Source organism: Mauremys reevesii, linkage group 2 (genome assembly GCF_016161935.1).
Source record: "Mauremys reevesii isolate NIE-2019 linkage group 2, ASM1616193v1, whole genome shotgun sequence".
In the NCBI taxonomy this organism is placed as follows: Eukaryota; Metazoa; Chordata; order Testudines; family Geoemydidae; genus Mauremys; species Mauremys reevesii.
This window is the reverse complement of record NC_052624.1, coordinates 106,134,886-106,261,211: the sequence shown is the minus strand read 5'-3', so window position 1 is coordinate 106,261,211 and position 126,326 is coordinate 106,134,886. Positions and strand designations below refer to the sequence as shown.

The following is a 126,326-nucleotide window of genomic DNA, read 5'->3' as shown; positions in this document are numbered from 1 at the left end:
TGTCTTTCAGGTCTTGGATTTGTCCCCTCCCTCCCCCCAAAAGACCTCTTGAGAACAACTGTGAGTAACAGGGGATTCTGCAACATTTTAGCAGTTAAATGTTTAGGTTAAGTCCAAATCATATTAACCTTGCATGACAACTGTGGTACTCCTACAAATCTTATTTGTTGTGTGTGCTTAAGGAGGTCCTGGCCTCAGTGACTTTTATTGTTTGATGGCTATTGCAGCATCAGACTTGGGCCTCATTTTGTTTGTCAATGTACCCAATTATTGTAATGGTGATGGTTTTATTGTATTCCCAATTATTATGATTGTTTGCATTTGTGTTTACATTATATTTCATGGTTAGTCAATTGTAATGGTTTTAGTTATATTCACCTGGTTATGACTGTTTGGTTTGTTTGCAACAGATCACCTGTGCCCTACAATGACAACAACTACTGTAATGCTCATAGATCAAGGAGCGGAGTGTAGTGGGAGCACCAGTGATCTGTATGCTATGTATAACCTGTATGCTCAAAAGGCCTGTTACACTCCCCCCCCGCCTTTGTCTCCTCTTCCTCTTTGAATACCTGTGAAGTGGCTTTCCCCCTTCCCCTCCTTCCTGGAATGCTTGTGGGATGAATGGGCTGATTGAATAGCTGAAAAATCAGAAGAGCTCCCAGGTAGACAAGGTGTCTGGGATTCTAATTAGGCAGCACTCACACACTCAATGCATGGACACTGCCTGAGGTGGAATGTGACCAACCAGATACGGCCAAGTCATCTCTAGTCACAGTCCATGAGGAGCAGGTCCTTAAAAGGGGAAGGAGCCATGTGCTCAGCAGTGCACTCACAAGCTTGTACCTCCCATGAAGGCCCTTCACCCAGACTGCCTGGCCAGTGGTTCACCATGTTGCATTCCATCGTTGCTCGGGAAAACTTTCCTTCATCACACTGTCCATCGCTGAGGTGGGGGACACTTACTTTAAAGAATCCTGACATCTCCAGTGCCATGCCTGTCCTGGGAGCATGAGTATGCAAGTGTGAATGTGATCCCCCCATTTATTTTGAGCTTAGCTATCAGTATAATAAATGTGCTGCTTTCTGCCAAACTCTGGTGGGTCATTAGTCCTCCTTAAGCTTACTAGCTAGCCCAATTTCGGGTAACAGTATCCATACATTTGCCTCTCATTATGCCATCTCTCAACTATCTAGAAATGATGCCGAATTTGGATGTGATGTCCTTCCATCTTTATTCAGATAGACTCCAATCCCACTTCTATATTGAACCACTTATGAGTCACCTCAAGTGGAATGGACATGTGCAATCACTTGAATTAAAAAAAGACCAGTTACTAGGCTGTCCTTGTTCTGTAACTGTCATTCTTTAAGATGTGTTGCACATGTCCATTTTGCAACTCACTTTCCTTCCCCTTTTGATTGGAGGATATCTGGTAATAAGGAACTCAGGGGGTTCGGGGTGTCTCTGTCCTTTTTACTTGCATGCACTGGTGCAAGGCAGCAGAAGGCGCATGTGCTGCCCCGACAGGTACTGCTAAGGGAAATACCTCCTACAACTGTGTGCTGGGCCTACACAGACCTAAGGTGGAATGGACATGTACAACACATATTGAAGAACGACATTTACAGAACAGGTGACTGTTTTATTTATTCTGTTATTACCTGTTAGTAAATATTACTCCCTTATTCCTCTTTTTTCTTGTATATTAAATTTATTTGAATATTAACTTTTCCCCCAGAATCTTTTACAATATTAGCAAAGAGTGTGTCTGAATTCTAAGGATCAGAGTATTGGTTCTTGACCTGTGAGTGACCTGTTTTCAGGAACTTCATGTGATCAAGTATTTGGCTGTACTTCATTATGGCAGGTGCTTCCAAGTCTGTGGGAAAATAAATGTGTAGGGAAAAGACCCCTTAAATTGATAAAAAGTTGTTTACAGAAGTATGGTTTAAACAAGACTGGGTGATTGATAAGAGGTACTTGTTACTGCAAACGTTTTCTATAATTTTTAACTCAGAAAGGACTGCCAGTGGTCATAGCTCTCAGTAATAATGATCAGATTAGAATTCCCTTTATCTTATTAATCATATAACCTAAAGATACCATAAAAGAAATCCCATAAGTAATTAGGTAAAACGAAAATGTCAAAACAGAACATATAGTAAAATTAATCGCGGGAAAGGATTTCCCCTCCAGAAAGGAGGGTAGGAGGTTGGTCTCATACTCTATATAAGACAGAGAGCTTGAAAAATTAGGTTGGGCAGTGCAAACTACTGCCATCCCAGCAGTTACAGGGGAAAGAGAGATAGAGGCCAGCTCTTTACCTTACATTACCACCCTTGGTGTATCTGTTCTTTCTGTATTCCATATAGCACTGTAGTAATCTCTCTGATATTTAATCAAGAGATTAACAAATTCCATTTGTATTGTTGCATGGTTGAAGTCAATAAAAAATTGAGATACTTAAGCTGAGCACAATATGTAGGTTTTGAAGGATTAGATTTTATCAGTAAATGTCAGTAAACATCGATTTCACCATACACCAAATACCCAGTGACAAAATAATTCCATTGATAATAAGTTAAATGTACAGATAGGCAAAATAAGAAAAATGCTGCTTCAAAACTGACTTTGATTTCAGGATATTTGCTTTTTTATATTTTGACATGTAGTATTGACAACTTGTACTTAACCATTATAAAATTTAACTTTTTGAATCTCTCTACTATCACTAAAATATTTTTGACTCCTCAACCAAGCTTAATTATATGGTAATGTTTTCACTTCTAGCCTTATGATGGTTTTAGGCAAAGCTGTAGTGACATCTTTGAGAAAATCCAGCTGGCATGAAAGTCTATTTTAAAAATAAAGCTCACCAAACTCTCAAGCCAAAATAAGCCAGTTAAAACCAATGGAATTCCTCTTTTCTCTGATACACAACCTTAGCTGTCTCTCCCACAGAAAACCCCTTAGATCTTAGATATGAGTTCTGGGACTCAGTCCATTCTCCAGTCTTTCTCACTTTTCTGCTTGCGACACTGTTTCTGTAATGACACAGATTAAATATATTAGCGTGAACCAGAGCTCTAAAAGGGGCACAGAACAGCAGGTTTCCATTAGACTGGAATTGTTGAGCTGTATTCTGAGACTGAAGAATAAGATGAAATTATAGCAGGGTTCTGAAGTATTGTTTGCTGGTACTTCAAAGAACTTGGACCAGATCCTCCAATCCAGCAGAGATTCAGGGGAAATCAAACTGAATCCTTGCCTGCTAATCAGATGGATCATAGCTACATGGCATCACCTGAAATTCTGGTAGGGACACAATGTTTCCCCAAAGCAGCCAGCATCATAAAGAAATCTAAGGAGGCTGCAGTCCCACACCAGAGCATGCTGACTGCATTCAGAAAGTTCTCTCAGCAGCAAATCTGAAGAAACAGTTCATCTGGAATGTCAATGCATAGACTATAATGGGATGTAATAAATTCTTTGGTAAAATTACCCTTGGACTTATCACATGACAATGGTAAAAATCACAGAGTTATTTTTTTTCTACACCTGGAAGAAACATTATTAGAATAAGGAACCAGCATTATCTTAATGTATTCTGACTCCCTGGATCATGGAACATTTTCTGCCTATAAACTTCCCCAACCTCCTATAAAACTGTTCCACATTCATGATAAACACTCCTTAGACTTCTTACTCTTAGCAAGCCTCAGAAAGTCTGTCCATCCCTCTCCTTTTCCTTTTCCCAAATACTTTGCAAAAGTACTTTAGCTGCTTGTAAAAAAAAAATATGGTGAGCTCTGGCTGCATCAGTCACTGGTTGAAGGGCCAAAATCCATTTGTTGTGTTTGTAAAACCCTGACCACAGGCCCTGTCAGAAACTTTCCACATAGGCCCAAAGTCCAAAGCTTGGTTTGAGCTGGGGGCCTACCGTGAATGATCTTGGCTAAAAAAGCTGAACAAACAAGAGACAATCTTGCTTTTTACTAAGATAAGCATGGTCAGTAAAACTCCAGATGGGGAGAGGTAATTGGTGTCCTTATCAGAAGCTACAGACATACCAAAGTATTGAAAGGGTCCTCCATTTTCACTCCGTGGAGGAAGAAGATAGCTAATACCCTCCCCACATACCAACCTCGAGTTCATTGAGAGGCCCAAGCATGTCAGTATGAGATATGACATTCTCTCTTCCACAGATGCTTCCCCCTCCCTCTTAGATGCCAATGTTAGCTTTTAGGAACACAATGGGGCACCCTGAAAACACTTTCTATGGCCATGTACTTTTCAACGTCTTTTTGCTTTAACCCCTAGGAATGTACCTGTTGGACAACCGGAAAAGCTACCTCATTCCTATGGACCCCAAATCAGAATTCAACATATATAATACATGTATTATACACTTTATACATTGTTTGAGGGAAAACACCTGTATACTAACAGTATGTTGTATGTTAATATGTTAACCTGAAACCATGGGCGAAGCCATTATGTAATCTTTTAGACTATTGGCTTATTGTGCTTATCTGGTCTTGCTGCTAGATCTATCCAAGGGCTCGGGACTTCCCACCCTGTCGCTTCCTCCACCCAAGGATAATGTATATAATCTATTGTTATCAATTTCTTGGCAGTGTCTTTGAGCCTAATAAGCAAAGTGACAATCCGCCAGTGCTGTGTGTAATAAACCCATGTGCTTGACTCTACACAGTGTCCATTTTATTCCTTCACTGGTGCAAAACAGGAGTTATATAATTCGTTAAAAAATATATTAGGGGCTATATGGAGCAGCCTCTTACTCACACTGATGAGCATTTACTTTCTTGAGAAGTCCCACTGACTTCAATAAGCCCTCACGTCACATGCAATTAAGTACTCAGCAATTCATTGATATTAAGGCCAGAAGAAATCATTATGATCATCCAGTTTAAACTCTCTGCATCAGACAGGCCTCTGTGAGGAAGAGTAGCAGAATCTGTCCCCTGGTACCTTTGCTTCTGTTCCTGTGTTACCCTTCTCTTTGGTCTTTTCTTCTACTGATGAGATCCCCCTCCAGCCACATCTTTATTGCAGTGTAGATTATTTCCAACATTGGAAAATGTTTATCTGCATTAAAAAGAAAAGGCAGAACAACTACACCTCTATTGTGCTTTTGAATGACAGAAGCATCTAGAGCCACCACTGTACAATGTATGCTTTCCACACTTCCTCTGCAACCTCTTCATATGCTCTCTTGGGTGACACTCTGTCCTTCATTCTTGAATTTTGCTAGAAAGGTTTAATTAACTGCTGCTGAAATTTCACTTCCAGGATTATTTGTCACCTGGTGTGAAATGCACTTATAGAAATGGGATTTCATTGTGTGATGGATAAGACCAGGGTATCCCTAACCTCTGTAAAAAGTTGGGCAATAGCCAATCCATTTATTCATTATTTGATTTAGTTTCACTTATCTCTTCACAGAAGGGCAGAGGTGATAAGTGATGGGAAACTTCTGACAAATGTTAAAAACTTTGTAAGTGATATTGGATATACTGAATTTCTACAAGGGGCTCAGGCTTCTGCTGTATATATTAAGCAAAAGAAAGGCTTGTATTGATTTTTTTTTGATGGCATAAGCAATTTTGAAACCATCACTGGTATTAATGGGGAAAGGTTAAATTCCCTGAAGAAAGATCGCTTCTGCTATTAGAAGTTTTTGCTGAGAGGAGATTTTACTACTGGAAATTCACTTAGGAAATATAACTGAACCAAAACATAACTTAGTTTCCAAATATAAATGATTTGTTTACAAAATTGTGAAGAAAGACTTTTAACAGACTAAGTGGCAATGATGCAGAAGGGAAAAAATTGCCTGCTCTGGTTAAAATATGAAGACGTTAAATGATATCTTCTCATTAAAGCTCTGTTCCTCCCATATCTGGTTTCTGAATTAAACATTGTGGCAGAGCACTGAATGCTTCATTGAGTAAACATGGGATTTTCAAAGGCACTCAGTCTTGGCATAACTCTGCTTCCATTGAAGGCAATTTAAATTTTTCAACTGAGCTCAATGGGAGCACAATTAGGCCAATGCTGTGAACTTTTGAAAATTGCAAAGGTGCTGTATACCAGTATAGCTATTCCCAAACAGGAAAAGGAATAAGCTATACTAATATAAAGTACTTTTCTGTTTAGGCTTCAAAGGATAAGATTATTATCAATACGTGTTGGTAAAAATTGATTTCAGCTTGCACACACAGAGATGAAAAATATGTCAATTTATAATCATAGAAATTTACATATAGGCAAAGTAAGAAAAATGCTTTATAATTTAGATTTTCATTTAAGAGAGAGGTCCACTTTGTATTTTTTACATGTGATAGACGATTAGTGTGTTAATTGTAATAAAGCTTTAACTTTTTTGAATCTGTGTCTGTCATTAATTATTGTCTGACCCCCATAATTCCCTCCAAAATGTAAATAAAGTAAGAAAAAATGTGTAAAAATAAACATGAATATAATCCATTGAAATTCTAAGAAAATCAAATTCTGTCAAGCCTACTATATCCATGGTAGGGGTTGTAGTGATAGAAGTGTTTGGTTTAAAAATAAAATCACACCCCTAAGTGAAATACTTATACTGGTACAAAAACTACATGTAGCACATGCCTTAAAGAGACATTACAAAGGATAAATCATGTTTTGTCATAAGCCTTAAATTTATTTGAATGAAAAGGCCATTTATGGTTGACTTCAGTCATACTGGCCAATGAACTTCATGAACTTGCAGTTGCTCTGGTATTTGTAAATGTTATCTGGGTTCCAGATCACATCCATCCATGCTATTATAATCCTTGGATCCAGAATGGTTGTAAAAAAGTCAAAGTACTTCCACCAGATTCTAATCATCCATTGCCAGGTACTTTCCTCTTTCTGGGTTCTCTTTTGCTCTTCCAAGGCCAATTTTACCTTTTCCAGCATCTTGCGGTGTGCCTTTAATTCATGCTTACGCTCATACATTTGCCGATGGTTAACAATCTTCTCAGCCCTCGGTTGTGCATTCTTTAGCATGGCATTGGTATCTTCATCGTAATCCAGTTGACATGCAAAGGTAAAATCTTGGGCTGCCTCCTCCCAGTGCCCCCAAAGCATGTGTGCTTGCCCTGTCCACTTGTAAGACTCTGCTGAATTGGGGTTAAGCTCACAGGCTCTGTCACAGTCTCTAATGGCAGCATTCCGCTTCTGCAGTTTCACAAAAGCACTGGCTCGGTTAACATACAAGAGGATGAAGTGAGGATTCAGCCTAATAGCATCCTTGAACAAGTCAATGGCTTTCTGAAGTTCACCTTCATCCAGGGCGGCAAGGGCATGTTCCCTCTTTTCACTGGCCTGATTTATCATCTCATTTGTTATTTCCAAATATTCATCTCCCATTTCTTGGGGATCATCCAGATCCTGTTCAATAACACCATCATCCTCAATTTCCAAGTCACTTTCCTCACTCTCAGCTGCTTCGGGTTGTTTCCCTTGCTCCTTGAATGTCTTCTCTTCAGAGGCATGTTTCACTGAACATAATATGGTATCTCCCATGCTCTCTATAGAGTCCCGCAGGAAACTCAATTGCTTGGCTCTCAAAAGAGTTGGATCCTGGCTGTAGAGATCCACCAAGGCCTGAAGTTCAGTAATTTTTTTTTTGGATCCATGGTGGCTTGGCCAGAAGGGAACTGGGCAACACAGACTGTGCTGGGGCAGAGGGAAAAGATAAAAGCTGTAACAGTTGCTTAACTACTAACTCAATGTGAGACAACACTATGGAGGAACAAGCTAGACTTGTATGTTCCCTTCTGACTGTGGTCTTTATACTACAGTTTGCAAATACATCTATGGTGTTTTTTTGAAGGTGTCATTCTCTATTACAGCTCTGGTTATGCCATACATTCTGATGATGTCATAAATTATGATATCATCTGAACCCAGAAAAAGATTTTTATCTATTTAATCACCAGGCATGCATTCACTGAACTACATATATTATAGGAAAGCGCCAGGGGAAAGCGGCTGACCATCCGCCTATATTTTTACTGGAATGTTATCACCTTTTATTAATATATGTATAAATAATAAGATTAGTTTGATCCCTTTATTTATTTTTAGAATATGAGATCTTGCATTGCTATATAGAGGGTAATGTAACAATTTTAACTGCATGGGCTTCATAGATGAAATCATATTGTGATTATAGAATATTTTACCTCTCATTATTTTATGACTACTGTAGTAACTATAACACCAGATATGAGGCACTATAGCCACGCTGTATCAGCATTTCCATTAAAGGCCCCTACAGTACATTTACTATTAATTACCTCTGTGTCAAAAAACAGCAGATTGATTCTTGACCAAGGAAGGAAGCTTTTTCCTTAGTTTTGAGTAATATCTGTCCTGTACATTTTTTTTTTAATGGAGAGATCACTGTGTCTTCAGAATGTTTATTTTCCTCACCCCTAAATAGGCAAGATACATACAGTTTACACTTGATAATTCAATGTAAACTGTAACAGAAGACAGAGAATAATTTTGGATAATAAAATACATTTTCATTAGGAAATTTTATCCTCTTTCGAATAACACAATTTCTGACTACTGACGTTTAGATAATCAAGATTACACTGTGAAATAGCCACTTATTCCTGATTCAGAACAGAAATTTTCTGATGTTTTCATAAGATTCACTAGAGCTGCACACTCGCTTTTCTATAAATATATCACTGATAAAAATCATTACAAATTTGAAATATTACATAGTTAAATATGGGATAAAGAGTCTTGTGGCACCTTATAGACTAACAGACGTTTTGGAGCATGAGCTTTCGTGGGTGAATACCCACTTCATCGGATGCATGAATATGCTGTACGATAACCGCTCTTTTGAATGATTACACTGTATTAGCAATGGGATTATTGTGCCATTCACATAAGTAATAATCAGTTTTAGAGTCAGTGCTTTCTAGTTCATCTTCATAAAAGAGAAGCATCTCGGCCTACGTAGACAGGCTTGTGCTATGAAACAATCAAATGGATAATCTTCCCTCTCTATAACATCCTTGTGACTACCATAGCAATTGCATATATGGAAAAAGCAATTTTAGAAAGGCACTTACTTTTTTTTTTTTCAAATTTGATATAGTAACTGAAAACAGAGAAGAAGCCAGAATCATGTAACCAGATTTTTCTCTATGAACCAGTAGTACAGTACAGACCCGTTTACGCACGGATGTTAGGAGTCAAGCTGTCATGACCGCATGTTAACGGACTGCGGGTTAAGAGGGCCATGCTGAAATATCTTAAAATATCTATATATACACATGTATAATTATCTAGGATTACATACATATTCACAACATCCCAAATACTGCAGGCCTATCTGTTAATGGCGCTTTGCAATAATATAAATTTAAATGTGTAATCCAATAAAAACATTATTATTACTACACAGGGGTGAAAATAACTCAGGACACTTATCGGTACAGGGCAGGGCTCTGGCCCCAAGAGGAGCAGGGCCTTGGGCAGAAGGGGCGGGGCTAGGAATCCCTATCCCCCAGCCAGCCCTTCCAGGCCACCTGGTCTGCGCCACCCAGGGTTTCTGTGGTGATTTAAAGGGCCCAGGACTCCAGATGCCGCTGCCACAGCAAAGGACTGTCCTTAAAGCACTGCCGTGGCAGCGCTTTAAAGTTGCCCCTTCCCAGCTTCTCCCTTGGCGGTAAAGACATACAACATGTTTCCGCTGAATTGGGGTTAAGCTTACAGGTTCTGTCACAGGCTCTAATGGCAGCATTTGGCTTCTGAAGTTTCACAAAGACACTGGCTCGGTTAACGTACAAGAGTTGAAGTGAGGATTCATCCTGACAGCATCTGTGAACAAGTCAAAGACTTTCTGAAATTCACCTTCATTCACCTCTTTTCATTGGCCTGGTCTATCATCTCATTTGTTTTTTCCAAATATTCATCTCCCATTTCTTGGGAATCATTCAGATCTGGTTCAATAACACCATCATCCTCAATTTCCAAATCACTCTCCTCACTCTGAGCTGTCTCTGGCGATTCCTCCTCCTTCGTGGCTGTCTTCTCTACAGAGGTATTGCACTGAAGAAGTGATATGGGATCTCCTATGATCTTCACATTGTCACGCAGTAAACTTAGCTGCTTAGCCCTCAGGAGGTCTGGATCCTGTCTGTATAAATGCACCAGGGCCTGCAGTTTTTTCAGTCTCCTAAGATTCATGAAACCGTAACCTGCACAGTATAGAGGAATTGGCAGGTTGCTGTTCTGCTTGTAAGCAGAGAGAGATGAATTAAACAGTAAGCTCTTCAGAAGAGAAAATCACTATGGAGCTGCAAATGAGCAGAACAACCTGTAGCTTTCCCGTGCTCTAGTATAATGCTGCCGGTCGTTAAAAAGCTGTAGCTCCAACTCTGTGGATTGATGTCAAGATCTGATGATGATATAATCAGTTCTGATATAACAGCATAAAAGCCTAACTGTATTTTATCTCATTATTTTTATCAGTTTTTAAAATGTTTTAAATATAAGTATATAAATGCCCAGGACTAAATACCATAAGTGCACAGATGACACATGTGCCTGCTATACAGTATGTTTCATGTTTTAACACTGGGATTTTATTAGCTCTACAATTAAAATGGATTTCCTAATTAAATAGCTTTATTATTGTCTAATACCCAATGTGTGGGGTTTTTTTCTGGTGTAGAGAGAATCTTATGTAAGAGGTTCTCTGTTGCAGTTTTTCATGATGAGGAATGAAGAGCGTAAGTGAGTTAGGTGCCCAACTCCCATTGACTTTCAATGAGAGTTAGGAACCTAATGTGCTTAATTGGATTGAGTAATCCTACAGTCCTCACACAGTCAAAATTCTCATTGACTCAAGTGCATTTTGTTTAAGGTGTGACTATAATTAGGTATTATACTTTAACCCAAACTTATTTATATTGTGGGCCACTGAGCTCTTCTCTGCAGTGACAGACCGAATATTGAGCAACTTTGAATTTTTTTCTATACACTTCACTTGGTCTATCTGGTTAATAACAAGAGGAAATTTTCATAGACCCAAAGAAACAACAGCCTGCACTGGGACCACAGTAGTTAGGTTTGTGAGAGATTTACCTCTCTCTCTCTCTCTCTCTCTCTCTCTCTCCTCTCACACACACATACACACACACCCCTACCTTTCTCCAGCAAAAGAATATGTTCCAATCAAAATGAACATTATACATGTAGAAATCAGCCTTTGATAGTTTGTGTGATTAGTCAGCATTGAATATCAACTAATAACATGGCATCTAACTAATAAAAATACTTAGTGATTGTGCCTTGTCTTTTTTGTTTTGTTTTTAAATGGAAAATGCTAATGAGGTAAACAGATAAAAGAGGATAAGGAATGACCTTGAAATTTAGGCTAATACATCCTACAAGCTACTTTCCTGTTTTAGGTCCCACTTGAGCAAAATACTTAACTACAGGCCTAAATATAAACATGGGCAACTCAATTTGCAATGACACAATCTTCTTTTCCCCACACTCTCAAATCCTTTTTATTAAACTTTTATATTTAATTATTGTGGAATTTATTTGTGAATAAATAAAACCTTGTCATTATATTTCCTAAGATTTTAAGCATGGGGAGAGGGGGTGGAAATACCTGGATAAATTCCAGTTTTCACTGATGACCAGATAATTTAAACTTGACCCTATCACAACTTGCGAAACTAGCCCCTTCAAAATGTATACTCTACACAAGAGAGTTAATTTAGGAAAACTCTTCATTCTGAAAATCAAGAAACAAATAACACTATAATTTAGGAAGATAAAAACTTCATATTTTCTCTTGCAGAATAGGGTGAAACTTATATTTTACTATAATGTTGATTCATGAGACCTAGTGCATATACTGGTAGGGTCCATGAAATATGTCATGAAATATAACCAGGAATTATTAGGTAGTGTCTAATTTATAGTTTATTTGGCTTTTCTCTGAAGATTTGCAAAATGCCATGGATGAAACTCACCTCTCTCAGCAATGTTTTTTTTCAAAAAACATTAAGGGATCATCCAGAATGATTTTTTCCCTAACAAAATTTCTCAATTTCTAAAGCTTGAGTTTTAACAGAAAAATGTTAGCACAACTAATAGGAGCACAGTACTTAGAGATGAAAAAGACCTATTATATCATTTAATCTGAGTAAAATTTTCAATACCTACATGACTTAAAAGCTTAAACCTCATTTTCAGAAGTGACTTAGGGCCAGATTTACAAATGCGTTTAGGTAGCTACATGAGTTGCTAGCCAAAATTCAGGGTCTTGTAGGCTGTTCTGATCAGGAGGAGAAATTGATGGAGTCTGCTACCTTTGATGCAATCTTCTTTCTCTGTTTAAAAAGCATGTATGAGGTTTTGTTTCTTTGAATACAAGAGGGACCAAACAACAGGAGGTAGTCGCTTTCTGTTCTCTCTCTCTCTCTCACTCACACACTCTCTCACACACACACACACGCTTAGCCAAAACAATATCCTGCAAACCCCCTCCACCCAGATCATTCAAATTCCTGAGCAGACTCATATACCCCTTTCTTTTGGTCTTAATTGTCTCTCATAGATAACTTAAATGAAAGGGCAATGGTTAAACCTTTAACATGCATATAGGTGCCTAAGGGATTTACAAAAGAACCTAAGTAGGTAAACCTCTAACTCCAATACACTTTGAATTACATTTCAGCTTCTAAGTGCCTAAGTCACTTCTGAAAGGGGACTTCAGCTACCAAATCACTACAGCACTTTTCATAATTTTACCTTCTGTCCTTTTTCCAAGCATGGTAGGCCAGATCCTCTAATGGTATACATTTAGGGTGACCAGGTGTCCTGTTTTCAACCAGAACACCCGGTCGAATAGGGACCCTGGCGGCTCCAGTCAGCACTGCTGACCAGGCAGTTTAAAGTCCAGTTTGCAGTGCTAAGGCAGGCTAGTCCCTGCCTGTCCTGGCTCTGCACTGTGCCCCAGAAGCAGTCAGCAGGTCTGGTTCCTAGGCAGTGGGGACATGGGGCTCTGTGCACTGCCCCCTTCCTAAGCACCAACTCTGCACTCCCATTGTCCAGGAACCATGGACAATGGGAGCTGTGGGGGTTGTGTCTGTGGGCGAGAGCAGCACACAGAACTGCCTGCCTCCCCTCCTCCTAGGAGCCAGACCTGCTGCTGGCTGTTTTCTGGGCACAGCATGGCACCAGGACAGGCAGGAAGCCTGCCCGAGCCCCCTTGCAGAGCTGCTGACCGGGAGCCATTGGAGGTAAGCCTGTACCCCAAACCTGAGCCTCAACCTCCTGCCCCAGCCCTGAGCCCCCCAAAGCCTGGATCCCCCTCCTGCACCCCAAACCCCTCATCCCCAGCCCCACCACAGAGCCTGCACCACCAGATACAGCCCTCACCCACCTCTGCACCCAACCCCCTGCCCCAGCCCAGAGCACCCTCCCACAACCTGAACTCCTCTGCCCCACCCCCCAGGCTGGAGCCGCTTCCTGAACCCCCTACCCTTCATCCCTGGTTCCGCCCTACAGGCCACACCCCCAGCCGTAGCCCTCACCCCCTCCCACACCCCAACCCCCAGCCCAGAGCCGCCTTCCACACCCTGAACCCCTCATTTCTGACCCCACCCTGGAGCCTGCACTCCCAGTTAGAGCCCTCACCCCAGACCAGTGAAAGTGGGGGAGAGTGAGCCACCAAGAGACAGGGAATGCAGTGAGCAGGGGTTGGAGGGGCATGGCCTCAGGGAAAGGGCGGGGCTAGAGTGTTCAGTTCTGTGTGATTAGAAAGTTGGCAACCCTATTTAAATCACCATCAGTCCACTGAAAAATCAAGCTCCTTTAAGGTATATCAAGTTGGGCATTCCAAAACTGAGGCATACAAAATCACTAATCATTAATGAAAACTTAGGGCTGTATCTGTGACTCCCCCAGTGACAGGAAACAAAAGATTAATGAGGACAACGTTATGTGAAAAATCTATATTGCATGTATAATATGAATCTTGGAGATAATCCCAAATTAAATATAATTTCAGAAACACCTTTGAAATTACAGACTTGATAATGCCTTCCTTGCACACCCAAAGTTGTAAATCTAATCAGTAGAGGTTTTAGGCACACAACAAATGCATATTTATCAACCAGTTGATGGAGGAAGAAATTAGTATTACCAAGTGGTATCCTCATTAGAGGAAGACTAGAAAAACAGTGGTAATCATGCATGACAAATCTATTGTAAGTGAAAAATGCAAATATAGAGTCTCCAGAGGTTTAAGCGATCAATGCAGTAAGAGTAGAATGAAAAGTAATGGGAAAAAATCAGGATATATATCAGAAAGTACATTTACAACAGAGAATCATCATAGCTGTATAATGGCTATCTAGGCAAGATTACTTAAGCAAAAATGTTACATTATTAAAGGAACAATTAGCTGGCATCAGTAGGCAATGGAGCATTTACAAATGGAAGTTTACAAAAGCTAGTTAGATTGAATGGTCTTTATTAAGCCTTAAAACCTTCTAACACATGCTGGCAGGGCAAACCTGTTTTGAAAAAAAAAGACCATTATCTTTCCCAATTGTTAGATGTGGTCTCAAAGCAAACTCTTTTCCATGGCTCGAAAATGTTTTAATCCCTCTTTCTCCTTAGGTTTCATTGTCAAGCACATCTACACTTTTGAAGATTTTAGTGGTTTATCTGGCCCAACCAGAAGCAAGAAACACTGAGAAGTTTGCCACCTTCCACCATGTGTTTCTTAAAAGTTGGAAATTAATATTTGCAATTTCCAGTTGAACAATTTCTGTATTCACAAATATTTTTTTCTACAAATGTAAATTGTCATTATTCTTCCTACTTTGTAACAAGTGTGAAATCTGCTCATTGGGGTTTTGCAACACTTAACTATGTAAGTAATTTTTCTCTCTTACTCTCATAAGGAACTTTATGGTACTTATGGAATTTAGTTTTACGTACAAATGTTACAAGTCTAAATACTAAGATGGGTGAACTTGAGTGCCTGATATTAAAAAAAGGATATTGATATAATAGGTACCACAAAAACTTAGTGAAATGATGATAATCAATCAGACACAGTAATGGCAGGGTATAAAATATATAGGAATGACATCAGGCCTCTTTGACACTCAAACTGTTACTTTGAAAATGCCCATTTGGTATTCCCATGCTCTATATTTCTTTGTATTTGAGGTTTAATCGTTAACTAAAACAACAAGAAAAAGAAAAAGCAAATGGTGGAAGTGATCTGGTTCTGAATGTTACCTTCGAGCCCAATCTGACAGATGCTGAGAACCTCCTGGCAGTTGTGGCGCTCTCAGCTACCAATGTACTAAATAGGAGTTGAAGGCTTTTAGACCCAGATCCTCAAAGTATTTAGGTTCCTAACTGTCATTGATTTCAGTGGGAGATTCATTTCACTGAAATATCTTTTGAGGATCTGTGCCTTTATGTCTCACGAGAGATGCCATTACAGATTCCAGGGCATCATGACTTTTGTGCTTGAAGTATTTTCTACTGCCTAATATGTCAATGAGATTCTTTTCAATACATTATTTTAGCTTCTCTTTGTAACAAAAGAGCATATGGAAATAGATAAGACTTCTTTTGGAGAAGCTGTGGATGGGGAGGGATATTTTGTTTTAAATATTAAGGTCACTCTTTTTGACAGCTGCAGTGTACTCACAAAATGGAGCATGAAAGAGACCAGGGTGTTTGACTTTTTGGTGTAGAAGTGATTGCACTATTCTTTTATAATACAACAAAGAGTCCCGTGGCGCCTTATAGACTAGTCTATAAGGTGCCACGGGACTCTTTGTTGCTTTTTACAGATCCAGACTAACACAGCTACCCCTCTGATATTTTATCATGCATGCATGCATATAGTTTGTAGCATTCAAATGGATAGCACAAGATTCTATTCAAAGAAACGCTACCCCTAAATTAATTAATTAAAATAATTAAACTAATAGGCATCTTATATTCTTACTAGTAATCTATGAACTTAATACGTACATAAGAAACAAGCAGTTTATTATGCACCTATAATTTACTAACCATACTGTTCTTTGAGAGAACATGGGGGGTGGTAGGAATCCAATAATAATCCAGGAAGAAAACATTTACACCCACAGCAATTAAACTATAATTTTATAATCATCGTAAATCAAAGCTTATGAAAATGTAATGAGGTCCAATTTATTGTTTATAGTGGTGTTTAATTTCCCTGAAAATAATGTTTTTCTTGCAATTCAAAACACAACTCTTAGTCTGGTATGAGAAGAAATGTTTTATATATTTTCAAATGAAATTATTAAGATTACAGTAACAAAACGGCTGGAGGCTTTGGGAAAAAAATTAAAAAGTAGAATGAAAACAAGAAACTTTTCAAATGTTTTGTAGATAAAAGATAAGCTGCAGATGGTTCCCCCAAATCCTTGAGATCTAAAAGTCAGATTCTTCCTTCAACCTGTTGTGGAAGTCCTACTGATTTACATAAAAAAATTGTATTTACAGGATGGGCAGAAAGGATGTAGTAATGGGACCTACATGGCCAAAGATAGTTACTTCAGTAGCCTTTTATTCTGGAAATATGAGTTGAAATCATGACTCTGATCACAAGTGGCAATATGTTTGGTGCATTTAACCTAACTGGAGTTGAGTGAACAAGCTGACATAACATCAGAACCTTTCACCCCAAATTCAAAGTGCTCCATTTATTTATTTCAGAAGATGAATATACAGTTTCTATTTTGGTTTCTTTTATTTGTGTTTGCATTTGCACTATATTCCTCCTGTTGATATCAGAAGCTGAAGTGCTGAAACACCATTAGCTAGGTTATTTTCATATGACTTCTATTTCAGCAATAAGTAAACAGTACCCGAAGTCATGATAAACTATGACTCTGTAAAAGTCTCAGCTTGGATTACTTATTTAAGTGTCTGAATTTTTGGATGCCTCTCCAAATAGAACCAAACCTTTAGAGATTCACCCGTGTTCATCGTAAATTTAGTTTGCACATATTTCTGTCCAAGAGAAGCCCAGAATTGTAGCCCAGAATAGCTATGGAGAAGTGGAAACTTGCCTAGCACCTGCCTATATTTAGTTCCCAGAGATCAAGTTTTTTGGTTTTCATTCAGTATTTCAAAAAAGTAAATATTTCCTAAAAAAACAGTCTGATAAAATCTAAAGTCATAGTGCTGAAACTTTCCCCTTCCTGCAGTTAATTCTCTATGGGTTGTGCCCTGTGAGGGCACAGAGTTCAACACATGGATTCAGTTGTAGAATTCTGTCCTAAAAGAACACAGGATTTGTCCCTTAAGGATTTTGTTCCTAGTTATATCCTTTATAATATTACATGACACTGGATATTGAAAGGAATAAGTTCATCATCTTTGATGTACTCCCACTGCTGATTTAGAAGAATCTTTCCATCTTCCACAGAAATTTCTGATTTATCTCTGGCCCATATCCTAGTGCCTAAAAAGTCAATGGGCATTTTGCCATTGATTTCAATGCAATCAGAATTTGGCTCCCACTGAGCATTCATATGTAAAATACTTTTCCAGCAGCAATATCATTGTCATGAAAAACTTTAGGCAAAATTACATGTCACTTAATATACATGTGGTTAATATTTTGCTGTTTTCTCTGGTATGAGTTGTGTGAGTGTGGAGGGGGGGTGGGTTGGTGTTTTTGCACAGCTCTGCTTGACAACTCAGCTTTATAATCCAACTTTAAAAAAAATAAAATTAAGCAGCTGCATTGAGGCTGATGGCTGCGTTAAGCTGGGAAAATTAACAATTATTTAGGCAAATTTGTCTTTTAATGTAAAAACAGACACCCTCTGTATTTCTCTCTGTCTCTCTCTCAAGATAGTTTTGCTAAACATTTGGTTATTATTCATAAGGGCATTAAAATTAGTGGCTACAATTCTTTCCATTACACGATAGAATTCATGCTTGTGAGGATCATAGGCTATGAATAAAAGTTCTGATTCATGCTGTCAAAAAAAAGGGAAACACAAGGAAAATTACCTGTTCTGGAAGCAAGAAAAGATTAAATGAAGTTTTGCAAGTCTTCCCTCCCTTTCTCTCAGCCATAGGCAGCAGTGTCATTATCATTGTAAATATCTCCTGTTTGGCCTTCTCTTGCAAATCATGTTTTCCCTCTGAAATACTATACTATTCGTAAATTGAACAACTGGCTGAATATGCTTTATTCTCACAATTTTATTAACACAGTCATGCCATTTTCATGAAGCAAAGTTCAGATTTTGCTAGGAACATAAAACTTTCAAATCTGAAAGCTTTCTTTTGCTTTCAGTTTGCTGTTTTTGTATCTGATAGAAACAGGACAGAAGACTGAGTAAATCAAAATGGGTATGCAGCTTAAAGATTCACATACTGAGAAATTGTCAGCTGGAACAGATAATTGTTTACATGACTGAATGACTATAGCATATCATATGGATTCCTTTCCCTTGTATTATCTTGCTCATTTCATGAAGCTCCTTTGTTCTCTACTGGAATTACCTTTTTAATCACAGAGCATGGTTTAGAAGAACAAAATAATTATGGAGCTCTGTTTGGGTTCACATGTTTTTTTTTTTATAAAGTAAGTGTGTGTGTGTGTTGGGGGGGGGGGCCTACAGGCTGTAGAAGTGAAACACATTAACCATAATAACAAACACCTGTGGATTGGCATTTTAAAGTGTTCAGCATGAGCTTCAATAAGAGACAAGTTAGGCTACTGCTCAGTGGATTTGAAAAATCCATCCCCCGTGCATTGAGGCAAGAAGGTTGTTTCAGGGGACAGCTGAGAAAGTAGAAAATCTAGAAAGCTGATGTTCTAGAAAATAGAAGTAACAATATTATTGAACATATATCTATGAATGTATTATGCTATTAAACACAAGAATTTGTTATTAATAGTGCTCCATTTCTACTCCATTTCTAATCATTTTAATACCTGATTGATTTTTTTCCTTGTTTTTAGATCCAAGGGGGTTGGATCTGGATCCACCAGGAGTTGGTGGGAGAAAGGAGGGGGGATGGTTAATTTCTCCTTGTTTTAAGATCCAAGGGGTTTGGATCTCTGTTCACCAGGAAATTGGTGAAGTTTCTCAAGACTACCCAAAGAAGGGAGTGCTTGTGAATGGTGGCAGTGATACCAAATCTAAGCTGGTAATTGAGCTTAGAGCTTCTCATGCAGGTCCCCCACATCTGTACCCTAAAGTTCAGAGTGGGGAAGGAACCTTGACAACTTGCACAAAATAAAAGGTGGATGTACTTAGTTTTTCATTGATTTAGCTGTAGCTCACACATCCTACCACAAATTAAGTGCTGTACTTCCCCTTTGTGACACTAACATTTTGATAAATTCCTTATAGTTTGTATTGAGATCACTGTTGATTGAATGAACAAGAGTCCAGAAGAGCTTAATAATTAAAAAAAATCTTCAGAATTCAATTAAAATACAGTAGGATACCACAAGGAGATTACCATTGACTTTAATAATTGACTCAGAGGTAAGTGCTGCAGAAGGACTATAAGCTAGGGATAATGATTTTCTCGCTGCTGGAATTGCATTTGTAGTTTCTTCAATGAAATGCACAAGAAATTCCTCTGAGGTTCTGCTGACTTTCAGAACATATTTATTAGTGAATAGTGACAGGTGCTTGATTTACATTGTATTCTCTGAAATATAAATCAGTAACTTTTTTGTTTCACTTCAGCTGTATATTGTGTTCTATTAAGTTTGTGTGCATAGCGAAATATCACTGCCTTATCTGGGTATAATTCTTAAAGTGTAACCTCTACCTGTGAGTAGAAGGCTGTTGTTTAACTATGCTAATTTAGGATAGGTGTTTATTGCCCAAGTCACCCACCCAGAAGGCAAAATAATTCAAAATTTAAATATTATTTAAAAGTCTATCAAGTGAATGAGGATAAATTGAAAATTACACCAGACATATATGTAGTAAGCTAAATGAGTATTACCACCATTTTACAGAGGGGGAACTAAGACATTAAATGACTTGCTTAAGGTCTAGTTTGTAAGTAATCAAATACAAGTTGTATTTTAAATTTAACTTGTTTTTATTTGTACTTAATCTAAATTATGATAATTGGGGTCTCAGAGACTTGGTAGGATAAATCTCATGACTGGAATATTGGTAGAGAGGGGTATAGCTTGTTCAGGAAGGATAGGCAGGATAAAAAGAGAGGAGGTGTTGTATTACACATCAAGACTATATACGCTTGTTCTGTGTTCCAGAAGGAGGTGAGAGGTGGATCAGTTGAAAGTCTCTGGGTAAAGATAAAAGAGCTAAAAAAAATAGGGGTGATGTCATGGTAGAGGTCTACTATAGACTACCAAATAAGGAAGAGGAGGTGGATGTGGCATCTCTCGAACAAATAAAACAAATATCCAAAACACAAGACCTGGTAGTAATGGGGCACTACACAGACATCCACTGTAAAACTAAAACAGCAAAACGCAATCTGGAATGCACTGGGGACAAATTTGTGTTTCAGAAAATGGAGGAAGTAACCAGGGGGACAGCCATTGTAGACTTGTTTCTGATCAGGCAGGAACTGAGAGTGAACCTGAAGGAGAAAGCAGTTTGTGGAAAGTGATTGTGAAATGATATATTTCTTGTTTCTAAGGAAAGGAAAGAGTGAGATAAGCAGAATAAGGGCAATTTATTTAAATAAAAACCAACTTTCACACATTTAGAGAGCTACTAGGTAAAGTCCCATGGGAAGAAAATCTAAGGAAAAATAGAGTTCAGGAGAGCTGGCAGTTCTCAAGGAGACAATATTGAAGGCACAACAGCAAACTATCCTGATGTAAAGCAAAGGTAGGAAAAATAGTAAAAGGCCAATATTTCTCCATCAGGAACTCTTTACTTACCTAAAAATAAAAAAGGAATTCTATGAAGAGTGGAAACGTGTAAGAGTATAAATGAATAGCACAAGTATGTAGAGACAAAATGATTTACACCTAGCAAGAGATTTATTAAATAGATTAGAGCTAGAGAAAGATGAAGAAAAGCGTAGGTCCTCAACTTCATGGGAAAGGAGAGCTAATAACTGATGATATCAAGACTGAGGTGTTTAATGTCTATTTTGCCTGAGTCTTCACTGTGTCCAAATATTCTACACAATTAATACTAATTATGAAGGGGAAGGAGAACACGTAAAATGGGGAAAGAACAGGTTAAAGAATATTTAGATGAGTTAGATGTATTCAGGTCACCAAGACTGGACAAAATTCAACCTAGGGTACTTCAGGAACCAAGCTGAAGCAAGCTCAGAACAGTTGGCTTGGTCTACGCTACAGAGTTAGATTGATGTAAGTCAGGGTATCTGCTTCAAGCCGGCTGCCACTCAGGCTTCCTGCTTGGGCTGCCACCCAGGGTCCCTGTGGCGAGCCCTGCTGCCCCCTGGCTCCCCACTCCTCACAGGGAGTATGGCAGCCCACTGGACTCCAAGTGATGATCTCCCCATCAGAAGTGAGAAGCCCCAGTGTCTTTACCCCTTTTCCTGACTGGAAGCAGGGAGGCGAGAAGCCCTGGGGGGGGGGGCAACTGGGCTCCTGGTGGGGACCTGTGCAGAGGTGAGAGCCCTGGCTCTCAACCACCCATACTGCCCCTCTTCAGTGAGTGGAAGTGCTCCTGGTGCGGATGTGCACCATTGACAGAAAGAGGGTAGTGTGGACATCACTGTGGTGGCGGTAAATCAAGCTAGCATAGGTCCATTTAAGATTACAGTGTAGACATGCCCTTAGTGATTATCTTCTAGAACTCAAGGAGGAAAGGTGAGGTCCCAAAGGTCTGGAGAAGAGAAAACATAGAAAAGTATAGACCCAGAAAATTATAGATCAGTCAGCCTTACTTTGAGTCCAGGAAAGATACTGGAACAAAATTATTAATCAATTTGTAAGCATCTACCGGATATCAGGCTTATAAGGAATAGCCAACATGGATCTGTCGAGAACAAATTATATTCTCATGAGCAAACTAGTGATAGACTTTGGTCACTAGCCTGGCTGGAAGCATGTGGTGAGAATTTTTTGCTTGACTCTAGTATTGTTTGTGAAGTTAAACATTAGTAAACATTTTATATTTATTTTTCTTGTAACCATTTCTGACTTTTATACCTTATCACTTGCAGTTATTTAAAATCTCTGTTGGTAGTTAATCAACTTGTTTTTACTGTTTTATCTAATCCTGTATGTTTAAACTGAAGTATCTGAGTAACTCTATTTAAGGTAATAAGCTGGCAAAAATATAGATACAGCCGAGGAAAGAGCTGGGCAATACAAGACATACATTTATCGGGGAAAATTCATGACTGCAGGTGTGTTGGGGTCACCCCGCAGCATAACCAAGGGTGGTGAGAGTCAGGGTGTAACTGGCAGGCTGCAATTACATAGAGACACTCAGGGGTGGGAGGGTGTGCCTTGCATGCTAGAAGACTCTTTGTGAGCAGCCCAGGTGGGAACCTCTTCAGCTAGGCATTGTATGTCATCCAAGGTTCCAGGATGAGGGGACACTGCCCCCACTGGTCTGGATTGTAATGTGGTATATCACAGTGGGTAAATAACTGCTTGAAAGATCATACTCAAGGAGTAATCAATAGTTTGCTATGAAATGGGAAGGTCCATATCTAGGGCGGTCAATCCTGGGTCCGGTACTAGTCAATATTTTCATTAATGAGTTAGATAATGGAACAAAAAGCATGCTGACACCAAGCAGGAAGGGGTTTCAAGTACTTTGGAGGACAGGATTAGAATTCCAAATGACATCCACACATTAGAGAATTAGACTGAAATCAGCAAGATGAAATTCAATAAAGACAAGTGCAACGTATTTCACTTTGAAAAGAAAAATCAAATTCACAACTACAAAATGGGGAATAACTGAGTAGATGGTAGTACTGCTGAAATGGATCTGGGGGTTATAGTGGGATCACAAATTGAATGAGTCAATGTGATGCAACTGCAAAAAAAGCTAATGATTCTGGGATATATTAACAGGTGTATCATATGTAAGACACAGAAGGTAATTGTCCCACTCTACACAGCACTGGTGAGGCCTCAAGTGGATTATTATGATCAGTTGTAGGGACCACACTTCAAGCAAGGAGTGAACAAAGTGGTGAGTACAGGAGAGAGCAACAAAAATAACAAAGTTTAGAAAACCTGACCTGTGAAGAAAGATTTAAAAAACCTGGGCATGTTCAGTCTTGAGCAAAGAATGAGAGGGAACATCAAAACCATAGTGCCGACTCCGTGGGTGCTCCGGGGGAAAATTAGTGGGTGCTCTGCACCCACTGGCAGCCAAGCTCCCCCTCCTCGCCTCCTTCTGCCCCAACCCCAGCACGCCATGTCCCCACTCTTTCCTTTCCCTCCCAGCGCTTCCTGTCCCCCTGCCACCTAATAGCTGTTTGGCAGCACTTAGGACTTTCCGGGAGGGAGAGGGAGGAGCGGCGATGCGGCGCACTCAGGGGAGGATGCAGAGAAGAGGCGGGGACTTGGGGGAAGGGAGTGGAATGGAGGCAGGGTGAGGGGTGTGCAGGGGTGGGGCCAGGGACAGGGGTGGGTCAAGCACCCACCAGGCAGAGAGGAAGTAGGTGCCTATGATCAGAGCAGTCCAACAGTCTTCAAATGTGTTAAGGGCTGTTATAAGCAAGAAGGTGTTCAATTGTTTTTCATGGATAATGAAGGTCAGAGAAGTAGTAATGTGCTTAATCTGCAGAAAGGGAGATTTAGGTTAGCAATTAGGAAGAACTTTTTAAATATAAGGAGAGTTAAAATCTGGAATAGGCTTCAAAGGGTGGCTGAAGCATCCCATCACTGGACATTTTAAATAAAAGGTTAGACAAACACATGTCAGGGATGGTCTAGGTTTACTTGGTCAGCACGGGTGGCTGGACTTGATGACTTCTAGAGATCTTTTTCTGTCCTACTTTCCTATGATACTATTATTCTATAAATTATTACTATATTATACTGTAATCTAACAGAAAAAAATATAGCCAGAAATCTCATGAAGTCCTTATTAATGAGATTTCCAGCTCAATTCACAGATCCCCAAAATTTGGTCAAGTATTTGATGAAGATTAGGCCTTTGGGATTCTTCTTCTCATTGGGAAAATGCCAAACATTTGGAAATTTGGTTCCTATAAACACCCAAAAATACTGAACCTATCCAAATTGAATTGATTAATAAATTCATCTAGATATCTCAAGAGATCAGTCATTCTTGCAAGATGTTCAGTACTTCATTGTTTGGGATTGAATTAAAAAAGCTTTATAAATTAAATTATATGAATTTAAAAAGTATTATTCCTTATGCACCTGTGTCAGATCCTGCACTTCCTCCACTCCAATCAGTCAATGGTACTGAGTAAGATATTGAAGTCAGAGGGAATTGAAGACACTCAGGGTGAAATCCTGGCCCCATTGAAGTCAATTGGAGTTTTGAGATTGACTTACAGCATCAGGATTTTCCTATCAGCATTTTGCAGAAAATGGATAGAATAAATAAAACTAACCAGTCATTTTCTAACCTCAGATACTGGTTATAGTGACTGATATCTTCAGTGTTCCAGATTCTTCACAACATTCAAATAGTTTTTCTGTATTGTTTTTTAAACCAATGAACTACAGAATTACAATTTTTAAAGACCTCATAAATATGAGGTAATATCATAATATGTACTATATAACAAAAATTCTAACTAATATTATTGAACCAAAGTTGTAATATAATCATGACAGCTGTCTTTGTCAATTATCAAAAACATTAACTATGAAACTCATCCTTAAAATACTTTACATAATTAAAAATGAAAACCACAGGCAGATTGCCTTTTTTCCTCAAAAATTGAAATTTGATTCAGTATTGTAGATGACACCAGAAGAGAAGTGATATAAAGTACTGAACCATCTGTGCTGCTAAATCTATACACAATGGAGTGTGTTAAGGATGGAATTTCATTTCAGGCGTAACTTTTAATTGCCTTGCTTTCATGGGATTATTTATGTTAATCTTCCTTGCCTCTCCAAAAACATGTGCACTCCCATTAATGTAAAGAAGAAAAACATGCATATTAAGAGGGTGAATATAGCAATGTTAATTTTAAGTATGCAAATATACTATCAAAACTGATAAACAAAGGTCCCACCAATGGCCTCTGCAATGCTTGTCTTGCATATTTAAAGTTTTAAAATATTGTAAGTTTAGGGCCAAACAAATGAAAGATTTGTTTGGGCAAATGAGAATTTGCACGAGCAACAATCTCTCAGATGATTACACAACAATGATTTAGAATAGAATTTTCATCAGAAGCTAAATGACAAAGCATGAGTCCCATTGACTTTCGATAGCATGTGTGCTCCTAAGTCATTTAGTTAACCAAATACACAGCGCAAATTATGTAGACACGGATAACCGTAAGCAATCATGACAGCATTTGTCTCTATTTCTCTGAGTGGTCTGGATAAGTTGAGATCATAATGTGTTTTGTTTCCCCTCCCCCCTCATTTCCTTCAATAGTTAGATCACTGAGTACAGCTGGAATTCACTTATAATTCAATAGGTAAGAAATCAGAATTGTATGTGTAATTTGCCCTGGGTTTCATAAAAGCTGAAATCTGCTGTCTGAAAGCAAAGACATACAACTGTCCACAATGTTTTATTTTTTGATAAAAATGGATTAGCAATTTCAAGGAATTTGTTATTAGTGAAAAGTACTACATTGACAGCATTAGCAACTGAAATGCTATCCATATGGAAGTATAAGTTTTCCAATACTGTTCTACACGTCCCCAATTTAGGAAAGCACTTGAGCATATGCTTAAAGTTAAGCATCTTAAAGTTAACTGTGTGCTTAAGTACTCTCCTGAATTGGGGCATTCATGTCAATAAATAGATTTTTTTCCCCTTTCTTCCTCCCCACCCCTCACTTTCATTTCAATGGGAGCAGAATTAAGTCATTGTTCAGTTCTTTTGAAAATCTACTCTAAATTTTCTATAATTTCTCAGGCCCATTGATCTCTTTAATGTATGTTCCTCCTTCTACCGTTCTACTTCCTAATTATTTATTCAGTCCTTAAGAGAGCCTGGAATTGGAGTAGCTTCCTTACGTCATATTCATTTGTAAAGAATACTGGAGAATACCAGGGAAACACAAGCATTATTATAATTCAAGGTCAGACAGGACCATTGTGATCATCTAGTTTGACCTCCTGTATAGCATAGGCCATAGAACATGAATTTACATAACACACTTGCCAAATAGTTCCTGCAGAGTTTGTCAATGAATACAGGGTGAAGAAACCAGAGGGAAAATTTAATTCAAAGTGTGTTTAAAGAACACTGTTCCTCTAGACAATAAAAATCTAGACTGCAATAATACACCTGTGGAAGCTGACTTGGGCTTGTGGGGCTATAAAATTGCAGTGCTGACATTCAGGCTTGGGCTGGAGACATGTCTCTGGGACTCCATGAGGAGAGCGAGGAATTTTATAGACCCACAACTGTATAGCTCCATAGCCTAAGGCCCATGAGCCTGAGTCAGCTGACAGGGGCTAGCTGCAGCTATTCCATTGCAGTGTAGCCGTACTCTTGTTGTACATGGTGCTGAATGTTATGTTAACTGATACATTAGCACTTTTACTTAATGATTGGTAGTGTATTTGAAATTCATTAACAAGAGACAGCTTGATTTTTTTGTCATAAAACTGCAACAGCTGTATTTTAATAAGAGATTTAAAAAGTAGATAAAACTTAAGCCACTGGGAGTGTTTGAGGGGGAAAGTAATAATAAAAATATTTTTCATGTTCTGTCAGGTAATGTGGTGGTTATTTATTCATATATTTCAAGGCGAGAAGGGACCATTGTGATCATCTTGTTTGACCTCCTGTATAACATGGGCCATAAAACTTCCCCCAAAATAATTCCTAGAGCAGATCTTTTAGAAACAAAATCCAGTCTTTATTTTAAAACTGTCAGTGATAGAGCATAATTTTTTTTAACAGTGAGAGTAATTAACCACTGGAACAATTTACCAAGGATTGCGGTGGATTCTCTATCTCCAGTCTGAATTTGTCTACCTTCAACTTCCAGCCATTGGATTATATTATACCTTTCTCTGCTACACTGAAGAGCCCATTATTGAATATTTGTTCCTGTGTAGATACTTACAGATTAATCAAGTCATTCCTTAACCTTCTTTTCGTTAAGCTAAATAGATTGTGCTCTTTGACGTTATCACTATAAGATATGCTTTCTAATCCTTTGCTCATTCTCATGGTTCTGTTCTGAATCTTCTCCAATTTATCAACATCCTTCTTGAATTGTGGACACCAGAACTGAAAAAAGTTGTGACACTACTCCCCACATTCGTCATAGTGGTATCATTATGGTATGATTATGATGTAGTTATAATGCATATTGTACAATATATGTCTTGTGAGGTATCTCTGGAAAAGTTATGATTTGATGAATATAATGATCCTATTTGTATGCATGTATCATTTTTGTATCTGAAGTTTTTAATATTGACTATGTATCTGCATTTCAAATGTGCTAACTCTGGAAAACACCCACAGCTAGCCTTTCAGGTACAACAATGAAGAAGCTAGATAGTGCTGATGGCCCATCAACAAAGACAATGGACCATGGAAGAGCTTAGCCTTCCTGTAAATGTTTCAGCCATCCTGAAAGTAATGGCTGCTATGACTCAAGAGGGCATGTGACCAGACCACATGCTGCTGAACTCCATTTTGATACCTGTGTTTTTCCACAAGCTGAACTGGGAACTGAGTTTGGAACAAAGGGTTCCCACCCTATGGAAAAGGTATATCAGGTGGGGTGTGACATCATCTCTTGGCCTCACTTCCCACATGAGATCTCCTAGAAACATATGAGGAACAAAGACTGAATTGGGGGGAAGTGCTGGTCCCAGGATAAAGGGATTTCTAGCCTGTGTATGGAAACCTGGTGGATTGATTGTATCACCAGCCAGGGTGAGAAACTTCTAACTCATATCCAATCCATCTAGTATGTTAGGTTTAATTTGTTTTGTTTATTTGCTAGGTAATCTGCTTTGATTTGTCTTCTGTCCCTTATAATCACTTAAAATCTACCTTTTGTAGTTAATAAACTTGTTTTATGTTTTAATCTAAGTCAGTGTGCCTTTAAGTCAAGTGTCTGGGGGAAATCTCAGCTTTGTGTACAAAAGCTGTTGAATATCTTTCCCACATTGATGGGAAAGTGAACATATTAATAAGCATATTTTGTACAGATCCCTGTGCAGTGGAAAACAGTATAATTCTGGGTTTATACTCCAGCAAGGGTTCAAGCTGGAGGAGCTGGGAAATTAGCTATTGTCTCCTGCCTATCTTTGAGTGGCTTAGGTAAAGCACTCAGGTAGCTCAGTTTGGGTTTGTGGCACCACCCGCTGTCATGTTGGGTGATAACAGGGCCTGGTAAGGCTGGCTGAACCTCCAAAAAAGCAGTTTGTGCAGGGCCAGCCCAGCTGGAGGGTTAGGGGGCACAGCGATTCCCATGGCTTCCAGACTGCACCCTGGGGGTGACAAGGTTGCACCAGTGCCAATTATAAAGATAGAATGACCTCTTTACTCAAGTTTCTCCTGTTTATGCATCCCAGGATTGCATTAGCTTTTTGGGCCACAGTGGCACACTGAGAGCTCATGTTCAGCTTATTATCCACCACAACTCCTAAATCTTTTTCAGTCACTGCTTCCCAGGGTAGAGTCCCCCCTGCTTTCTGTAAATATGACCTGCCTTCTTTATTTCTTGATGTATACATTTACATTTATCTGTACTAAAACATAGTTTGTTTGCTCCCAGTTAACCAAGAGATCCAGATTGCTCTGAATCAGAGACTTGTCCTCTTCATTATTTACCACCAGCCCCCATTTTTGTGTCATCTGCAAACCTTATCAGTGATGATTTTATGTTTACTTCTAGGTCATTAATAAATGTGTAAAATTGCATAGGGTCAAGAACTGATCCTTGTGGGACCCCACTGGAAACACTCCTGCTGGGTGATGATTCCACACTTACATTTACATTTTGAGACCTTTGAGTTAGCCAATGTTTAATGCATTTAATGTTTGTCATTAATTTTACAACGTTTTTTTTAAATCAAAATGTTATTTAGAAGGTTTTCAGAAGAAATTTAGAAGTTTCTTTCAAACTCTCCTGTTGTTGGTACAGTCATATAATCTGATTCTCAGATCATTGTGTTTATTATTATTATTATTATTATTATTATTATTATTATTATTATTATTTATTGGTGAGACTAAATCAACGTAAGTATTTGAGTATCTTTTGTGTTTTGGCCTCATGCTTTTTATCCCTCTCTAGTATCCATTTTTCTAACTTATATCAACTGTTCCCAGGCTACCCATGGGTCCATCACTCAGATACATCCTGGGCCAGGGCTTCCAAAGAGGACAGCGTAGGCATCTGAGCTCTCCTTACAGTGGGAAACTATCTTGTCAATCAGTGATTTTATGCAAGTGCTAACTTAAAAATGGTATTAATACTGACCTAAAAAGACCAGATAATTCTGCTTAAATTATCTTTTTACTGGTTTCCTGGGAAAGGTTCTTCTATGTAATGGAGCAATAGCCTTTGAGGGGATCTATCTTCAGAGTTAATTAGTGACATTTTTGTGCCTTGAGGTAGCTGCTGTCAGGTACAGATTTGGCAAAACTGAATCTTCTGGAGTTTCTTTTTGATTTCTCAGAGTAAACTTGTGAGGACTCTTTTCTACCTCAAAGGAGCTTTGGTTGCTGTTTATTTCTATATTTTTGCAAGATGTGCATTTTACCTGCATTTATAAATTTTCAGCATGCTCTGGATCATTGTGCTTTCTAAGTCCCCTTGGGAACACTTAACAAATTTTGGAAAAATAGCATAATATAATATTTATGTTGTCAATCATATCCCCCTACAAAATAATGCATATTCAGCAATGAAAGCTACAGCTTTTCATTACTTTAGTCCTCTATGCCATTCTCAGCTCCCATTACATTTGTCAGCTTTTTTTTACTAGTTTGCTATGTTTGTATCTTGGTTCTTCAAACATTAATTTCCTATTGTCTATCAAATTGTTTAGTTCATATAATGACCTTTGTACATTGAACTCCAGAGCACTTTAGAGTATAAAATAAAACATACAGCAATAAACCTGATGGAAAGTTCTTAAACAGTATTTGGAATACAGAGTTAGTGGGAGGAATAACACGTGACTAAAACTAGCATAGGTAGGAGAATATGATTGGCAAAAAATATTATATTGTGCCATTTATCCAACATGTTCAGTGTTCTCAAGGGATCTTAAAAAGTAAAATTATCAAGAACATATTAGAAATTCATAAAGTCACTAAAGTACATCTTGCACAATAATACATGTAAGAGCAACCAAGGCTCAAGGATTAGAAACCAACAGTTCCATTCTTACAAATAAAAATTTCCAATTTGAAACATGAAATGTTGCACAGTCCATGATCTGACTGAGAGTAAGGAAGAACAAAAATTGGCTAATCTCCCTTAAAATTAATCTCCTTGTATTTAAGAGGTGCTTGGATAAATGGCAAGGGAAGTGTAGGAGCAAGCACATTGTATGCATAGATTTTTGTTAGGCTGGTAGCCATTGTCATTGTTAAGAGGGAAATTCAACCTTGTGCAAAGGATTATGTACAATTTATGTCCCACTTAAGCCATGTTTTGAGGATGTCAGACGAGAGACAAAGTCAACATGTACTTTTCATTCATCTACTCAAAAAGCCAAAGGTTTCAGGAAGATGGAGACACTGATGCTTTTGGTGATGATGGTGAATGGAACTGGTCAATTTTTTTTCTACTGGAAAAGTTTTAATTTAATAAAATATAAAAGTCAAAATGAAATTTGACATGATTGAAACAAAATGACTGGATGGTTCCAAATTGATATTTTGTTGGAATTTTCATTTTGCAGGAAGTTTTGGCTTTTTGTTCCAGATTGAAAAGATTTTCTTTTCTCCCCAAAATATCAGAATTTCCACCTGAACAGAAATTCCAGTTTCTAGGCAGCTGTGGTGAGAAATTCCCCAGGCTTCTTGTTCTAGAGGCAATTAAAATCCATTTTGACAAGGCCTCATATGCATTATGAAAACCAGTAATTTCCTCTCTTCCAACTTCATGGTTCACAGATTCTCTTGACATATTCGGTATTGAAATGGAGCCACCATGAGAAACATGAGCTTTTTGTGAGCTCAGTTGCCAATATGCAGATGATAAACAACTCCATCTGTCTTTCATAAAGTCATATGACTTTGCTGTTATTCTGGTGTTTGGTCAAACGCCTCATATTGATGAGGAAAAGCTGGTTCATAACCCTAGACAGACAGATTGTACTGCTAGACAAAGTGAAATATTTTAGAGGGCTTGCCACCATAGTGCTGACTTCACCACTTGAAGACATAAATACAGAGATAAGCCTAATTTTAGGCTTCTATTTAGAACAAAAAATAGGTCTGACTTTTACTTTCTGGCTTTGATAGACTTTCTGTGTGTCACTGTATAAGTCACTCTTGATAAAGTGACATCACATATGCTGGGAGACCAATCACTGGGGGAAGTGCTGCCCATGATAGAAATGATTGGCAGCCCCTCCTGTTACCTTTGATTAGCTCAAACCTACTATTTAAGCCTGGAGAGAGTACCAGGAAGTTGTCTGTACAACAAGGCTGACCCTTGCCTTGTTCCTGGTTCCTGCCTCTTGCTCTGGCTTGTGGCTATTAGTTCCATTCCAACCTTGGCTCTGGCTCCTGACTATTGACCTTGGCATGACCCTTTACTCTGAACCCTGGCTATTGACTTTGGCATGGTTCTTGGCTCTGGACCCTGGCTACCAACTCTTGCTCAACTCCTCAGGTCTAACCACCTACAACTCTTAACACTGGGCATGACCACTCACACCCCAGTTTATGACAGGAGATGTCTTTCAATAAGTGATAAGATCCTAGAGTAGACCCCATTGTCCTTGAGCATTTCTACTGGCTGATGAGCTCTTTTGAAAATCTGGCCCTAGAAGCCTAAATTCAGGCCCACCTTTTCTGAATCTTTCGGTCAATGTCTTTTGATTACAACCCTGTGCTTCAGTCACAAATATAGTGGTTATCAGCAAAAGTGTAGGAAAAGGCTATTAACAATTATTCCATATGTTTTCTCTGCCTGCTGAAGTTTTTTTTAATAACTCTGCTATTTTATTTTTGCATTTATACAAAGAATAATCTCATTGCTACTGAAGATATCTTTCAGTGAGGGACCTATTCTGAAAAATAGTTAAGTGTATTGATACAAGTGTTGGCTATAAACAGGATTTCCATCCCAGGGGGATTTCCAAGATTTAAAAAAATTGGTTTAATCTTTAACTGGGTTGAAAAAATCAGTCTCTGATTTTTTTTAACAAAAATGAAATATTCATAAAACATTCTGTTTCAACATTACCAAAATATTTTGACAATAGAACAATCAATATTTCAACTTTTAAATTGTTATATTATAGAAAAGTCAAAACCATAGTCAAACAAAACACTTATACCTTATCAAAGCAAAAGTGAGAATTTCCTATTAAAAGTTTCAACAAAATAATACATTCCATGACGCATTTTGATTTTGTCAAATCAGTATTTTCCAGTTGAAAACTGTTGTCTTTTTCGCCCAACCAGCTCTAATTGCTACGATTTCTGAAAAAAATCTCTCAAAATGCTTTACAAAGGGTAGTGGAGGATTAACAGTCTTTTCATTTGCTAAAATTAAAACCATAAATAAAGAGAATAAGGAGAACTTGTGGAATTATAGACCAGTCATCTTAACTTTAGTACCCGGAAAGATAATGGAGTAAAACAACAAGCAATCAATTTTCAAGTATCTAAAAGACAATAAGGTGATAAGTAACAGTCCGCATGGATTTGTCAAGAACAAATCATGTCAAACCAAACTAATAGCTTTCTTTGACAGGGTAACAAGCCTTGGGGCTAGTGGGGGAGTGGGAGATATGGTATAGCTTGACATTAGTAAGGCTTTTAATATGGTTTCCCATGACCTTATTATAAACTAGGGAAATATAGCCTAGATGGAACTACTATAAGGTGGTTATACAACTGGTTGGAAAATCATTCCCAAAGATTAGTAATCAGTGTTTTACAGTCAAGCTGGAAGAGCATATTGAGTGGGGTCTCACAGGATGGGGTCCTGGGTCTGTTCAATATCTTCATCAGTGATTTAGATAATGGCACAGAGAGTACATTTATAGTTTGTAGATAATACCAAGCTAGCAGGGGTTTCAAGTGCTTTGGAGGAAAGTATTAAAATTCAAAATCATCTAGACAAACAAGAGAAATGGTTTAAAGTAAATAGGATGAAATTGAGTAAGGGGAAATAAAAAGTACTCCACTTAGGAAGGAACAATCAATTGCACATATACAAAATGGGAAATGATTGCCTAGGAATGAGTACTGGATAAAATAATAAATAAATGATTCAACAGTGTAACATTGTTGCAAAAAAAATCATTCTGGGATGTATCACCAGGAGTGTTGTAAGCAAGACATGAAGTAGTTCTTTGATTGTACTCTGCACTGGTAAGATTTCAACTGGAGTGTAGTGTCAACTGCTGGCACCACACTTCAGGAAAGATGTCGACAAATTGAAGAAAGTCCAGAGAAGAACAACAAAAATGATTAAAGGTCTAGAAAACCTGAACTATGAGGAAAGATTGAAAAAAAATGGTTTTGTATAGTCTGCAGAAGAGAAGAGTGAGCGCAGACATAACAGTTTTCAAATACATAAAAGATTGTTACAAGGATGTGGGTGAAAAAATATTCTCATTAACTTCTGTGGAAGGAAAACAATGTCCTCACTCTCAGTCTGAAGCAACAAGCCAGAGGTAGCTTTATTTCAAGCAATTGCAATATGCACGGGAGAGTACACATGGGCAGGTCTCCTCCCTAGGCAGGTCTCCGTTAGATAAACAATTAGGGCAAGCATTTATACCTTTTGTGACATACAATAATGAGCAACAACTGCATTTTGTTATACATATTCCTTCTGAATCTTACTTTTCTCAGCAGTTCCTGCTACAGTCTGTATTTCATTCTTATCTAACACCAGGTCGAAAAACAGTATCTCTTACAGTTTTTTTTCCCCACTCACTTTCCACTTGCCCAGGCCCTGCCTTGAAATCTTGTTATTAGAGCTAGTGTTAACCTGACTCTTGCTCTATTCTTAGAAACTAAGATATCTGCATTCAAATTCCCTTTATCCTTTTCTCTACTTCCACACTCCCCCCTTTTGTGCTTCAAGCACAACTATCAGTCTTAAACCTCCATGTTCATCAAACCTTGTATTTCTGATTCTAGATCAAATGGTTCAGCCTCATGGGTTTTGGTTGGATGCAACTACAATGCATGGTTAGTATGAACATAGAAGGTGGTGGTGTTATTATTATTACATCATTTACAACAACAATAAGTAACCCTAAATTAAACAACAACAATAAAAGCATTAACATTCCTATGATAATAATTTGATGGGGTTGTTATATAACCTTAGTCACAAAACAGAATACATCATACTTAGTACATAAAATAGACACTCTGTAGGCTGTATGAAGGGCACACATTTCAATTTGATATATATTTTGGAGCATATGAATCTGCCCTTGTAATTCAGAGATTTTCTGGACCTCTGGTAGGAGTGAAAGCAAATTTTGGAACCAGTCAGGTACTAAGGCAGTCCAGTTAAAGGGTATCTTGAACCTAAAGGCTGATTGTAAAATTCTATCTGCAGGCCAATAAATAATAATAGTGCCTGCAGCAGTGGTGAGATTAAAATATATGTCTTGTAAAGTGGTGGCCTTAACATACACACAGATGTCTTTAGCTTGGAAAAGCAGGTGTCCTGTCAAGGTAGTTCCTTGTCCTATACCTTCCCAACAAACATTGTCATAAACAGTGACAACTTCTCCTAGCTGAAGCTGCGGGGGCTTTCAAGGCCAAAATGTTCATTGGCTTCCTATCCCTATCCAAACATCGGGCGTTATTCCAGGAGCACTGACTGTAAATCAGCTAGGCATACCAGGTGGTTTAATTTCCCAAATGTCATGGTGAATTATCCAATCCCATATGCATCCTCCCCACGGACCCGGCAGGATTCGGTATGTGGGAGTCCACACCCCTCCAGTTGGTCTGTCTGCTTGGAAGGAGCATTGTGAATGTCTGCACTTGCACCCAGAAAATCTCCAAGCATGTCTCCAGGGAATCTCTGTTGTTGGAAATTTTTAAGAACAGGTTAGACCAGGGGTGGGCAAACCACGGCCCACGGACCAGATCCGGCCCCTCAGGGCTTTGGATCCGGCCCGTGGGATTGTCCCCCGTGGTGCTGCAGGCCCCACACCGGTCTCAGAAGCGGCCGGCACCACTTCTCTGCAGCCCCCCAGGGGCGGGGGGGCAGAGGGCTCCATGTGTTGCCCTTGCTGCCAGGCACTGCCTCCCACAGCTCCCATTGGTTGGGAACGGGGAACCATGGCCAATGGGAGCTTTGGAGGAGGTACCTGGAGGCACGGCAAGGGCAGCGCATGCGGAGCCCTCCACCCCTCTTCCCCCAGGGGCCACAGCGCTTTCCGGAACGGTGCAGCGTGGGGCCAGGGCAGGCGTGCAGGGAGCCTGCCCTGGCCCCGGTTCGCACGGCTGCCACCCCAGAGCTGCTTTAGGTAAGTGGCACGGCCCGGAGCCCAAACCCCTCCTGCACCCCGCCCCCCAACTCCCTGTCCTAAGCCCTCTTCCTGCACCTCCCACCCCTCCTGCACCCCTACCCCCTGCCCTGAGCCCCCTCTCGCACTCGGCACCCCTCCTGCACACCAACCCCCTTCCGAGCTCCCTCATATGCCCTGCACCCCTCCTCTGCCCCAATCCCTTGCCCTGAGCCCCTTCCTGCACACCACACCCCCTCCCACATCCCATACTCCCTCTTGCACCCCAACCCCAGCCCCGGCCCTGCATACAATTTCCCCACCCAGATGTGGCCCTCAGCTCAAAATGTTTGCCCACCCCTGGGTTAGACAAACATCTGTCAGGAATGGTCTAGTTGTTACTTAGTTCTGCCTTGACTGCAGGGGTTTGGACTAGATGACCTACTGAGGTTTCTTCCCGTCCTACACTTCTATGGTTCTGTGAACAGCTAGGGTGAAATCCTGATTCCACTGAAGTCAATGGGCGTTTTGCCATTGAGTTAAATGGAGCCAGGATTAAACCCTTGATCTGCATTTCCTTTTAACTTCTTTTATTAAAAGTAAAATTTGGGGAATAGATTCTCAGATGGCATAAATGAGCAAAGCTCACAACAGCTGATGATCTAGCCCTTTATAGCAAGTTTTATGAGACAACACTACTTGTCATTCTCATTTGCTGAAGTATCAAACGCCCATAGACCCAGACATCTGTTTTGCCAGTACATTAATGACTAAACCTCTATTTAAAATAATATGTGATTATTTACTTAAATAATATAAAATATACAAGTAAATTCTGGTGACATTTTATAGTCTTGCTTCCTCATCCATATTCAGTAGACAGGGTTGTAAAATCATGCTGACAGGTTGAGAAATATAAAACCCATGAAAATTTGGGGAGATGGAGTGCTCACCAAAAAATTGGAATGAAGCAAATGCCTAAGTTATCATTGTAAAGCCTGTACTAATGGTGCAAAGTCTATAACATGCTCATCCCACAGAACACTTATCTGTATAGACCCAGTTCTACAAACACTGGACTGGCTTCTGTGCCATGCAAGTTCATAAAAGCCAATTTTTCTGGGCTCCTTTGTTCTTGCTTTGTTCTCTTAATCAGGCCCTTAGGTATTTGTTTCGTACTTGCACTGTAAGATATACTGTGTTTTATCAGAGAATCATCTTTCCTATATAAAGGAGGTATGTTAATGTCCAACATTGAGTTGACAGCGTATCAAAAGTGGCAAAGATTGGTTGCCATGACTTAAAAGAAGATAAGCATTGACGGAGGAAATCTATTCAAAGATATTTTTAAGCCCAAAGAAGTAAAAATGGTTCTTTCACTTGTTTGCAATTCCAGATAGTATATTCCACATTTTATCTTGAGGCCAATGGGATCTGAGGGTGCTCAGCACCTTGCAGGACTTGTCTCTTAATTCGTAAACTGAACAATAGGACCTGTGTTTCAGGTTTCAGGAGCTATTTTGATAAAGATGCCTTTAGTCAGTAAATAGGATTTGTTTTGTTTTTAGTAGGTGAGTATTAACTTTTTTACATGTAATTCTTTTGACAAGATGGGACAAATTAAGATGCAGAGATTTAATTTTATTTTCTACTGATATCAGTTAAACCTCGACATTTCAAATGAATGGATGTTTACACTTATAACTAAGAATAATGCCAATCTATGTTGTTTTTTCTAAACACATTCCTTCTGAAAAGTCTCTCAAAACCATAACCTCAAGGAAAAGCATCATTTTCCAACTCCTTTGTGTGTTTAAATGAGACTTTCATATTCATGTGTTCTTGGAATATTGTATGTCTAACCCCTCTTATCTGTATTTGATGGCAACTTCCATAATAGTCTTGGAAAGTATTTGTAAACAGGTTTTGAAAAATTGTAAAATCTGATTAGTCAACACATGCTAACTACTTACATTTCTTATTGAAACAGCCTGGTTCAGATATTGTTTCCCTAATCCCTGAATTAATATTCCTGTGCCTTCCAACAGAGCAAACTGATTCACAAAGTAAATGTTAGGGATTTGGTTGAATATTTTTATATAATGCTTCTCTCCCTACATTTAACTTATACGTGATCTCTACTATTTTGCTTGTAAGTCTACTACGGAAGACCAAGGTGGCCCTGGCTAACCACTGGCCCTAAGTTTATGGCTCCAAAGCCCTGTACAGATATGCATTATATCCAGCTCTCACTGAGACAAGCGCTCAAGCTTGAGCCTGGTCTCAAGGGCTATGTCTACACTAACCTGTACATTTACTACCATTGTCCAGAAAACACAGTGTTAAAATGCAATTAGCCTGTCTATCCTTATGCTCTCACCCATGCTATTAGTGAGAAAGTGAATTGGCATTAAAGAAATAGTGGGAGATAAGAAAAATGCTAGGGTAGGGAAGGCCAAGCAAGATGAGTGGGGGGACTATCACGGGAGTCCTCTATATGCTTCCTGATGCACAAGTCAGTGCAACAAACAATCTGAGCAAAGAGAGCAGGGCTGTCAGGATCCCTTCCTACCTATTAGATGAGAAGAGAAGTGCTGCACATTCCTTGTCTGGCTATGCCAAAAGAAGAATAGGAGACATTTGACATGGGCTTAATCAGGCCACAGCTTTATTATTAGATGTCTGGGACTACCTGGCAGATAAGTGGACAGTGCGGATAACCCCCATGTTTATTCCATAATTACCTGGGTGGTTTTACCAGCTTCCCCTCTTTTTCCTTCCCAGTCCCTCCAGCAAATCCATTGCCGGGACCTTACTCTCCACCCCGACCTCGTAGGAGGGTTAAGCTGGGCTATAATAATGGGAGGTTAGTTCCCTGCTGTACCAATCATAGGAGTCCCCAACCGCCCCCCGTTCATTCCTTTAATGAACACCCCTTTTAAAGTCCTTTTCCAAGCCATTTATCCAGTCATTGTAAACCTTTCCTATGGAGTACCTGCGCTGGACATCCACCACAAGGAGGCACCAGCAATTAGCTTGGCTACCTTCTTCCCATATTCAGTCAGGTTCCCAGACATCTTCTAATGCCATCTTTTATATCAGTTAAAAACATGACAGCACCTAAGACAGATAGCTGAACCCCATCCTCCCAAAACAACTCTGCTGTCCCATATACTATGTCAGGATGTGAAATTATTGTCCCTCCTATGGTCCTAAGGAATTTGGGCACCTCCCTGTTCACATACCTCCTTGCCTTTTCCACCCGGGGCGTGGGAGGGGGGTAAGTCATGGCTCCCTATCAGACCTTGCGCTGAAGCATGTCTGACCACATTTCCCCCCACTCCCAGCCATAAAGCACTGGTCCCTTCACTTGGCAGACCAGCCAAAAAAATCCCGCTTAAAAGTGCAGGGCGGTCATTCTGAGAAACCAGAAGAAGGAAAGGCACTGAAGAGAAGAAATAATGATAGACAATTACGAGTTCTTGCATAGCATGGCAGTGTTTTGAGATACTGTTGCAATTCAATAAAATGTCATGACAAATATTGCAACTCAATGTCAGGATGCTACTCCATGAATTAGTGTCTGTCTGTAATTCCCTTTTCTTGTGAAGACACTCTCCAGTTCTGCAGTGTTAGGAAGGACTCAGAACAGAGGAACTTAAGTGGCTTTCAATGAGTTTTTCACCTATGGCCTTCAATTAGAGTGTTGCTCTACTATCAAAATAGAGGGTTCATCTGATGAATTAAAGGAGAAATAAAAGTAGTATAAACATGCACAGATATCAGAACTTCTCAGATGGCTGGATGCATGAGGCTCATTGACCACTGATTCAAGCATGTTGACCTTTATAACAGCATAATTTCTGCTGAGTTTTATTGTTTAAATATCATCTATATTTAGTCTCAGATGAAGGGTTTTTCTCTTTGCCTCAGTTCTCTTGCTAAGTGTCAATCTCCTTGTTATTTTATTTTCTCATCTGTAATGTTCTCCTCCCTTATTTTTACATCCTTTTGCGATTTTATGTTTATCTTTTCTTCTGTAGTCTCAGTGAAATCCTGTCCCCACCGAAGTAAATGGAACTTCTGTCATTGACTTGACTAGGGCTGTGATTACATCCTTTTACTCTAATGTTCAATCACTTTTTCTCAACCCTCTTGCACAGTGAAAACAAAGCAATGGTCACTGCCATTGGTTATTTGACAACCATTTAGCAGAGTAGCAAATATTCAGCACAGCGTATGGGCATTTATGCTAACAGAAATGCATTTTGAAACTGGAATTTCTGTGTGTGATTATGGAAGGTTACATTATTTACCACTTTGTAAATACACCATATAATGTCTATAAATCAGCAATTTTCAGATCTTTCTGCACACCATGCAGGAAATGTATCTGAGTCCAGAAGGTAAAATATGGATCAGCTGATAGTTATAAAAATAATGCAGTATTCAAGTGGCCAAGATACAGCTTGCATTATTACTGTATTTTTTTGTGGCTGGTACGCTAGCGTAAAGTAGTATTCTGATTTGTTCAATTATGACGTCTATAACTGTGTGAAACTCTGTTCCACCACATGCAGCTTTTAAAAAAAAATGTTCTAACAGTTCCAGTTCCCATGATTTTGTACCCATTTATTTGGGGGTTGATTTTTTTGTCTGATCCCACATTGCAATCTAAGATGTGATAAAATATGAAAAAAAGTCTATTTACAGTGGACACCATTAAATAGAAATGTCTATCTTGTGAAAAAAATAGGTTTTAATTACACATACTATCATAATGCATATAGAGTGGAGGTAGAGAGGGAGAAGCAAATTAAGGTCACATGAGCAACCTTAATTCTGGCATTTCCTGCCTTCAGTGCTATGTGCGCTTAAAGTACTTTGCTTTACCTAAAATATGCAATCCAGTGAATGTGCCTATTAGCTTCTTAAGCTTTTTAAATTTACACCAGCTGCTAACCATATTGTGTCTTCTCAAGTGTGCTTTAACTGTGCCTCTTTGAAAGGTGACTTTGTAAAAATATGGGATCCCAAGATGCCATTAAGTGTCTCAAAACAATTTTGCTCCTTTTCCTAGTTTTTTAAACTTTCCTAATCTATCTGTCTAGATATAGATAGATAGATAGATAGATAGATATAAAAATAACTCCACATAGTAAGACTGGGATCTGAAATCCTGCAGTAATCATCCTCACCTGTATGGTAAGGGGATTGGTTGGAATGTGTGATTGCCATGGTATTCCTGGTCATAAGTCAGAAACAATTTCAACTTTGAGGACTTCAAATATGATTCTCTTATCTAAACCATTTTAAACCATTTACATGATACAGTCAGATTAACAGGTAATTTGCAGCCTGACTCTCAAATGCAAGTTGATCTTTAAGTATGCATTTAGGTGTGAAATTCACACTCATATGTGCATGTATTTCAACAGAAAAAAGTCATGTATTTAAGGGTTACTTTTGTCAGTCTCTTCCTTCCCATCCCCCACATACAAAAATGTATAATGTGTTTCCAGATACTTTACATTTTAGTGTTTGAGCACAAAAACAAATGAGGCTTTTTTCCCAAACATATTGCACATTCATAAATGATTAAATGCAAAGCATGCTTCATCCATTAGTAGCTGCCCTAGTTTTTGGGAGTTCATCTATATAACATCATACCAAGCTGCTCTTAAGTCAGTGGATCATAATGCATTTGATTGCATATGCTATACCTTAGTTGAAAATTCAGCCTCCTTTCTACATGGAAACGTATTATTATAATGGCCAGATTGAGGCATGTTAAGAAGACAGAAGAGTCTCAAGGAAGTCACCTTCATCAAGCAAGACAGAAAATAATTGCAAATTGAGCCTCATATTCACAAATTAATGGCTTCTCTGCTGAGACTTTCCATGATAAGCCATCTTATGTTTAGCAACACATTCCTTAGGGCATGTCCCAATGTCTTTTCTGAAAAACAGACCACTTATGAATTTATAATATTTAAGTCAATGGCCACTCAGGCATAAGTGCAATTTAACAATCATGGTTCAATATAAAATGGTATTTGTGAACATTATTTACCTTTAGACCGGAACTATTTTTTCCTCTTTTCTTGTTTAAACATTTTGGATTAGACATTTGGATTGATACACAAGTGCCACTTGTGCTGTCCTTCTTCAGTCAGCTCTAGAACTTCATATTAAGCTACATTACTATGGTATGTCAAATGACTGTTTTACTACTGGCATTGTTAATAAGAGAAAACTTTGAAGAATATCAGAGAAATAGCTTCCTTATTCCATCCCAACTGAATCTATGTTTTTTTTCCATCTAGATGCCCTACTTTTAAATGATTTTCTTCAGGAAAAATCTCCCTCAAAATAATATGTGATTTGCTGCCAATTTAGTGGAAACGTTCTTGAGTTAGTTTAAAATCACCTATTAGTATAGTGGGTTCAGACTTTGATAGTATAATGGAAAAGTTTGAAAATCAAGAGGAAAATGAAGAGAGTGGATGTGTTTGTGAGATAAAGGGCACTCAAGGGATGGACACTTTGATCAAGAATTGGTGTCGATACTTTTCAACAAGCCCCCTTCTTCATGTAAGCTCCTTGGACTCTTTTTGTCCTGTTTTTGTCCTGTGCTTGTACAGTGTCTAGCAGAATGTGGTCCTGATCCATGGCTGGGATCCCTAGGTGCTACTGCAATACAAATAAATAAGTTACTAATTTTTTTTGTTTTATGTTCAAGTTATCATACCTTGACCAAATGTACAATGTGTAGACAGAATAATGTCCTGAGTAGTGATATATACACTTGGTGCTTTAAAAGGTACTGAAAAAACATTATGAGCCAATTTAGCTGAGAGAAAATTTAATCAGAAAAATCTGAATGATAATTGTGATTCATTTAAGAACATTTTACTCAATGCCCCAAAAGGAAGAAGGCCATACTGGTTTAGGGGGGGAAGTGAAGGCAGCTATATATAGATATATAACAAATGGAAGAAAGGGGAATTGATAGTAATGAATATAAATTAGGACCTGGGAATTTTAGAAAATTGATAAGGAAATCACAAGAAGAAATCTCTGGCCACCAGAGTTAAATACAATAAGGACTTTTTGAAGTATAATAGAAACAAAAAGAATCCTAACTATATTATTGGTCTATTACTAGATGGAAATGGTAGAATTAATCGATAATAATGCAGAAAAGGCAAAAGTGTTCAATAAAAAATTCTGTATATGGGAGGAGGAAGGAAACAAATGATGTAGTCATATCAGATAACATTCTTTCCATTTCATGAGAATCTCTGGAGTTTGTTAAAAAGCAGCTACTGAAGTTAGAAATTTGTAAATTAGCAGGTCCAGACAACTTGCATCCAAGAGTTTTAAAAGAGGAGATTCCTGGACCATTCATGTTAATTTTCAATAAGTTTTGGAAAACTGGGGATGTTCCAGAAGATTGGAAGAAAGCTAATGTGCTAATATTTAAAAAGGGTAATTGTATGATGCAGGTAATTATAGGCCTGTTAGTCTGACATTGATCCCAGGCATAAGAATATAAGAATCGCCATAGTTAGTCAGACCAATGGTCCATTTAGACCAGTATTCTGTCTTCCAACAGTGGCCAATGCCCAGGTCCTTCAGAGGGAATGAACATAACAGGCAATCATTGAGTGATCCATCCTATGTTGTCCACTCCCAGCTTCTGGCAATCAGAGGCTTGGGATACCCAGAGCATGGGGTTGCATCCTGACCATCACAGCTAATAGCCATTGATGGACCTATCCTCTGGGAACTTCATTCTTTTTTGAACCACATTATAGTTTTGGCCTTCACAACAAGTTCCATGGTTTGACTGTTCATTGTGTGAAGAAGTACTTGTTTACATTTATTTTAAACCTGCTGCCTATTAATTTCATTGGGTGTCTCCTGGTTCTTGTGTTATGTTAAAAAGTAAATAAAACTTTTTCTCCACACCAGTCATGATTTTATAGACCTCTATCATATCCCCTTTTAGTAATTTCTTTTCCAAGTTGAAACATCCCAATCTTTTTAATCTCTCCTCATGTGGAAGATTTTCCATACCCTTAATCTTTTTTTCTTGACTCTTCTTTTGTATCTTTTCCAATTCTAAGGTAGCTTTTTTAAGATGGGCTGACCTGAACTACATGCAGTATTCAAGGTCTGGGTGTACCAAGGAATTATATAGTGGCATTATCATATTTTCTCTGTTATTGTGTATCCCTTTCCTAACGGTTTCTAACATTCTGTTCACTTTTTTGACTACCGCTGCGTATTGAGTGGATGTTTTCAGAGACCTATTCACAATGATTCCAAGATCTCTTTCTTCAGTGGTAACAGCTAATTTAGATCCCATAATTTTGTGTGTATAGTTGGGATTATGTTTTCCAATGTGCATTACTGTGAATTTGTAAACATTGACTTTCATCTGCCATTTTGTAGCCTAGTCAGCCAGTTTTGTGAGATCCCTTTGTAACGCTTTGTAGTCTGCTTTGGACTTAACTATCTTGGATAATTTTGTATTGTCTGCAATTTTTTCCCCCACATCATTGTTTATCCCTTTTTCCAGCTCATTTATGAATCTGTTGAACAGCACTGGTCCCATACAGATCCCTGGGAGACATCACTATTTTCCGCTCTCCATTCTGAAAACTGACCGTTTTCTGTTGTTTACTGTCTTTTAACCAGTCACTGATCCATACAAGGACCTTCACACTTATCACATGACTGCTTATTTTTTTTAGCACGAGACCTTGGCAAAGGCTTTCTGGAAGTCCAACTACACTATGTTCACTGGATAACCCTTGTCCACATTTTCAGTCCCCCTCAAAAAATTCTAATACATTTTTAAGGCATGATTTTCCTTTACAAAAGCAATATTGGGTCTTCCCCAACAAATCATGTTCATCTATGTGTCTGATAATGCAAGATAATGGGGCAGCTGATATGGGACTTCATTAATCAAGAGTTAAAGGAGATTAATACTATTAATGCTAATCAACATGGGTTTATGGGAAATAGATCCTATCAAACTCACTTGATTTTCTTTTTTATATGAAATTAAAAAATTGGTTGATAAAGGTAATAGTGTTTATGTAATATGCTTGGACTATTTAAGTCATTTGACTGGGTACCACATGACATTTTAATTAAAAAACTGAAGTCACATAAAATTAACATTGCATACAGTAAAATTGATTAAAAGCTGGCTAGCCAATATATCCCCCAAAATAATTGTAAACAAGGAATCATCAAGGACATGTTTCTCATGGGTTCCCACGAGAATCAGTTGTTGGACATACACTCTTTAAAAATTTTATTAATGACCTGGATGAAAACAAAATCATCATTGATAAAGTTTGCAGATGACTCATAAATTGGGATAGTGGTAAATAATTAAGGGGACAGATCACTGATACAGATCTCTGGATCACTTGGTAAACTGGGCAAAAGCAAACAATGTGTGTATTATTATGGCTAACGGTAAACATATATCTGTGAACAAAGAATGTAGGCCATACTTACAGGCTGGGGGACTATCCTAGGAAGCAGCAAGTCTGAAGAAGTTTTGGGGTTGTGTTGGGTAATCTATAGCCCAAGTGCAATGCTATAGACATGAGAATTAGAACAGTGTTTGAATGCATAAACAAGGGAATCTCACATAGAAGTCGATAGATTATTTTACCTCTGTATTTGTTACTGTTGCGACCACTTCTGGATTACTGTGTCTATTTCTGGTGTCCACAATTAAAGAAGGATGTTGATAAATTGGAGAGGATTCAGAGAAGAGACATGAGAATGATTAAAGATTAGAAAATATGCTTTATGGTGATATACTCATGGAGCTTGATCTATTTAGTTTAAAGAGAAGGTTAAGAAGTGACTTTTACAGCCTATAAATACCTACATGGGTAAAAGAAATATTTAATAATGAACTCTTCAAACTAGCAAAGAGAAGAACATGACCCAATGTCTGAAAGTTGAAACTGGACAAATTCAGTGTTGAAATAAGGCATAAATATTTAACTGTGATGATAATTAACCATTGGAACAACTTACAAAGTATTGTGGTGGATTCTCCATCACTGGCAATTTTTAAATCAAGAAAGGATTTTTTTTCCAAAAGATCTGCTCTAGGAATCATTCTGGGGAATTTTTATTGCCCAATATATAGGAAGCAGACTAAATGATTACAGTGGTCCCTTCTGGCCTTGGAATCTATGAATATTATGGATATGTCAAACTCCAACTTAATTTCATACTGTACCATCATCTATTCCATATTGAATATATAATATAGTTCCTACCATCTGAGAAGCTCAAAGTACTTTATGGAGATTGGTATTATTACCTCTATAGTATTGACAAGATCTTCATGCTTCAATTCCCCTAAGCATCTTACTCAAGCTCGTATAGCAAGTCAATGAAAATCAGGAATCAACCACACATCTCTTGGATTAATCACTAGAATATGTTGCTTCATGGCCTATATCATCCCAATGACTAATAATCTCCCAATGTACTTAAATTCTCCTACCCTCACAGATTTATGACTTTGAAATAAACTTGCTCTGCTATGCTTTGATTTTTATCTTTTACCCATTTACTGACACCTTGCAAAAATACCAGCTAGATAATATTTAAATTATGGTGATATAAATCAAGTCAGACATTTATGGAAAAGTGGTTCAGCAAACTTGAAGTACCTTCAAGGACAGAATTACAGAGATCCACAAACACTCTAAGATTTTGTTTATTTCAGATACCTTTAGAAAGAGATGTGTGCCACTTCTTTGAGTGTAGTATTTTTAGGAAGCATTAAATGACGTCAGTGTCACTCAGCACTGATTCATTCAGGCTTGGGCAACATGTAAGTTATATTGGCATAACTATGTCAGTCAGAAGTGTGGGAAAAAGCACACCAATGACCGACATAGCTATACCAACCAAAACCCCCAGGTTGACAGAAGAGAGCTTCTGTTGTTGCTAATGACATTGGGAGCTCGTATTCCCACACCACCAGAAAAACTCCTTTTGTTGGTATAGACTCTGTCTATACTAGGGACTATATCAGCATAAAAGTGCCACAGGCTCTGTAATATAGGCATAGCCTTAAATTGTGTTGTGATTTGTGATAAACTCAGGACAGACAGTTGCAAGAGGGGGGTAGGAGTCAGTCCCAGAGGGTTAAAAGGCCCTCCTCCTTATCAACTGAGAGACAACTACAGGTCGATCAGGTTCAGCTGAGAAAGGGTTACCAAGGTAGCAAATTAGAATCAGCTGAGGGGGAGCTACATGAAGGTAATTAGGACCAGGTGATTCCAACTTGGGGCTGCCTGAGACCTTTTTAAACCCCTTCCTGGGAGGAAGGAGGGGGGGAAGCAGAGAGAGAGAAGGAGCCTGGCTGCCAGGAGTGTTGGAGAGGCAAGCCTCCCCAGGAGGAGCGGCAGTACGCTCTCCCACAAGGCAGGGAAAAGACTTACTTTAAATAAGGCTGGTGGGAAGACAGGGAACAGACTTCCCCTGAGTCCTAAGGGGGACTGCAATTGCCCAAGCCTGTCTCCCCAGGGCTAAAAGCAGCAGAGGCTGGGGAGACTGAGAAGGTACTTTGCCACACGTGGTGTCAAGAGTGGGATTTGAGCGAGACTTCGTGGCAAACCGTCTCGGGGACGGGTAAAGCACCCCCCCCCAAAAAAATGGAAGATGTAGTGAAGGCATTGGTGCAGGCCACTGCGGCCCAACAAGAAGCTACTAGGGTGCAGATGGCTGCCCAGCAGGAGGCGGTGCGAATGCAGCAGGAGACAAATCAACTCCTGATGAGCCAGGCAGCTCAGGATCGAGCCACCTTGCATGAGGTTGTGAACCAGCTAAAGGCCCTGACCACCCTAACGCACGGCCCCCATGGGACTCGGCCCCTGCACGCAAGCCGCTACTTACAGAAGATGACGATGGATGATGACGTGGAGGCATATCTCCTTGCGTTTGAGAGGACGGCCCGGCGGGAGGCCTGGCCCCAAGACCAGTGGGCCAGTATCCTGGCACCTTTTCTGTGTGGGGAGGCACAGAAAGCATATTTTGATATGACAACAGAAGCAGCTTCAGATTACTCCCAGCTAAAGGCGGAGATCCTGGCGAGGTCTGGCGTGACGACAGCTATAAGGGCACAGAGGTTCCATGAGTGGAAATACCGAGCCAACAAAGCCCCGAGGTCCCAGCTGTTCGACCTGATCCATCTGGCCCGGAAGTGGCTATGCCCCGAGACCCGCCGGCCGGAGGAAGTCATGGAGACCATAGTTGTGGACAGGTACATGAGAGGGCTACTGCCCGACATACGAGGATGGGTCAGTCAGAATGATCCCTCCTCCTATGATGAGCTAGTTGCCCTCGTAGAGAGACGCCTAGCAGCACAGGAACTCTCTTGGACCACTGGGGAAGGGAAGCGCCAGGATAGGAGACAAGTCTATCTACCAAGGGCCCGAGTTGCCGTAGCTCCAGGCCGAACTATGGCAGGGAAGAAGGAGGACGAAGAGCGGCCAGAGTACTCGGAGGGACTTGGGGACTGGGAGAGAAAGACTCGGTAGGTAAGGTCTCCCAGCCCAAAAATTAAGGGGCTGCCCCGAGGAGGGTACCGATGCTATGCATGTGGAGAGATAGGGCATATAGCTGCCCAATGCCCAAACCTAGAGGAGCCCATGCAGTGCGATCTGGGACATCTAGAAGAGCCATGTGACCTGATAAGTCTAGTAGGGGTAGCGATGGTCCCTCATAGATATACGAGGCAAGTTAAAATGAATGGTATAAAGACCACCGCGTTAGTAGACTCCGGAAGTGCAGTCACACTGGTCTTGGGAAAGCTGGTCGGGTATGATCAACTATCCCGGGCGAAGCGCACAGGGATATCCTGTGTCCATGGGGATGTCAATTACTACCCGACTATCCCGGTGAAAATAGAGGTCCAAGGAAACCCCACGAAGGTGAGGGTGGGGGTGGTCCCGAAACTCCCCTACCCAGCTAAAGAATTAATCCAAATTTTTGCTAGAGTGGGAATACCCAAAGAGATCCTGACGGATCAAGGAACTCCCTTTATGTCTAAATTAATGAAGGATCTATGTGCGATGCTCCACATACGGACCCTAAGGACATCAGTCTATCATCTGCAGACCGATGGCCTCGTCGAGCGTTCTAATAGGACATTGAAGAATATGATACGAAAGGTGGTGAGCCGGGATGGGAGGGACTGGGACACCCTGCTACCGTACCTAATGTTTGCGATCAGGGAGGTGCCTCAGACTTCAACTGGGTTTTCCCCGTTCAAGCTGTTATATGGTCGCCACCCCCGCGGCATACTGGACATTGCCAAAGAAAGTTGGGAAGAACAGCCGAACCCAGGGAGAAACCTCATCAAGCATGTGTTGCAGATGAAAGACAGGATAGCCCAAGTCACTCCCATAATGCGGGAACACATGGAGAGGGCACAAGGGGCCCAACAAACATACTACAATCGCCAAGCGACGATCTGAAAATTCCAGGTGGGAGATCGGGTGATGGTACTCGTACCCACAGCGGAGAGCAAGCTCCTGGCCAGATGGCAGGGGCCATACAAGGTAATAGAAGCCATTGGAGAGGTTGATTACAAAGTCCGACAGCCCGGATGCCGAAAGCTGGAACAAATCTATCATGTGAACCTGCTGAAACCTTGGCAAGACAGAGGAGCTCATGTGGTCACTATAGGGTCACCTCCTCCCGAGAGCAACCTGCCTGGCCAGGTGGGAATATCCCCAGAATTGACCCCTGACCAACGAGCGGAGGTGATCAACATGACCGAACGCAACCAGGACGTGTTCTCAGAAAAGCCAGGCAGGACTACGGAGGTTCACCACCACATCCACACAGAGCCTGGAGTGAAGGTGAATGTCAAGCCTTACCGGATCCCGGAGGCGAAAAGAGAAGAGATCAAGACAGAGGTCAGGAAAATGTTGAAGTTAGGGGTCATGGAAGAGTCTCATAGCCAATGGTCAAGCCCCGTGGTCCTAGTACCTAAACCGGATGGCAGTATGAGGTTTTGCAATGACTTCCGGAAACTGAATGAGGTGTCCCAATTTGATGCATATCCTATACCCCAGATAGATGAGCTAATTGATCGACTGGGGAAGGCACGATTTTTGTCCACCCTTGACCTGACTAAGGGTTACTGGCAAATTCCCTTGGCCAAGGCCGACAAAGAGAAGATGGCCTTTTCAACACCAGAGGGACTGTATCAATACACTGTCCTCCCTTTTGGCTTACATGGGGCTCCCGCGACCTTCCAACGGCTCATGGACAAACTGTTGCGCCCACATGGCAGGTATGCGGCCGCCTATCTCGATGACGTTATTATCCATAGTCCAGATTGGGAGACACACTTGGGGAAGGTGGAAGCAGTCCTGGACACCTTGAGGAAGGTGGGGCTGACTGCAAATCCCTCCAAATGCGCAATTGGGCTAGCAGAAGCCAAATACCTTGGGTATATAGTGGGGAGAGGTGTGGTGAAGCCCCAACTCAACAAGTTAGAGGCGATACAGAATTGGCCCCGACCTGTCCGGAAGAAACAGGTCAGAGCATTTCTGGGGCTGGTGGGGTACTACAGGCGGTTCATCCCCCACTTCGCCACCAGGGCATGCCCACTAATGGACCTAATGAAAGCCCGCGGCCCGGACATAGTGAGATCTGCGGACCGCGCTCTGCACTGACCCAGTGTTGGTAGCTCCAGACTGGGAGAAGGAGTTTATCTTGCAGACGGATGCCTCTGAGGTTGGGTTGGGAGCGGTGCTTTCACAAATGGTTGGAGCGGAAGAACACCCAATCCTGTTCCTCAGTAGGAAACTCCTGCCCAGGGAACGTAAATATGCCATAGTAGAAAAGGAATGCCTGGCCATAAAATGGGCCATAGAAAGTCTCCGCTATTACCTACTCGGACGGCGGTTTACCCTCATCACGGACCATGCCCCTCTGAAGTGGATGCACCAAAACAAAGAGAAAAATGCAAGAGTGACAAGGTGGTTCCTGCCACTACAACCCTTCCACTTCAGAGTACAGCATAGGTCCAGAAGCAAGCATGGCAACGCGGATGGCCTTTCAAGGGTACACTGTTTGCCGACCCAAGTAGCCCAACCCTGTAGTGTTGCGCAGGGGGTGGCGGGATGTGTGATAAACTCAGGACAGACAGTTGCAAGAGGGGGGTAGGAGTCAGTCCCAGAGGGTTAAAAGGCCCTCCTCCTTATCAACTGAGAGACAACTACAGGTCAATCAGGTTGAGCTGAGAAAGGGTTACCAAGGTAGCAAATTAGAATCAGCTGAGGGGGAGCTACCTGAAGGTAATTAGGACCAGGTGATTCCAACTTGGGGCTGCCTGAGATCTTTTTAAACCCCTTCCTGGGAGGAAGGAGCGGGGGAAGCAGAGAGAGAGAGAAGGAGCCTGGCTGCCAGGAGTGTTGGAGCAGCAAGCCTCCCCAGGAGGAGCGGCAGTACGCTCTCCCACAAGGCAGGGAAAAGACTTACTTTAAATAAGGCTGGTGGGAAGACAGGGAACAGACTTCCCCTGAGTCCTAAGGGGGACTGCAATTGCCCAAGCCTGTCTCCCCAGGGCTAAAAACAGCAGAGGCTGGGGAGACTGAGAAGGTACTTTGCCACAGATTCTTCAAGCTAGCCCTGTCAACTTACCTCTAACACTTTCTTCCTGCCTTTTATCAAGCTAGTCAGCTGATGGGCCGTGATGTGGTGTTCACCCCACACCAGCTCTGAAAAGGGTTAAGGAAGCTGAGACAGGACCATTTAGTGTGATAGGCCACACATGAGGAAGATGAAGCTCAGCTGAGCAGGTTTCAGGTTAGTATAAAACCAGGAAGCTGGCAACAGAAATGGTAACAGTGAGAAAGTGTGCAGCTATCCTTTGTGCACTGTAGCAAGAAGGAGGGAGGAAACCCAAGGGAAGAGTAGGACTCCTGGGAGCTGGGCCTTTAGGAAAGGGCAGACCCAGAAGAGAGAAGGTTGGAGAAAGAAGCCTGTGGGAGGAGTAGGGAGCAACAAGGTTGGGGACTGAGCAGACCTTGGCTATGTGTTATAGGGTCCTTTGACTGGAACCTGTAGTACTGGGTAGGTCCAGGTTCCCCCACCAGCTACTGACTGAGTAGCATTTCCTGGACAATAAGTGCAGGGAGACTCTATACCTCAGAAGTGGAAAATCACATAGTGACCTTGCTGGAGGACTGAGTCATGAAGAGGAAACTGCAACGACCGGAGTGAGAGAGCAGCTACGGAATGAGAGAGAGAAAACAATGTGAGAGACTGCAAGGGAAAACATTGGACTTGGAAGAGAGCTTATCCCCAGGATGAGGTGGCACCTGTGGTGAGTGAGTGTACCCTTTGCATGGTCCAATTAATTCTGTAACTCACCCAGCCTCCCTATCTGATTAGCTAATTCCTCCCTATTCCTAGAAGAGGCTGTCACTGGGGAAACCAATTGAGGCTACAATGCTGACTCATCTGTCTAGCCTCAGCACTCTGTCATATCATGTGAAGGCCATATTGGGTTCTAAATCCAGTTATAGGCTCTGAAATAAGTGGTCTGATTTTTTCAGAAGGGTTGAGAATGCAGCAGCTCCTACTCAGGACTCTTGAAAATCACCACACTTATTTAGGAGCTCAAGTCCAGATGTAGGAGAATAAATGTAAGCCATTTTTTAAAAATCATGGCTGTTGGCTGCATGGGAATTATCTGAGAGTAAAGGCTGTAGGATTGGCACTCAGTTACCTTTGCCAAATACTCAGGACAGATAATCCTGGGCCATTGTTAAGCTTAATGTCTGGTATTTCCAGTCTCTGACTGACTGAGAGACTCCATAACCAGGAGTCTTTGGTCAGTCATGAAGCCATGCAATGTATACCTGAGTGCCTCCTACCCCAACATCTCAGGTGGAAGCAAAGGCAGCTGTTTTTAGCTCTCCTTGCAATGTGTGCAAGGGATCAGGAAAGTGTGAGGAGGGTGGTCATCATTTGTAGAAGCAGCAGCACCCTGTGTGGGGGGGAGGCAGGTGATTCTTGGTGGTCTGGGGGCACTCACACTGCTTATGGAAGATGTCTGGCATCTTGTCTGCATTCGATGGGGCAAGAGAACGGTGCATATGTAAACAGCACCCTTTCCCAGTAAGACCTTGAAGAAATCAGCAGCATCTGCATGCTGATTTTTTAGCAGCAGAAAGCTATAGTGGGATAGGAGGGTACCAGCAGAGTGCACTAGATAGATACACTAGAGTGAGACATCCAGTAGAGTGATGAGTGGGTGGGGTGGAGGCAGTGCCAGTGAGAAGCAGCTCAATGTGGGTGGTTAGCACAGCAGCAAGACTATGTGGTCTGTGAACTGCACAGTGGGAAATGGGTGGGTACCTTCAGGTAACAGCTGTGTCAGAGTGGATGAATGAGGAGTGTGAAGGGAAAAGCCAGGGGCGGCTCCAGGCACCAGCACGCCAAGCGCGTGCTTGGGGCAGCAAGCCATGGGGGGCACTCTGCTGGTTGCTGCGAGTGTGGCAGGCAGGTTGCCTTTGGTGGGATGCCTGCGGAGGGTCTGCTGGTTCCGCCGCTTCTGCGGACCTCCCGCAGGCGTGCCGCCGAATCCGCGGAACCGGGGACCTCCTGCAGGCAAGCCACCGAAGGCAGTCTGCCTGCAGTGCTTGGGGCAGCAAAATACCTAGAGCCGCCCCTGGGAAAAGCAGCAGTGTCTGGAAATTTTAAACAGGCAGTCAGTGCACCAGGGGTAGGTACCTGGATATGGGAGGACAACAGTCCTCTTGAGGAAGAGAAAATTTTGATGATGCAGCAGCAATTTGTGGGAGGTAGCAGAAATGATAGACTAGTTGTTTTAATGAGGTAGGTACAATAGAGTGAGGATTTCCTTTGTGGAAGCAGGGCACTGTCCGAGTGACCTGTGAGCAACAGTGTAGGGTGTTCATAGAGGCGGCAGCAGCAGGCTGATGGTTGCAGGGAGAGAGTGCGTCTGATTATAATGCGAACTATGGAGAAGATTCTAGAGCATGAGAGGTGGGTACCCACAGAGGAATGACAGAAAGAAGAACAGGACGATTGACTAGGGATATAAGACTGAGGGGAGTGACTGGAGAAGAAAAACTAACAGGATGGATGTAAATTTATTGCATAGTTCCCAGTTTATCATAATGCTTAATAATTTATTGCATTAATATCACTACCATCACATATCACACATGTGATAAATGGCATTTTGGACTAGCTTTCCTTCTATGCTACCTACTAATCCATCTCCCCCAGGGCTACATCTAATATGCCACACACCTTAGCATCTTCAGAACAGCCACTGTTTTAAAGGAAAGTCAGCCTACCACAAAAGTGTTTTCTTCTTTCCCCTTCATATGTAAAATTGCTCCCTCCAATATGTGCACCTTCTTAAAAAAATTACCCTTCTTGGACATCAGGCCAATGTAATGTTCAGTCTGAGGCCATTATCAGATGTAAAGGCTGATAGTCTATGAGTTGCTTGCCAGAAGTAGAAAGAGGATTGTTAACACAGAAAGGAAGATTCACAGCTTCCCAGGCATGACACTTGTTTTTACCTCAATAATTTTTTGAGCTAATACGCATATCCTAGCAGCTTTAGAGTCTATGTATAAAAAATGCTTAGGTATTTTTAGATGTACTATCCTATATATGTAGGTGGTGTCAAATGAATAATTACAGACCTAGAGTGATAAGTTGCAAAAACATGTAATAAATTTCAGAGCCATGTGATAAATTGTATTTTTATGAACTTTCTACCTCATCTGCTCTCTGGTCCACCAGCCCATTTCCTTCTGATTTATTCCAACACTCTCAACCTTTGAGCAGCTTAAAACCAAAACTAAAGTTAGCTAACTCAAGCTGGTAGAGAAATATATTGTCCTTCCTCTCTCCTAAATCTATAATTCTCTCCACCCCCTAGTCCACCGGCCCTTTGCACAGAATGTGCAAAATTCAGTCATAAGACATAGAGAACTTTTCTATACATAAGACACTAAAATGTCACAATTTTGAAGCCAGATACCTATCACCCTACAGGAAAAGAAACAGAGGCTTTAGGCCATCAGACAGGAGATGCCGTATTTTAAAATCATGACATTTGTAGCTTCAGAAGAGTTATTTTAGGCAATCTTTAGACATTTTATGGCTCCACCTCACTCCTGTACTCCTAGTTACTAAGATACCCGGCCATACAGGAGGAGGAATGTGAACGTAGTCCTAATATTTTAAAAATATACATGAATTATATAGTCTTGCTAGATCACATGTGGAATATGCAAAACACCTGATGGTGTGGCATATATCCAAGATTTTATCAGAATTCAGTTGAGATGACCAGTATAACCCAATACAAGTGAAAACAGACTGCCTATGAGATACATCTATGGCATGTTAATTGCACTGGAGGACTTGGTTACTATGGGACATACAATCAGATATTAAAGTTGATAGGCAGGAAGAACCAGTTAGAGAAGACAGAGTTGTTTTTTTTCTTTCTTGCTGTGTTGTGCATTATTAAAATACACTACTTCATATTAGCACAGCTTAATGTCTATTGTAGTATTTGACTATGAAAGGTCCACTCAGCTTTTATTTTATTATTCTCTCTATTGCCAATACAATTTTCTTTCATTTAATGCTACTGGAATTGGGTCTTAAGACTGCTGGCTGATGTAGCTAAAGATAAGCGCTTCAAAGAGAAAAGATGGTTTAAGCTAAATTTGGAATAAGCCACTCATACTGGAATACAAGCATGCATCCAGGGATTTAATCAGGAATAGCTATTCTAAATAATTCTCCATGTAAACAAGCCCTAACTTAACTCTTTATACCCGTAGCAGCATGACAGTAATCAGAGGTACATCAAATCATAAAAATACAGATATCTACCATATTCTTCACAAAAAGTACCTGCTTTCTATGGATGCTTAAGTTTTAATGAGAAAATTAAAAATGTAAAAAACAAAGAATTTTCAGCCAAAAATATTTTAGTGTTGCATTGAAAAACTGGTTTTTTTTTCTGTGGAAAATTGACAGGTTTCTTGCATAAAAAATTCCCCCTGCCTCCACATTACCCGGATCTATTCTCATGACATAATGTAAAGAAACAAGGTTCAATATTGTGACTGACAATGAGGAAAGTGGAGCTCTGAAATATTTTTAGGAGTAGAAGAGAACATCTACCTAACCTATAAATTATTGCGATTGTCTTTTTTTCCCCTTCTCTGTATATCATTCTGCCACCTTCCTCAAACTTGCCTTTCGTGTGCTGCACTCGTACTGCTAGTCTATCTTCCTCTACTCTGGTCTCTGCTCTGTCTGCTGTTCTCTTATGGCCTTCAAGTAAAGAAAAAGCCAGCAGGGTGCAGGTACCACAAGCAGGAGAAGGAGAGGAGAAAACCAGACAGTGTAGAAAAAAACAAAAAATGTGGAAAGGGAGAATGATGGAGAAACTTCATTTTGACAGAAATAGCACATATATCATCCCTGAAAGGTAAGAGGGCAAAAGGGATGTCAAAATAATTTACAAATAAGAAGAGGAGAGAGTGACTTCTGGTAACACCACAGTTCCTAAAATCTGTATATACACGGTATGCTTTGGAAAAATATTCTTGGGCAAAGAGATAAATGCATAGTTATTAAAATGTTCTACAGAAGTGGGGGGCTTCCTCTGGCCTTCAAAACCCCTTCCCACACATCTAGATTTATGACTCAAAACTCCCTGCAATTTACGTCTACCATTGGCATCACTTCTTTCTCATCTGTCCATTCCATGAGGTTTTGTTGTGGAGCCCCAGAGGCTCCTATATAGTACTGGGGTACTGTGCTGTCCCTCCTGGGAGGGAGGAGTACAGAAAATGGAGCCCAGGACACTGAGGGGGGGAGCTCAGGCAAAGGTAAATTTAAGTCATCCCATTAGGAGCTTCTCCAGCAATCAATGTGGCTCCCAGCATAAAATAGAGTGATATAAACCTGCTCTACTACTTTATGGTGCCACTCTCCTGGGCTGCCTCTAGAACACTCTGAAGCATTCAGCACCCAAGAATCCTCATAGTGGCTTACACTTAGAGGAATCCCCTTCCCACCTCTTGCATGTCCCCTCTGCCCCCAGCAAGCTTTCTGTATTGGTGCCTATGAGGGGACCTTTGCCAGAATATTCTCCCTTAGCCAGCTCGGGGGCTTTTAAAAAAGTCCCTGTATGTTATCAGAGCAGGAGCCAGAATCCTGCCCAGTCATGTAAATTATTTTAGTATGTGGTATAATAGCAAATGCACTTCTGGAATCACTACCACTCCCCTATACACAAGAACTGTCATAAACAGACAGTTAAGGATTAATTCCTCTTTTACCTGTAAAGGGTTAAGAAGTTCACACTACTTAGCTGACACCTGACCAGAAGGACCAATAAAGGAACAAGATACTTTCAAATTTGGGAGGGGGGAAAACAGTCCTTTGTCTGTTCTGTGTGTGCTTCTGCCTGACGGAGGAGAGGAACCATCATACTCCTACAGGGTAATGAGTAATTAGAGAAGGAATGTACTAAATTACTTTTATTTCTATTTGTGATTTCTTTTTGCAAAATAGAGGGAGAATCAAATTGGGTTTCTGTGTAACTTTAAAGTTTTGCCCAGAAGGAAACCCTCTGTGTTTTGAATCTGTTGTCTGGGAGATTATCTTGCATGTTAATCTCACAGAGGTATTTCTTTCACCTTTTTTCTTTAATTAAAATTCTTCTTTAAAGAACCTAATTAATTTTTCATTGTTTTAAAATCCAACAGTTTTGGATCAGTGTTCACCAGGAATTGGTGAGGAAATTCTCTCGAGTCTACCCAGGAAAAGGATGTAAAGACTTGGGGTGGGGGAGGAATTAGTCTCAAATCTGCCCAGGAAGGGGGGTTAGAGACTTGAGAGAGATTTGGGGAAAGGCAGAGTTCCAAATGACTCTTCCCTAAACGTTTGCTTAAATCATTTGGTGGTGGCAGTGACTGTTTTTCCTAAAATGGTAAAAATAAGCTTAGGGGTTATTCATGCAGGTCCCCACATCTGTACTTTAAAGTTCAGAGTGGGGAGGGAACCTTGACAGGGACATTGTGTGGGAAGATGTACAAACACATCTATTATTTACCAGGATCATAACTATGACTTTACTATGGTAGAAGAATTAGGGCAGTATATTTTATTCAAATAGAAATATTGCAGGCAGGGAGTCCTCATTTGATAATATGAACTAAAACCACTTAATCTCACTAGGAAAAAAATCAGCTAGTTTTAGTTCTAAATAAAATGGATATCTATATGTTGTAGGTCACTTTTTGATTGCAAAGTTCAAAATATTTTTCTTCATACATAGACACAAAGATAATGACATACCAACATTAGAGTATGGTTAAAAGAGGAGACCACAATTTTATTATCTGACAACTTCAAAGAAAATAAATATCCTATCATCTACCTAGTAGAACTGTTCTAGTGTGAATCCTAAATTGGTCCTACTGGCCACATGGAAGAAAATAAGGTGAGGCTGTGTGATGGAGTAGGGACTGTCTGTGTGTGGGGGATGAGCCGAGGAGGACTTTGGGTGATGGACAATACCTGAGCCTGTAACCTGAGCTAGGCAGGGGGCAGGGGAGGTCAACACCTTGGCCCGGGAAGCTAGACAAAGGCAGGGAGCCGGCTGGAGAGGGTTGGGTCAGTTTCGGTTTGGGGCTGGGTGGTAGGAGTTCAGGGAATCCTATGCTGGGATCCAAGCACCCTGAACCCCCGGAAGGACTCGATTGAGGGGTCCTGGTTGTGCCCACAAGCTCTGCTGTAGCCTGTGTTCCTGTTATCCAATAAACCTTCTGTTTTACTGGCTGGCTGAGAGTCACTGTGAGTCCCAGGAGAGGGGTGCAGGGCCGGACTCCCCCACACTCTGTGACAGGCTGCCAGGAGCCATCCCAGCTAAACTTAAAGGAAATCTGTTCCTTCAGAGAAAATTGCAAGCCACCTGGACTCTCCAGAGGTTTTAAAGATCAGATAAAGGGTGCTTCAAACAGCACAAGACACCAATAACTGCACTTCCCCTTACTGCAATGCCAATGTCCAGAGCTAACATATGTACAGCACCTAGCTGGTGTCCAGGGGCCCAAAGTGACATATAATGTACACTGTAAGCCTGTGAAGTGCTGTGACAATTTAAAAATCAAGGGAACTCAAATGGACTAAACCTACTGGATGCTGAGAAAAAAGCGGGGAAAAAAATCCATGATTGTTCCCATTATACCATGGGGGCTGTGGGGGGCGGGGACTTTCCATACTCTGGAAAGTGATCAGTGGTGCTTCCCTCTCTCCCACCCTGCCAACTGCCACCTCCAGTAGACCTTTCGGTCCTAAACTAGAACAGAAAGAGAGAGAGACTAGAGTCAGAAACAGCACCACTCAGAAGTGGCCCATTTCTGGGAAGTGCCTTAAATACCATTGGTTAGGCACACGAAGAGCCAATCACGCCTCCCTTAGCACTGCAAACCAGCCAATCAAACCAGAGGGGCATGGCACAGGTCTCAGCTCTGTCCCAAATGTCTGGAGTTTTCCCCACCATCACATAGCTGTGAGTCCTAGGTCCCAAAGAGATTTTTGCCATCTTCTTAACACAATCAAAACTCTATTCCATTGAGCAGAGAGATCTTTAACCTGCAAACCAATTTTCAGGCTTGGACTAATTATTATATCATGACAATTTGCATATTTAAAACAATGGCATTGCTATATTTTGTTTTATATCGTTTAATGGAGATGGTGAGTGAATTATTTTGAAAAATAAACCCAAAATATTTCTGTCACTACCTTAAAGGGAAAAGAAAAAAAATAGAGCTGATGGTGAAATATACCATATGTCTTCCAGCATAATGGAGTTCTGTCTTAATTATTTACTTTTTTAGTGTAACCAAACTACTTCCGCTTATGCACATAACATGTAGATAGTGGAGAACATATGGTATAATACATTTCACTCCAAACCTTATTTTTCATCAGATTTTTGAATAATGCCTTTTTGTACTTTGATTCAAATCAAATGTATTAATGCCTTTTTCATGAGCCAAAATTTCTAGCATTAACTATTTAGGAAATAAGGCTGCTTATTCCTTGCTTTTATTTTTGCTTTTTCACTGCAAATAAATCCACTTTCTTGAAAAATGCTATGACATTATCTATCCTGGTCTGAATGCTTCTAGGTTCATGGTGTTTGTTTAAACTCAATCTATATGAATCTTGGAATGAAAAATTAATATAATCTTAATCCATTCACTGATAGAAAAATGATGGGTTGATGTGATCCTTCAGAAGAGAAATCATTAGCAGAAACATCTTTTCAATAAGAGGTAGGACACTGGTGCATAGGTGCTGTATACTCAGAAGGTTTAAACTTGCCTAGTGATGTGGTGGATTCTCCATCACTTGAAGTATTTACATCAAGATGGGATATTTTTCCAAAAGACATGCTCTACATCAGCCAGGAGTTATGGATTTGATGTAGGGACTACTGGTCAAATTCTATGGCTTCTCTCATGCAGGAGTTCAGACTAACTAGATTATCAGAATAGTCCCTTCTGGCCTTTAGAAATAGTGAATACACATGTTAGAGAGAGAATCTTATGTCAAAAGTTTTTGCTATTTATGCTCCCTCTTTAAAGTGATTTGTATGTCATCTGAAGAGGTTGATTGCAGACATTCTAACCCGCAAAAAAAAATGCATATATTGGGCTTGGTTTTGGCTTAACTGGCTTGTGAGTTGCTTGTTGGTTAGTTTTTGGGCTTGTAGCTTGTTTCAGGTTGTAGCTTGTTGGTTCCTTTTTTTGATTGGCTCCCGACAAGGGGTGAGGGAGAGAGATAGAAGTGCACAGCGGGTCCACCACAGTCCCAGACTGTACATTGGGTGGATCTAATCACATAGAGTGTTGGGGTTCTTAGGGATTGGCTTGTTTTGAAATGGGATTAGCTTGATTTTTTGGCTTATTGTGGTTGGGGTGCTTATTTACCACATGAAAGTGGGTGTGATGAAGTGGGACTGTTCTTAATGTTTCATCTGAATACTGTGTGGGTGCCTCAGTTTCCCTTATGCATTTCTTAAGTCTCTAGGGAGTGAGAATGTTGGAGAGCAAAGGGCCAGTGCCCATAAATGGCCTGCACACTGTCTCCTGGCAACTAATGGCCGGAGCCTTTCCCCCAGCAAGGAGATAGCTAAAGGTGTCGGAGAACAAAGGAATCAGGTGACCTCCTGGCCTGGGAAAGGAACAAAGCCCAGAGAGGAGGGGCTGAAGGGGGTTTCAGATTGCAGCTGGCTGGGAATGGGAAGTGTGGGCAGATTGGGGTTGTCTGGCTCGTTGAGCCCCAGAATGGACCCAGCTGAGAGATCCCGTTGTCTGTACCTACAAGCTCTGTTTTAGATTGTGTTCCTGTCATCTAATAAACCTCTGTTTTACTAGCTGGCTAAGAGTCACGTCTGACTGTGAAGTGGGTGTGTGTGCAGGACCCTCTGGCTTCCGCAGGACCCCGCCTGGGTGGACTCGCTGTGGGAAGCGCATGGAGGAGCATATGCTGAATGCTCCAAGGTCAGACCCAGGAGGTGAAGCCGTGTGAGCTTCTTGCCCTGAAGACAGTCTGCTCCATGGGAGAAGAGGCTCCCTAAAGTCCTGACAGGCTTTGAGGGGAGCAGTTCCAGAGCATTGCCCAGGGACTCCGTAACAGTTGGCAGCTGTGGTTGATTGTTGTTTTAGTTTATGATCTGTCCTAAGTGTGTGTGGAGGGGGGGAAGAGGGGAGATGGATATCAAAAAGCAAGAAGTGTTGATAAAATCAGTAACAATAAAGCCAGAGTACAAAATGACCTTTCTATAGTTTTCAAAACTCACTTCTCCTGTGGCCAGTAATTCAGGTGATCAATCCATCAAGAAGCTCTCAGTACAATGTTGCTCAGCAGGTATGTTACAGTTCATTGTTGTGTTATACAGGCCATGCAATTTCAGTTTTGCAGCCATTTAAGGATTTTCACTGCCCTTTTCCTGAACAAAAGAAATCCAATACGCTGATGACATGGGCCACAAGGGAAAACATGGTGTCCAATCAAATGACAGAGATGTGGGGGTAGTTGAAATAAAGATAGATGGCAACATTAACTCTAACTCTGCTTTATATCCTATTCATTGTCAGACACTTATACTTGCATAACTATGTCTTCTCTAACTTTCTTTCCAGCACAATCACATGCCTCCCAGTTGTCCTCATTATCAGACATGTTTTCAATAACTTTATTTTAATAGAGTTCACCAAAACCTTTCCTCTTATTTTATTCTCCACAGAGAACAGCTTGCCCTAATTCCCAGCTTCCCAGTTCTCTCAATTATGTCAGTTTCCTCTATTAGTCCAAGAGCAACAGATTCTGAAATATTAAAACAGACATTTATATACTAGAGTAGCATGACACACTCTGCTAGCAACTAGAGCTGAAGGAACCCTGGAAGTTCAGGTGTTATAGTTTACATTGAAGTAACCTGGGGGCCTCAGGTTCCCCTGGAGTTATACTATTGGGGAATGGGGAAGTACATGGGATTCCCAGGTCATGGATCTTTCTGCCAGACAGCCCTGGCTGGCATATACCTGGGGTTCCTCCAAGTTCTTCGGACGGCTTCTTGGGTCAATCCATAGGCAGAATCAGTCATCTCAGAGACCATCTCAACAAAGCAATCGGGAGGAGTTCCACAGGAGGGATCCATCATCCCACTAGTGAGTTGGGGCCGGAGTATCTAGAGACAAATCTGGCACTAGATGTGAAACATTTTTCTTCATGAGACTAGATCATTAAGGTGCCTGTGGGTGATTTATATTGGCTGTTATCCTGAACAGAATCTGGCCCAGTGTAACCTGAAATTTGCTACAGAAGAGGAGAAAAAAACCTCTTACTTTGGAGTATCTTTGTATAATTGTCATCCAAAGAGATATCAGTGCAAAAATAATATCCCAGGCTCTACACTAAATGAACAACCTATTTTCCATCTCAACAGCTCAGCCCTCTGTCATCTTTGCTGACTTGAAACCGTCAAGAAACCTAAGGCTTGACGAAAAACTGATTACTTAGGTTATTTTAGTTGAAATTTGCCTTCTGATAAGTTGTCACAAAAGTAGTGGAAGAGTGAACCTGGGGACTATTTCCTTTGATACCACTTAGTGGTTGATACATATGTTCAGACGGCTGTTTTGTCACAAAAGATAGTACTGCATTTTGTAAACAATTTGCATACATTGTAATTATAAAGCCATTTCTGCTGTTCTCTTTGCCGGCAAAAGAAGAAACACGCATATTAAGTGGTACTTTACACCAGATTATTCTGTTATTAGTCCATTGCTTTAACACATCACTCTCTGACACTTTCAATACAAGTAGTTTAAGGGAGAACTTTCCCATGCAGACCCTTTTAACTAAACACAGTTTGTCTTATGTCTTTATATGATAAAACAACAGAAGTGTGCTTGTATTATAGAGGCACTGGTCAAAACTGCATAAATATAGTTGAATTCTGACTCATCCTACTTTAAAAATGGAGCATAATTACTGTTTTTCTTTATGCATAGGTGGCCTTTGACTGTGAAATTTGACATGTTTGTTATATGAACTTTTAATTTTCTTTGTTTTTATTTGTACCTATTAAAATTATAGTGTATGTCTACATAAAAGTGGGTAAAGATGGTAAGTAGTATAGCTTCTGTAAATAAATATTTTTAATGAAGGGTCATTACCTGGCATTACTGATCATAACTGAACATTTGTGTGCCAGCAAATGCTGTCAAATAAGATGCCATATATAGAAACTCATGGACATTTGCCATTTTTCAGCATGGCCACTGTCTCTCATTGGTACCAGTGGGAATAACATTAGTTTGCTCTCAGAAAGAGATTGGCTAGAGTTGGCAGAATAATTGTGCGGTTTTTTGTTTGGTTTTTGTTTTCTATTTGGTGGTAGTTTCAGAAAATTGAAAAGAAATTCAGTTGAAGTAGAACCAAATCTGATTTATGTATTTATTTATTTTGAATAATTGAGAAAGTCCATTTGGATCTCTTCTAGAATGGGATTTGATTGTGGGCCTTCAATATAATAAGTGACCATATTGGGTCAGACCAATGGTCTACCTACCCCAGTATCCTGTCTTCCGACAACAGTCAATACCAGGTGCCCTATTCTTTTCATTCCTTTTGAAGCAATTATGAAGCGATCCAACCCCTGTCATCCATTCCTAGCTTCTGGCAGTCAGAGGTTTAGGAACACCTAGAGCATAGTGTTCCGCTCCTGATCATCTTGGCTCCTAGCCATTGATGTACCTAGCCTCCATGAAATTACCTAATTCTCTTTTGGATCCAGTTATAATATTGGCCTTCACAACATTCCCTGGCAATGAGTTTCCCCAGGTTGACTGTGTTGTGTAAAGAAGTATGTTCTTTTCTTTGTTGTTAAGCCTGCTGCCTATTAATTTCATTCGGTGATCCCTGCTCCTAGCAGATGTGCTAACCCCTTCGCTAAAGGTAATAAAGGGCGAGGGAGGAACAGCAGTTCACCATTACCTCCTCTTTCTCCTCCATCCCTAAAGCAATGAGTAACCTGTTCTGGACATATTTTTTTCCTTTCTTAGATTTGTCACCTTCTACAGTCTCTTATATCTACAGATATCCCAGTTTAGCAGTGCTTTCCACCACTACCATCCCTTCCCCAAGAACAGTATGCTACCCATATCTAGATAAATTATATGGATTGTAACAGGCCTTTCTATTGTCTGAGGTCAGAAGTTTTAGCAAATTATGTTTGCATATAGGAACATTCTGCATAGAATATTGTTTGTTCCTGTAGGACCAAGCACCAAAAATTCTCTTTTTGAGAGGGAAAGATGTCAAACAAATTGTGTTTTGCTCTCAGCTTTCATTGGTGCATGGTGACTGCTTCCCATATTTTTTTTAAAAATCCAATAAAATAAAAAAAAATCTGTCTAAATTTGAAGAGTAAAGCCAGTTTGTAAAGTTTTGTGGTTAATTGCCTGTTGATCCCATAGCCAGAAATCAAAATTATGTAATCAGGATTCTTCAGGTTCTTCCTCTTAGGAAGATAAGATACAGGACAGGAAGGGTCATCCAGTGTAGTGCCATGTAATCACAGGCAACCTCATCATATAATCCTGTTCATAAATTTATCAAGCTCTGTCTTAGAACTAGTTATGTTATCTGCCCCCCATTATTCCTATCAGAAGGCTCTTCATTGAAAAGAATGAAATGTCCAGGACACTTGTTTTCTAGTCCATTTTTCGTTCTGTGGCAGGCATTCTCGAACTGGGGGCTGTACCTGCCCTCTCCCACTTGGGGGGCATGATGATTTGGGGGGTCAAGGACCTGATGTGAAATAGAACATTTCCACATCTTTGTATCTTTCTGTGCTAGAAAAGGCAGCAGCTCGCTGCAGGCAAAAGCAGCCACAGCTAGCACAAAAAGGGAGGCCCAGGAGCTGGAGAGCAAGCCCAGCGCTGCAGTGCTTATTACTGCCCCATCTCAAACTGCACCTCGCGTACGCCCTGGAGGCTCGGCCAGTGGCAGCAGGATGGGGAGCAGGATTCAAACAGCAGCAGAAGCCAAAGAGTAGAGTCAATAGACACAGACAGGTAGGGATCACAGCCCAGCTGCAAGGGGAATAGGGCTAGCTGGGGATGCAAGAGGAGGGAGTAGGCTGAGTGAGAGCAAGGGGACATGCATGAGACATGAATCCCCAAAGGGGGCACAGCACAAAGAGTTTGTGAACCTCTGTTCTATGGCATGGAAATCATTGATCACTTTTCACGACACACAACAAATGTATTATTTGTATTACCATAGTGCCTAGGGGCCCTAGTCCTGGACCAGGACCGCATTGTGGCAGACACTGTACAAAGTTTAGCAAAAAGATGGCCTCTGCCCCAAGGAACTTACCATTTAGGTACTGTATAAGGCAAGAGACAGCAGATGATACAGACAGAACAGCAGGCGTACTTGTGTGAGTAAGTTTACGCCATTGTGAGTAAGAGTTGAACAATCTATCTCTAAAATAGTTATCATATGGGGCCAATCAGTGACAGCTCCTTTGATCAAAGAGGAGCTGTACTCTCACTATGCTGCAGCTATTTTCTTGTAGCTCCTCCAACCCAAATCCACCTCTTCCCATCCCTATCAGTTATTTCCCTCAGCTGATCAGCCAGTTGTTCCTTCTTGCATCCTGCTAGCTAGTCAGCATTTGACAGGGAGTTATGTGCTAGGAAAAAAAAACATTTAAAAACCCAGAGCTCACTCTATCACCTCTTCTTGCTTTTGTCAGTTTCTCTGTCAAGTCTTGTTGTGCTTACACAGCCCATGGGAATAAAAGTCTGCTTCTTATGAGAAAATGACTCCAAGGAGGTTGTGGGATGTTGAGTAGATTAGGAGATGTCAGTCATGAAAGACAAGGTTCATTAATGTACTTTACAGTAGTAGAGAAAGAACAGAACATGGCAGAACTTTTGGAAGGGAGCAGGTGGCATAGAACATAATTCCACTGCCTTCAGAATTGACTGGATGCTTTACAACAGTTCAGCTCTTTACACACCCACGCACGCACACGCACAAAAAACAACAAAAAATGTTACATCAAAGCCATGTCTCTCACGAAGAATGTGGTATTATAAGAGCCTTTACAGAAGGTTATAGGAGATATTATATACCCTTGCACAGTGGGGGTAAAGCAAGTTGCTCTGATACAGGATTCTGCCTGTCTCATTTGCATATATAACCAGGAAGAAAATAAAGTAGGTAATTACTGGTTCCCTTTCCCTGTCACTTATGCACAGATTTTTGCTTCAGGTGTATAACTTAACATTCCATGTGAATGCTTAGTCCCGTCTGTTTCTATTACTCCTTTCTAACAGAACAAGACAGTGCATTATGGCATAAGTTTCTTCCAACAGCACCACCACTCTTAGCACTGTGTTGTTCCTGTCCTGGGCCCTCACATAGCTCTGGCAGCAAACCTCTTGTCAGGGCAACTGAACCTGTATTTTCTCTCCATAGTCCACCAAGGGTGCCCACCCTAGGTTCCCAGATCCTCAGCCATCATCTCTCTTGGGTAACAACCCCGCCCCGCCCCCAAACTAGGGTTCGTTCTGACTGCACAGTTCCCTGCCTACACTGTGATATTCCTAGCAAACCAGAGTGGCTGAACAGGCCAGTATCTGTGCTTTGCTTTCTCTTCAAAGGCTCTGAACAGCTGGAATTGCCAGTAATTTGAAGTTACCACGCAGCTGTTTATAAGCAAGTGCAATTATTCTGAACGTGAAACCATAAGAGAAAACATTAAAAAATACCTATACACATGCTAATAAGCTTACCAGAGGTCAGCTCCACTCTGGTAGGAGTCAGTCCATCAAACCCCACCAAGGCTTTTTGCCATGGTTACAAATTCATATCTGCCTTAGCTTCCTTTATATAGCTTGGGCCTTTGAACTTAAGACACTGGGAAAAGGTAATCTGCAGACAGTGGTCCTCTCCTCAGGGCATAGCTTCAAAAGGCTGGGATTTTTCATAATCAGTAGTGGGGAATTTGCATTCACCTCTGCCTAGAGATTCCCCAGACAAACCACTTGATACTGTTTCCCAAAAGTCCATTCTTGTCTGGCATATTGTTCAGTATGGTCCTTTGAAGTCCACAACACGTCTCAGGATTCACATCCCATCTTCCGCCTAGATAGGTTCACATCAATCCCAGCCCAAAGTGAAACATAAACTTTGCATTTAATGCGGTAGGCCTTTGAAATACATAAACTCAATTCAATAAGGTTTTCAGGAAATTGCCATATCTGTCACACCTTTCTTGGCATTGTCTTCTGTTCCAGTCCTGGGCCACAAAACATACTTCTGCCAATACACATCAATCCTGACTTGTGGCACCTTCTACCATTTCATTTCAGGGCCTTTCCTAGGCAGACTTCAAATCATGTCAACCACCAAGTTCTATGATGCCCTTCAACATGTTGGGGCTAGATTGTTCAACCCTTACTCACAATGGTGTAAACTTACTCCCGCAAACATTCCTATCAACTTTAATAGGACTGTGTCAGTGGTCACCATGAGTAAACTTTGTACAATCTAGCCCTTATTAAGCTACTGAAAGGACAGAAAGTTATCAGATCTGTGTCTCATCTATGGGCTATGGAACTGTAAATGTATACAGCTGTGACATATCCAAGGTATAATCTGGACTGATGAGCAGCTGTGTCCCTTCAGTTCTCTAATGTGGGGTACCTTTTCCACTGCTTCACTGTGAGAGCTACCACTCTTGGTCCACTCTCACAGCCTCCAGCATGTAAGATGCTCTCTTACTTTGTATAAATACTGCAGCCAGTCACTCTTGAGTTACACTGCAGAACAACACCAGCACATTCCCAGTCACAGACTTTCTCCAGAAATATACATCTTGTACTGCCTAGCCCTCTCCTGGAAAATACACATTCATATAAACTCTGTCATTTCATTAATAGAAAATGATACTCACATATCCTGTTATCCAAAGTGGAGTTTTCCAAACACACTGGTTTAGATGCAATGAAACAAGTGTATTAACTACAAAAGGATAGATTTTAAGTGAATACAAGTAATGAAGAACAAAAGTCAGAATTGGAAAGGTGTCTCTCACCACACATCAGCAGAACTAATGACTGAACTTCTTTCAGTCAGGATCTCTCCTCCAATCCAGTGGTGTTTCCTTTGTTCTTCTTCAGGTGCCAAGGGTGCTGTGTGCAGAGAGAAAGGGAGGAATCATTTGGGGCTTCTGCTCTCCTTCTTATCATTCTTTCTCTTCTTCAAGAAGCATCTAGAGCTGAGTTTCAGGAGACAAAGTCTGTGTGGACAGTAACCCCAAGCTGTGTCTTTGTCAAGATGTTAATCCCCCCTCCCCCAACATTTTTCCTACGAAAGAGTGGCCACTTACCCAGGTGATGGTCCATTTGATTTTTCTAACACCTGGCTGAGGTGTCAGCTTGCTTTCTGTCTCTGGGGAACTCGTTTGGCTGCTCCCCAGAATTGTAATAGGTCTCGGTTACACCATACAGAGGAATATTATAACTTTACATACAATGTTGCCACACATATTTTACCAGGACAATAATGGTCAGCAAGTTATGAGTATTCAAATGATACCTCACTAGGCATATTTTGTACAAAATGAATCATAAGCTTGTAAAATGGGTGAACACAGTGGTACAGACTGTCACACCAGCTAAGAGAAATTATTACAATTCCAACACAAAACCACTTTGTTAGATAACCATTATGCTTGTTACAGCCACATTAAAAAAGTTAGAAAACCCACACTGTAGATTATTGCTTATAAACATGTTGGTCCAAAACACACTCCTTGATAACAAATATGTTGAGTAAGTTAGATGAAGATTGTGCCTTCTACAAGTAATTGTTAGCTGGTAGCCATGTAGTGATGTAATTGTGGGCTTGGTCTTTTTCTTTTTATGTTTGAGTTGATGGGAAATGCACTTGATCAGTCTTCACTAGTTGTATATTTGTATTGGGTGTTCTAAGCAAACTGTGCTGAAATAATGTGAAAGGAAACACCACTGTGCTATGAAACCACTACAATAATATCTAAATACCAATTTTTAAAGAAAAATCTAACAGTATAATTTTATCAGTGAATCTGATGAGGTGGCTTATGCTGATCAAACTGAAGTACCATTTAATCACAACGGAAATAAGAATTTCAACATGATTGCAAGGTAAGTTCTATTTTTATGTAGCTAAATTAAGTGGTTAAAATTTTAAATTAATGTGAGGGGGAAAAATAGAACTTATCTTATAAAGTCTCTTTGAAAGTCAGATTTCTTTGAAACCTTTGGTTTGCAGTGCTGTGAATTCCTGCTAGGTTGCCTAAAAGGAGGTACAGTATTGTATTATTCAAATGTGAGCCCCTACTGAGAGAGTCATTCTATGGCTGGCACTCTTGCAAGTCATTGAAAGTAATAGGTATTTCTAAACAGCTGTTTCAAAACTGCTTTTTGTAATGTAAGAATATATTTATTTAGCTAACAAAGGCAATTGAAAACTGAAGTTTTTCCTTTAATTACAGCTCAGAATTTAAACTATTAAATTAAGACTTATGAAAAGGAACATTTTGTCCCTCATTCTCTCTATTATGCACAGATATTTTCAAGAAACTCCAAACGGCGGGGGATCTTTCAACTAATCTATTAACTTTATGCACTTCAACATCAAAACACAACATGTGGGCTATGGACCAAACTGAAGTTGTGACACAAACTACTGGGTTTTCTAAGCTTTACATTAGACTCCACATTATTATTTATTTTGTGGGGAAGGATTTCGTTTCTATTTTATGGTAGTGTAAAAACAATACATTTGTCAGGGAGCTGTGTGAATGTGACAAGATAAAATCAGGGCAACTCCTTTTAAGCCATTATTGTCTACAGCATAAATACATATTTAGATAATCATGAAAACACACTATTTACCTGATTGATCAGAATGGCTTGGAAACATCCATGTCATGTAAATACATGCTTAAGGGCCCTCTAATATACTTGTTGTTGGCATGACACACAGATGTGCCAATTAATAACAGGAGATATTTAGGGGGTTTTTAGATCTCCTTAATGTGCACTAACAGCAGATCATCTGTTACTAGTATAGCTTAGGAAAAGTCAGTGATTTTTAGTGTACCTCAAGCTAGGATACAGGGACTATTGTACACTGAAGACAATAATAGTGAGGGTTTGAAAAAAAGAAAACAAAGCACCACCACATGGTAAAGGAAACTTACATTATGGAACCATGCTCTGTTTTCTCTTCCCTCCCAATCCAAAAAAAATAATAAAAATCTACATTTCATCATGGATGTAGAACAAAACAAAATGCCAAAAAGTTTTTTTTTTTTTGCAAAACATAATTCTTGTTTTCCAGCCAGACCTAATTTTGATTTTAATCACTCAAATATTCATCAATGACAGCACTGGGACCAACCCAAGTCAAAACTTATCTTGCAGCCACAGAGGTTTTGGAAATCCTATGTCTCATAACAGCTCCAAAATAGTGCAGGCGATATCTAAAGAGGGACATGTAATGCCTAAACAGAATCCTAGAAATGTAGGATTGGAAGGGTACATCAAGCCCAGCCCCACAGTGCTGAGGCAGGACCATGTAAATCTAGACCATTCTTGATAGCTGTTTGTCCAACTTGTTCTTAAAAACCTCCAATGATGGTGATTCCATAGCCTTTCCTGGAAGCCCATTATTACTTGTCCTCCCTTCAGTGAACATGGAGAATAATCACTATCCTCTTTGTAAGAGTGCAGAACATATTTGAAGACTTACCAGATCTTCCCTCAGTCATCTTTTCCAAAGACTTATTGAATTAAGACCAGTTCTCCAGTCTGTCAAGATTGTTTTGAATTCCAACCCTATCCTCCAAAGTAGTTCGTGCAACCCCTCCCAGTTTGGTGTCACCTGCAAATTTTAAACCTACTCTCTGGTCCATTATCCAAATAACTAATGATATATTGACTAATAAAGGATCCAGGAGTGACCACTGAAGGACCTCACTAGATACAACCTTACAGTTTGACAGTAAACCATTGATAACTACTCTTTCAGTATGGTCTTTCAATCAGTTATGCACCCATTTTATAGTAATTTAATCTAGACCACATTTCTTAGTTTGCTTATAAGACCATCATGTGCAATTGTGTCAAAAGCCTTACTAAAAATATAAATATATAACATCTACACTACTTCCCCTCATCCAACAGGCGACTAATTCTGTCAAAGAAGGAAATTAGGTTGGTTTGGCATAATTTGTTCTTAATAAATTGAAGCTGACTAATCTATATAATCCTATTATCCTAGCAGTGCTTACAAGTGGACCATTGAACAACTTGATTCCACTATCTTTCTGTGCTGACTGGCCTATAATTCCCTGGGGCCTCTTTATTCCTCTTTTTAAAGATAGGTACAATGTTCGTCCTTCTCCAGTCCTTATCTATACTCCAGGGGTTCGCAAAGATAATTGCTAATGGTTCCAAGATTGGTAACTGTTTATGGGAATCCAATATTACCAGGCCAAATTCTGTCCTCAGTTATTTCCATGTAACTCATATGAAGTCAGTGGTGTTACAATATGTATGTGGGTGACGTCAAATGTGGCATTTTTACATGACTTAGTTTATGAGTATGTTCCTTTTTGGTCCTTAACAGCAGAGAACCTAGCATGTCCTAGATCATTGGGGTTTAGACTACCATAGTGCCATAAACAGTCCCGCTGAGGTCTCCAACACATCCCACCCAGAGGTGCCATGCAATCTGAATGTGTAAGGAACATGTCCTCTGTCAAGTAAGCTTTTGCATTTGTGGAGTCAGACAGGGCTTCTGGAATGACTAATAGGCAATTCTTCATTTATCAATTATTTGATAGCCCAAGACAACCCTTTGTTATCAGCATGATATTGCAGTCAGCTGTCTAGGTATAGACAGACATAGATGTCCTGACATTTGAAAAAATTAATTTAGTAGCCAGGCATTTGGTGAAAACCTTTGATGCTGCAGAAAGGCCAGAGATATTGTATTAGCGCAGAAAAAAATACTATACTAATCTGAACTAACTAGAGATGGTTTTATTAAGAGAGACAGGTCATAAGGTGACTTCCAAGACTGACTATTTTGAGCTCAATGAACTTGACAAAGGAGCAAAAAAAAGATTTCAGGAAAGACTTCTGGCTGGTTTGCTATTGTGGAAAGCTCAGGCCATCATTTTGTTTAGAATTCTGAGCCAACTGACATGAGAGAACCTTGGCACATACATTATATAACCCTAGCTAATATTGCAAAGCTTATTGGAGTAATATTGTTATTCACTTTTTTAAAATAAACTCCAGCTGGACATGCCCTACTTGCACCTTTTTTGTTGGAATTTCTGAAGGGGAAATCTGCTTTTTCTGGGATCCTCACTGAGGCTCCCTCCCCCTTTTCCTTAACCTGTGATGCTCACTCTCACAATTGTGTCAATTCTCTGGCCTTGACCTTTTTATTCCTATCTATCTATGGTAAAATAGAAGTTAACATGTATATTAGCTAATATATTATGGCTAATTTATCTGGTTTTAAAAGTACCAGGACTGTATCCTTCTTTAACCCTGTAAAGCACATAGCTCATTTGGGGCATTACTGTAATACAAACAATTTTCAATCACATTTTTTTAATTTTCAAGATTGTATTAGTTGAGCTAGGAAATGCTGCTTCAACATGTAGATGCAATATTCTTATGCTCCACAGCTCTCTGGTGCACTTTACTTTTAGGACAATTACTTAACAGCATGGCTATATCAAATGACAATATTTGTGTGTGTCTCCCATTGACTTTGCATGCCTGCAAATTATACAAAGGCTCACTTCATCAAGCCACTTACTATCCAGACTGGAAAGGAGCTGAGAGAAACAAGTCCTAATACAGGTGAAGTCCAGCATCCAAGGAGATGAAATAAACAGACCAGATACAAAGTGAGGAAGGGAGGGAAATTGCAGGCAAGTAGCTACTCATGTTAAATCCTATACACATCACAAACTTGCCAAAGACACTAGTTTCTGAGAAGCGTGAGCCTTTGAGAAACCACAGCTGAGAAGAGGAAAACCTGGAAGAAAAATTGTCAGTGATCTTCTGGGCTCTCTCAAAGTAAGGTGCAAACACTTTTTTTAAAGATGATTCCAAGAGTAAGCAGTACCTCATGAGAAATGGTATCCAAAACTACTGTCAACAATAATGATAACTGACACCTGTCAATTGCCATGAGCAGATCATATACAACCAAGACTAATGCTATTTCAGAGTTAAACCCAGCTTTGAAGTCTGACTTGTTGGGATGCAAAACTTTGTATTGAATAACTGCAGGAGCAACTATAGTTTTTGCATCTCAGTCTCCATTACCTGTCCCACAATGGAAATATTAGCAACTGGGTGAAAATTGGCAAGAATGTTAATATCAGAGAGATTTTCTTGAATCAGAGGCAGGCTGCAGTATATTTGAGGGTGCCAATAGCTTGCCACTAATAAGGCCACACCCTTTATCATCAGCTTTTCAGCTCACAAGGGATTGACTTGATTTCTCTCAGAGCATAGGGAATGTCTAATTAAGAAACTGAATTAAACAATCAGTGAAGGTGGAATACTTGCTCTTTCTTTTTGATCCATCAACCAGCCCTCTAGGATGACTGCTCTGAAACCCACTGACCTTATCTATCAAAAAATGAAGTAAGAAAACTGTTTGCTACAAGGAGTTAACTCTGAAACATACTGCAAGCTATACGATGTGCTGACTAGTTTCATTGTTAAGCTTCATTCTGTTCTAATAAGTAATACGATTTTTTTTTAAAAAGATCCCTTCTACGGTACTTCCTCTCCTTCTCCTATATAATGAAAAGGTTCTAGCACCAGTGATGGCTATTTAATATTTTTACTTCTTAGTTTTTAGTGGAGGTTCATTCTGTTCTCTCTCCTTTGATGCACCTGCAGAGTCAGAAAAGTGCAGAGTCAAATGGTAAATGAGCGCTTCAATTCACTGAATAGTACAGAAAACACAGAATAAAATAAACTACCAAATAGAGCAACAGACAAATCAGATAAATAAATTACAAGCCAGACTTACCAACATTGACCTTTTTTCCTAGTATTGGTTTGTCACCTGTAGCCTTTCCAAGCAATTATTATTGTAATGTAATTGAAGTATAGGTTAGTATTTCTTCAGGGGAAAACTTAACATCACACAAGGGGCGGGGCATAAGTGGCTGGCCCAGTAATATCTGGTGGGACAGAGTCCAAGGCAGGAATCAGGACTTGTTACCAAGTTGAGTCAGGAGAAGAGTACCAAGATCAAGATGACCTGGGGTCAAAGGCAGGTGTCAAAAGTAAGACAGGGCAGTGGCAAGGTCTCAGAGAGCTCCCTGGACCAACTTCCTAGTTTAAATATTGGTAGTTCATATGGACGAATCAGGCAGTTTCAGTGTTCTGAAACTCTGGCCCCTTTTGGGAAATACATCCTACAGTGCCCAACATGCCACTGATTCTTGGCTGGTACTCCACCTAGCTTCCCCCACAGCAACATGGGAGCACTGTTGCCCAAGACCCCACAATTCCTGGTTCTAGACCCATGGATCTTTAAACATGCATATCTCTAACACTTTTTAAAAACCTTCTGTTATTCCTCACCCTAGCAAAGAATGTAACTAAGTTATGGCATGTAATAAAATATAGCTAAGGGACTACTTATCTTTAGTTTTTCAAAGAGCTGACATTTTCAAGAACAGGAGAGTTATATATTGTGACTATGGATGCCAAGAAGAGTTTTCCAACAGTGGTACATTTGCTCCATTGTTTCAATGCCACATTTGGGAGGAGGATATGGATGTTGCCAAACTTTTTATCTGGGAAAAGGTCCCTAAATGTAAGAAATGCATCAAGAAAAGATCAAAGAGAAATAGGAATAAGAGTCAGATTTAGTATTCTTTTCAGTGAGAACTTGGGAATTGAGACTGGCCCTGCATTAGGAGTATATACAATATCAAGATCAATGGATGGCTGAGGAATGAAAAGAAAATAAGGTTTTATAGTTCGAGGGGAAAGAAAAAAGCATAGATATTTTTAACCTAGTGGACTGTTTGCTCTTAGGATGAGGTAACTGTACACATATCATAAGGGTAAAATCCAAAGTGGGATTTTTTGCATCCAATTTTGTCATCCATGTTCATGTTACAAAAACCCTCATCTGATTCTTAAAAAATGTGGGCTGGTAATTTCTTGTGTAGTTAAGTTTAATGAAGACTCATTCACCCAGAAAACATTACTGTATTACAGCCTTCAATCAAGCTATGAGAAAAATATCATGAGTAAAGCCTTCTAAAACTTTTACAAAGATATAGCAGCAGATTTTCTAATACCCCTCATTTTCTAAGTGATGCCTATATTTATGACAGTAAATGCAAGTATTTATCAAATTTTCAGGCACTGAAAGTACTTTAAAAGAACATTCTCTCATACTTTATGAAAGCTTCAAAGTGATCTGTAATAGCTGGATGTGCAGTTAGTCAAATGAACAATAATAGATTCAGTGCTGTAGTGCATCTAAAAAGAAAAAGAAGCGGCAATGAGTATGAATATGTTAATCACAACTTTATGTGGTGTAGAAACATTGAATTTTATATTTTGAAAGGGGATAATAAGAAGAAGATAGAGAAAAGGTTCTGATAAATTCTACTTTTTCCATCCAAGAAAGTAAAAATATATATAACGTGTAGTGATGGCAATATTGAGCCTACACTTTTCTGACTGCAGGTAGATCTTGCTTAGGATATTGTTGTTTATATATTGCTGACATTCTTATAGAAGAATTAGTAGACCAGACTATGATTGTAGTCTTCAATTTTTTCTCCTTAATAAACGTCATTTATAATCATTGTCTTAAGTAGTTCATTAACCCTAATTGTGTGGATGAGCTTTAAAAAACTAAAACACCTCCCCCCATCATCACCACCATATCTTCCTATTTTAATTCAAAAGGAAAAGAAGTGCAATAAATTTTAAACTTTGGAACTACAATGTAGTGTGGGCTTAGACATATATAGAAGGATAAGCATCTTTTCAGGTGCACACAAATAGTTGATAATGGTGTGTGCTTAACTTCTGCCTTTGGACCATTTGTCCCCATTAGCATTAAATGAACATTTTTGCCCTTTTATAAATTTTCAATATTTCTGATCTTTCTTGATATAACAGAGAGCACCAGAAGAGAAAGGTGTTGTGGTAAGAAGTTTAACAGAGAGATCGTTGCAGAAAGGAGGGAGGTGGCAGGTAAACAAGTGTGAGGCAATGAGAACTGAGAGTACACGAAATACAGCTTTTTTTTTTCTTAGCAGCAGCAATTTAGGCAACCTTTTGGGAGTTGGAGACAAGCATATATTAGGTAGGTGAGATACTGCAAGGAAAAAAGCTGACTATATGCTAAAATCCTTTAAGTTGATGCTTAGCATAGAAGGTGCAGCTGCATGAAAGTTAGGCTGAAGTGTGGGAACTTGGTCACCAATGCCATGGTCAGCTCAAGTCACTGTTTTTTTTTTTATAATAATGTATTTAGATAGCTATTATGTCATTTGTGGAAACATCACCAAATAGTTCATCCCAGCATCAGCCATTTCCAGAGGAGCTCCAGAAGCTTAGAAGTGTATGGGGCCCAATTCAGACCTACCATAAGTGGGTTCAGCTCCAGTGACTTGAGCAGAGTTATACTAAGTTATACTAGATCTAAAATGGAAGCATGAACTCTTGATGTTTATCCTAACTTAACGATTTTAGCTTTGCCCATCAGATAAATAAAAAATGCAATTTTGGAAGGTTGCTTATTTATTTTGAAAAATAACTAAATCAAATGAACATACAGTATTAGCAATTATACATAAAGAGACTTGCTGATTTTCCAAGAATGTCTAGGTGATTTAGGACCATAAGAACCATTTTCAAAAATTACTTGCAATTAGGAGCCTAAGTTCCATTGGTCTTCAATCCCAACTGCTTCCTCTCAACCTGCCTTAAAATATATGCATTTTCCAATGTACCACACAGGTGCCTTTCAGCTAGCTGTGATACACACTTCAGTTGTAATATTTACTGCTGGTATAAGTGGGACAACTGTCTAGAACTATGGAGTTATAGTTGTTAGCATTAGTGGTAAATTTGGTGTTAAAGTGAAAATTCATATGCTTCATAATGGAATTTTAAATTTAAACAAAATTTTAAAAGTTTAACGAAGCACATACACTATTCTTCACTGAGAACTATGAACATGCTAGTCTTATATTTACATGTCCTGCTGGATAAGAGTTCAGATTTTAATGAAGCAAATGGAGTAAAATGTACTCCCCCCGCCCTCACACTTATATAATTCAAAAGTCAGAATGAATTTTCCTCACTTTCAAATAAGTCACTTTCTTGTGGATATTTAATATGAAACATTTCCGTGCAAATTGAGATCTATTAGTCAAAAAATTAGGAGTGGAAACAGGGTGACAATGTAAATCATTTTGTGTCCTCAACTACAATGTTCACAACTGTCTATGCTATAAAGCCATTATTAATCAGCCGGTAGTTGAATAATATGTTGAGCTTAAACAATGACTAGTGTAGATTTATTTTTTCAGATAGTACAGATCCATGAAGGGAAGTAAGAAGTGTGCTGAGAAAAAGGGCCAAAGGAATCTTTGGAGACTCAAAGGGAAAGCTTGATTTAGTTGTTAATTAGAGATATGTTTCTACTGTCAAGCAATCATACTTTGGGACTACAGGTAACAGGCCCTGTATACATAATAGAATTTTTAGAAAAAACATGGCAAATAAGAGAAATCTGTATTATATTATTTTACCCATGCTTCCTTTAATGGTTCATATTTTAGGCTAAATAAGTCTAGGAAACAAAAAAGAATTATTTTTTATCATTTGAAAATGTATAACTCATGCAAACCATTAGGAATAAGCACTCAGCCGGGTAATGTATGCTACTAAAGAATATGTTTTCATTAAAAGATAAAGCACCCAGTGGATCCAATCCCAAGGAACTTCAAACACCTTTTTTTCTAAGTAACTTTAGGCAGTCTTGAGAAAACTTATATCAAAGAAACCCCAAAAGGTTCAAAGGAACTTTGTTTATACATTTTCGTTTGTCTGGGCTAAACTGCAGCAATCTATTTATCTTAGACGCAGCAACAGATAAAAAATAATAATGTTTTAAGCTTTCTTTCAGTTATAGACAATGGGAGAATAGGCTTAATTCAGTTCATTCTTGATAGTTGATGGCTTCAAAAAATCTTTCAGACATGGGCATTAATATCTAAAAACAAAGTCTGAAACACAAGCACTGTTGAAGTTTAGGTTAACATTTTTGCTTAAAATGATGAAAACAGTTTGCTTTTAATGTTTCTCTGAAGTATTGTAATTCCAAACACTCATCAGTTGGAAGTGAGGGAGGAGGAGAGAAACCTGGGTCATGGGTCAATCACAGGATGACTATGAGCCAAGAACATGATGTGGCTGTGAAAAAGGCAAATGCAATCCTAGGATGTGATTGCAGAGCCATTGGCCATTATCTTTGAAAACTCATGGCGATCAGGTGAGGTCCACGATGACTGGAAAAAAGGTTAATGTAATGCACATCTTTAAAAAAGGGAAGAAGGAGGATCCAGGGAACTACAGGCCAGTAAGCATCACCTCAATCCCTGGAAAAACCATGGAGCAGGTCCTCAAGGAATCAATTTTGAAGCATTTAGAGGAGAGGAAAGTGATCAGGAACAGTCAGCATGGATTCACCAAGGGCATGTCATGCCTGACTAACCTAATTGCCTTCTATGAGGAGATAACTGGCTCTGTGGATGAGGGGAAAGCAGTGGACATGTTATTCCTTGACTTTAGCAAAGCTTTGGATACGGTCTCCCATAGTATTCTTGCCAGCAAATAAAAGAAGTATGGGCTGGATGATTGGACAATAAGGTGGATAGAAAGCTGGCTAGATCATCAGGCTCAATGGGTAGTGATCAATGGCTCCATGTCTAGTTGGCAGCTGGTTTCAAGCAGAGTGCCCCAAGGGTCGGTCCTGGGGCCGGTTTTGTTCAAATATTCATTAATGATCTACAGGATGGTGTGGACTGCACCCTCAGCAAGTTGGCAGATGACACTAAGCCGTGAGGAGTGGTAGATATGCTGGAGGTTAAGAATAGGTTACAAAGGGACCTAGACAAATTAGAGGATTGGGTCAAAAGAAATCTGATGAGGTTCAACAAAGACAATTGCAGAGTCCTGCATTTAGGAAGGAAGAATCCCATACACTGCTACAGACAAGGGACTGAGTGGCTAGGCAAGAGTTCTGCAGAGAAGGACATAGGGGTTACAGTGGACAAGAAGCTAGATATGAGTCAACAGTGTGCCCCTGTTGCCAAGAAGTCTAAGGGCATTTGGGGCTGGATAAGTAGGAGCGTTGACAGCAGATCAAGGGACGTGATCATTCCCCTCTATTCGGCATTGGTGAGGCCTCATCTGGAGTACTGTGTCCAATTTTGGCCCCACACTACAAAAAGGATGTGGAAAAATTGGAAAGACTCCAGCGGAGGGCAACAAAAATGATTAGGTGGCTAAAGCACATGATTTATGAGGAGAGGCTGAGGGAACTGGGATTATTTAGTCTGCAAAAGAGAAGAATGGGGGGGGGATTTGATAGCTGCTTTCAACTACCTGAAAAGAGGTTCCAAAGAGGATGGATCTAGACTGTTCTCAGTGGTACCAGATGACAGAACAAGGAGTAATGGGGGAGGTTTAGGGGAGGGGGAGGTTTAGGTTGGATATAAGGAAAAACTCTTTCACTAGGAGAGGGGTGAAGCACTGGTTATCTAGAGAGGTGGTGGAATCTCCTTCCTAAGAGGTTTTTAAGGTCAGGCTTGACAAAGCCCTGGCTGGGATGATTTAGTTGGGGATTAGGTCCTGCTTTGAGCAGGGGGTTGGACTAGATGACCTCCTGAGGTGCCTTCCAACCCTGATATTCTATGAATCTCTGATTCTTTGATGTATCAGGCAAGGCATTTCCATCAGAAATAGAGACGTATTAGTGTCATTTTGCAAGGCACTGGTAAAACCTCATTTGGAATACTATGTACAGTTCTGGGGACCCATATTCAAGTAGAATAGATGCAGGGAGGAGCTACTAGTATGATCAGGGAATTGCAGGGCCTGTTTTTATGAGAGGAATCTGAAAGTGGTTGCTTTATTTAGTCAAGCAAGAAGAAGGCTGAGAGAGGACAAGATTATTCTCTTTAAATACATTGTGGGTAAATACAGAGAGGATGAAGAGCTATTAATGTGAAGGACAATGCTGGCACAAAAACAAATACATATAAACTGGCCATGAACAAATTCAGACTGGAAATTAGAAGAAGGTTTCTAACCATAAGAAGGGTGAGGTTATGGAACAACCTTTCTGTGGCAGTTGTGAGGGCAAACAAAATAACTTGTTTTAAAAGAGAGCTGGACAAATTTATGAGTGTAATTGTATAACAGGGTTGCTTGTGATTGTAAGAGGCAGGGCTTAGCATCTCTGGGGATCACTTCTTGTTTGTCTTATGTTCCTAAGAGCTCATGCTTCACGATTCCTCACCACCACCTGCAGCTTCCAGGAAAGGATTTCTTCCTCCTCTCAGTGTATTTTTTTGATCTTCTTCATCTGAAGCATCAGGCATGGCCATGGCTGGAAATGAGACATTGGAAGGGGAGGGCCAAGGCTCTGAGGTGGCTCCAAGCATTCTCTGTCTCAGATGCTTGGCTGGCTGGTTCTTGCTTATATGCTCAGGGTCTAACTGATCACCCTATATGCAGTCAGGAAGGAATATTCCCCCAGGTCAGATTGGCAGTTACCTTCAGGGGTTTTCACTTTCCTTTGTTGCATGTGGGTGCAGGTTACTTGCCAGGATATCTCGCGTAATCATTTCCTTGTATTGATTCATAGATTCATAGACTCTAGGACTGGAAGGGACCTCAAGAGGTCATCGAGTCCAGTCCCCTGCCCTCATGGTAGGACTAAATACTGTCTAGACCATCTCTGATAGACATTTATCTAACCTACTCTTAAATATCTCCAGAGATGGAGATTCCACAACCTCCCTAGGCAATTTATTCCAGTGTAAAACCATCCAGTTAGGAACTTTTTCCTAATGTCCAACCTAAACCTCCCTTGCTGCAGTTTAAGCCCATTGCTTCTTGTTCTATCCTTAGAGGCTAAGGTGAACATGTTTTCTCCCTCCTCCTGACGACACTCTTTTAGATACCTGAAAACTGCTATCATGTCCCCTCTCAGTCTTCTCTTTTCCAAACTAAACAAACCCAATTCTTTCACCCTTCCTTCATAGGTCATGTTCTCAAGACCTTTAATCATTCTTGTTGCTCTTCTCTGGACCCTCTCCAATTTCTCCACATCTTTCTTGAAATGCGATGCCCAGAACTGGACACAATACTCCAGTTGAGGCCTAACCAGTGCAGAGTAGAGCGGAAGAATGACTTCTCATGTCTTGCTCACAACACACCTGTTAATGCATCCCAGAATCACGTTTGCTTTTTTTGCAACAGCATCACACTGTTGACTCATATTTAGCTTGTGGTCCACTATAACCCCTAGATCCCTTTCTGCCATACTCCTTCCTAGACAGTCTCTTCCCATTCTGTATGTGTGAAACTGATTGTTCCTTCCTAAGTGGAGCACTTTGCATTTGTCTTTATTAAACTTCATCCAGTTTACCTTAGACCATTTCTCCAATTTGTCCAGATCATTTTGAATTATGACCCTGTCCTCCAAAGCAGTTGCAATCCCTCCCAGTTTGGTATCATCTGCAAACTTAATAAGCGTACTTTCTATGCCAGCATCTAAGTCATTGATGAAGATATTGAACAGAGCTGGTCCCAAAACAGACCCCTGCGGAACCCCACTTGTTATAACTTTCCAGCAGGATTGGGAACCATTAATAACTACTCTCTGAGTACGGTTATCCAGCCAGTTATGCACCCACCTTATAGTAGCCCCATCTAAATTGTATTTGCCTAGTTTATCGATATGAATATCATGCAAGACCATATCAAATGCCTTACTAAAGTCTAGGTATACCACATCCACCGCTTCTCCCTTATCCACAAAACTTGTTATCCTATCAAAGAAAGCTATCAGATTGGTTTGACACAATTTGTTCTTTACAAATCCATGCTGGCTATTCCCTATCACCTTACCACCTTCCAAGTGTTTGCAGATGATTTCCTTAATTACTTCCTCCATTATCTTCCCTGGCACAGAAGTTAAACTAACTGGTCTGTAGTTTCCTGGGTTGTTTTTATTTCCCTTTTTATAGATGGGCACTATATTTGCCCTTTTCCAGTCTTCTGGAATCTCTCCTGTCTCCCATGATTTTCCAAAGATAATAGCTAAAGGCTCAGATATCTCCTCTATTAGCTCCTTGAGTATTCTAGGATGCATTTCATCAGGCCCTGGTGACTTGCAGGCATCTAACTTTTCTAAGTGATTTTAAACTTGTTCTTTTTTAATTTTATCTTCTAAACCTACCCCTTCCCATTAGCATTCATTATGTTAGGCATTCCTTCAGACTTCTCGGTGAAGACTGAAACAAAGAAGTCATTAAGCATCTCTGCCATTTCCAAGTTTCCTGTTACTGTTTCTCCCTCCTCACTGAGCAGTGGGCCTACCCTGTCCTTGGTCTTTCTCTTGATTCTAATGTAGTGATAAAAAGTCTTCTTGTTTCCCTTTATTCCCATAGCTAGTTTGAGCTCATTTTGTGCCTTTGCCTTTCTAATCTTGCCCCTGCATTCCTGTGTTGTTTGCCTATATTCATCCTTTGTAATCGGTCCTAGTTTCCATTTTTTATGACTCCTTTTTGTTTTTTAGATCATGCAAGATCTCATGGTTAAGCCAAGGTGGTCTTTTGCCACATTTTCTATCTTTCCTACCCAGTGGAATAGCTTGCTTTTGGGCCCTTAATAGTGTTCCTTTGAAAAACTGCCAACTCTCCTCAGTTGTTTTTCCCCTCAGTCTTGATTCCCATGGGACCTTACCGATCAGCTCTCTGAGCTTACCAAAATCTGCCTTCCTGAAATCCATTGTCTCTATTTTGCTGTACTCCCTTCTACCCTTCCTTAGAATTGCAAACTCTGTGATTTCATGATCATTTTCACCCAAGCTGCCTTCTACTTTCAAATTCTCAATGAGTTCCTCCCTATTTGTTATAATCAAGTCTAGAACAGCTTCCCCCCCTAGTAGCTTTTTCAACCTTCTGAAATAAAGAGTTGTCTGCAATGCAGTCCAATAACTTACTGGATAGTCTGTGCCCCACGGTGTTATTTTCTCAACATATATCTGGATAGTTGAAGTCCCCCGTCACCACCAAATCTTGGGCTTTGGATGATTTTGTTAGTTGTTTAAAAAAAGCCTCATCCACCTCTTCCACCTGGTTAGGTGGCCTGTAGTAGATTCCTAGCACAACATCACCCTTATTTTTTACCCCGTTTAGCCTAACCCAGAGACTCTCAACACTTCCATCTCCTATGTCCATCTCCACCTCAGTCCAAGCGTGTACATTTTTTAATATATAAGGCAACACTCCTCCCTTTTTCCCCTGTCTATCCTTCCTGAGCAAGCTGTACCCATCCACACCAACATTCCAATCATGTGTATTATCCCACCAAGTTTCAGTGATGCCAACAATGTCATAGTTGTATTTATTTATTAGCACTTCCAGTTCTTCCTGCTTATTACCCATACTTCTCACATTTGTATATAGGCATCTAAGATAATGGTTTGATCTTGCCTCCCAGTTTTGCCCTGACCCTCCTGTCTCTCTGCCGTTATAGCCCACGCTCCCTCTTGTTTCCGACCCATCTCCCAGGTCTCCATGTTCCCCACTTACCTGTAGGCTTTGCTAACCTGTCCCCGTCGAACCTAGTTTAAAGCCCTCCTCACTAGGTTAGCCAGTCTGTGTGCAAATAGAGTCTTTCCCCTCCTCGAAAGGTGAACGCCATCTCTGCCTAGCAGTCCTTCCTCGAATAGCATCCCGTGGTCGAGGAAGCCAAAGCCCTCCTGGCAACACCATCTTCGCAGCCAGTCATTCACCTCCATGATGCATCTGTCTCTGCCTGGGCCCCTACCTTTGACAGGAAGAATCGAAGAGAATACCACCTGCACTCCAAACTCCTTCACCCGTACTCCCAGAGCCCTGTAGTCACTCTTGATCCGCTCAGTGTCACACCTTGCAGTATCATTTGTGCCCACATGGATGAGTAACATGGGGTAGTAGTCAGAGGGCTGGATAATCCTCGACAATGCCTCTGTAACATTTTGGATTCAGGCCCCTGGCAGGCAGCATACCTCCTGAGATGAAATGTCAGGGCGACAGGTGGGCACCTCCGTCCCCCTCAGCAGAGAGTCTCCGACCACCACTACCCTATGTTTCCTATTTGCAGTGGTGGCAGCAGACCTCCCAGGCTTAGGGGTACGAGGCTTCTCCTCCTTTACTGTAGGGGGTGATTCCTTCTCTCCTGTATCAAGAAGAGCATAAGGTTACCTATTATCACGGCGGGAGGATTCGGAGCAGACGTGGAGCACTGCTCGCTGCCAGAAGTAACCAGCTGCCAGTGTCCACCCTGAGCCATCTCGTCCTCCACCAGTGGTGTGTCAGCAGTCCTGTGTAATGGGACAGCTACTTCAACTGTCTCCACATGGACACTGTCCAAGAATTGCTCGTGGATTCAGATGCTCCTCAACCTAGCCACCTCCTCCTGTAGCTCTCCCACCTGCTGCCTGAGAGATTCCACCAGTAGGCACCTTTCACATTGGATGCCCCCCCCCCAACAGCCTGGATATCAGTAAGTGGAAATTGCAAGTTACAATCCCTGCAAAACCACACCAGGATCTAGGTAGAAGCATCCATGCTCAGCTGCTCTGTCTGGCTACAGGCGCAGGTGGAGGAGACAGAAGCAGTGCTGGCACAGGTGTTGCTCGTCCTCCTAACCATCGTAAGCCTCCCTCTGTCAAACTCCCTCTCAAACTCCCCTGTCTGCAGCTCCCTGTCTGCTCTGCTCCCCTGGTCGCTCTGCCTCTGGCTTTTAAAGCCTGCTTGCCTAGGTCAGTCCCACCCCCTTGTGAGTCACACTGGGGAAGGCCAATCAAAGGCAATCAAGGGAACAAGGTCAGGCACTCAGTTCCAATTGCCACAGCATCTGTAACTGAAACTGAAGTCACCTGAAATCGTGGATTGTGTGGCTCTGAGGCTCTGGTGCACCTCGGTCCCTTCTATTCTTTGTCTGAGGCATATAATAGTATAATCTACTGTGGGTTGTAAAACTTCAAAACTTGTAAAACTAATGTTGGTTGTTGGGTTTTGCATGTGGGTGCTCGGTGGTGCTGGTGGCCTGTGATATACAAGAAGTCATTACATAATCTAGTGGCATTAAACTCTATGACTCTGGAACAGCATTGCATTGCATGTGGCATCAGAAAGTGAACTTTTCCTTGTCGGCAGAAAATGCAAGTGGTCAGTCCAGCTTCACTGTCCAATCTAAGTGAAATATAAAAATGTTAGAACAAGTATAAACATTGAAATAAACTAGATTGTTAAAGATTTGTAATAATCTAGGACATTTCTAAGATGTAGTGATAAAAGGGAGATCCATTTCTAAGTATATGATGCATGATTCACTGTGACATGACTCCAATTTTACACTTGAGTAGCTCCATTGACCTCCATGGACTTACACCTGTGTTTAACTGACATGATGCAGCAATGAATCATGTCCATTCATTTTGTCCTGGCGAGCCAGTCTAATACTTGGGTAACAACATCATGGTAGCAAATGTTGTCACTGTAAAAAGGTTTCAAGCAATAAGCCTCTAACTAATATAGCACCAGGATATAGAGCAATCAGATTGGTTGATGGCAATTTATACCAATATGAAAATGGAAAACGAGTCTATCTATACAGTATAAAAACTTGGAAAGGATGAATTAAGACAATTAACAGATTTAACAAAAATGGATATCATTTTAAAAGGATATGCTATAGATCAGCCAGAAGCCATGGGCTTCATACAAGAACCAGTTGGTGAAATGCTATTGCCTGTGTAGTGCAGTAGGTCGGACTAAATGATCATAATGGTCCCTTCTGGCCTTAAAATCTATAAAATCTGTGACTAGCAATTAAGACCTGGTTCTTGACTACCCAATAACTTTAATGGGCCTGCTCCTGGTAATAAACTCTATGCTTGGTAGTTAGAACCTACAGGCCCGGCCCTGTAATTTCTATGTTTCTCTTAAGATACAACCTTGGAATTTGATGCACTCATTGTTTATGGTTTACTCTTTACTTACCTGAGGAATCTCCTCTCCACTTGCACCATTCTACTACACCTGAAATCAGTAAAGGCATTGAATCTGGAGTCCCATAGGGATGAAAAGAGGGGTTGCCAGGCAGACGCTGTGTTAGGTCCCAATGGCTTTAGATTTGGTTCTTGCTCTAGATCTGAAATAACCTGAATCTTATGACCTTTAGGGCATATTGCAAAGTTCCTTTCCCTCCCAAAACATTTAAAAATAGTGATAATTTTAAAGGCAGGGAATGTTGGAGGCAGATGGGGTTTATAAATTCCCCTGGCTTGCTGGTGATGGATTATCTGAAACTGAACTACTGCTCTTTGGTTATTTTTATGGTACATTTTAATATAATATCAAGGGAACCTAATGCACATGGAGATAAGTGTCTGTAGTGAGGCGCCCTGGGTCCCAGGTGTGCTTGAGAGGGCCGAGCCTCAGACGCCGCCAAAGTGGGCGGAGCCACCGCCACCAGTTCCCACCCCCCCCGGAAGTCAAGGGCGGGACAGAAAGTATAAAAGCCCAGCCCCGGCGCTCACTTGGGGGCCAGTCGCCGAAGAGAACAGACGCCGGTGGCCGAGCTCCCGCCCACCCTGAGCTTCCCCGTGCCCGGTATCCCGAGGAACTGCCTGAGCTTCCCTGTGCCTGGTATCCTGAGGACTTGCCTGCGCTTCCCCCCTGCCTGGTATCCTGAGGAACCCATGGTCTGGGACCCACCGGAGGACACCGGTGAGACACAGGTACCCAGAGAGGGGGAGATTGGAAGTGGCCCGGGGGTAGCCGACACTAGTCTGGCTCCAGGGGACCCCGAACCAATGTCAGTGTGTTGCGGCCAGGATCCCCACTGACCCAGCAGCAGACTGCCTGCCGCTGTTAGGGCCCCGGGCTGGGACGCAGTGGAGTGGGAGGGACTGCGTCCCCCCTGCCACCCTTCCACGGGTGGCAGACTTCCCCTCTCGCTGGCCTGAGGAGGTTTTTCTTGTAGGCTATTTGTTTGCTCAACCCCTGCTGAGGGGTCTGAGCCCTAAACTGCTGATTGCCCCACCCTGACCCAGGGCCTGGGCTTATAGACTGTTTGTTCGCTCAACCCCTGCTGAAGGGTCTGGACCCTGACCTACTTGCTCTCTGTAGTGAGGCGCCCTGGGTCCCAGCTGCGCCTGAGAGGGCTGAGCCCCGACACCGGACATCCACAGTGTCCTTTTTAGATTTGCACAAATATAAAAAAAATGAATTATGGGCCACTTCATAGTGTCATTTTTATTGGTTTTCAGTTGCTGACACACTATACATACTACTATAGCAATTTATACAAATTATGTTACTTACTTCTGGGAGTCGGCCATGATGAAAAGACTGTAACTTCCAATAAGGGGACACTAGGATCATCTGCGGTCACCTCATTACATTTATCTTATTTTAGCCAAGAAAAATTCCATATTTTCACTGGGTAGGTCATTACCCCAGTACAGCTAACATCCCACGCTATAGTAAGAGTGTGGCAGGACTCTGCTGTTGACTATCCCTGTCAAGAGGTATTAGAGCAGAGATGGGCAAACTATGGCCCATGGACCACATCCAGCCCATGGGACTGTCCTGTCCAGCCCTTGAGCTCCCGGCTGGGGAGGCTAGCCCCCGGCTCCTCCCCTGCTGTCCCACCTCCCCCACAGCCTCAATTCACTGTGTCACCAGCGCTCTGGGCGGCGGGTCTCCGAGCTCCTTCCGGGCAGCATGGCTGTGAGAGCCGCCAGCCTTCCCCAGTGCTCCAGACTGCGTGGTGGTATGGCTGGGTCCGGCCAGACGGCGTGGCTGCCAGTCCAGGTGCTCTGAGCGGCATGGTAAGAGGGCAAGGAGCAGGCAGGGGAGAGGTTGGATAAAGGGCAGGGAGTCCCACGGGCAGTCAAGGGACAGGGAGCAGAGGGTGGTTGGATAGGCGTGGGAGTACTGGGGGGCCTTTCAGGGGGCTGGGGTGGACAGGGGTCAGGGAGCGGGGGCGGGTTGGATAGGAGGTGGGGTTCTGGTGGGGCGGTTAGGGACGGGGTGTTCCAGGAGGGGGAAATCAGGGGACAAGGGGGGGGGTTGGAGGGGTTGGGGGTTCTGAGGGGGGCAGTCAGGGGCGGGAAGTGGGAGGGTGGATGGGGCGGGGGCCAGGCTGTTTGAGGAGGCTCAGCCTTCCCTACCCGGCCCTCCATACAGTTTCGGAACCCCAATTTGGCCCTCAGGCCAGAAAGTTTGCCCACCTCTGTATTAGAGTCTTGCAAGAAAATGCAGTGATTCCTGCTCACTCATTGTGGCAGATGTTTCATTAACTCTATCTGTGATATAAAGGGAGATGGGAGTAGTAATTAGGACAGAGGAAGCCATGGGGACACTCAAGCTCACAGAGGGAGCAGAGGTTAGAGTTCTATTTAGATTATAAAATTTAAACCCCAGCAAGTGGGTGGGTGTGAATTTGGATTTAGATTTTGAAGATTGGGGAAGGACTCAGCTCATCTAAGAGACAACTTATTTTTTCCTGGGAAGTTGCATATTGCAGTCAGGTTTTTGATCATATTAGAAACTAAGTGGTGAAATATCAGTGTAAGAAAAGTGACCTCATCTCTCATACAGTACCCAGTTTAACATATACACAGTTATTTAACAGACAATAATGGGTACTAGTGGTTAAAATAACCTGCCTATCAGTTTAGCAGAGCTTAAGCTATAGTGAAATCATAGGCGACGTTAACAAAAGTCTCCTAATCTTCATATTTTTGGATAACATCAATAATTGAGAAAAAAATCCTTTATTGATCATAGTCCACTCTGATAAAGATATTCAAACTAAATAATGTCACACTTAAATATTAGAGCTTTCATAAAGGAAGCAAGTGCATTTCATGCAGTGATAGAGAGAGACTGCCAACTAGTTTTTTATAAACCTACTTCATGTCTTCCATAGTAGGTATCAATACACTTAAAGTACTTTAGAAGTGACATATGGGGAATATGTCGGGAATTAAGACAGTAATTTATCTACTTATTATATCTGTATTTTCAATTAACAGCTGTTAATTGTTTCAACTTTTCCAGACTTGCCAATGTGCAAGTTTCAATAAAGCCCTTTTGGATCTGGGTTGCTTTTCAATTTGCATGGTTTTATATGTGTAGCTTTTCTTAATGAAAAGGGATAATTAGAGTGAATCCTGTGGTGGGGAAGTGTTAATAGTGAGATTGAGCATGGATGAAAGAGAACAGGCTGAAGTTCAGTTCAGATAGAATTGAAGTGATGATGACAAGTTGGGAGAAGCAATATGGGGATACTGATATCCCCCAGCTGCTTTTAAATGACCATATCAGAGCAATGGATATAATAATTTTCTCACAGTCTCTATCTGGCTAGGAAACAACACATTAAAATCTAATGCACTGTGGTTCAGTGTGTTTGGGGTGATTGTGCTGCTGCGCCAAAAGCTTTAGTATCATAAGTAGGGGTTATGATGCATATCAGCCCAGCTTCCAGAGGGTGGGGATCTTAAAACCATATGAGCAGCAGGGAAAAGAGTAGGATTTGCGGGGGGGCTGGTGTTTGGTTGTAGTGTGCGGCGTAAATGGGCTTCAAATGAAACAGCCCTCAGAGAACACACTGTGTGTAGAGGGCCTCTCTACCTTTGTTTTAAAATCCCTACATCAGCCCTCCTTCATGGCACTAAAGTAGGAAGCAGGCTGAGGCCATGTCTACACTTCAGCCTGAGTCGGCATAACTTATGTCACTCAGGGATGTGAATAAACCACCCCCATGAGTGAAATAAGTTACACTGACATAAGCGCTCATGTGCACAGTACTGTCAGTAGGTTCTGCTGCTTGTGGAGGTGGTTTTATTATGCCGATGGTAGAGCTCTCTCCCATTGGCATAGACTATCTTCACCAGGGGTGCAGCAGCAGCACAGCTGTATCGGTACAGCTAGAGCGCTGTTTTATAGGCATGGCCTAAGTGTATGTCAGTGCTGTGGCTAAGGTCTACTGCACTTCAGCTGCTCTCTGCTTTCTAGTGGCCATAGGAGGCACAGCATAAACTAGAGCAGCCCTGAGGCTGCTGTAGGATGAATGACACCACTCCCTACCCCCATCCCCACTCCCAAAAACAGACTTAAGAGGTAATAGCAGCAAAAAGTATTCTTGAATTTGTGAAATCTACTTCCAGCTATCATTGCCTCTTGCACTTTGGACAAATCGCTTAAGCTTGGATTCAGTTTTCTCATATGTGTCATTGGGTAAATACTACATATATACCTCACAGGGCTGAAGTGAATCTTAAGTAATGTTCATGGGACATGTTGTTACCCTTGGATGAAAAGCTTCTTTTGTTTTTTAAGGGCAACCCCGTTTGTTAAAACAGAGGAAACAACATAGAACATTCTCTGAGGATGTTCATTGCAAGAAGATGTTGACTGAAAGGTGTTCTCTAAAACAGGATGCTACCCTGCAATAAAGAGAAGGGCTGAAAGCTATAAAAGATGATTTAAGGTAGAACTCCTTTTGGTGGTACACAGAAGTATTCCTTCTCTTTTTATTAGAAATGTCCTTTTTTCCCTTCTCTGTTTAGTTATATGGTATTTTAAAATGAGAGCAAGGATGGAACTGAACTATACCCTGCTGAGCTGATTTCTTCTGTGGCTGTGTGTAAAGCCTCCAACTATTTATTCAATACCATTAAATTAACCTCTAGGAACAGCAAGATTACTTAGATTAAGAATGACTATTCTGAAAAAAATCCTTTTCAACTATGAACTACTAAGGGTCCTGTTAATAGCTAATTAATCACCACTGAGGCACATTTGCTACAACTTTTTTTTCTTAAACAGCATGAATTTTTTTTTCAGTTCATTGCAACCATTTATTTAAATTTTAACAACTTCCTCAGCCATGACTCTTAGAAGTACTAAGAAGACACAATTAAAATATGTCTCTACAGATCAGGATTGGAAACACACCTGTGATTAAAATGTGATTTAATCCAATCTAGATAACTCTGCTAACCAAAAGTGTTACATAGATTGCATTCTCAGGGGCATTAATTGCTTATCAATAGTGACTTTGACTTATCTAATATTTAAAAAAAAATTGTATGTATGCTATTCTGAATTTGATCTTATGATTCATATTACTTGTTGAGGTATAAGTGTTTTATACTGTAATGAGCTCAGATTCTACTCACAGTAGCCCAGGACACAATCTGGACTGTAGTGAAACTGACTATAGTAAAGTAGAAAGTATTGATTTGTTTGAATGCACTACAACAACTGCAGTTCCAGTTATAGTAAATATCTGCTAGCAGCAAAAGTTATTCTCCTACGAGCTAGACCCTCTACACATAGGGTGAAATCCACAAGCAGACTGTTGCAATGCTGAGAGTCACAGCACCTAGGTTTTAGGTGCCTAGAAAAGTCACCGGAACAACACTGTAGTCCAGAAAGCTGAGTTAGGTATATCAGCTCCCTGTACAATGAATAGGAAAAGATAGTGCCAAAGAATGTGATCCACAAAAACCAGAGAAGCCACCAAAACTAGCCCGATGGAGATGCCAACCAGAGGTGTGCATGCTAAGCTCCACTCCTTTCTGAGACAGGCACCTAAATCAAAGCTTCAGGGAGGTGCCTAACTCTGTTTAGCAATTCATGAATGGAAACCAGCAGCTTAGGTGCCTAAGCTGCTCCTTAGGGAAAGAGTTAGGCACCTGCCTCACTCCACACACAACTGTTAGAGAAGGAGGAGCCCATCATATAACTTAACTCAGTCGTTGGAACACTTGTCTGGGATGTGGGAGATCCACATTTAATTCTCCCTCCTACCCGGAGGAGGGGAAAGCATTTGAACTGGAATCTCCCACTTCTCAAGAGAGTGCTCTAACCATATGAATGAGGGATATTCTGATGTGGAGCTCCCTCACTCCCTCCTGTTAAAGCTATTCCACTGTGGATAAATAATGAAAGAGTGGTTAGAGCAGGGGGGCTGGGCTTGGGATCTCTCATCTGGGTGCCCTAGCCACTGGACAAGAGAGTCATTCTCTCTCCCTCATTCTTTCTGGTCCAGTGACTATTTAAATGCAACAGTCATTGGACCAGAGAGAGAAAGAGAATATGACCTCATATCCTCTACATCCACCTACTGGATTTTGAGTAGGACCAGAAATGTAGGCACCAAGTGAGTTTAGATGCTTACTGGCGTCAGCAGGAGTTTTGTGGATCACAGTGGAGCCAAAACTGGGACTTATGTACCTAAGTCTGAGGTTTACGTGCCCAAGTGCCATTGTGGATCCCACTTCTACAGAACAACAGCCTATGCCCAGAAGAGTTTACAGTCTAACTAGACAGCAGACAAAGGGTGGGCAAAAGGTATATAACCTGCAAGAAGAAGACTAAAGGCCTCAGTTCCCAATGTATGACTGACACAATTAAGCTCTGAATCCTGTTAATAGTTACTAACCATTGACTTCAACAAAACTATTCATGGCATCAAACACTATGCTTGGTGGTAACATTTTGCAGGGTCAGATCCACAATTTTTAGAAGAGAGGTGAATTCCACAAACAGGGAAGTTATTCTAACCTATTCTTTCAGTTCAGGAGGAAGAAGAAGTTAACAAGACACGCCCAAGAGCTCCCTGAAGTCATAGGTGCAGGTACTGGGGGTGCTGCCACACCCACTGGCTTGAAGTGATTTCCATCATATATAGAATTTACAATGTTCGATAGCTTTTGGCACCTCCACAATACAAATTCTTCCAGCACCCCGGCCTGTATTGTGTCACTGGGACCAGCAGAATATAAAGGAGGAAGGGAACAGAGGAGGAATTTTGAGAGAGTCCAATAATTGCCCATTAGTGATGGAGGCCATTAGTGGCTTACCTCACTGACTTCAGCGAATTTAGATTGGTGTACATCTGGACTCTGAGTAATTCAGCAGCAATACCGGATTTACCATGGTGCCACTGGCGGCGTAGCGCCAGGCCTACGCTCCAAAGGGGCCCCAGCACGGCCTCTCTGCTCTGCGAAGCTCGGTGCTGCTGTTGCATGGCAGCAATGATCCTCCTCCCCTGCCTCTTCCCCCAGCGTGTTGCGTACTCGCCCTTCCTCCTCTCACTCTCTCTCCCTGCTCCCGATTGATTAGCAGTTTGCCTGGGGGGAGCAGCAGCCGCCACTGCCTAGACCCCAGGCAAGCAAGTCCTCGCCACAGCTGCTTCTCCAGAAGGAATCGATTTTTTTACAGGCTGCCCCCTTTTCCAAGATCTTCTAACAGGGAGAGCGGTAAAGAGCTATTGCATCACCAGTACTCACAAGTTTTCTTTAGCTGAAAGAGGTCACAGGACTTTGCAAAAAGAGAGAAGTGCCTAGTTTTCCCCTCAAAAGGATAATTACTAAAGGCAAAGGGGTGATATATTTGTGAGGAAGGCTGTGGAAAATTCAGTCCTCTCCCCCATCTGTTCCTTGGTGTTGAACATTTAATAACTTTCAGGAGAGAGAGGAGGAAGTGGAGAAGAGGTGGGGGCAGAGCCTTGGGAAAGGAGGTGGAATTGGGGCATACCCCCTCCAGCCCCCTGCTGTGAACCGCTCAGGGCAGGGGGCTGGGAGCACCCCCACAACCCCAGCACACCTCCCAAGGTCTGACCCCTGCACCCCCCTCGCAAACTCCCAACCCTCTGCCCTGACTCCTGCAACCCCCCCACAGCCCTACCCCCACCCTGAGCACCAAATGGGAGCTCCTGCACCCTCCCCTCACATTCCCATCTCCACCCCTCACACTGAATGGGAGCTGCCCCAGGTAAGCGCTCCACACCCCAACCTCCTGCCCCAACTCTGAGCCCCCTCCCTCATTCTAGCTCCTGGCCAGAACCCGCACCCCAACCTCCAGCCTGCTCCTGCACCCTACCTCCCTCCCAGACCCTACACCCCCATCCTCCTCTCGGTGCAGAGAGAGATGAAGAGAATGGGCTAGAACCAGCGAGAAGGTAGGTACCCACTCTATGTGGGTAGGGGTGAGGGGGGGGGGGATCCTGTTTACCCCCTCCTCATCCCTGCTGCACTTGCAGTTTACTTCCAGCCCCTCCCTTGCTCCAATGACCAACCCTAGCTCCTGCCCCACTGTGTTTTTGCCCCCAGCCCCTGCCTCGGTCCAGTCAGCAGGGACTAATCCTCCTCCCATGCCCCGCTGTGCTCATCTCGCCCCGGTCCCTCCTTCACTCCAGCTGGGGACCAATTCTTCCCCCCACACCATGCCCAGCTGTCAGGATGGATAAAAATCAATTACTTTTAAAAAGTCAGATTTTTTTTTTAATTGAAATAGTTTTTTCCCCTCAAAAATCTGATCTTAAAATAGTTTTAATTAAGATACATTATATCATGGAATAGGGATTATAAATTCTGATTCTATAGGATGAGACAATATATTCATGTAATGTTTAAGAAAAGTTTTGTAAATGAGTTCCAATAGTTCATGGCTTGTTATGCAGACAAAACTACACAGGATTGTTTCAGGGGGCAAGGCAAAGATGCCGCATTTATTATAACAAATTTTGATCTATAATTACTAGCTAATACGTTAATATTTACACATACGCACACACACACACATCGGATGTTCTGCAGCTGTTGTATAGTTACCAGTCCTGAACATAGCTTGAGTCTGTGGCTTGATTTCGCGGCTTGGGTTAGTAGCTCATGGAGGCTAACTGTCCAGGAAAGCCGGATACAAGGAAGGGCTGGGTCTGACCTCCCATGTTGGCAGCAGAATGTTACCCTTCCAAGTCTTCCATCTCTCCCATCCTTTTTGTAGGCTTTATTTTTAATCCAGAGTCTATAGGTCTTGCTGTGTCATGCTGCCTCTGGGTTCAGTGTGATTGATCACCCATCAATTGCAGACATGACTTTCAGCCTTGGACCTGGTTTTGATCTTCCTTCTATTGTACCTTTGTTCTTTTCTTTTTAGGGTGGACTCTTCTTACTTTGTTAGGGTTGTTATCTGCATCTTCAGCCATTGGTGTTTTAACTCTGTTTCATCAGGACAGGCTGGCTCCGGAGGTTGATTCCATCATCAATACATACCTCATTCACACATCTAAACTAAACTAATAAGATTACAGCAGGGTTTGGCAAAAATGAAGGTTGCAGCAAGTTTTTACAAAATGGAGTAAGCATTGTAAAATGGAGTTTGAATTACAATATGGCAAACAGTGCACAGAAGTTACAATACTGAAACAGTGTAAGTCTCGGTGATTTAAGCAGGAATTGGATTGACAGTGAAACTTACAAGGGCAATGGACTGAACAGCTATGGCTCTTAACAAGCATCTTAATTGTCAATTGGCCAGTTATTGGGGTAACCGGTTTTATGAATGAATGTTGTTTCATTCATAAAACTTTACTTATGAAGTTTCTTTAATAAAGTGAACAATTAAAACAATTTCATTCATCAGTTCTACAGGTTTAGAGACCCAATCTCATGGGATTCCACAGACTTCTGTATAGATCAGGGGTAGGCAACCTATGGCACGCGTGCCGAAGGCAGCACATGAGCTTATTTTCAGTGGCACTCACACTGCCCGGGTCCTGGCCAACAGTCCGGGGGGATCTGCATTTTAATTTAATTTTAAATGAAGCTTTTTAAACATTTTAAAAGCTTTATTTACTTTACATACAACAATAGTTTAGTTATATATTATAGACTTATCGAAAAAGACCTTCTAAAAACATTAAAATGTATTACTGGCATGGGAAACCTTAAAGTAGAATGAATAAATGAAGACTCGGCACACCACTTCTGAAAGGTTGCCGACCTCTGGTATAGATTATTTAGGTTAATTTTTCTATCTACCCAATGGGACTCAGTGCTCGGTCTAGAAGGTACCATCAGAGATGCTTAGTTTTGCAGTTCTCAAACCATAGATCTGTGTCTCCAGAGGTAACATGCTTGTTAACAGCAAAAATGTTTAAAATAAAGAAATAACGTACAGACATGAGAAATAACAGACCTCAACTCTATTGTCCCTCTGCAAATTTGCATACACAGGGTCTACCCCTTACCTCTCTCTAAAAGTGAAAAGTTTCAAAAAGTTCAATGAATAGAAGATTGTTGGGGGCAGAATAGATCTGGAAAAGGAGAAGAAGTCTGGAGATAAATGTGAGAAGTGAGGGACATATTTTTTGTTTTTTGTTAAAATATTATGTTTGATGTTGAGGAAAAAATTCCAGAGTACTTAACATTATTGTTTTAGTTAAATAAAACTGTTTAAATGTCTGTCTGGTGATGTTCTCCTCCTCATACAGACTGGCAAGAAAATCCTCCAAATATTAGTTATTAACCTCTTGAATTGGAGATAGTTCACTTCCCAATGACTTCATAAATATCTGCTTCAATTACCTTTGGTAAATGAAATAACCAAATAATCATTCATTTTCTGATATAGCTATAAAACTCATCTGAAAAGTTTTCAGAATAAATAACTGTTTAAAAATGTATAGTGTACCTTCCAAAAATGAAACCTAAATCTCTCTCTGAGTTGCGAAGAATACGTTTTAAGGTTATACCAACCAACAAGAATGGACTTTTATGTAGAAACCCATGATTAAATCAAGTCTTCCTAACTAGTGATTTAAATCATGATTTAAATCAAATCCACCCTGGCCGCTGTGCTCTTGCCCCCAGCCTCTTCATTCCCAAGGGGGGCCCACAAATATGTTTGGTGCCAGGCCCACAAAAAGTTAATCCAGCCCTGCTCAGTAGAATCTGGCCAGTGGTATTTTTCTTCCATGACTGCAGAATCCTAAGTTCTGTGGCAATATTCCTCACACTGCAGAAGTATTTTAGAAGCGACATATGGAAGTGTGAACAACAATGGAGTCATCAGGGCTGGGTCCAATCGTGTTTTCATTGTCACTACCAAGATTTTTGTCAATATAATCAATGGGGGCACGATTGGGCCCTTTAGAATGCCTATCCAAGGGAAACTCTAACTCCAAACCTTTTGCAGTTTTCCCAGCCCTTAATAAATGAGGCTCTTAAAAGCTCTGCCATCTGTTTGATATCATTTGCCTCAAGCCTCATGGCAATTTGTTTTCTGAAATATTCTAATGTAGTTCGGATGTTGAAACAGTAGGTCAGTCAATCACACTGTTTGTTCCCAACAATCTTTTTGATGACAAAAGAGTTTACATTTCATTTCCTAGAAAATAAAATTGGATAGTTATTGCTGCTACAGGGTTTTCATCACACTTCTATTAATGAAGGTGCATTCTGATCTAAGCTGAAGATTCAAATGCTTGCACCTTCTAGTGGTATTATTAGTGTCTTTACAAAGTAAACAGGAAAAAAAAACCTGCTTAAAAGTTAAAACAAAGAAAACAGAGGAAAACAGAAGCTCTTATTTTATTTCTTTCATAACAATGTGCCATTCGATTCCTCTCTGACAGTGTCTTAGACTTTTGAAAACTACTTTGCTGTTCGGGGCTGACTTATTCATTTTTTCTTTCCTTCTTCCAGTAAAAAGGAAAGCACATGGAATCAAAATAGCTGGTACCACCTGTTCCAATACTTATATATAACAGAGTTCACCGTTATGACAACATTTACCTACACAATAGACACCAGTTTTCCTATTCAAAGCCTGGTGGTAAATCTAAAACACTATTGCATTGTAAGTAGTGGTAAATGTTATCTTTAGGTCTGGTCTCTGTAACTGCTTTCAATTCAATTAACTGACAAGTTCTGTCTTGACCAAAACACCAGAGATTGAACCTCTAAAGCTAAAAGCACTTTAGCTACAGAGCCATGGATTTCTGACTGTGCTTGTATTAATTTATATGGAATAGATGGGCCAAAAAAATCAAAGGTGTTAATGTTTAACATTAAACAGTTTTAAACAAGGTGCAGGATTTGCGGTACAGGGACCTCAACCTGTTTAGTAACATGACAAACACACCATTAAAACATTCTTTACACATTTTATTAAAGGTGCAGAAAAGCAGGAAACAGTCAAAGCATTAATATAAAATATTAAATCAGGCTTCCATTCTAACAGCATCTCTTGTTCCTTTTCTCTTTAGCTGGAAAGAGTGTTCAGAAGGAAAAGCACAATACTGTTTGACAGTCTTTTAAATAGTATTAAAGATGGTAATAACTGTCCTTTTGGGAGAAAATTAATTGAGATGGGCTTGAGAGGTCATTGTTAGAGTCCAATCCTGTTTCCTAGAAGACAAAAGAAAACAAATACACACAATAGGAGACAGAAAAATACAGTGAAGATACAAATGCAGCCCGTCTCTGGTGTTGACTCATATTCATGACCTCACTGCTGGAGCACACAGCACAGTTTTATTCTCTACTCCAAGACCTGGCAGGCTTGTCCCAACATTAGGTGGCTGTTCAGGGCATTGTTTTTAGTTGCCCTTTGGGCACAAGTTCACAGCAGTGTTGCAAAATACGCAGTCTTGTCTGGCTAAACAAGACTCTTATTAAAAGGAGGGTGATAGGAAAGAAAAGAAGTAAAATGCAGAAGGAAAAGGACACACAGGGAGCAGCAGGACAAGGGCTCACATCCTGGGTGGTGTTCAGGATTTGCAGACAACAAGGGAGGTGTGGGTATTATCTGGGTATGTCTAAACTGCAGTTAAACACCAATGGCTGGTCCATGTCAGTTCACTTGACCTTGCAGAGCTCATGCTACACCACTATCTAATTGAAGTGTAGTTGTTTGGGCTCAGGCTGGAGCCTAAGCTCTGGGACCACACGAGGGGGGAGGGTCCTAGAGTCAGGGCTCCAGACCGAGCCCAAATGTCTACACTGCAATTAAATAATCCCATAGCCTGAGGCCTCTGAGCCCAAGTCAGCTGACACAGGCCAGCTATGGGTGTTTAATTGCAGTTTAGACATACTCTCTCAGGCCTAGTATGAAGAAGTTACAAGGTCCCATGGGAGAGTGGAACAGTTTGGGTTCATTGATTTTCAGTCCTCTGCCCATGTTTACCAGTCATAATCTTAACACATCCCATGAGCAGTATCGGTAAAACCCTTTCTCTTTTAGTGAATTCAGTCTCTCTCTGTGTGTCCTTCTTACATCAGTTCTTAGGTAGTTTCATATAACCGGTCATTGTGACAATTTATGAACTTTCCACTCACTTTTTACAGCTGAGCTTACAATTCAGGGACATTTATAGGACCATTTATCACAATTATCTAACAAACTGAAATCCTCTATGGATCAGGCACAGAGGGGGACCTGGAATACATTCATCAGTGCTTTACATTAGCACTCCTTAGCTACCACTGCCAGACATTCCATCCACCTTTAAAAGCAGTGCTTCCTAGGAATGTCATTGTGCCGGAGAGAGTAATTATTATTACTACGGGGCCATTTGGATTTCTATGAATGCAGTATAAAACTTAATGACACTTGTCATGGGTACAATACAGTGGCTATATTCAAGGTGTCTCAACCTAGCAGACTCTTTCACCATAGCAGGTACTTTTTTAAGTCTGACCACTGCATATATGGCATAGGTGGAACAATCAAGGCTCTAAAAACTATAGGACACATTGTGGCTTCCTGGATTGCTTATACAGCTTCCATCAAAGGCTAGGGGAGCCAGAGATATAAAACTGAAGCCAGATTAACTGTAGAGCTGGGTGAAGTTTTTCAGATGAAACATTTTTTTTTCCCACCAAACAACAGATTCAGGTTGACCAAAACATTTTGTAGACTTTAGCAAAAATGAAAAAAAAAAAAAAAGGAAAAGGAAAAAGCAAACAAACAAAATACATCTTGGAAATATCAAAATGCACCATTCTGATGTTTCCAAAATGAAACATTTTGATTCTTCAAGCTAGAGTTATATGTGGATTTAGGTACCATTCACATAACTGACAGGGGAGGTGGTGTCCCACTTTAGCCCAGGGTTTAGGTCATTCACTTGGGATGTAGGAAACCAAGATTCAAAACCCGACTGAAGCCCCGGTGTCCTAGGTCACTACAGAGTGCCTGAACCACCAGGCTATAGAGCTAGATTGTTAGTTCCCAGAAGAAAAGAAAGTAGGAGAATGGAGGTTCTCTTCCTTGTTTCTGCCAAATATTTGTATCAGGGCAGGAATTGGCCCCAGACATTCATCCGAATAAATCAGATATTTTGGAAACCCTTCTGTGCTTTTGTATTTGCAGCATTTTGCCTATTTCTTCACTTGCAACTTGTCAACTGATTCTCTTTACACTAAGAGTAATGCTGTCTTCATAATATATAACTTGTGACAGGTTTATAAATATTTGAATGGCTGTATAATTGATTCACATTTGTAGCTCTACTTTTCCCCCAACACTAAATACTTGATAGAAATAGTACCCTATATCATGAGACAATCAAATAATCAGCACAACATAATTTAGCTTTTTACAAGTGTCCTCTAAACCACAACATCAATAGTAGCTATGAACAAAACAGTAAAGGTAAGTGTGTACTTAAATATCCTGGGTAGTAAAGTACTCTCACATTCTGAGGCAACCTGTCCCTATAAAAATGTACCATTGCCTTATGAAAGATGAGAGAAGAAAAATAAATAAATACAAAGATAGATACTACAGTTAATAAAGAGGCACTTTTAGCATACAAACACTTTAAAAAGCAACCATTCTACAGCTGTAGTTGTGGGTCTTTGCCAAATTTAAAGGGCTGGGTTCAGAAAGGCATGCTAGGAAATAACCTTCCTATAAGAGGGCAACCCTCATTGGGGAGTGACATAGTTTATATAGTCATTGAGAAAGTACTTCAGGGGGAAAAAAATCAGGGAGGTGCTTCACAGACTCTGAAGAACCATGAGTAAAGTATCACATATCTGTAAAAGTTGTTTTCTTGATCTGAAATGTTATAAAAATGCTTTCTCTTCATTGTGGTATGAAACTGCATGAGTTAGTCAAGGGTCTACTGTTATATAGATCTACAGCTGAGTAGGGAGACTAATTGAGAGTGTAGACTGAAAAACCAAAAGTTATTCTACTGTTGTTTTAGTTCTGGGGAGGGTAACAGATTCCCCAGGTGGGATTTGGAAAAGGAATTTGTTTTTCAATAACTGTAAGTGTCTGGATACAAAACTCTTGACTCCTAGACCAGAAAAAAAAAAAAGAAATGTGATTTATGTATAAATCTACAAAAATGATTGTGAATGGGTTCAGCATAGCTGTTCCTGAGCATGAGAACCAAGAGTTATCCCCTCAACAATTCTAAAGATTATAATTTTTTTTCAGTTTTATTTGCCTTATGGTTTTGACTTTTTAAAGATCACACTTTCATGTTTTTTTCTGTAACAATGAGGGTTCAGAACTCTCAATTTTCAGTTAAAAATATTTTGCTCTCTTAATTATATAATTAGCAGCTGGGGCTTTAAGAAATCAGGAGGCTCATGATGAAAATGCCAGAGTCTGCAACACTGTTGCAGTTCAAGTTATTGTTCAATGCTCCTCCATGAAGTTTCATGTACTTGAGATAAAATGGAGCCAGTAGCTTTAAGATATGTAAGTATAATTTGGTTTACTGCTAGCAATGTGAGTGGTTCAGTGCAGAGTTGGGGCCCTGGAGATAGAAAGAGGCTGGATGTGGAGTAACTTCAGCACGGGGATTGAATGTGTTGTCTATTTCTGGATTATCTGTGGTGGCTGCTTCCTGAGAGTGAAATTTTGACAAGGTAAAATAGAAGGTGAAGTAGCAAGGCAATACCTATTGGAACCTGTGTTTTGAATATATAGATTTCTGTATATTGCCATGTGACTGAGCAGCCATGTTGCTTTGATAACGCATCTGGAACTTAGTAATGTTCAGTCACATTTATTTATTAATTACTCCTTAGGACATTCTGCACCCCAAAATTAAAAATTCTGCGCACAGTATTTTAAAATTCTGCAAATTTTATTTGTCAATAAATAAATGCAGAAGATCCAGCATGGCAGTGGGAAGCACAGGCCACTGGCTGCACGATGGTGGGAGATCACTCTCAGGCTCTCCCTCCCCCCATATCCCAGGGTCATGGCCTCAGTGGTGAGGCTGCACCCGACTCTGACACAACACAAGGCCTGGGCCTGCTCCTCTGTGCCAGGTGCACCAGGTATGGGGCAGGCAGGCTCAACCAGGCAGGATCCAAGTGTGGAGGGGCTCAGTGTGGAGGGGATCCAGCTGTGGGTAAGAGGATTCTGTGTGGGACAATCTGGGTGTAGGAAGCTCAGTGGGGGGTCTTGGTGTGGGGAATCTGGATGCACAGAGGTTTGTGGGGGCAGGGTTCCAGGTGCGGAGGCAATGGGATGCTGCAAGGGCTTCCCTGTGAAAGTGGCTGGGGCTCAGCAGAGGGGTCTGGGTGTGGGGATCTCAGCAGGGGGCTCTGGATACTGGTGGAATGGGGATTGGTGGGGTGGGGGTCTGTATGGGGGCTCAAGGTGGTGAAGTGGGGTGGGGCTCATCAGGGTGGGGGTTTGAGTGCAGGAAGCTCAGTGGGGGGGTTGTCTCGATGCAGGAGTGGGGTTCTGGAGGCAGGGGGGCTCCAGATGCAGGGGTTGAGGTTCAAAGAGGTAGGGTTTGAGTATGGAGGGATAGGGGGTTCTGGGTGTATGGGGTGAGGCTTGATGGGGGTGTTTAGGTATGGGAGGTCTGGATGCATAGGGGTTCGGCTGATGAGGGAGCAGCTCCCTGTACAGTGATTCCTCCCTCCTCAGCTGAGGAGCGATGGGGGCAGGAAGCAGGGGAGGATGCTGAGCTTCCTGCAGCTGAAGGAGGTTTCCAGGGGTGGGTCTGACACAGCCTCAGCTGCTGCTTGCAAGGGAAGAGGAAGTCCTGTCATCTCCTACCTCCAGCCCAGCTGGGACTAGCAGCTGATCCTGGCTCAAGGTAGGAGCCACTGGCTGTGGTGTCTCCAGTCCTGCGGTGATTTATTTATCTGCTGGCTGCTTCAAGTGCCTGAAACTATGTACCTGTGCAGCTAGGGAGTGGTGCATGACTGCTTTTGCAGCTTCCCTTTGCTTCTTTGTCAGAAAGTCATTTTTCTACAGGGATGCAAATAAATCTGCGGGGGACATGAATTCTGCACATGTGCAATTGTGCAGAATTATCCCCAGGAGCAATTAATGGGAGGGGAATTGTCTATTGCACACACATAAGCTCAATGAGTTCCTATTTTCAGAACAAAATGAATAAACAAAACTATTTTTTTATAAAATGAAATCATAAGTCAGTTCTGATCTCCATTAGTTGTTTTTGTTATGTTCACTCATGAGAAGAATGCAGCCAAGAACACTTGTTTTATCTCTTAAATCCCTCCTTCCCTAAAAGAAAAAAATTAGTAAGTGTGTTGCATATGGAGGTTTAAGAACTGTGTAGTTTTTGCAGCTGGAGCACTTTGAGATTGCAAAGTTCTTAAGACTTGTCAGACAGTAGTGGCTGTAATGAAATGGAGGATGGATATTGAATTCCAGAATAAAGTGGGGCTCCATATAACTTTTAAATAATGGACCCTCACATTGTTCTAATTGGATTGCTGTTGTTGGGGTTGTGTTTTGTTTGTTTTTCTACTCCAACTAAACTAATTAAAAAGCTATATCTGTCTAATTGGATTTTAGGAGACATGACAAAATTAAAACTTTTTGGGGAAAAAAAACATAGTTCTGCAAAGTTCCACTCCCCCCCTCACCCTAATGTCAATTATGCATTCATCACCCTTGTTGTACCACCTGGCAGGTTCCAATTAACTTTTCCACCTTTGTTTGTGTTGATGTGCTTCTTAAATATTTATAAAGCTACTGGAACAGAAATGTCTGCTAATACCTATATAAGAGATGAGCAAGCACTCTACGGGATGAATGTGTGGTGTATATGATGCTTCATCTATGCACACACACACACACCCCTAGTGCATGCAAAATTGAAATGCCAGGTTAATGTAGCTTTCACTGATCTATGTAGGTAGTTAAAGTAGCTTATTGTGATGTAGTTAAATGAAGCATTTGCCCAGTTTTGACAGAGTTTCAAATAATAACCAGTGAAATAAAATTGTCGGTATTGTAATTTGTGCTCAAGAATAAAGAGATTCTGTGGGACTTGACAATAAAAACAACTTATGCCGCTACAATAAAAAGAAATCTATCTAGACAATGTAGATGACCAAATTTTCTTTATTAGATGGTAGTGATTAATATATGAACCTCCTGGAAGAGAGAAGTTTCATAAAGCACTATAAATCTGTGGAGTGATGTAAAGAATGCAACATAACGTAGGGCTGATATGTTGTAAAGTGCTGAGAATCTTCAACTCTTCTTGATTTTACTGACAGATGAGGACATGAGATACCTCACAGAATTCGATTTCTGCTTTGCAAATGATAATATGAACCACAGAAAGATAACCAGGAAGGGGGAAGATGTGAATGAGAGTGAGATTATTCCACCTTTATGCATGTTGAATAACATTTACTGAATGTGTGAAAGGGTGGACAATCTTGTCCTAAATGTTCAGCAAATGATAATATGAACCACAGAAAGATAACCAGGAAGGGGGAAGATGTGAATGAGAGTGAGATTATTCCACCTTTATGCATGTTGAATAACATTTTGCTTTGCAAGTACTCCCACTGAATGTGTGAAAGGGTGGACAATCTTGTCCTAAATGTTCATGGCCAGAGAGCAGAGGAAAACATTCTGCCTCCCTTACTCATGTTGGATAGTAGTTTACTTTGTTGGGATTACTTGTACAGTACAACTCAACATAAGTAAAGAAGGCAGAATATGACCAGAGTTCAGAAGGGTTTGTGATAACTTCCTTGGCTTCCTTCTACAAACAACATTCTGCAAGATAGTGCAGTAGGTATCATGGTAAAATCCAAATTGTGTGGAGTAACCAAAGGCAGGGGAGTTACTCCAGATTTTACACCAGTGTAACTAAAGGCAGGATTTCATCCATGGTACACATCTAAACCAAGCGTATTTAAAATCAACTTATTCAACAGTGTTTAAGTATTTTATACCAACAGATAATTTTAGAATACAGGTCTCTGCAATTTTTTTAAATATAAATTTTATTCAATATTTTAAGTAGTTAGAGAATCATGTCTCCATATCAGTAATGTCCCTACATATTTGTAGTGGAAACACAAGAATAGCCCAGCAGATAGCCTGTTTCCCAGTCTCACCTACTCATTGCTCAGAATAGCGGTAGTAGTTTGTTTGTTTTTTAAATTTGAATGGGATAGTAAAGGCAAGTGTTGTGTAAATCTCAGGAAGGTTGGAAGAGAAGGAAGGCAATTGAAGAAAGGAGCTATGTCATAAGTCCCTCCTGACTTGCTGTTAGTGCTGTCTGCCTCAAGGGTAACTAATCCTCCTGATCAAAGAGACAGATAAGCTTCTAATACTTGTATCTCCGCATGATTGTTTGAGAGACAACTGTTACCAGGAATCTCTGACCATTGGTGACTCTAACCATGACAAAGCATGGCTTCTGTGTGTTTGCCTTTCTGAGTACCCTCATAACTCCTTGCTGTAGTTCAGGACAGTTTGGTTTCTATCTGTGCCTACATATCTTGGGAAATCTAACAAGAATCTAGTGAATCGTGCTGTGAGGTTCAGTTGATGTGTTCTGTTCCCAGTATCAGTAGGCAGCCTTCTTTTCCGATGCACCATTTTAGCTTGAATTTGTCCACAAGGTGAGTTAAAAATATGTTGCTTGTTTGCAAACCAGCTGCACACAGTTGTCAAATGACAGCCTGCCTCTTTCTGGCTATTCTGTATAAACGGGCGAGTCTTTTGCATAGCAGCCGGTGTTTGGTGATGATCCGGTGAAAGTACTTCAGGGAACAATTTCTAGTGTAAGCTATTTGCACCCAAAAGATCACTTGTAATCCAAATATCTAATCTTGGACTCGTCCCTAAAGTGTGCTATGTGCTTGGTGTGCCAATTATGCACTCACCTATCATTTGCCCTCTGTTTGCACTGTTGTATTAATTTAACTGGAATAAATGGCTCAAAAATGTTAATATAATCCAGGCACAGTCCAACATTAAACAACATCTGAGGTATGGTATACAGAGACCTCAGCCTGCTTAGTACCATGACAAACATAATTTAAAATCCTTTATACAATTTTATTAAAGACACCGAAAAGAAGGGGGAAAAACCCACAATTAAAATGAAAGCCTTACTTAATACTTTAACAGCACTTATCTTTCTCTTTATCTGGGAAGAGTTTTTAGAAGGGGTAGGGGTCCCTTATTCAACAGTTTTTTAGATGGTAATTGTCATTTTGGGTACAGGACAAGAAGTTAGTTGAGAGAGGCTGAAGCTGTTGTTCCTGCTATTGTTAAATTACACTCCCTCTTCATCTCAGCTGGTGGTCAGGGCTCAGCTGTGGCTGTTAGGGGTAGCAATGTCATCCAGATCCTCTGTCTGTCCAGAGGTGGGCAGGACATCCCTCAGGATTAGGAGAAAGAAGATCTGGGGTCCCAGATGTTGGGTGCAGCCATGATGGTAAAGCTCTCACTAATAGCCTCCATCCAGGAGCACCAGCAGACTTTTTGGTGCCCTAGGCAGCGGAAGGTCCCATCCCGGAAATGGTGCCCCCGACGGAGGTGACGGAAGGTCCCACCCCCGAAATACCGCCAACGACCCCGGCGGCTGGATGTTCGGTCACCGCGGTTGCTGCCCCCCAAATGTTAGGCGACCAACATCTGTTCTTCCCTCTGTTCTTCTGTCTGTTCCAGTGCTTAATTTGAAATGAGAGGTGTCATAGCTCAGGCAATTAGATGCCAGGGCTCAGGCAATTTTTTTTTTTACTTCCAGAACTGATGCAGGAAGCCTAGAGGTGTCTGGTTTATGAGCTGCCAAGCCTAGAGGTGTTGGGGCTCAGCCCTGGCACAAATTAAGCACTAATCTTTTATTTTTTTTCCTCCCCACTCCAAGTTTTTCTTTTTTTAAGGACCCCAAAATGGAGTAATGTTTGGAATAGCCCTTTCCCTCACTATTTTGTCCCCAATGAGACCTAATATCTGACATGGCAATTTTGGTTCATGTACTTCTGGTTCCACATAGTTTTTAACAAGCATAGTTTCAACAGTCCTTGAATTATATTAACATGGCCTTTTCAATTTTGACTAATCCAGTTATTTGTCTGGCTTTCTTGCACCTATTCCCACCACCATTTTTTGTTATAAATTATTGTGACATTTCATGAATTTAAACTCACAATTAGGGTAAATGTGTGGTCCCAATTACTGCAACAGCACCTCCCTCTGAAAATGTGCAGATACAGCTAAATACAGGGGTTCAAACTGCGGACATCAAGGCCAGTATTTTTAAAAGTGGCTTTCCCCCCCCCGCTCTGTCTCAGTTCTTGGGTACCCATACCTTGAGCCTGATTTTCCAGGGCAAGGTGCATTCCAAATTAATCAATAGGAGCTGTAGTTGCTCAGTACTTCTAAAAGGCAAGGTATAGGTATCCAATTTTGTGATTGCAAGACCAGCAATTATTTTTTTAAAGATAAGGCTTTAATTTATAAGCCTTAAGATTTACGGCAATATCACAATAAAATATAATAGTTTTTCATTATTGCTATTGCTAACTTAAAGAATGTGAGGCCAAACCTGCTTCCACTGAAGTCAATAGCAAAACTCCCACTGACTTGAGTTTGAGCAGATCTTCTATACATAGCTTTCCAAGCATTTCAAAGAGATCCTTTTATACATTGGAATAGCTTGGGGAAATGCTTTCTTAGGATAGTGCCTTGTAATAGGGTTAAACAAGCCAACATGCAACCCAAAGAATTGCATCATAAATTATCTTCTGAATCTAGAATAATGAAAAGATCAGCAGAAAGGAAGCAGTCTTGATCTCTTCAGCAGAAAGTGGAGATTATAGTTTCAGTGCCTGGGTAGTATATGTTCATACAAAAACCTTTAAATACACCATTCTATTTGCCTTTCCGCCAAACAAGTATCTAGATTCTTAGTAAATGGATGATTGTCTGCTATCCTTTTTATAGAAGATGCACTTTCAGTAGTAACCACTGTAAAAAGAAAACTGGAGTGCATTCTCCAAGTACAATAAGAAATCAAAACTAAAAATGGCAAGTAACCGCCTTAAGAGTTGAGGCCCTAAGTAGACACACTGTTATCAAGTCTGTCAATTTTTTTTTTCCTTCTAGAAAGTGTGCACTATACATTTTCACCCATTCTTATAAATAGCTCAAACATGCTTCAATAAATTAACTGGGACTAGCCTCTGGCAGGCTCTTAGCTGGGCATGCACTTGATGGAAGAGAGTAAGGAAACTTTCAGTGTAGGGCTGCTTCAGAGATGATCCTGAGAGGAAGTGTAGTGTCACAAAGAGGAGGGGTTTTTTGTTTGTTTTTGTTTTTTGTGTTTTTTGGGGGGAGGCTAGGAGCAGCCGTGAGTTGGCCAACTCTCCTCCACAATACATCAGACAGCAGAGCTGGCCAGTCACATGGGGTAGGGAGTATGCTCCCCCGCTTCAGGCTGGGCAAAGTTTTGTGCACACCAGAAAACTCAGAATATTGCCAGTGTTCTCATTTCTCAGTAGAGTTTTGCACCACCCGCAGTGCATGGCTGTCTGTCAATCTAGCGCTTTAGGGAAGAGAAATCCATGGGGCACAAAGTATGTAATATTGTTTGGCTCCTAATAGTCAAAGATGGAAAGATAGTGGGACCAACAAATCACAGAATCATTGTCTGGGAGAGGGAATGGCTGCTGCAGCAGGAAAGTCATTTAATTATAACTGCTTTATTCCAGACATTGTAATGCTTAGGTTTTATAAGGTGCAGAATTTTGGAGAAGGTTTAATGTATTGGGGTGTCAGCTGGCCTCCACTGAAATACATTTTCAGCCTTATCTCTAACAACATGCTTTGTCTGCAAATTGTTTAACTGCTACTATGCAGACAATGTATGATAGAATGTCAGCTGTTTAACAATATATAACACCACCACATTGACAGTTTAGGACAAACAGGGCTCAAATTGCACGACAGGTATGCCTGAAACTCATTTTGACCTGAGTCTCACCCCAGGATCAGACTGTAAATGAAGGATACCTTGCCCATTTGAAAATGTGTGGGAAATGGGGGTGGTAAATATAATGGTGTGAGTTAAGTAGATTGTACTTGGGTGGCAGAAAAAAATGCTATGCTTGAAAATAACTGGTTGGGTAGATCTTATGAGATGGGTTGAATATACCAGATTTTCCAAACCGGCATAGGCCATCTCTTTACAAATCGGACTCATAATTAAATTAAGCAGCATTGTGCTATTTATTGGAAGTTGATTTATATGTTGACTGTTCACAGGGTTCTGCTTGCTTCTGACATCCATAGGAAAAAACAAACAAACCACCAGGTGATCTAAGTTTTCCTGTGAGATCATGAATCATTAGTACAATTAAAAAATAAAAAACCCCTAATGGATATAAATTAAAATTAAGCCCCAACATATCGGGTTCATCAGTTCCTTAATAAGCCGATTAAAATAGCAAATTGTTTGTTGGGGTGGTTGTTGTTCTTTTAGGAATGAAAATCTAACCTATCAGGATTTACAGAACTTAGCATTACAGAAAGAAACTTTGTTATAGAAATTTCTACAATGAAGGATTCCATTCCATGCCCCACCCAACTTCCAAAACATATCACAGTGAAACCAAGAGGTTAGAGCTAATATTAAATCCCATATTTTTTTTAAAATTAAAGGTCATCTATATTTTTTTTTGTGAAAGAGGTTTTTATATACCTATGAAGGAGGAGGGTTTTTTCCCTTCTGTTAATAGAAAGACAGATAGCAAAAATCTAAAATAAAAATACCCTGATTATCCAGGCTCTGGGGCAGGGGTCGGCAACCTCTGGCACACGGCTCACCAGGGTAAGCACTCTGGTGGGCTGGGTGAGTTTGTTTACCTGCCATGTCAGCAGGTTCGGCTGATCGCAGCTCCCACTGGCCGCAGTTCGCCTCTCCAGGCCAATGGGTGCAGTGGGAACCCGCGGCCAGCACATCTCTTGGCCAGCTCCACTTCTCGCAGCCCCCATTGGCCTGGGACGGCAAACTGTGGCCAGTGGGAGCTGCGATTGGGTGAACCTGCCAACGCAGCAGGTAAACAAACTGGCCCGGCCCGCCAGGATGCTGACCCTGGCGAACCGCGTGCCAGAGGTTGCCGACCCCTGCTCTAGGGGCATTCAGCATATTAATACCTTTAACTATTTCATTTGAAATTCTTTTTAAAACACCCTGCACTAGTAGAACTTAAGTAAAAACCTCCAGAATGCATCATTCTTTGACATTATTGGTACATGACATCCCATAGGTTACATTAATCTTTTTTAAAAAGTACTTTTTCTAAAGTCAAGTAGAAAACATTTAAACTTCTGGACAACATGAAATGTTTAAGTTGTGTCTGAGTTAGAGATTAAAACTTGGTTAAATTCTTAGTGCCTCTGAAACATAGAATATCCTTAGGTCTCACTGATATTAAATATTTTTATCAATGACCTGGAAGAAAACATAAAATCATTACTTATAAATTTTGCAGATGATCCACAGACAGGGGGATGATAAATGAGGTCAGGTTACTGATAAAAAATTATCTGGATTGGTTGGTAAACTGGACACAAGTAAACAATTTGCACTTTAATACAGTCAAACGGAAGGTCATTCATCTAGAAACAAAGAATGTAGGGCATATAAACAGGATGATGGGATCTAGGATGGTGGACCATCAGCTTCACATGAGCTCCAAATGTAATGCTGTGGCCAGAAGGGCTAATCTGATCCTTGGATATATAAACAGGGGAATCTAGAATAAAAGTAGAAAAGTTTTACATTACCTTTGTTTGGCAGCTGGTGCAACTGGGATTCTGTCTGGTTTTGGCATCCACAATTCAAGAAGGATGTTGATAAATTAGAGATGGCTCAGAAAAGAGCCAAGAGAATGATTAAAGGATTAGAAAACATGCCTTCATAGTGGCAGACTCAAGGTGCTCAATCTATTTAATTTACCAAATGGAAACCTAAGGGATGACATGATTAGTCCATAAGTACTTACACGAGGGAACAAAAATGCGATTGGGGAGATTTAATCTATCACACAAAGTATAATGAGACATATATTTTCAATACTGAGGGTAATTAATAATTGGAATGATTTACCAAGATTTGCAGTGAATAATCTATCACTGGAAACTTTTAAATCACAATGGTCCTTCTGCCCATAACATCTGATAATGTGAATTGCCATGGTGGGATGTAGAAAGAAGGCTGTTGGTTGGTTGTCATTATGGGTACCAATTCAACAAAACATGTATGTGCATCTTAACTTTAAATGTGCTTACATTTTGATTGTATCAACTGTTACTTAATGGGGAAAAGTGTGGGTTTTGTCAAAGAACATTAACATAGTAAAAATACTCTGTACACAGGCGAACATGTTCAAACGTGTTAGATGGCCATGTTGTAGTCTAGGAAGGAGCCTAGACTTCTATGACACTGGTGAGAACATGCTTTCCACTGTACTGTCTTCACAAGCATTAAGAGAGCTTTCGGTCATATTAATGTAAAACAAACACAACTAAAACCCATGGAAGTCAAGGAAAAATTCCCATTCACCCCAATCTTGATTTACAAATGATCAGTGAGGGAGAATTCAGCACAATACTTGGTAAATTGTTCCAATGGCTCACTCACAGTTAAATATTTATGCCTTATTTCCTGTCTGAATTTGTCTAGTTTCAATTTCCTGCCATTGGATTGTTATGTCTTTCTTTGCTTGTCTGAAGAGCCCATTATTAAATATCTGTTCCCCATGTAGATACTTAGACTATAATCAAGTCATCCCTAAACCTTCTCTTTATTAAGCTAAATAGTTTGAGCTCCTTGAGTCTTACTGTAAGATAAGTTTTCTAGTACTTTAATCATTATTGTGGCCCTCCTCTAAACCTTCTCCAATTTATCTACATCTTTCTTAAATTGTGGGTACCAGGACTGGACACAGTATTCCAGCAGAGGTTGCACAGTAGCAAATAAAGGGGTAAAATAACCTCTCTACTCTTACTCGAGCTTCCTGTTTATGCATCCAGAATTCCAATAGGTCTTTTAGTCACATTGTCACACTGGGAGTCCATGTTCAGTTGATTATCCACCATAACCCCCGCATCTCTGTCAAAGTCACTGCTTCCAAGGATAGAGTCCCCCATCCTGTATGTATGGCCTGCATTCTTTGTTCCCATATGTATACACTTCTATTTATCTGTATATAAACACGTGCTGTTTGATTGCACCCACCTTACTAAGCAATCCAGATCTCTCTGGATTAGTGACCTCTTCATTATTTATCACTCCCCCAGTTTCTGTCATCTGCAAACATCATCAGTAATTTTGTTTTCTTCCATGTCATTGATTAAAAAATATTAAATAATATAGGGCCAATAATCAATCAGTCGCTGTGGGACCACACTGGAAATAAACCCTCTTTATTCTGATTCCTCATTAGTTACATATTGAGACCTATCATTTAGCCAGTTTTAATCCATTTAATGTGTGCCATGTTCATTTTATTATTCAAGTTTTTTAATCAAATGTCATGCACTACCAAGTCAAATGACTCTCAGTAGTCTGTTTACATCAACCCTATTACCTTTTTCAACCAACTTGTGACCTCATTAAAAATGAGTTTGGCTTTTTTTTTTCCATGAGCCCAATGTTGAGTTGCATTAATTACATTACCCTTCTTTAACCTTTTATTAATAAACACCCATATAAGCCACTCTATTATCTGGCCTGGGATTGTTGTACTGCCTTGAGTGCAGGGAACTAGATTAGATGACCTCTTGAGGTTCCTTCTGGTCCTACATTTATAGGCCTGTCAGCCTGACATCATAAAATCATAACTACTTGGGTAATTTCATTTACTATCTGTTTAAAAAAAAAAGGCTCACCATTAGCTTTCTCCTACGTTTCCAGAACTTCCTCTATCTTCCAAGTCTTATTGAAAATCAACATTAACAGTTCAGCGAGCTTCTCAACCAGCTCTTTTTAAAACTCTTGGATGCCAGTTATCTGGACCTGCTAATTTAAAAATGTCTCACTTTTTAGTAGCTTCTGTTTAACAGCCACCATATGATGAAAATACATAATCTTTTTTTCCCAATACAGAATAGACATATTCTGCCTTTTCTCCATTTCTATCTAGTAAATGGACCAATACCATTGTCAAGAATATTTTTGTTTCTACAATATTTAATAAACTCCTTATTGTCCTTAACCCTGCTAGCCATAGATGTCTCCATGTGTCCCATGGCTTCTTCTGTCAAATTTCTCTAACTTCTGATTTATATTCATTACTATCAACTTCCTCTTTCTTCTGTTTGTTGTTTTATTTTATTTGCATAGCACCTTCACTTCCCCTGTAAACCAAGCTGGATTGTAAACAAGTACCGTCTTCTTTCTTGATTGCGGCTGTTCGGGCATGTAGTGAGGTGTTCTTAAATGATTGCCAATTATCATTCACATTTTTCTGATTCAGTTCTTCCTCCCAGCTGATTTGGTTCATCACTGTTTCAAGTTTGTGAAATTAGCTCTTTTAAGGCACTGAGTATATGTATTACTATCCAAACTTTATTCTGCATGCACATTATAAATGTGATCAAGTTATGATCACTTGTATCTAAGTTATCATTAACTCCTAGTTGTGTGATCAGTTCTTCATTTTCTGTTAAGACAGTGTGTAATAAAATAATTACCTATGTTGTCAGCCACACTTTTTGAGTTAGGAAAATGTCATTTGTAATGTTGTGAAATTCCAATGATGTTTTCGTACTGGCATCATGAGACCGCCAGCATATGTCACTCAAACTGAAGCATCCCAGGATCACACAGTTTTCCCCCCCTACATATTATAGATCAATGTAGAGAGGCGGTCATCCTAGTCCCAATTATGAATTGATAGTCTGTAGGAGAAACCAACTAATATCCCCATCTTGTGTTTCATCTGTTAGGACACTGATCCATAAACATATAAGATGATTTTCTTCTGAGTTTTCAGGGACTTGAAGAAAAGTGATGCCATTATTGAGTGTCTCTCTCCCTCCCCTTTTCCACACTTTTGTCTTTTTTCCGAGCTGAAAAATCCGAGTCATATTAATCTCTCCTCATGTGGAAGTTGTTCCCCAAATCATTTTTGTTGCCCTTCTCTGTACCTTTTTCAATTCCAATATCTTTTTTTTTTTAATGGAGCGATCATGACTGCATGCAGTTTTCAAGGCGTGGGCATGCCATGGATTTATATAGTGGCATTATGATATTTTGTCTTATTTTCTATCCCTTTCCTACTGGTTCTAATGTTCTGTTAGCTTTTTTGACTGCCACTGCACATTGAACAGATAGTTTCAGATACCTATCCATGATGACATTAAGATTCTTTCTTTCAAGAAGAAAATCAGACTCAATTTTTTGCACATTCAAAAGTTAAAACCTCTATTTTTGAAAGTTTTTAATTACAATTCTGTGAGTGTTTTCCTATTTTTTCCACATCTCATCTATTTCTGTGTGTGTCTATTCAAATAAATAAAAAATATCCCTAAGTCCCATGGAAATTCAAAGGTGTTATCTGTGTAAATCAGAGGGCAAAATGCTTCAAAGATAAAGGTATGATGATTTATTTTTTACAATTTTTTCTTCTTCTAGTGACATTTATAACTAATATTACTGGATTTTGCAGATTAATTTTGTGACATGACTTAATAATTGAAACCAGTCCAGGCCCCATATGTGCACTGTTTGTTTGTTGTTTGTTTGTTTGAAATCCTGGTGCCTATATTTAAATTCTTATAACATATATAGTGGGACAAACTAAATTAAATTACGATTCCATTACATAGAGCATATTATTAGAGGTCGTTTTTGTTGAATACAGGGTAATCAATATATCTGTTATGCTTCCTAGGTGTAGAAAATATCTGTGAACACACACAAGACCGAACAAAGCTTTTAAGTGAACTCTTCTATGTTAAAAGCTTTGTTAGAGTGTTTGTCAAGTGTGTTAATAGAAGGAAAAATTAAGTTACCAAAGAGCATTCTGATTTAAAAAAAAATGTTGAGCTAGATCTTCTGAAGAAATTTATTTGAGTGGCGTATACTGCAAAACTGGCCAATTTTCAAGGAGCAGTTATCACAGTGGGAAAGGCTATAACTTGTAGCTATAATAATATCTCTAAAGGCATGATAAATGTATCTCTTATTGGACCAATTGGGATTTCATGGTCTAAAGCATTATGAATTTGTCAGTTCTGTTCAATTGTTTCCAGCAAAGTGACTCCGTCATATTGTTCATGTTATTTGGAGGGGAAAAAAATCAAAATGAAAGGGTCTAAAATTAGGTTGTGTACTGAATCCTGGCAATTGGTCCTTGTCCAGAATAATTTTCCTATCTGTTGATAGATTCTTTCTGTGTAATTCACAACCCATTTGTGGCTAGTCACAGACCATTAACCATCTGTTCCTCTATTAAACAACTTTCTTTTATAATGTATGTATTTAATTTTAATAAACTTTTTATCTGCTAAGCATTTATCTTATACAAAAGAAGGAACTATTGTGAACATGGTCAATGTGCCTCGTTAAAAGCTATAATATTTTGATTGAATAAGTTATGCAGAAGGGGAAAAGGTATCTGAGTTCAAGAATCTGAAATTATTTAAAATACAATAGTACATCCTTACTTTTGCTTGTGTTTGAATTAGCATAAATGGAAGTAAATACCTAACTTTAAAAAAAAAATGCAGTGGTGCAGAGTAAGACCAAAGCCATATTTCACCATTGATAGGATCTTTTGAACTGCAGAATTAAGATTGGTTTACTAACTAGAGCATTTGTGACATATAATTGAAATGCTGTATGTGTAGTGCAGATACTGAGACTTGCATACCTACAACTAAAATTACTGACAATTGTTTTTTGTTTTTTTTTACAGGCTTGCCCAATATATATTTATAAATAACATTAAAGTTGCAAAATCAATCACTCAAATGTTAAGAAATGCCAGAATTAAGGTTGTTTGTGCAACCTTAATTTGGCTTCTTTGTGTGTATGCATTTTGAAAGTCTCTAATTACATGATCACATTTTATTTTTTTTTGCGCAGAACCCCTGCCTCATTCAGTGAATAGAATGTATAATGCTCACTTAATGAACAGCTGTTCATTACCTTGTTTTCTCTTCATTGTTCAATGTGTGAGCCCAGGCCTTATTTACTGCACTCTTTTTTTTCAGAGCTGAGTTTGAATAATTTTCTCCATGGACTTTTCTGTGGAGCTCCTCACTACAATATCTGAGTGCTTCATAGATGTTAAATGTTGTTGTGAATTTATTTATTTATTTATTTATTTATTTATTTATCTATCTATTAACCTCTTCCGGTTGGCTAAAGGCACATCCTTGACACATGGGCCTTCCCCGTCCCAAATTTAAAGTCCCTGCTCCAAAGTATGGGGACATATGAGCTTTTCAAAGAAAAAGTGACCAGAATGCAACATGAATGTACAATCCCCCCATGCTTGTGTTTTCTTAGGCTACTGAAGGTGGCCATGGAAGGCAGAGACCTTCTGGAACAGGCCCCCCAAACATTATCTGTAAGCCACCGTCTGCCCCCTCCCCCACACACCTGTCCAAAATCTGTTGGAGAAATCTAAATCAGATGGGGGTGGGTGGGAAGAAATGATGACTAACCATTGTTCCTTTTCATAACCCCACTCTCACATGACACTTTTTTTCTCATAGGATTCCACCTTTCCCTTATCAGAGTAAGAATTGAGCGGAGTTTCTCCCACGCCTGTGGGATTCTTGCTTGTCTCACCCTAGTCCAAGCCATTCAAGAGGGCATAACTGCTTCCTTCATGAGTCTCTTGCTCTTCACAGAATGAATGGGTGGGTCTTTAAACCACGATTTGAGGACTTCAGTAACTCAGACATAGGTTAGGGGTTTGTTACAGAAGTGGGTGGGTGAGAGTCTGTGGCCTGCATTGTGCAGGAGGTCAGACTAGATGATCATAATGGTCCCTTCTGACCTTAAAGTCTGAGTCTATTCAAACCCCTTATTATGAGGGCACAAATGACTGAGGTGCCCAAAAATCAAAGGAAAAAGCCAAGCTACAATTTCTCATTCTCCCTGAAGATCACATACCTCTTCATCTATTTGTAAATGTGAATTTTTAAACTTGCTGTGTACTTTCATCAATGATGGTAATCTGAAAACTCTAACTTCTCAGTTATTAAAATGTGAACTGAGCTTTATGATCTGAAACTCTGCTCAGGGGAAAAAAAACAAAAAATGATTTAGTGGTATGGCTCACTGTAAAGAGCTGTGGCTTGCAAATACTAATGATGATTTTATTTATTTGCCTAATAGTCAGATCTAGATGATATTTGAATTCAGAGGTCCTATTTTCCCATTACCAGAAATTATCAAACAAAAAAAAATCATAGAACTTATCTAGAATTTATATTGACCCTCACTTCATTGATAGTGAGGGCCAGTAGGGAAAACAGATCCAACAGCAAGAAATAATAAAATGTATGTCAATAGCGGCTGTAAGAGAAGATTCTGCTTCAATGCTAGTATGCTTAGATGCTACTTTCTAAAGAAAAGACCCAACAGAAACTGGACTAGAAATCAGTAAGAGAAATTTTAGACACCCCCCACACCCTACAACTGGACGCAGTTAGTTGCAGGGTTGCAGCTTTAATCGTGGTCATTCAGCACAAGCCTTTTGTGTGCATGTGTGTCAAAATCAGTCTGATTTTGATTAATATTAACTTAAACCACTGCTGCCTTCTTCCTATTAAAATTGCTAATCAGCTTTGCAAGAAGTGATTAAAAAGGTCTCTGTTCATGTATGAATATACTATAGCTTTATTATAATAGTCAGAACCTATGCTGGTGTAAATTGGCTTAGCTCCATTAACTTCAATGGAGCAAAGACAAAAGTGCCCTTGCTGACATGGCCAAGAATCTTTACTTTTAACTCCAATTTTGAAACTAGATGAAATTCCAAGAGTTCTTCAATAAGCATGTGAATAATTAGTATAAACCTCACATCTGAATATTGTCTTTAACTTGGGATAACAAGGTGTTTTTCAGATACTAAGTTCTCCAGGTAGTATTGTTACAGCAGAGAGATCCAAAGAACAGCTCTTGATTGTTACAGCTGTTAAAGTTAGACAGGTAATGGCTAAAGGGAGAATTTTCTTAATTTATGGGGTGCTTCTCAATTAAATCATGTTGTTGTTGAAGGTTATCTATAGGTCTCTTTCAACAGTTGCTATAGAAACACAGTACAAGAACTGAATCTTAAAGGCAACATTTTATTTTGTGTTGAAAGGAACTACATATGAAGAGAGAGGCTAAAAGCCCTTTCAGTAAATCATTTATAGTACATTTAAGAAGGGATCATAAAACTGGCAGAATTTCTGGGTTTGATTCAGGTTCTTCAGCTGAGCAAAATTTTCATGATAAATCTGACCTTGTAAAAACCGAACCAGAAGTGGTGCTCCCATCTTCAAAAGTAAGAGCACAAATGTAATTTTACTTTTTATAGAATTATTTTTTTTTATTTTGTGATTTTTAGTACTGAAGTGGCAGCCCTGGAGAATGATGTTCTCTATTCTCTGATATAAGGCTACACTTGCAGGAGGAGATTCCAAGACTCAGAATCTTGGAAAGAAGAAGCTGGAGGAAACAACTATAGTCATGAGAGCTGTATCTACATTAGAGCATTTTAGAAATAAGTCCTGCTGGTGCTACCACTAGTTCAGTAAAGTCGATGTTGGTAGTCGTGGTAGAACTGGTGATTTCACCACCATGATAATTTAACCTTCAGAGGTGTAACTATTTCAGTGTTTATTTGTAAGGGCTAGACTAGACTTGTAAAGTCTTTGTAGGCAGAGCCATGCATTGTGGGGGCAGTGCAAAGTCGCGTTTCTCCAGGGAGTCAGTATACCACCCAGAGCTCCCCTGAGTGTGGCAGAGCCCACAAAGTGTTAAACTGCTTTAAGGGGTGCAGCATGCTTCCCACTTGTATACGTAGCCAGTGTGCATGGGGTGGAGCCATTGGTCTGTGTAGCCTCCAAAGTCATCCCTATGTGTGTGACAGAGTTGGAATCTCCTAATTTCTTCCTAATATTCTGGAACCATGTAGGGCCTCTGAGGAATCTATCCCTAAGGTGTTATCACCTGAATGGTGACCCAAGGAGTAACATTTTCTTCTAAAACTCACTTGTTCACACTAAGAAATGTCTCCTTGGCACACAGCTTTGCACGAAACATCCACTCCTCATCACCATCAGTGGGATCCTTTCTACTCAATGAGGAATGGAGCAACTGAGGAACAGAGAACTTCAAACTTTGTCTTAATTTTCCTATCTGCAAAATTAGATGATTGCACTTTCCCATGAACAATCTCTAAAATAGACACAGTCTAAGATGTCTGCAGCGTTGGTTCTTTCTCCGAATCACTTCACTCACCCTAACTGAGCTCAGTTGACTAACATAACACTTTGAATATGGAAAGCTGTCTCAAATTCCCTGTCTGGGGACAGAGTAGTTCTAGTAGAACTATTTCCATCAAAAATTAAGATAGAACACTCCTGCGTGTTGCAGTGGTAAGTCTATGGTTAACACAGATGGATCTTAACTCCATATTCCCATTCATTATTTACAACCCAAATGATGCAATATTGAACTAGCATTTCTGACTGTGGGAATGCCAGGTTGCTGAGGCATGCAATGTCAGGGCCAATGGAAACAGAGCTCCGTGGCTTTAGGTGCTTTAGTTTTCAATAATGAGAAGCACTGAAATTGAGAGATGACCTTATTTTGCACTCTTTTTTTGGCTTAAATGCTGTAAAGCTGAAAAAAGAATCTAATACTAGAGCATATAAAAGAAGGAAATATAAAAATACCATAACAAAGGGGAGGAGGCAAAATGTCTTATTCAAGTACTGTTTCATGGCTTAAGTATTACTTATGTGATGTGTAAAGTATCTACAGGAATTAGAAGGAACAAAGCACAAGTGGTGATTGAAAGAAAAATGTTTTTTTCCCATTAATCTAGGCTCAATCTTTGTCATTAAAAAAAAATAAACCATTTCTAGAAACCCATACTAGAAAGATTTTTTTTTCATGAATACAGCAGGCTGTAAGACTTTGCCTAATAAGGCTGATGCTGAGGTAACATGCACTGTAGTTTTCAAGTTTATTGAAATATGATACAAATTCTTCCTTATAACATTACAAAATCCTTAGACCTTGCATAGCTTTCTAGAAAGATAATACTGTATTTTAGTTCAGAATACCCTTAGTGGGAGTTACTAGAGCTAGGGAAAATTCATTTTACCATTCTCTTTGTGAATGGTCTGCAAACAGCTTCTGATTTGTCTTAAATATATTTGTTTGAACTGATTTGACGAACTTCTGAAAGCAATGTGTGTCTGTAAATGGTTTAAGAGCAGTTGGAGCATTCTCTACAATGCTTAATTTGTGCCAGGGCTGAGTCCTGGCATCTCGAGACTTGGCAATTCTTTCATTACAAATTAAGCACTGATTCCGTATCTGAAATTTGAGCTACTCTGATTGGATTCAGGGGTTACAGGATATCATGTGACTTTCTAAAATTTACGGCACTGAACTTTTCCAGTGCAAATACTCATGTTTGTGAATACTCACCAATAAAATGGATTGCATGATAAAGGACTGAGTAATCTATCTATAAAATGAAAACACTAAGCTATTTAAATGATTTTACTAGTGAAGTTGTGAATGTTTTTTTCCCCCTCATTCTTTGTGGTCAGATGGTCAGCTGCTATTCCAGAGATTAATATCTTCTAATTATGACACATATAACATGGGCAATGTCACTGGAAGATTCCTGCAATGAGCTCCCAGTGTGCCTTAACTTTGATATGTGATCTGCTGAGACTTCTCGCTGGGCTGGCCATTAGTGTCACTTATGATAAGAAAGCCATTCACTAGGAGCTAAGGGCTTGGTGCTGCAAGGAGCTGAGTACTCTGGCCCCAGTCCAGCAATGTTCTTAAGCACATATTGAAGTTTAAGCTCACAAATAATCTGAAGTCTTTGGGGCGATTCATGTGCTGGGTGCTTCATGTGCTTGGCACTTTGTGGAATCATTGTGAGAATGCTCAGCATCTTATAAGATCAAACCATAAACTAAGACCACAAAATAAAGTGTTCTGTAAAATTACCATACCGTTTTCTCAGTGACCTGCCTCCCAGTCTGTAACACACACCCCTCTGTAATAAGATTTAAATGAGATATTCTATTTTTAATGTGCTTTGTCACACATGACAGAGCCACAAACTTTGTCCAGGTGACCCTTATTCCTATGCAGAGAGCTAGTAAAAGGCCTGTGCATAACTTACACCCTATGTAAGTGGTGCTTAGGCCTTGCACAAGGCTGAGTTTTACCTTTTAGGGAATTCACCATTTCTTGCATTATTTCATGACACTTTAGCAGAAGGACTCATGTGACAGTTCGCTCACCTTTTAAAAAATGGTGGCTTTCTGTTATAGTGGGAAAGCAGGTGGCTGTTTGTAATGGCCTTGCTCTAGGATGTAGAATAGTTCACCCAGAAAAAAGAAAAATGAGTGACAATGTTTCTCCTCCTCATTTGCCCCTTTTCTCTTTTCTATTGTGGAGTTTTTGTTTGCTCTGCATCCCTGCTTTTGTTACTGGCTTCTGCCATCTTTCACAGCTGACATAGCATAACCTCATTCATTTTAGGAAAATACAGGGAAACTGTACAACTATAAATGCTAAAACTTGCTGAAGGGAGAGTACAAATTCTTCTTGTATTGTATAATGTGGCTGGCTGTGGTCTGGAGAGTTCAGTGTTTTCTCTCAATGACTCTAGAACACATTCCCACTGGACAAATAAACTATTCCCCCACCCCCCATTAACTGCTAGCCCCACATAGTCACTAGGATTTGAGTTTTCCTTCTCCATCATCATTACAAGTAGCTAATAGCTGATGAAAACATTTTGTTGCAAACATTTTTTCAATGGAATATGGCCTTTTCCACCCACATTTGGAAAAGCATTTTTTTATATAAAATTTGGTGGGAGGTGTTGTTCCCAAAACATTGAAGATTTTCTCCTTTTTCCTTTATTCCCCTTTGCCAATAACGCAATAGAACATCTAGGATTTTTTTCATTTTCCTTTATTTTTCTTTGAAGTCTTCCTTTTTGCCATTCCATAACTTCTCAGAACTTCCTCAACTTTGAAAAGGAGGAAATGTCCAAAGAAAAAAATCGGTGCTGTCAATTAATCACAGTTAACTCACGCAATTAACTCAAAATAATTAACTGGGATTTAAAAAATTAATTGCACTGTCAAACAATATAATACCAATTAAAATTTATTAAATATTTTTGGATGTTTATCTATATTTTCAAATATATTGATTTCTGTTACAACACAGAATACAAAGTATACAGTGCTCACTTTATATTATTTGATTACAAATATTTTCACTGTGAAAATGATAAACAAAAGAAATAGTATTTTTTTTCAATTCAACTCATACAAGTACTGTAGTGCAATCCCTTCATCGTGAAAGTGCAATTTACAAATGTAGATTTTTTTTGCTATATATCTGCACTCAAAAACAAAACAATGTAACACTTTAGAGCCTACAAGTCCACTCAGTCCTACTTCTTGTTCAGCCAATTGCTAAGACCAAAAAGTTTGTTTACATTTATGGGAGACCCTGCTGCCTGCTTCTTATTTACAATCTCACCTGCAAGTGAGAACAGGTGTTCCCATGGCACTTTTGTAGCCGGCATTGCAAGGTATTTATGTGCCATCTATGCTAAACTTTCATATGCCCCTCATGATTCGGCCATCATTCCAGAGGATATTTTTCCATGCTGATGATGCTCATTTAAAAAAATAATGCATTAATTAAATTTATGACTGAACTCTTTGGAGGAGAATTGTATGTTTCCTGTTCTGTTTTACCTGCAGTCTGCCGTATATTTCATGTTATAGTAGTCTCAGATGATGACCCAGCACATGTTCGTTTTAAGAACACTTTCACAGCAGATTTTACAAAAGGCAAAGAAGATACCAATGTGAGATTTCTAAAAATAGCTACAGCACTCGACCCAAGGTTTAAGAATCTCAAGTCTCATCCAAAATCTGAGAGGCAGGATGTGTGGAACATGGTTTCAGAAGTCTTAAAAGAGCAACACTCCAATTCGGAAACTACAGAACCAGAACCACCAAAAAATAAAATCAACCTTCTGCTGGTGGCATCTGACTCAGATGATGAAAATGAACATGCATTGGTCTGCTCTGCTTTGGATCATTATCGAGCAGAACCTGTCATCAGCATGGATGCATGTCCTCTGGAATGGTGGTTTGAAGCATGAAGGGACATATGAATCTTTAGCACATCTGGCACGTAAATATCTTGCAAGACTGGCTACAACAGTGCCATGAGAACACCTGTTGTCACTTTCAGGTGACATTGTGAACAAGAAACGGGAAGTATTATCTCCTGCAAATCTCCAAACTTGTTTGTTTGCACGATTAGCTGAAATAGGACTGAGTGGACTTTTAGGCTCTAAAGTTTTACATTGTTTTATTTTTTAATGCAGTTATTTTTGGTACCTAATTCTACATTTGAAAATTCAACCTTCATGATGAAGAGATTGCACTACATACTTATATTACATTAATTGAAAAATACTATTTCTTTTGTTTTTTGCAGTGCAAATATTTGTAATAAAATAAATATAAAGTGATAACTGTACACTTTGTATTCTGTTGTAATTTAAATCAATATATTTGAAAATGTACAAAACATCCAAAATATTTAAATAAATGGTATTCTATTATTGTTTAACAGTGAGATTAATCGCTATTACTTTTTTAAAATCGCTTTACAGCCCTAAAAAAATGAAATGCTCTAACTCCATTATTCTAATTCTTAAGAAATTGGAGAGGCTTGGAAAAGAACAGAGTAGTAAAATGTAAAAAAATAAATAAATATTAATTTTATTGCACTCAGTGGCAAAACAAAAGCAAAAAGAGGATGGGATTTTTTTTAATTTAATTGATGTAAATATAGGGGGAAAAAAGCCAAAAGTGTTTCATGCCCTGTGAAATGGAGAAGTTCAAAATTTCAAAAACTTCTTGTAAAATATTTCTACAAGCAATAAATCAGGAGCAGAATAAACCATGACCTCAGCAATATTCAATGATACCCACTGAAGTTTTCTGGATTTGGGATTGTTTGTCTCTCTCTCTCAAACTTTCTGATGAAATAGTATTGCCAAGTGGCTTGTGGGCCTCTAGAAAGCTAGCATGGAGTAACTGCTCATATAGCATGGGACTATCTCAAAAATAAGAATCCAAAGCATCTCAATAGGCAACCTGATTTTCAAAAATGCTTAGTGCACATCATCTCCTCTTATGGTCATCCTAATACTGGTCTGGTGACATAACATTAGGCTCCTTTTTTTGAATATCTTGCTGTAATTTAATCTTTTTTTTTTAATTAATCACCATTTTAGGTTTTTGAAATGTATTTACGAGGAAAAAAATGAATTTGTCAGCCTAAAGACTTTACTGGGGAACTATTTGCTATAACTATTACTTCAAATATTTGCTATTTGTAATTCACACATGGATTTTACATGCTTTTTTCCCCCTCCCTCTCATCAACAACTAATGTCCACACCAAAAAGTGAATAAAAAGACTTGCAAATACATATTTTTATTAGATTCTTTGGGAACATTATATTTCATTATTTGCTCAACTAGAGTGTGGGAAGGAGTGCTTTGGAGGGTTCAGAACCTTTGCTAGTGGGAAGACCTGAAGCAGAAAATGAAGTTTGAATAATTGTTTTTTTAAGTAAATAAAGAGCAAAGAGCTTTCTTCCCATTAAAAACTTACACCAATGAAGTTCAGCACTGATCTCCAAAAACTAGGCTAGGGAACTTGTATCCTCACAGGACTTTCTACCCAATCTCTCCATATTTAATGATAAAGCCTGTATACTATAGTTGGTTGAAAAGTTTTTCCATCAAGCTTTTGGACAAGGAAATTTAAATTTTCACTAGATATTTTTGCTTAACCAAATTGAATTGAAACATATGTTCTGTTTTGGAATAGAAATATTTTGTTTCAGGTGCTGTCTGTTTTTTGGGGGGGGTTGCTTTTGTTTTGTTTTTATATCCCCCCCTTCCCTCCCGCACACACACCCCGCCTCCTTTCTGTA

General features: G+C 40.3%; 1 protein-coding gene and 1 pseudogene across 1 annotated transcript; both read right to left on the bottom strand.

The window, feature by feature from the left end:
* Window positions 1-6,708: 6,708 nt before the first annotated feature.
* On the bottom strand, window positions 6,709-74,746 carry LOC120398430 (putative protein FAM10A4). The gene is made up of 3 exons (XM_039525872.1): window positions 74,697-74,746; window positions 68,671-68,767; window positions 6,709-7,732 (listed from the first exon to the last, which is right to left on the bottom strand). Exon 3 carries the CDS (start codon window positions 7,577-7,579, stop codon window positions 6,743-6,745), a length of 837 nt encoding a protein of 278 aa, XP_039381806.1. The 5' UTR covers window positions 7,580-7,732; window positions 68,671-68,767; window positions 74,697-74,746; the 3' UTR covers window positions 6,709-6,742.
* Window positions 9,643-10,270, bottom strand: LOC120397276 (annotated as a pseudogene).
* Window positions 74,747-126,326: the final 51,580 nt, after the last annotated feature.

Excerpts from the sequence above, each read along its gene's own strand:
- LOC120398430 (XM_039525872.1), bottom strand. The coding sequence starts at position 7,579 with ATGGGAGATACCATATTATGTTCAGTGAAACATGCCTCTGAAGAGAAG.